Source organism: Ciconia boyciana, chromosome 3 (assembly GCF_034638445.1).
Source record: "Ciconia boyciana chromosome 3, ASM3463844v1, whole genome shotgun sequence".
Classification (NCBI taxonomy): domain Eukaryota; kingdom Metazoa; phylum Chordata; class Aves; order Ciconiiformes; family Ciconiidae; genus Ciconia; species Ciconia boyciana.
Genome location: NC_132936.1, coordinates 89958734 through 90101938, shown reverse-complemented (window position 1 = coordinate 90101938; position 143205 = coordinate 89958734). Strand labels below are relative to the sequence as shown.

Genomic DNA, 143205 nt, shown 5'->3' with positions numbered 1-143205 from the left:
GGGCTCCTGCAAGAGTTGGGGCAGTTTGTGGTTCCCAAATGGACAGCAGGGTGGATGATGTCTCTGGACACTCTCATGAGACACACCAGCAACACGTTAAACAAAATAGCAATCTAAACAGTGAGTGTAAGCTTAACACATCCCTTAGCTACAGCCAATCCTTTAGGTAGGCATGCTCAGCAGCTCCAGAAAGGGAGCAACCAGAAAGCAATCAAATGCTTGAAGTACTGAACATAGAGATTTCTACTTCCTGTATGACAGTCAGAGCAGCCTAGCAAAACAGAGGTAAATAGTATTATGGCCCCTCCATTACCACTATGTATACCAGGCTTGCAAGCACACAAAAGGCAAATGCTGAAATAGAAGAACAACTAAAGCTGCTTATAAAGTAAGTAAGAACAATGACAAACTATTTCTAAAAGAATACTGCCAGGGGTGAAATAAAAGAATTACATTTCAATAGCAGAGTCATAAAATCAGTGTGGCCCATGTTGTTTAAGGTCGTGCCAGGCATGTTTCACCCCCACAGACTGTGAAATCAGAAATGCTTCATCACAGGTACAGCTTGCTTTGTGCACCAAGGCACACGTACAGGCTGTGCCATGAAGCACTGCTGCTAATTACAAGGTCTTGCAGGGTTGGTGATCCACACTTCCTTCGTTTTAGTTCCTTGTGGTCTATTTTCAGCAAGTAGCTCATAGTATTCTAGTGTTCAAGAAATTAATAGTCCTGAACACACTAGCCCTCTTACAAACCAGGGAATTGTGACTTAACAGAGTGCTATAATTGCCATTTCACAAACCAGGGACTGAGGGAAAAAAAGTGATTGAATAACTTGCTCAAAACTACCTGGGGAGTTTCTGGCAGATCTGAGAAGTGAATGTGGATCTCCCAAGTGCTGGGAAAAATATTGAACCATTCTTTCTCTTGCTAAACTTCTATTGTCTGCTCAAGCATGTACTTAGGACAACAGCAAAGTCTGAAGAAACAACATAAGAAAATACATGTCCCCAGAGTCTCCTCTCAAATGGTGCTGATTAAATCTAACACAAAATGGTAGCGAATGACTAGTATAATATTCCCTTGAAATCTAAGAAAAGGCCATATCCAACCTTTCTGAAGTCATAGGAGTCTTTCCAAGTAATCTCAATGAATTTACGATGAATTTACAGAGGCAGGGAGGAGGCATGTACAAACAGAGATCAAGCGCATGTTAAAAAGATGTTATGCTGATTAAAATAGGAAAACCACAGACATGTACATAAAAAAAAGCCATAGTGCTTGGTGTTAGCTTACAATTCAGAAAACAGTCCTTTCGGCTACATCATGTCAACTGTAATGAGCACTTCATCCCTTCAAACTTTCTGCTTGAATCCACAGACATGTCTAATCATATGTTCAGTACACAGATGCTCTGCCCCCATGTCACACACCTTTCTTTCCTCACATTTACCCCTTGCAGATCTAGCAGCCACTGCTCTCCGCTCAATCCATGACCAACCCTCCTTGTGTTTCCCCTCCAGTTCCTGCTGGTGCTTCAGATGCTGGACTGTAGATCTTTAACTGTAATGACAGAAATCTAATTGCTTTTTCCAGATTTTTATAGAAAGGTAACACAAGGATCTGGGTGCCTTTTATTATCCAGATGGCGTGTTACCCAGATTCTTACTGTAACTGCCAGACACAACTGATTCTCCTTCTGCATGATACTTTCATAATGGTCTATCCACTGCTTATCATATTGACAGAAGTGAAAGTTAGTAGAAACAGGCGAACAGTGATTCTCCAGCCAGGCTTTTAGAAGTCACAGCACAGCAACATGTGGTGTCCTGCTACTAGATCAGTGCCAAATAGTAAATGAGCCAAAATTAAAACAAACTGCGAGGATAACAAAATACACCAAGAAACAATTAGAGGTATAATCAAGAATATCAGCTTCTAGCAGACCAAGTCAAACGAGACTGTTTTTCCAGCTTCTACATGGCACAATCTTTTTACTGTCACTACTGCCCTATTTAAATTAAACACATTCAATTACTTACAAGTAGGTATATAACCATAAGCATGCAACAATCCACCTGATTACTTGATCACATAACCTTTCTTAAATAATCTAATATCATATTATCTTTACTGTTGCTGCAAATCTAATTGAACCATTCAATGCAGCGTGTGAAAGCTGAACTCTAGAGGCTGGGCTGGTAAGTGTATGTGTTGGTAGTTGCATTGCTGGCTTTGTGACTCTATTTACTTTCTCTGGCTTCTGCTGGAGAAACTCATCCATGCTCCATATGACAGGTGGAGATGGCTGAGTATCGTTAGCATGTCACACTGTTCTGGAGAGCACTTTATTTCTAGGTTGTATCCTGACTTCTTGAATGGCCAAAGAAGTGGACAATGTTTCTGGTATGAGCAGTATAGCTTCATATGCTCATGCTTACAAACATAATAGAAGTGGATTTAATAGATCCAGCAATGGCTTCTTCTTGCTTCTCATAGACTCACTCATTTCAGGGCCAGAAAGAATCTAAATCACTTTATCTGACTACCTAACAGAGGCCACTTTATTTTATCCAGCTACTCATGTATTGAACTCAGTAATTATACCCACTGGCAGTATACCTTCTGGAAATGCAGCCAGTCTTACTTGGAAAGCATTAAGCAATGGAGAATCGGCTGCTTCTCTTTGAAAGTTTATTCTATGATAGTCACCTCCAGCTTTAAAAATATATGACTTTTTTATTGAAGTTGGCTGTTTTTAATTCCAGATACTGGTTTTTGTTACACATTTTTCTGATAAGCTAAAGAGTCATTTAGCACCAAGTATTTTACCTCTATGAAGGTATTTTCACGTGTGTAAAGTCACCTCTCAATCTTAAAAAACAAGTAATCTTAAAATATTGCTGTATGATTTTTTTCAGTCCTAGAGTCATTTTATAGCTCATTTCAGCACTTTTGGAAACATTCTTTATAATAACATCAATGGCAGATTTGGAAACAGAATTCTCCTTGTAACTGGAACCATCACTTTGTAAATACCACATGGATTTAAAAGTACCCAAAGTAACTCAGAAGAGGGTGGAAAGAGTTGAGAAGGTGAAAACAGAACTGTGCTCTGTTTCACATGAGGTCAGGAAATGAAGGTCCTCATCTTACAAGGCATCCCATTAGGTCTCACCAAGAGAAAGCAAGTCTATTTGAAACAGTTGTTTACATTTGCTTTAGAGAAATAAGCGACGTGCTGATCTTACATAGTTTGTGAAGAACAAACTTGCAAAAGACGATAAGCCAAAAATCAGCAAGGAGCTATACTGGCAGATAGGAGGGAGGATATCCAGGTTCCAAGAGTCAACAGATGGGGCCTCAGCGGCTCTGCAGAGGTTAAGGCTGGAATGACAGACACCCACAACTACTCTTCTTGCTCAGATATATGGTTCAAGGAGACGTTTCTCTTTCACTCTTTTCACTCTGCTGACTTGACTTACTAAATTGTCAATTGTCCCACCTCTTTAAAAACATAACAAACAATAACATGGTGATTTTGTGACTATCAAATTTGTTTTAGAAACTGTTAATGGCTTCAGACTGGTGTAGAGGAATATAGTCTTTCATTAAAAATAAATACATTATGGCAACCTTTGGCTGCATCTACTCTGTTGAATTGGACGATGCCATGAATGACACCAGAAGGCAACTGTTAAATTGCTAGAATGATCCTTGGCACAGTTTTGGCCTAAACCAAACAACTCTCAGCTGGGATTATAATGCATGCTTTGGCAGTTAGTGTTGGCAAGAGTCTGTTCCCTATAGACAGCTTGCATACAAAATAGGCCCAGGAGTCTGCAGACTGCCTGGAGTATTATGACTGAAAGATATGACCTGTTCCACTCCTCTCAGTGGGACAGGTCATACTCCAAGCTATACTTTGAGATTGCAAATCACATGCCAGTATTCTCAGCTGCTTCACTAATGGTTGTTTCAGTCCTGATTTAGATGAGGCTTACGCAGTCACCCAAACTAAACAACTTGTATCAGTGATACAGCATTATCATCTTAATTTTATTGCAACTTTTACTTTAATTGAGGTTTGTCATAATGCCCTAAATATTAGGATCAAGAGACTACATGAAGACATTAGCTTCATTCAAGTCTTGTAATTCTGGCAGAGAATCCATCCAGTTACTGAAATAAATGTGTTTGTTAGCAATATTCAAATAGTGAACGGTTCACTTGGTAACTTCCCTACCTCAGTTTAAATAAATTGCCACAGAATTTAATAGAATCACAGAACAGCTGAGGTTGGAAGGAACCTCTGGAGGTCATCTGGTCCAACCCCCTTGCTCAAGCAGGGCCACCTAGAGCAGGCTGCCCAGGACCATGTCCAGGCGGCTTTTGAATATCTATCTCCAAGGACAGATATCTCCATAACCTTTCTGGGCAATCTGTGCCAGTGCTCAGTCACCCTCACAGTGAAAAAGTGTTTTTTCATGTTCAGATGGAGCCTCCCGTGTTTCAGTCTGTACCCATTGCCTCTGGTCCTGTCCCTGGGCACCACTGGAAAGCACCTGGCTCCATCTTCTTTACATCCTCCCTTCAGATATTATATCCATTGATGAGATCCACCCTGAGCCTTCTCTTCTCCAGGCTGAACAGTCCCAGCTCTCTTGGCCTTTCCTCACAGAACAGGTACTCCAGTCCCTTCATCATCTTAGTGGCCCTTTGCTGGACTCTCTCCAGTAACTCCATCTCTCTGTGACACTGGGGAGCCCAGATCTGGACCCAGCACTCCAGATGTAGCCTCACCAGCAGTGAGCAGAGGGAAAGGACCACCTACCTCCACCTGCTAGCAACACTCCCCCTAATGCAGTCCAGGATACCGTCAGCCTTCTTTGTCACAAGGGCTCAGTTTAGAGCTGACTTGCCATAAAGTACTGACAGGCAGAACACTAATACTGCTCTGCTATCACAGTTCTGAGAGTTCAAGACACTATATAATACCAACAGACGATTATATAGAGATATTCATGACAATGGTCTTGTACATCATACTGAATTACCCCAAGCAGCCCATTCTGTCTTTCTGTGAGTAAGGGCTTGGGCTACCCTGGTTTGTTGCAGGCTACCTACAGTTTTCCAGCATCTGAGGATTGCTGCAGTTCAGACTCCACCTGTGGAGTCCCCTTAGATGGGGAGAGCCTTCAGGAGGTAATTTGGATACTGGAGTGGCTCGGAGAAGCCAAACTGGGACTGCTGCCTCAGTGCAGAGCAAACAGGCAGAATGAAACAGCACAGCCAGCTAGGAAGGTCGGTGCTTGCTGGTGAGAAAAGAAAACTTTCCATGCCGCCCAGTTACACAAAACAATTGCTAGATGCTTAGCAAGCCACAGACCTAAAATATTCATCAAATTTCCTGTTTCTGAACTTGCTAACCATCATAAGAGCTCAGAACCTAAAACCTCTCTAATTTACATGGTTGGAAACAGACCCTACACAGGCAACTGAGGCATAAATGTGTATCTGCAGGATCTGGGTACTCAGAATTTACTACCCAGCCAACTTTATATAAGGATGCCAGCCCTATTCTGTCCAGGTCCTGTCCCCTTCCTGGACTCTCCATTTCCATGGAGGAGAAACCCAGTTGCATCAGCTGGAAGCTGTGGCACACTCCAGGCAGGTCCCTGATTTTAACAGGAAAGGGCCTAGGACCTCCAGTGAAGAATTCTGCCCTGCAATCCAGCATAGCCGGAGTTTCCACAGGGTGCATGCACTGCTGGCTCAGGCAACACACACCACTGAGTCATAGGCTGGGGAGGCAACAACAGTGGCACAGTGGCAACCCCTGCTGCTGGGATTCAGGCAGGGAAACACAGCAGCATAGGGGCTGCTCTACCTCATTTGTTACTTCCATACATGCCAGGTGGGGGGAAAAAGTACCAAAAATCATTAATGATGCCTGGCATTTCCCATTGTTAGGCCCCATCTCATGTTGTTTATAACTTTGCCAGCTCTAACCATATAGTCTGCAGTTTCCCAAGTTTGGTGCCTGCTCAAAGTTTTTGGAAAAGTTCAGCCACAATTCAACAATTCAACTGTTTCTGTAAAGAAAGTAACTAACCACGTTAAAAAAATAGTGACATTTTCTTTGAGCTGCTCTAGCACCCCCAAGCTTTGGAGCATTCACATAAAATTTGTCAGGAGGTGGCCTTCCCGTCTGGGACATGGCAAGCAAGAAGTCTTTGAAAATATGTGGTTTACAATGATCAGGAGAAACATGTTAGAGTTTATAGCTAATTTCCCAGGAGAGACTGTCTGCAACGACAATGTCCCAGCTTCTGGTGAGCACAGAAACTGCAGTTCTGTGCTGTGTGGACTCAGTGCTTTGCACCAGACACCAGATGAGGAAGATTCTCTTGTGCTCCTCAAGCTCCCCCTGCTTTTCATTCTGTGATTCAATGGCTCGGCTTCAATGAGCCAGGCAGTTAACTTGCATGTGTTTCCTCATCTTCTTGTAACATTCAGTGGCTAGGATGTTTTAGTGCTAACAAACTGGAATAGGTGGGGCAGTGTGGGTGTAAAGGTATCTTCTTTCTCTGCTGAAAGAACTGTGTTCTCAGGGATCAGAATATGAAAACCAGACAACACAGCAAAAAAGCCACTAGATAAAATAAGATTAATTAAAGAACTGGGGTTCAGATTCTGATCTCGTGGCTGACATATAGATGCTGTTCAAGAAAATCTGAAGTAAAAGGAAAGCCAGGCTTAAAATATTAAGTCTCTCTCTCTTGTTTGTGGGCTTTTGTTTGTCATAGTTTTTATATTCATCCCAGTAATGATGCGAACACACTATTAAAAATAACTTGCTGCAAAACTCCGTGTGCACTAGGTTAAAGTTAATCCTGCAGGAGATTTATTCCTCCTTCTTCACACATGGTGGAGTAATCTGCCCTGTCTTCCTCAAAACCTATTCTCACACTTCCATCACTGTTAGCAGTACAAACAACAGCAGCAGCTTATTTATTAAATTTCACAAGCCAAGTTAATGCACACTTATGCAGTTCTAATTGCTTTTCTACAGTTCCTTGCACAAGTCGCAGAACAGGCCTTTAGAAATGTAGTTTTACTTACCACGTGTTGTTTGGTTCCTACTCTTTCTATGCACCAACACTGACTGAAGGAAAATGAAAATAATTTTCTCTTTTTTAAAATGTTTTAAATTTCATCTGCTGGATCTAACATGTGATGCAAAGTGACAGTCATGCAGCTTCTTATCTCACTACATGACAATTCCTGCTAAGTAGTAAAAGACTACTTGTGACTGAGAGGGAAATTACTATATCGGATTATTAACTCTGTGCCCTTGCGACATTAAAAATTATATGAGGATAGCACAATAGGAAATGAACCATGACGAAACGAAGAGTTTCTTATTCAGCACAGGATACATATGATGTAAAACAAAGTGTCAACAGCAACTGATGGCTCCCAATGTTTCTTAACTTCAGTCTAGCTACATTCATGTCAGCACTGGAAAGATTTGTTCAAAATTGCACCAGCGCACATATAACTTCTGGGAGATCTAAGGAACTACCTTACGCAACTGTTCATCTTATTGAGTGTTCTCATTCAGAACTTAATCCTGCAGCCCTTCCGAAAGATTATATATGCGCAACAGCAAGGACTGCACACCTAATGGTACTCTCTACAACCAAGTTCCGGGTCCTTTTGGTAAAAGTGACAGACCAATTCTTACTTCCACTGTGCTCTGATTCACAGGAGCTCTCTCAGGCCAGAAACTTCTCCGGACTGCAGAAAGGCAATCAAACAGAACCATTCTGTTCTCACCCAGAGCTACCAGAGCAGGGACATACACCATGGGATCAGAGGAGGTACAGGCGTGTCAGAAGGCGGCAGGCTGTGCTTTGGGAATGCGACACTCCAGCCATTCTGGGATTCTACAGTGGGCCATACCAGTTCTTGGCTACCTCCTGAACTCAGCAAAGAGACCTGCAGTAGTACAAAACCACCTTGATTTCCACCTATAATTTTCTTCTGAAAAGCCTCTTAAAGCCACAGACCTCTAGATTTAAAAATGACCCACAGTTTTTCTCCAGATTATTCCTATTTATAAATTTATACTTCTGACATACCTCATTTTGTACCTCCTGTACATTTTGTACAGTTCAATTCTTCAGCAGAGTTGGATTTTTCTCTTCAAAGGTAGAATAAGCCAAGAGTTCTGAAGTTTTATCAGATATGCAAACAGGGCTTAGACTGTAGGTTTTTCCCCTCTCCCTTCAAATTCAGCAGGACTGCAAACACTTTACTATTGAAGTATTTTTTTCCAACAAATACTCCCACTGAATTATTTACTGTTGAGACATAAAAAAGCATTCAGAATATCTGTAATTTACTGGAGGAGAAAAAGTCTGAATTAAATGGTCTGTGTTTTGTAGCTTGATCGTGCTGGCTCGAGGTAATTTTAGGGCAAGATTCATTACTGGCTGGTGCTCCTTTGGGCTGGTGAAATTAACATCCACATATGCACCCATGGGAAAAATAAAGTTTGGTTTAAAATAAAGTTTTGGTGATCCTATGCACACCACATTCTTTCAGCACTGCACCTTGCCACCTTCTCAAAACCCACTAATGTATACAAAGAATGCTTCCGCAATACCACTTTCACCTTTCTCATCGCAATCCCTGATGTGGTACTTAGGCAAGAAGAAGGAATTCTCGGGGGGGGGGGGGGGGGGGAAGACTTGTCCAGCGGTTGAATGTGATGAATAATCATGCAGTCTTTGTTTCCAACAACGAACATAAATGCCGTGGTACTTAACTTAGAGGAGTGTCTGTCTACAGAAATTACTTCAGAGCTCTAACTTAGAGAGCAAGAGTGGGGTCTAGTTCTCCTGACACATTGGTCTAGACATCTTTCAGAGCCAACACAGAGAAACAGGCTTTTCTACGTTATGCTTCATTTATCTGTTTTATTAGCTCTTTGGATGAGATGAATCTCACCTTAAAAGTGCCTCCTTCTCTCCATGGACTGGAAATGGTTTCTATGTGACTAGCTCACTTTTTAAACATTAGAAGAATTCCGACCCCATTTGTCTTCCCCTGTAAACGAGTAGAACTAAGCCCCTTCAGCTTAAATCCAACCAACCAGCATGATGAGCAAGGCACGACCTGAAGCTACCAGTGCTGTGTTTGAGATAACAGCCCCCTCTAGTTCTTATGCTGTGCCTCCTTTAAAGTTTTAGTTTGAATCCAAAGTATACTTTTGAAGTGATTCCCACAATCATCCCCAACTAACTACTGAGCTTTGATTTGCTTCATGAAACAGGTACCTTCCTCCACTGATGGTTCACAGCCAGGAACTGCCTCTCAAACACAGATGCCTATGCCACTAGCCTCCCATCACCTATACTGTTTTATAGTTAGCATACCTGGCACAGTTCTGGTCCAGACCAGCTAGCCTTCTTTTATACACAGCTGGGAGACAGCATGTGCCAGAGTCTGTCTCCAGTAGGCAGCTTGGAGGCAGGCGGGCATCTTCTGTGGGGGAAGAGTGCTCTGGCATGTGGCTGACAGCCATAATATGCCACTCATCTCAGAGGCCAGAAAAGCCTTGACCTGTTTTACTTACTGCAACGAACATGACCTTAGCAACTACAACACTCTACAAGGATAAGGGAGAAATTGTCCATGGCCGAAAGAGCTTTGCTCCTCTGTTTTAAGTAACTGCCCCACAGAGTAGCCAACATAACAGAACAAGTGCCTCCTGGACTACAGGATAGTCTGTAGCCTGGTGGTTTGGTCAGCCGCTGCAGAAAGAGAATCCCCTTAAACAGAGGAGGCAATTGAACCCAAGTCTCCCACATCCTAGATTAGCATGTTCACCACTCAGACCTTGAATAAAAAGCAGTTACCACCTCTGCTCCACAAGAGCATTCTGTGTGGCGTCCAATCCTTTGCAGAGCTGGATCCAACTGCTTTCTCAGTGAAGCTGCAAAATGACACGGATGCAACCGTAATTCATGGCTTTGAGGTGATATGCTGTAATGGCCAGTAACAATATACAGTTTAATGTTCTGTTAGCCCTCCTGCAGTAATTCAACGCCCTGACAATCCTTACCAAATGAAGATCCCTGAGGAAAGAGGCAAAGAAAAGCCTAATTCCTGGACTGTAGTTTTAGGCAAACTGTTGTCAAAACTGCTTCACGTGGTTGAGACCAAAGGGCTTCTGAGCACACCGCAAAGCTAGGACTTACATTAGGACTACCTTTACTAAAACTTGGGGCACTTAAAAAGTTTAAGCCTGGTCTGGTTATGTCAAATATGAGCTGGAGTTGTCAGACTCGTAGGTTTTGGAATGGGTTTCCCTAGTCCTACCACGGGCACCTACATTTGTTAATTTTCACCTGGCCTTCAGCACCTCTCTGCCTTTACTCTCCACCTGCAGGCAAATGGAGCGGCACTCCCAGCTACCAGAAGGCTGCTCAGCCAGTACATCACAGATCACCAGGCGAGCCACGGCGTGGCATTTACGGTGACAGAAGCACTGCAGGCTGAGTTATCGTTTCACAGCCTGCAAACAGCCTCGTGCCTGGTGACCCCGAAGTCACGCAGCGACCTAGGGTGGCACTGCCAGGCGGTGATGAGCCGAGCCTTGCAACACCTCTCCGGAGCAGAGGGAAGGGAACGCCGCCGCTTCCATCCTACCGTGAGCAACTGCCTCCTGCTGGGAATCACACACCCACACCTCCGGGCTGCGCCTTCGCCCCTGCACCGCCCCGCTGCCCGTCGCCTCGCCCCTCGCCGCGGGCAGCCCGCCCGCTGCCTGCCGTGCCGCCTCTCCGCCCCCGCGCGCCCCCCGACCCTCAGCGACCGCCCTCGCGCTGGCCGCCAACGGCCGCCAACCGCCGCCCGCCAACCGCCGCCGCCACCCCTGGGCCGCGCCCGCCGGAGGGGCCGCCACCGGGCTGCGGGGCGAACCGGGCCGGCTGAGGGAGGGGCCGGAGCGGGCCCCGCGGGGGGCAGCTCCCCTCGCGGCGGGCTGGGGCGCCTCGCCCGCGCCGGCACGAGGGGCTGCGCCCTCTGACGAGCCCGGGCGATGGGAGGCAGCGCGGCGGGGCGGGGTGACCGCCGCGGCTCTAATAAGGCCGGGGCTGGCGCTGGCCGAGGGCTGTTTGCCTCGGTGCCCCGCGCTGCCCGGCGCCCCCGCCCGCCCCCGAGCATGCAGTGCTTCCCCAGCCTGGTGCTGGCCCTCAGCTCGCTGCTGGGCGCCCTGGCGCTGCTGCAGCTCTCGCTGTACCTCCGGGTGCCGTCCCGCTACGGGAAGCACGAGGAGCGGCTGTGCCGGCCGCGGGGCCGGCTGCCGGCGCGCTGCGCCTGGTTCCTGCAGGAGCTGCCCTCCTTCCTGGTGCCCGCGCTGCTGCTGGCGCTGCGCAGCCCGCCGCGCCTCGAGCCGCTCGGCTGCCGCCTCCTCTGCTGCCTCTTCTGCTGGCACTACTTCTACAGGTACCGCCGCCGGGCAGGGCTCCCGCAGCCCCGCGGCTCCCCCCGCCCCCGCCGCCTGCCCGCGGCGCCGCCCGGAGCCGCCCCGCCACCGGACCGCGGCGCTCCGGGGGCGAGCGGCGGCTGCGAAGAGCTGCGGCCTCCCCTCGGGAACGGGGGAAATAATAAACCAAGGGAAGCTGCGAGAATGGGCGCAGCCGGGGCCGGGTGGGCGGCAGGGCTGGGGCAGGTCTTGGTTGCAGCACCGCTCCCTTCCGTGTGAGACGCGGTCCTTATAACGACCGCCAACGGGAGGGCGCGGGAGCAGCTCGAAACGTAGGGGCCGGTCGGGTCGGCGTCTCTTCCCCCGTCCTGGCCACCGGGGGAAGAAGCAGGTGGTACTCGGGTGCTTGAAGCAGGGGAGAGGATGTATTTTAAACTTTAAATTGAGCTTTAAAAAAAAAACAAAACAGAACGAGGTTTCGCTAAGCTGGAGCAAAGTTGTGGATGAAACCAGTCCAAACATTATGTAAAGGAACATGCAAAGTGCTTATTGCGGGCAGGAGAAGCGCAGAACAAGCAGCGCCGGGAGCAGCGCTGGCCGCCAAAGCAAGCCGTGGGAACACGCGTGAGGATGGCCCGAATGCAAAACCGCTACGGCAGCGAGAGAGCAAGGAATGAATGAATGAGCCGCATTGCTGTGCAGTTAGCACAGGAAAAAACAAAGTCACTGCAGGCTTTCTGTACCACAACACAAAGATTGGTTCTTTATGCTGAATTCGTCATTCCCACTTCACTACCAAAGTACCAATTTATCTTTTTTCTTTTCTTTTTTTTTCTTTTTAGAAACTTTGTCATATCAGATGTCAATGGATGCTGTAACTCTAATTAATTCTGTATTTACTATTCAGGAGCTCAAAGAAAAAGTAGAGTTTTGACAGACTGTTGGTGACAACTTTGAAGTGACATAGCTCTGCAATTGTCACCTGGTTCTGCAGTCAGTGGGGCTTGGTTCTGGAGTATATCTCCAGAATATATCTTCTGACATACTGAGCTGAGTGTGTTTTATCTTCTGCTCCACTTCCATTTTCTATGGAGTTCTTTCATGAGGCATTTGACTTTTGGTTCTCTGTTCATGGAAAAAACAGGCTTTTCACAAATGGCAAGTGCATGTGACAACGTTATGCCATCACGTAGTAAAGAGCTATGTAGCTTTGGAGGCAAAACTTCTTCTATTTTTTGCCATTTTTTACCCCAGTTCCTATTTCAATTTTTTATTTTGCTTCCTAGAAATAGAAAACATTCATGTAATAATTGATCAGAAATTATTATTTGCAACTTGACCAAAATCAATATGTGGAAAATCCAGCTTCAGTATCTCTACAGACAGTTTAGGGATAGAAACTCTAGGCTGTTGTAGATAAATTTAAAACAGAGAATGGTTTAAAGTGCTAAAACGCTATGTTAGAGATACATTCATTATCACTAACACTGTCTTGTCTTTCCTGCACTAAGTCAGCTGGAGGCACTACCTATAAGACATTTGGCTCCCAGAAAGCTAGGTGTTTTATTTATATGTAGTTATACTAAATTTAATTTAATGCATTCTGCTGTTCTCAAGAATTTCTGATTGTTTCAGAAACACAGAAATCAATGAGCACCACTAGACAACTGAAAGAAATGTTACCCTACCGGTATGCATACATCTTTTGAGTCAGGGGCTTCTTCTTCAACATTACTGCTAGACTTAGGCAGAAGCACTGTGTGTTCATACATTTTATTTCTCAAATAATTTGGGGGTCTTCTCATCTGTGGCTGGAGTATACTTTTTCTCTTGTAAAAATAAAAGCCCTCATTTTAACCATGTCTGTATAACAAACAATTTTGTTTCGAATACTGCATGTTACCCCAGTATTATTCTTACAGTGTGCAGCCTCTTCTCATGCAAGCTGTTCTGGGATTCTACTGAATCAATTACAATTTGAAATGTTGTAGTAAATATTAGTGCTCTATTGTTACATACAAGAGCAACAAAAATTGCAAATTAGGAGTTTTTCTGGATGTCACCTAATGCTATGGGGACAGGCAGGTTCTTTGAGGGATCCTTGGTAGAATGACCAATGGCTACAGGGTTGTGGTTATAATTAGGGCTTTATTATTGCATAAAAAATTTAACAATTGGCATAGCTTATTGTTATCTACAATTTCTAGCAGTTAACATAGCTTACTGCCACACAGAATTTTTAGCAATTAGCATAGCTTACAGTTCAACAGAATTTCTAATAATCTGCATAGGTTTCTTATTATCTAGAATTTTTATTTACCTAGACTTTTTAGTCACCTGGACCCTTTGCGGTTTGGGTCACATTCTTAATGGTCAGCACATGATACAATAATTGTAATCTAGACTCAGACTTTACCTAAAAGAACATGAGTTACTCACTCAGTCCTCGGAGGGAGAAGATGACGACGGTGGAGGCATCTCTGGCCACCAGGGGATCACAGGGCTTGCCAGCAGCAGCTCCCATCTAAGCCTACTTGCAGCTGCTGGATTTTATAGCCAGTATCTCATGTGCTGTTACGCTTCCACGTTCATAATGGGTGCCATCACATCCTGGCGACGATGCTGGTGGGCAAACGGTCTTATCGCAATGTTGGAAAAGGGGTAGAAAGAAAGAGGGGGTGATACATGATCAGCACGCTTACATGTTATGGCTGTTTGCCTTATAAAATGGCATTGGTTATGCTAACCATATTATGAGGGATTAGGAGCAGGGGGTACTGGTCACACTGGGTTAGGTCATTGCATCAGCATATAGTATTTGAAAAGAGGTTCAGTACTTTGATGTAACAGCCAGACTTTACCCTGATATTTTTTCAATTTATTGTCTTTACTAGAAATAATCTAACAATGGTTTTAAATACTTTCATGATTAAATTTATAATGATTATACTTATAATGCAAGTATAATGAGTAAAACATACAATTGATCAATAATAAAATTACATTTACTTAATGGATGTAGCCTACTGCAGTTTTTCTGACTTTAAAATTTTGAAGTGAATAAAGCTGTTCCACTTTTAATTATAAAGATATTTTGTTAATCTACTCCTACTTTTACTACTGATAATCTGACATCTGTATTTAAGCATTCCTTTATGTTTGTATGAAACAGAGAAAAGTTTCTTCATATATTGTTGCATAATTTAGTGACATCTTTCTCTCCACAGGGAAGCTTTTATCATTCCTAATTTTGTCTCATCTATTACACCAAACATGCATGAGGAAGGGAAGTTTTGATTAGAGGTATGCTCAAAAGGACAATGTAGTCCATAATGGAGAAACATAGATTTTTAAAGGGCTGCTATGCTAGCTCTTCTGCCTTCCTATGTGCTATGACCAGCTGTGCTGCCCCAGTAGCTTGTGTTTGACTGAAGCATGTATTTCGGAGTAACTTCAAGTCTTGATCTGAAGACCCCAGAAGATGGAGGATCCATCATTTTCTATGGAGAAGCCACTGTTTTCTTTGGAAGTGTAGTCTTCTGAACTCTTTCACTATCACTTAAACTGTGTTTAAAATGTCTTGCTTGAATTTGACTAGCCTCAATTTCTTCCCAGTGGTGCTTGCTATTTCTCACTCTGTGCTAATTTAAAGTACTCCTTAGTATCCTTTAGTATTTTCTTACCATGGCATCACTTTATACAGTAATCAGATCATCTTTCAATTTGCTTGTACAGAGCTGTCAGGTCCTCCATCTGCACCAGTGTGATCCAGATAATATAGGAGCACATGATCATATTTCTGATGAATTAGCTACTGCACATGATATGGTGTTTATGCTGGATTTATGTTTTTATGGTGGATTTATGCCAGCTACAGGGGAACAGACATTACCTGATCTGACATAGAGTTAGAGTGGTGCAGACACATGACACTTCATCTAGCATGAAGTTGGTCAGGATAAAATTACCTTTTCATAAATTTAGGAACAGGTTTAAACCAGCAAAATTAATTTGTCCTGCTTTTGCACATGGTGTCAAGTAGCTGCAACAATTTTTATTTGATCTGAGGTATCCTAAACCAGATTTATCATGTCACTGAACCACAGCTGAAGGCCCTCAATGCAAGGCATTTTTTTCCCCTCAGCCCTCAGATAATTTCTGTGGCTTTTTTCCTCTCTTTTCCTACATCCATTTTAAAATGAAGACATCAGTGTTGGATGTAGAATACAATACCAGGGTTGTAGCATATCTAGAGACAACATCACCTTCCTGTTCCCATGTGCTACTCCCGTGCTTACAGATCGGAAGAGTGTTTTTTGTTTTGGAGTCACACTAGGAAGCCCTGTGTTTCTAGGCTACTTTGAGTACCCTGGAGCTGGTGTAACCATGATGTAACCAAGGTTGCAATCTACCACTCCTTAGGAATGGTTTATGTTTGTATGGCTGCATTTCTTTGATTTTAAAGTAACTTTTCTGTATGGGCTTAGTGCTCAGTAATGCTGTTCTACCCACCTTGATGTTCACCACTTGTCTAGAATTGGTGCCATGTGCCAGCTTTATCAGTGGTAATTTTGTATTTATTGTCAGGCTGTTGAGGAATATGCTGGAGTGTTGTAAGGACCACTCTAATCTTCTTCTGGAAACTCCCTGGGTTAATGCTGATGGCTCCTCGTTGACAGGACTTTGTAGGACCTCTCTGCTTGCTCAGTGGAGCCCTGTGGGCCAGGTCTGGCAGCTCCCATCTAGCCCACTGCTGAAAGAGAAGGGAGATGGTCATCTGAGTACCAACTGCTGGCCAAAGAGACAACCCTCCCCTAGCACAGTCTAATACAAAGATTTGCTGCCCGAGAGGATGCAAGAGGGAGGTGGATGGAGCCAGGAGACCTTCCCCCCCTTCCCACCTTGGCCCAGGAGCAGCAGTCCAGCAGCCTGTGGTGAACTGTGACAGCAGTAAGCTCTCCGTCTTTCTCTGCCACCACTAGGCAGCAGCCTCTGTCTTTGTGGCAAGCGCAAGATGGTGCGTTCCCTGAGGCTTTCATAAAGGGCTGAAGGCAGACTGCTGCTGCTGCTGCTGCTGCTGCTGAGGGGAGGAAAGAGAAGGGAGGAATCCCCAATCCCGCCCCCTGCCTCTTTGTCTGTTATCCTTAGTTAGCCAGCTCTTCCTCTCTCAATATGCACTTTATTACCGCAGCATGGTGTGAGTTTAATCAAATCCAAATGCTCTATGGTGCTAAGGCAAACATCCTATAAAAATTGAATTTATCACATCTGTTTTAGGTAAGCTTATAGCTTCTTCACTTTCATAAGGTAGGGCCTGTGATGGTAGGGCCTCCAAAACTGATGGGGTGGGAAGGCAGAGAAAAGGAGGAAGAAAGTGAGAAAAGCACTGAATGCCAAGTCTGCCATCTGTATATGCAATCTCTGTGACAAGCTGGCCATGAGCTGAAAATGATGAGTGGCATAAGATGTATGTACAGGAATACTTCTTGTGATAAATGACTTACAAAGTACTTTGCTTTGAAATGTAGTTTGTAATACAGCCTTTCCTGCTAGAGGGGCTGTGCTGGTTAAGGAATACAGTGAGTATGCCAGCTGAAGACCTCAGGTGGTGAGAGGCCTGTTTGAATCATAGAATCATAGAATACCAGATTGGAAGGGACCTCAAGAATCATCTGGTCCAACCTTTCTTGGCAAAAGCCCGATCTAGACAAGATGGCTTAGCACCCTGTCCAGCTGAATCTTAAAAGTGTCCAATGTTGGGGAATCCACCACTTCCCTGGGGAGATTATTCCAGTGGCTGATTTTTCTCATTGTAAAAAATTTTCATCTTGTGTCCAGTTGGAATCTCCCCAGGAGTGACTTATACCCATTACCCCTCGTCTTTTCCATGTGACTCCCTGTAAAAAGGGAGTCTATATCTTCTTTGTAGCCACCCTTTAAATACTGGAACACGGTGATAAGGTCTCCTTTAAGCCTTCTTTTCTCAAGGCTGAAAAAGCCCAGTTCTCTCAGCCTTTCCTCATATGGCAAGCTTCCCAGTCCTTTGATCATCTTTGTGGCCCTTCTCTGGACCCTCTCCAGCCTGTCCACATCTTTTTTGCATAGCAGGGACCAAAACTGAACACAGTATTCCAGGTGTGGCCTGACAAGCGCTGAGTAGAGTGGATAATGACTTCTTTATCTCTGCTGGTGATGCCCTTGTTGATGCAACCCAGCATCCTATTGGCTTTCTTTGCCGCAGCAGCACACTGTTGACTCATATTGAGCTTGTTGTCTACCAGGACTGCCAGGTCCCTTTCCACAAAGCTGCTCCCCAGCCGGGTAGACCCCAGGTTGTGCTGCACTCCTGGATTATGTTTTCCCAGGTGCAAGACTTCACACTTGTCCTTGTTGAACTTCATAAGGTTCTTGTTAGCCCACTCTTCCAGCCTATCCAGGTCTTCCTGCAGGGTGGCTCTCCCTTCCGAAGTGTTCACTTCTCCACTCAGTTTGGCATCATCGGCAAACTTCATCAGGGTACGCTTGATCCCATCACCCAGATCACTTATGAAGATATTAAACAGCATGGGGCCCAATATTGATCCCTGGGGGACCCCACTTGTGACAGTTGCCAGTCTGAAAAGGAGCTATTTAGCACCACCCTCTGGGTGTGAACTGTCAGGCAGTTCCCCACCCACCACACAGACCACTTGTCTAGACCGTAATGCATCAGTTTCTCTGGGAGGAGGCTGTGGGAAACCATATCAAAAGCCTTGGAGAAATCCAGGTAGACAATGTCCACCGCTCACCCCACATCAACCGAGGAGGTTACTTTGTCATAGAGGACGATCAGGTTTGTCAAGCACGATTTGCCCTTGGTGAATTTACACTGGCTTTTCCCAATCACATGCTTCATTTGACTTGTGATAGCCCCCAGGAGGATTTGTTCCATAACTTTCCCAGGGACTGAAGTAAGACTGATGGGCCTATAATTTCCTGGATCCTCCTTTAGGCCCTTCTTGTAGATGGGGTGATGTTAGCCTTCTTCCAGTCTTCTGGGACATCCCCCGATCTCCACCAGTTCTCAGAGATTATGAAGAGCGGCCTTGCAATGATGTCAGCCAGTTCTCTTAACACCCTCGGGTGCATATTGTCAGGGCCCATCGATTTGTAAGGGTCAAACTCCTGTAATAGTTCGCATACCAACTCTTCCTTCACTAATGGTGGGTCTGTGTTTGTATCAACCTGGATTTTTGTTCCCAAGGCCTGGGGCCCAACAATGCTGGTAAAGATGGAGGTGAAGAGAGTATTGAGAACCTCGGCCTTTTCAGCATTGTTGGTGACTAATTCACCTCTCCTGTTTAACAGCGGGCCAATATTTTCCTTCTGTTTCTCCTTGTTGTTTACGTACCTGAAGAACCCTCTCTTGTAGTTTTTGACATGTCTGGCAAATTTCAATTCGAGCTGAGCTTTTGCTTTTCTAACTGCATCTCTGCACGCCCTAGCAATGCCCTTGTAGTTCTCAATGGGTATTCATCCATTCTTCCATCTCTGGTATGCTTCTCTTTTGGTTTTGAGCAGACTCAGAAGCTCGCAGTTAAGCCAAGGGGGTCTCTTGCTCTGCCTACTTCCCTTACCTTTAAAGGGGATGAACTGTTTTTGTGCTTCCAGGAGAGCATTCTTGAAAAAATCCCAGCACTCGCTAGCTCCTTTATCCTCCATGGAAGCTTCCCACGGAATCCCTCCCAACTGAGCTCTGAGTCACCTGAAGTTGTCTCTTCTAAAATCTAAAACCTTTGTCTTAGTACTAACCTTCAGCGTGCTCAGCAGGATCCCAAACTCCACAATATTGTTATCACTGCAGCTAAGGCTATCACTAACCAAGATATTACAAAGCAGGTTTTCTTGGTTTGTGAGTAGCAAGTCCAGCAGTGCCTCATTCCTGGTTGGCACATCTAACATTTGCGTGAGGAAGCAGTCCTCTACGCATTCCAGGAACTTGATGGATGACATGTGAGCTGCTGAATTGTTCTTCCAACAAATGTCTGGGTAGTTGAAGTCACCCGTAAGAACCAGGTTCTGTTGACCCAAAGCTTGCTTAAGTGACCCAAATATTGCTTCATTGGCCTTATCATCTTGGTTTGGAGGTTGGTAACAGTTGCCTACTGTAAGATCCCCCTTGGAGACGACCCCTCTGATCTTGACCCAGAGGCATTCGATAGGGCTTCCACAATCACCATAGTCGACTTCTATACATTCAAGGTTCTCCTTAACATAGAGCGCGACTCCTCCTCCTCTTCTTCCCTGCCTGTCTTTACGAAACAGTCTATAGCCATCCATCACAATCCTCCAGTCATGTGAGTTGTCCCACCATGTTTCAGTTATTCCTATGATATGATAAATTTCTGGCTGGGTGCGGAGTTCCAGTTCCTCCTTGTTCCCCAGGCTGTGTGCATTGGTATACATACACTTGAGGTGGTTGGTCTTCTGGTTCTTATCTTGGGAGGCAGCTAAGGAACATTTGTAACTGCTGTGGTTGGCCCGGCTTATTCCCCAGCTGGATGCAATGGCGTGAACGTTGCCACTTTGGACCCTGCCTCCTGAGTCCTTCAGTTTAAAGCCTGCCTCACCAAGTTGGCCAGCCTGCTGCCAAAGATTCCCTTGCCTCTTCTAGACAGGTGGATCCAATCCCTCCCTAACAGGCTATAGTAATCGAAGAATGTCCAGTTGTCATAAAAGCCAAAACCCTCATGACGGCACCAGCCACAAAGCCAGAAGTTGATTTGCATTACATGTCTCTTTCTGGCTGCACCCTTTCCTCTAACTGGTAAAATGGAAGAAAAGATAACTTGGGCACCAATACTTTTTGCTTGCACTCCCAGGGCTCTGTAGTCTTCCTTGATTCTGCCCAGGTTCTGGCTTGCGGTGTCATTCATGCCCACATGAAAGAGTTTGCTGCATTTCCATTTTGCAGTCCAGCTTCAAAAACCAAAGGTGGGAAACAAAATAGAAGATGATGAGAGGAAGCCTTCACAATCAAATTCCATATAAACCTTAATGCTGCATTTCTCTTAGAAGTGAGAAAGACAGAGAGGGAGCAGAGGAGATGCCACCATGCACAGTGGCAGGGGGGGAAGGCCTTGTCTCACTGACCTACAAAGCTAATCCTGAAGATACTGGTGTAAAAGACAGAGTGCTGCATTTGCCCCACAGTCTGGTGCCCATAGTAGCTGGGGCACCACCAATTTAAAGAGGTATTTCAGTTTCAAATACCACCTAAAGTTACATTCAGTTATTTTCTTCTCTTGCAACTTTGTTTCCAATCAAAACCATAATTTTTTACTCTGTTAGTATATTAAAAAAAAATTTGCTGTTTTAATTTCTGAAGTGTACTCAGGTGAATCTGACAGACATTAAGTAGGCTGCTCTTTCAGACACAGCTGGATCCCCTGTGGTTGCAGATGACATATTTGGTGTGCCTGTACTTGGTTTTCTACAAATTGACATCTTTCTAAAAAGATCAGGGAAACCAGGCTTTCATGGCAAAAGAACGGGAAACCAGGAACATTTGAAAGCAATATCCCTGCATAAGTTTTTTACACTTCTTTTGGCCAGTTCCTCTCATTCCAGAACTAAGTTGGAAGGAGAAAGAAAAATACTCTCCCTCTCCCCATGCTCTGCAGAATGTGGCTCACGTAGTCCCTTTTTAAGCCCACCTGTACTGCCTGGTTGGTCAGGTGGGTGCAGCATTTACCTGGACATGCTGGTCGTTTTTTCATGTAGGTGTGCCTACTTGTGATCAGTAAGAAAAGCAGCTCAGGCCTCCAGAGAAATGCAGGTGGATGCAGGCCCAAAAAGAGTAAGTAATTTATAAATTAATTTGCTCGTAAGTTTTAGAGATATTTTGTATTGGTTCATAAGGAGTTATGTTTTTTGAAACACGAAGTGGATAAACAGAGAGATTAGATTATGTTTGAAGTATATCTATATATTTCTAAGTGGTACTCTCCTTGCTAATAGTGAATATAATCAGACCATATAATAACTACCAGATTCAATCCAGAGATTAATTTTTTTCCCCATAGAAATAGTTATTTTATCTTTTTGTCTTAGAAAATCACCATCATTAAGTGTCAATAACTAAAGACATTTTCATTATTGGCTTCATGAAACCTCTATCATTAATCTCACAATACACAACATGCAGGTATTTGACAAGTAACAAATCCTATTCTCTGTTTTGCTTCATCTCGATGCTTTGCAATAGACCCTAACCAGATTCCTTTTGGCCTTCACCAGCTACACAGTAACACATTTCCGTCCTCTCTCCTGCTGTTTGGACTTACCAGTAACTCTAAATCTGGTAGCAATATCCCTAACAGAGGCTGGCCATTCGCTCTGCCTCTTTCATGTGTTCCTTGCTGCCCAATCAATGAGTTCAACCTTTTGCGATTCATCCCAGTAAGTTTCAATAATGCTAATATCTAATTTCTTCTCTTCAGTGAAAATACTAGATTCATTGCTATTTTAACCCCGGTTCCTCAAATTAATGTATGAATAGTCAACAAAAATATTTCTTTGTATGCTTTGCCACAGAAGTGTAAAATGTTCACGTACCCAGTGCTGGTATGGGGTTTGCTTCCTTGCAGTCTCCTCTAGCATTATTAAATACCTTCCTAATTACACTCTCAGAATACTAGCTGATTCCCTTCCTAACTATTAGCACAAATACTCCTATCTATACCTTCCTTTCCCATTGGAAAGTGGGCTAACATTAGAGAAACCTATAGTTTTTGCCCAGTCCAAGGTGTACCCACATAATTTTTCCTTTTATCTCTTGGACTGGAAGAATTTCTGCAGAGGTAACCTAAGAGTTTTCTCTTTCTTCACTTCTTTTCAAGACGACATGTCTGTTAACAGTATATTTCTATCTGATGCCAATTCATTTGTGCTATTTTGCCATTACCAGGCAGCTTTACAATCCTTTATGGTTTTGTATTTATACTCCAGGTTTTCTTCCCAGATAGGCATTATTGTGTGCCATGCTCCTGCTCTCCATTCCCCACCATATCCACTGCTCCTACTGTGCCACCTAGGGCCGAAATTCCCTCATCTGGTTGTTCAAGAAGGTTTTGTATGCTTGTGTACTGCACAGTATTACAATTTATGATTGCAGATAACACTTGCTGTCTTGCAGTCAGTCCACTGGCCTGAGCTCCATACATGGAATGTCTATTCTGTCCTCCAGAAGTAAAGGGAAGCACAGTACATGCAGAGCAGGTCACAGAAGTTTTTTCTCTTTGTTCCATCTCTGCTACTTGGAGCAGGGCCATAGCTAAAGGAGTATTCATGTTTGCTCTGAAACTCCTCTGTCACTCCTATTTGCCTGTCACTGATAAATACACAAAGGCTTGGTGGGTGCTCAGTCCCAGCTGCTCTGTAGAGACCTGTTCAAATTGCAGTCCCAGGGCAGAGACCTGAAGTCCCAGCCATGAGGCTGTCACCAAGGCACAAGTAGGTCCCTCTGATCTCACCTATGTGAGGTTTGGGCCCAGTAAGGAAGTTACAACGCTTGATATCCTGGGAGTTTAAGGCTTTATTGGAAGATACATTCTGAGCATCGAACTCCACAGAGCTTTGGTAAGACTCATGAGGATGTAAAGTTCTGGATTTGCATTACTAGATTCCTGCTGTTGATATTGGAAAAGCAAGGTTATAAAGGGCTATACTAAGACGGAGAGAAAAAAGATCAAATTATATACAGGAGCTTCAGTAAATGTTTTTACTTAAAAATAATAGTGCTTTTACCAAACAAGGAAATGACTTGTTTTAATCATGGGATGTCTTTAGTATTCCCTTATTTGGGCTGCTCTTTTAAGTAGGAAATAAAAAGCAAGGTAAAAGTGTTAAGGTTCATTCCATATGTGCAGTGGGAAATTTGTTATGGACCTTGTTGTTTCAAGGTCCACAAGTCTGTTTTTTTGATTTCTTATTGTAAGAGAGGCAGCCATTGTGGCGGGGGGGTAACACTTTTGTATTGAGCCAATAAATACAGCTTGACAAAAGAACAAAATTTCACAAGCCCCTTTGTGTACTCAAAAGCTTATACAATTAGGTCATTTCTAAGTTTTGGGGAGCTCAGTTAAGAATAAAAATGTATGGAATAACCTCCATCCCAGACACTGCACCTATTTCCCTTGGTGTAAGTTATATTCTTGGCATCTTCTTAAAAATTAAAGTCATTTTGGTCAAGAAGAATTATAATAAAGAAATACTTTCAAACTATAAATCAAGAGACTATTCTTAAGTTACACACCTTGAAGTGTCCTTCTCTCCCTCTAGATATTGATTTAAATGTGGCAGGTGAATTGATCGGTAGGGTGATCCTCACTGAGTTTGGTCAAATAATTAAATCCATGTACATCTGCATCCATTTGAACATAAGTGCTGTGTTAATCTTTGCTGACCACTCAGCTTACATTGTAATTATTTTCGGAACATCTCATAGGTACAACAGTAGCAATGAAATTATTTCATTAAAAAAATTTAATACTAAAACTGGGTTAAAATATTCAGTGCAGGAAGATGGGAAAAGTCAACTGATAAGAAGAAAAATGTATATATTTTTCTATAGATCCAAATTCACTTTAAGACCCAGCTAAATTCTATCTAGCTGTAAACTTTAGAAACATCAATTTCTACTGTATTAATACCTAAGGATGGGGAGAAAGTTTCACCATTCCTAGAAAGGCGCATCAAAATGTGATCTGCAATAATAATGAAAAAAGGTCACATATGAGGGAAGTTGGTTTTGACCTCCTCCTTCCTAATTACTCTTTATAAACATGTAATAGAGTAGCAACACCCACAGTCAACTTTTGCCATATATAAGATACCGTTTTGCTTATAACTGTGCTGGAGTTCACCAACTTAATCCAACACTTTCCATGCTGGGAGACTGACTGCCTCCCAGAAATGTCTTTGGAAAATGTCACTGTGTCAAGGTTGTCTGCAAAGAGATGTGTTGTCTGCTACAGAAAGAAGGTTTGCCTATCAGAGATATTAAGGAACAGATCATTTCCCAGGCAGGACTATGCTGGAGCAGATCCTGGGGCAGAGTGATGACTTGCAGCACTTTGACGTACTGGTAAAGATGGGCTGGGCGGCTTTCCTAGAAAGCCAAATCCCCTTGAGTGAGGCCTTCATATCATCATTTGGTATGGGGCAGGAAGGCTAAAGAGAGCTCTGAAAAAGCTAGCTAGGCTACTCAAAGCAGTCTAATCACATTAGTGTAGTCTCCTGCTGGAGGTGCACATCAAAAAACCTCTGAACACTGTTGTCCTAAGGAAACCTTCCAGTGACGCCTGTCACACATGTGGGGCAGGACAATGCATGGGCATCTATAAAACTTTTGATGCTCCTGTGAACAAGGAAGGAGAGGGAAAAAACCATTGTATTTACATTATGCTATTGAGTTCTTTTTGTTTGGTTGGTTCTCTTTAGAACTTTTTTAAAAAAAAGAATCATTAAAGCGTTCATGTTTTTAAACTTGGCCTGGGCTAAGGTTACTAAAGTGTAGAGATGTGTCTCTGCCTGTGCCCAGGAAAAGCAATTTAAACTTGGCGGAGTTGTTTCTGAGAAATGCGTTTGTATCTGTTCAAACATAAAAGTTTGTCAGCTAACATCTTTAGAGTCTGCCTGTGCAGAGCAGTTCCTCTGGTTCATCTGAGGCTATAAGCAGGACCAAAGTGTGTAAGCCTGCAATCCAGCCAAGTATTGTCCAGGCTGGCACTGTAGGGGCAGAGCAGGACTTTTCATGCATTTCTGGCTGGTAGGGTAATCAACAGGGAAGAAGTGGTCTCCTATCTGGAGTCCCGGCAGCATGGATTAGGAAAATACAAGTTGTCTTCACAGAATCACAGAATCGTGTAAGTTGGAAGAGACCTTTAAGATCATCGAGTCCAACCATAAGCCTAACACTACCAAAACCACCACTACACCATGTCCCTAAGCACCTCATCCAAACGTCTTTTAAATACCTCCAGGGATGGTGACTCAACCACTTCCCTGGGCAGCCTGTGCCAATGCTTGACAACCCTTTCAGTGAAGTAAAATTTCCTAATATCCAGTCTAAACCTCCCCTGGCGCAACTTGAGGCCATAACTTGAGGTCTTGAATGCAGAGAAATAAAAAACACTGGGAGGCTTACAGTCAGGGCTAGAAGGTGGGAAGAGATAAAAAGGTCAGGTAGCACAGAGCAGCACAGGAAGGGACAAGTAGGAGAATTGTTGAAAACAGCTACGGCAGAAGGTGGGGCAGGAGTGAGAAGAAATGGAAGGAAAAAGGAGATGAAGTGAGAGGGCAGTATCAGGGTAAATCCAAGGATCAAGGGATACTTTAATGCTGACACATTCTGTGTGTTGAGTGTTTCACTTAGCAACTTTCAGTGTTAGGAAATGTTTTGACACATTTTGGGAGGAAGCAAAGATGACTGTGACTCAGAGTCAGCCCATGGTAGAAGTTTTCCTTAGAAAAAAAAAGAAGATATTAAGTCCCTTGATCAGTTTAATGTGAGCACAAATTCAGGACTTGACCTGGCCATTTCAAATTCTATTCCTTTCTGTGTGTATGTACTGCCACAGATGCCATGAGGTCACACAGGTTCAGAAGAAATTTGTATTACTACCTTTCCAAATGTAAGACATTACAGCCAAAGTTCTTCAAAATGCGAGCCTAAGGATTTAGAAATTATAATTTTCAGCTTTAACATTTTTTACTGTTTTGGAAAAAAATGTATGCAGTGTTTCTGGCCATTTCAGTTATAAAGAAGACTTTCCCAACGCACAACAGGTCTAAACTGCTTCAGAGTTTTATTACTGAATCTTTCAGTTTCTTAGAGCATTTCTTTGCATAGTAACAAATAAGGAAGAAAATGACTCGGTGCTGCACTTCTGAACTCTGTGGACTGTGGTGAAACAGCCAAAAATCCTTCTACCTTTACCCTGCTGCATGGTGAAAGAAGCATTCTCGGCAGAGGCAGGACTTAGAACTGTTTTTGACAGGAGCATCTATAAAACAGAGCTAGAGAGAAACTGCTTTAGTTTACAACCTCAGTTTTCTCACAGACTTTTCTTTTTTTCACAGCAACACATAGCTTACTATCTCAAACTACTTCATGTAGCAGAATAAACAACCCAGATGCGTCAAGTCTCATGTGCTGAGGGTGAGACTCCTGCAGCTGGCTGTCACCTCATGCACCTGTGTCCTTAGGTGTGTATCTCAGTCTCCTGTAGCCCCAAAGAATCGCTCCTGCTCTGTGACACCCTCTGCCAGACATGGCTGCTTGGGCTGAGCAGCAAAGCAGCTGGGAGCCTGCTCACTGTGCGTGGGAGCAGTGAGCATGCTGCTTCTGACTCTGAACACATGCTTACAGGTCCCCGAGGGTGGACATGCTCCCCAGCTAGAGACTGTCACCAGAAACCCTCCACCACCAGGTACCTGGCCTGTTCCTCCCTCACCCAAACCAACTGCATGGGCACTTGGGAGAGAGGGAACCCAGGAGATCTGCACCTCCCCCAATGTCCACAAGTGCCCAAAGTTGCTCTGGAACAAACAGCCAGCTTCTATTGCAGCAACTGTGTAGATCAGTGCTGTTATATGTCCCAATTATGTAAAGAGTTTGTAGTTTATTGAAACGTGACACTACGGAGGCAGTGCAACGGAGCGTGGAATTTAATAGTATAGGAAGCGTGATGCATTTTCATGTACAGGTCAATATAAACCATATTAATCCTGTCTCATTGCTGAGTCCTCTCCAGCTACAGCATCCAGAAAAGCTGCTGCAGAGGGAACAAAGACCTGTTAGGAAGCCCAAGGGGAGCAATCCTGTTGCTAAAGATACACAGCCATAACTGCAAAGGGAGAGGGACAAAGGTGAAAGAACTACAATGAAAGAGAAGCAGAGTGCAGTGGTAGGGCAGCGCGAGGGACAACTCCTAATTGGAAAAAAGGCATATGAAGAGCCATAAAGGAGGTGAGAATCTGAAGAAGGAAGGACAAAGCAAGGACAAAGTCAGGAAGGCTGGAAGAGCAAAATGGAGACAGAGCAGGAGTTTAGGCATAAAAGAGGAAAGGAAAGAATTACCAGAGTGGAAAAAGCCAGTTAAGAGTATTTTAAAGACTACTAGCAATGTGTCTTGCAACTCTAGTTGCAACTCTAGAGTCTAGTGTATGTTGGTCAGATACAATCTGACCAAGATTTAGCTTTGGAGAGGGATAGGTTACCAAATGTCTGGCTTTGGTCATTTCTCAGCCCCATGTGGACAACTTATGGAAAATAATTACACTTTCTCTAAGTGCAGTTGTAAGAGCACAGATTTGTGCATCCTTGGATTTTGTACCATTTTTAATGTAGATGTGTCTTTTTGTTCTGCTCACACTCTCAGCCTCTGTGAACTCTTTGAACTCTCTGCTCCAGTGGAGCAGTGAGCTTTTTGAAGTGCATAGCGTAGTGTCTTGATAAGTTACTCTGGCACACATTTTATGCTTTTGGCAGACACCCACAGTTTAGCAATAGCAACAAAGTGATCTGTCTTCATAAATATCAAGTGGTTATTTCTGGAGAAGGAAAGAATGAGATACCTTTCTGAAATACATGCTTTGGCTGGCTAGGCCTTTGACACACCATTGCTTAGATAAAACAACAAACATTCTCATAATCTTTAAGTACTGTGGCCCTTTAGATACTATCAAGTAGTAGAGGTAAGCATGAAGCACCATGAGATCTGCACATTTGTCATCACCACAATCCATCTAGTCGTGTTGACCCTTGTCTTGTCCTCTAATACTCATACAAGCATAAATCTGCACCAAGTTTAGTTCGGGTTTCAACTGAGATAGCTGGCCTGGCATTGAGTTCAGTCTTCAGCCTGAGCAAAAGGTTTTGCTTGTGCTAGTTTTTTGGCTCAGCTAATTCCTGATCTCGTCCCTGCACCCTGGCTTCTTGTCAGAGCCTCTCTCTCACCAAGATAGCTCCAAGTTCCCATTCCCAGACAGTTCCTGGCCACATATAGTCCTCAAATTTTCTTCTCAGTGTTTTCTCCTGTACAGACGAAATTAGCACAGGGGAGAGCTCCATGAACGCCAGTGGTCTGTAACGACCAAGCCTGCAACAGCCCAGAATTCCAATTGCTAGGTAAAATACATAGAATAAGGAAAGATGATCAGTGTAAGGACTGTGTACGCCATTCCTGATGGACGTTTGTCTGGCCTGTCCTTAACAATTGCCATTGATGAAGATTCCTCCAACCTTTCAGCTAGTATGTTCCAGTGCTTCTCTGTCCTTCTCTAATGTCTAAGCTGCATTTTCTATACAGCTGTTTAGGCCTGTTACTTCTTATTTTGTTCCCAGTAGACAAGGAGACTGTTTTACTCCTTTCTTCTTTGCAGCAACTTTTTATACAGTTGTACATTGTTAAAATGTCTTCCACTGGTTTTCTCTTCATTAGCTTAAACAACCCTGAGTCCTTCAGTCTTTCTACATGTCACATTTTCTAGACCATAGTTTTTTTTCTCTGGGCTGCTTCCACTCTGTCCTTGTCTTTTATAAAGCGCAGAGTTCAGCTGGACACAGTACAATTTAAGTTCCTATTAACACCATGCAAAGAGGAAAGATTACTTCAGGTGTCTCCATCAGCACTTCAGTTCCCTCATTACATTTTAACACTTGCCTTTTTCACAACAGCCTGACATCATTAGCTCATGCTCAGTTTGCTGTCTACCAGCACTCCCTCTACTATCCAGCCTGTTCTCCAGCTTGTCTTTTACATTTGGTCAGTCTTACTCAAGTGTAGTATTTTGCCATTGTCTTTATTGAATCAAATCTACTGTTTTAAAACTATGAAACCAATATTTCAAGATTATTGTAAACTCTAGTCCTCACTCATGGTGTGCTCAGCATCTCCCAGAGTTGTGCCAGCCACAAACATTAGGAATATTATTTTTTTTCCCCAGAGGCATATCATTCATGAAAAAAACCTTGAGTAGTACCAGAAAAGTCTTTTGCAGAACCTCTCTCAAAATATCCTCCTAGTTTGATAGTGAACAATTGTTAACTATCCCTTGATAGTTAAAATAACATCCTCTAAACCAGGAAACCCCAAGTTACTTATAAGATTGACATGTGAGACAGTGTAAAAAGTCTTACTAAGGTCAAGACATGGGACATCTGCTGCTGCTACTGTCCCTCTCCTATAATATATCCAATTTATGTCAATTCCTTCACTCAACAAATGTATTCTAAGAAAATAGGATTACCTAAATTAAATATAGACATGAGTGCTGCCTCCTGCTGTTGTAGGTATATAGCACTCCCAGTCAAGGAGGCTGTTTCAAGTATTAGTGTTTGGCTTTTTAGACAAAAGGTCCATCATGCCATACATCCTGGACTCCAGGATCATGGCTGTGTAGTGTCTGAGGACAAACTGTGGGTCTGTATGGGATGGTACTGATTTCAACAGGGATCCGTACAGAGGACATATTTCCTTTGCTCTATAAGCTTCACTTTACCTTCTTTGGCTATGAAAGAGCAAAATATTTTAAAAACAAATCCCCATCTTTCCAATGAATTTGCCCAGTTTGGCAGGTGATGGCAAGAAAGATATTAACAGCTGGTTCTAGGCTCTTGCTTCAGTTGCCTTTGGTTATGGGCATTCAATCAATTTTTCCCAATGTTTAGTTCAGCTCTCATTCAGATCTCCTTTCCACATTACAAACAAAAAGGAAGAAATAAGTGGTTAGCTTATAGCAAATATAAATAAAATAATGTTTTGTAATTAAGGGTATTTAAAACCTATTTGGTGTTTGTACACCAAAATGGAAACATTTGAGAAACAAATATACCGATATAAATGTATACTGAGTGTAACTTGCTGATGGATTGTGACTTGCTGATGCAGCTTGTTAATGCACCAAACCCAACAATTCTGTTCTTGATTTCCCTTTAGAAAATGCATAATAATTGAAGTATAGGTTTTTTTCCTATACGTGCTAAAGCCAGTAGAAAAGATGAATACTTTTCATGATTCAATGCCTTTTCTACCAGTGACAAGGAAGAATTCTCCTTTGTTGGTTCTAACTGGATGTTGGTAATCACTGGGAGATACCAGATTTTTCCAGTGACAGTTTCAGAAATAATGGAAGAATAACAATAGGAGCAAGGAAGTAATTTATAAACAAACTTGCAAAACACTTTTGAAACCTGCCTGCTGTTGTAGTGAATTTAGAAGAGCAAAAATTTTTGCCTTGGAGTCAAGCCTACACAGTTCTTCTTTACTAATTAAAACCAAATACCCATTCTTAGGTCCTGTTCCTTTCCTTTTCTTTCCTTTTTTCAACCACCTGTATTTTATTAAGTCTAGAACATCTAATAATTCCTGTATGCAATGTGAAGAGGACTCAGTTTCATCTCTAAACTTATTTGTCCTTCTTTCTTTGCTAACTGTAGAGCATGCCTAAAATTTGTAACAATCAATGAGGGACTACTGAGTAGTGCTAAGATGCTAAGAATGACTGACTTTAGGTGTTTATAGTGTTGTGACTGAGCATTATGTAGCTCATATTCCTTGAATTTATCCGAGGTCAAATGCATCATGTTTTTTTTCAGCAATGATTGACAGTAATATAGAAGCAGCATTATATTTTTAGCCATTCGCATCAGATACACACGCTTTTGCAAATATTTCTATATTTTTTCCTATAATCCCACTTTATTCAGATGCAGTTGTAAGCAACTGAGCTTTTCTGACCCAGCACCAAGGGATCAAGACTTCAAGGATTCAACTTGAAGTCTGTATTTAACTACGTGGCCAGAAGTCAAGCGCAGTTGCTGATTCCCTTTGACTGTCAGTCTTTGATGGAGTTGGCTTCTGCAGGTGTCAGCCTTCCTGGGATAGCGAGTATCACTCTGGAGCATCGCTCGTAAATGCTGATGTTAAGCAATTGCTTATCTATTCTAGGGAGTTTATCATTTTTAACTTGTTCAGTTTGTGTGTAATGTTGTTAGATGAGTCGTGAGACATTTTGAAACCCTGAAGTTATCATACTGGATCAGAGCAGAGGTCCTTCACAGTCAGTACTCTGTCTTGGCAGAAGCCAATATTGGATCATTCAAACAGAAAGTGCAGTAAATGGTTGTCTGTTGCCCAGGGCAGCTGCTACCTTCTGCCTCTCTTAAATGGAATACGATTTATCCCCTGAAATATGAAAATGAATATGCATTCCAAACTTTTAGACTTTTCTTCTCTTTATTAAAGGACCTGCCTGTGTCTGTAACCTGTGGTTATCCCCCTTCTTCTCCCAGTCCTACTGAGCTCTTTACTTCAGTGTTGTTTCTAGATTATATTTAACAGACATTTCTTTTCATTGCATTCAAACATACTTCCTTTCAGTATCATGAAAACTCTTGGTCACAGCTATTCAGCTCTCCCAAATAAATTATTTTCTGATATTGTATTTTATTTTTTATCTCTAATATGTCTGTTGTTATTCATCTCCAGTCCAAATTCAGCAGCCCCAATGGTTCAATATGGCAGTCTGTTCCACACCTCTTCTTATTTTGCCACTGAATCCTTCTGCATTTCTGTTGTCTTTGCCTTAAATCAGTGCTGCCCAGACTTTCTGCTCTCCATTGCCCTTCTTCTCAAGAACTCCTCAAACCCAAGCATGGTGCCATCTGTCTCAGGGTTTCCTCAGTCCTTCTCCCATCCAGATGTGTGCCTGTGTCTCTTGCCCAGGCAAGATGAGTCTGCTCCTGCCAGAAGTCTACATCCAACCCTGAACCTGCTACTAAGAGACCTCAAAGAAAGAGTGTCTCTACGAACAGGCTTCAGGTTGGATGAATTTCATAAGTGGGCCACAAACAGCACAAGGGTTGTAGATTGAACAATTTTTTTTAGACAGAATACTCGGAAATGAACCTGACATGACAGGTTTACTATTGTTTTGTACATCTGAATTGTAAGCTTTTCAGTACTATGTATATCTTTCTTGTTCCTTAAATTATAGTCATCAACAGTTTGTCCAAAGATCTTTGGAGAAACATGGAAGTAGAATGTTTTGCATGTGGCTTGGAAAGGAGAGCTAATTGCAACTTTGTGTTAGTTAATAACTAGATCTGTAAATCTGTGTGATTAAAATAAAAAGGGAGTTCTCTTGCTCCCATCACAGTCACTGCACAATGATTTAAGGTACATTTACAAAACACCTCATGAGCACTGGAAACACCTCGAGTTTCCAGACTGGAAAACATGAGCTGCTACTGTCTGACCTTCTGCATCTGGGCCCTGGAGAGGAGAAGGCACAGCAGCAGCATAAACCTCTCCAATTAACAAGCTGTTGGAGGAGGACTGAGAGCCCAGTCTTAGTGGATTATGGTAACATTTGTGAAAACATTTCCACCTTCTGTGGAAAGAAGAACAAACCTATAGTTTCCCCCCTGGTTGGGTGAGGGTCTCTGGAGTTTTCAAGGAGCTGGACTAATACCTTTAAGATGAAATTTGATGCAATATCAAATGATTTTCTCTTCAAAACCTGTTCTGGAAAATAACTGATGGAGAAGAAGATGAATAATTTATTATTCACTCATTTAAAAAGAAGCTGTTGGCAATAGTTTAGTCAGATGCAGTGCCTTTGGCCAATAAAGATAATAAAGGATTAGTCATCAATACTGCACTGAGAGAAAAAGGTCAAAATTGTCATTGGTCTAAATCCAAAAGGCCAATTTTTGTTGTGTTATTCTAAAATAGTGGCCTTCAGTCCCCCTTTGATTTTCACACTGCAAAATAATTCCAGCAGAGATGCATATCCATGGAATATTTAAACCTATTCAGTGTCCCCGCTTTATCTCCGTTGCATTTTCAAAACCCATCAGGTATAGTTTGTGCACCCTCAAGCAGCTATGTAGTACAAGCTGACAAGTGCTGTATTAAAACAAAGACTTAGGGCATTGTTCAGATGCAGAGAACTGAATCTGGCCTCTGGATTTACAGACCCAAGGAGATTTCCTTGGAGAAGTTGCTCGGCAACAAAGATTCTTGGATGAAATCCTGACTTGGATTTTCAAAACTGCTATGAGGTGGGATTTCAGCGATGCCAGGATTTCACTCCCTCAACAAAAAAAAAAGCTGATGCCTCCTGGCTCCCCTGTGATTGTACTTATACTTTGCATGCAGGTTCTTTCTGTCTTGCATCCACCACATCCATGGTAGATAGGTCTATGGCTGATTTTTGCCCTCCTGTTACTGCAGGGTAAGTCACCTTTCAAGGGCCTATAACCTTTATCCTGCGACAGCAGCATCAGGAAGCACCATGGCAACAATCAGCTTTGCTGGGAGCTGAGAAATGCCAGCTCATGCTAGAAACTTCTGTTTGCATCAGCTGTAAAAATTAAGAGACTCTCAAACATAAATGGTTTTGACAAAGGATAAAGCAGTGCAAGTCCCACTCCAATCTGCTGCATAAATTCCCGCCCCCTAAACTCACTTTTTGTGGTTTGATATCATTCTCTCTTCCATACAATTTGCTTTCTCCGAGTTTCCATTTGCAGCTTTCTCACTTTTTCTCATAGCTGTTCAGGTCTAATTTGTCAATATTACTTCAACAGGCAGGTCGGATTGCTAAAGCTGGCCTCACCTACTTGTAACTCCAGCATCCCATTTCCGAAGGGCAAAACCAATAATTATTGGTAACTTTACTCCAAAGAGCATTCCTCTCCATACCGTAATAAACATGACAAATGTGATACCACTGTCTGAAAAATATTTTCCATACCTCTTAGGTTTCACTATATTTAGAAATATTTAGCACTTCTGCATCACAACTGTCTTAATTGCTGGAAATCTGTTTTACCTTGCTTTGGAGAGCAGTGAAGACATTAACATGTTGTTGCTTGTACTCTGCTTACTCACTTTCAGACATGCTCAGTATGATTTCATCTAGATTTATAATGTTATGACATTTTATGCCTTAGCTTGCTTAAGTTGGTATTGGCAACCCGGGATGTGGATTACTTATCAACAATGCTTATATACTGGTACGATGAGCACCACCCAAAGCCCAAGAGGGCAAAAGAAAGAAATTAAGAGTGTAGATTTTACCACATACAGAAGTTAATTGGCCAGGTAAGAAAACACCTAACAAATATGGATATAATGTCTCCATTTCACTCTCCCAAGGATGATACGGATTGTCCAAAGTGTCAAAAGGGATACACCCACCTGAACCAAAGATATAGGAAAATTAAAATGATACAAGCACAAATTATTTGCTCCTACAGATGTTAATGCTAGTGTTAGCACAGTTTTTGTCTAAGGAAGCCCTAGGTGCTGGAGCTGCATGGAAATCTTGGTGTTTAGCATATTAAACTTGGGGTTTTAGCTCTCCTTATTTTAAAGAAAAGTTTGGAAGCATGGAGGAGAGGCAGGGACTGGAGGCAAAGCAGCTCCCCCAAGCAGCCAACAACATTGCTCTGCCTCTGCATCGAAGTGTCCGAGAAGAGCAGGACAGAGCTGCTGTGTGTTGGAGATGAGCGGAGGTCTCCGAGTGGAGCGGGAGAGGCTGGGAAAGGGGATTACAGCTTAGGCTATATACTGCAGGGGATGAGAGAGCCAGAGGGGTCTCGACACTGCCTTCAACTCCATCTGCCACCATGGGCTAAAGCCCTCCGGGATCGGTCCTCATAGTGGGATCAGGAATGTCTTCTCCATAAGAAAGCTCCTCCACAGTGCTTGTGGCATAGTAATGCTCCTTTGGGGAATCAATATTGCAATTGGTACTGCCCCTCACTACTTTGGTTTGAACATCAGTGTGCCCATGTGCCTCCACCGCATCCTTTGCTTGGCCCTCTGCAGCATTACAGCAAGGTCTTAAAAAAAAAAGCTGTTTGTGGGCACAAGTTCCTCATTTTACCAACAAGGGAGAAGGAAGGCAGAGAGACATTCCCAAGGCAGCAGTGAATCTGGATGAGATTTCTAGCTTCCCACCTTGTGTGCAGTCCTGAAGGACCAGAAAAATGTGGGTATTTGCAGTATTTCTTGTTCCCATTAGCTGTTGATCTTATTTTGTTGCAGTTGTTTTCCATTTTTTTATCTCTATTGACCTTTTTTATATTTGTTTTGTTAACCTTTTTTTTTCCTACAGCAGAGAAATTGAAAATACAATGTTATCATGAGTAACGTGCTGACATTGTTTTCTTATCTACCTTAGGACATTTATTTACCCCTTCTTCACTAGAGGCAGACCTTTCCCACTGCAATTGCTTTTCTTTGGCACGTTATTCTGTATCTATAATGGCTTCCTCCAGGGGTACTACCTGATTTACTGCGCTGAATATCCAAATGATTGGTGCACTGACATCAGATTTACATCAGGTAATTACAGCTGCAGGATTCCCAAGATCTAATCTCCAAGCAATTTGTAGGCATTTTGAATTATGTCCTAATCTTCACGGAACGTGTGAGTCAAATCAGTTGTGATGGAAATCAGCATAAAACCTGCCTGCTGGCCCAGATAGAACAAATACATGTGCAGTGACTTTTTTTTTCTGTTAGGCAGCCACCTTTGATGGCGTACGATGTTATGTGTTAGTCTCAAATCACCAGCCTTGTTTTACTGACACCACTCCAGAGCCTCCTGCTGCTACGGGCTGTGGAGGTGCAGTCTCAGGCCTCAGCTGAATGGGGATGTGCCCTTGCTCAGCCAGAAGCGTCCACCCAGCAGTGGCCGTGTGCAAGCGCAAACTGTGGCTTTCTCTTCCCTGCCAGGGCACTTTGCGCTTGATGCAGCTATTCCGACCGAGAGAGAAAAGAAGGGCAAAACCCCAGCATAAGTGAGGCTTTAGAGACAAAGGGCTCTTTTTTCTCCTGTAAGGCACATGGGAAGATTAGAGATCATGCATAGTCTGGTTGTATGTTAATATGGTGCCTTTTTATTCCGTAACTTAATAGCCTAGCTGAATTTCACCCTGTAAAATCCCTGAGAGAACAACTGAGCAAGAGCAGCTAGGTGGCATTACACATTTGGTGCTGCACAGAGGATGTGTTTTAAATACACACATAGAAATGAAGATTAACATGGAGATCTGAGGAAATATTTTGGATATAAGTACAAAATAACCAAGGTACTTTCTGTACCCTGTTTCAGACTGTGGATGCAAGTTCAGTCTTTTCAGACAGCACCACATATTAAAAATAATGGACGTTGTTTAGTAAGAGCTCCCATACCCAAGAAAGAAAACACCACATCACATAATTTGCATGATAAATAAAATATATATTTAATGAAAAAAAAGGAAATCGGCATTAGCAGTACTTGAAATATTGACTAAAAAAATGCCAGTATATTCTTGCTTTACAGACTCTTACCAACTTCCTGTTGCTACTGGAAGCATTGAGGTTTTATCAGCACTCAGTCTTTCTTCTACACTTCGTAGCACACACCACCTCTATTTCTTTCCTTGCTTCCCAGTCGCTGTCAGAGGTGGTTTTCTCAGTGTGTAACGTGGCATGAAATGTAGGGCATGTCACCTGCAGAGTTTCTCAATCAAATGCTTCCAGTTTTTCAGCTAAATGGAGTACGGTCAATGAATCATTCTGGCCAGAGGCTGTCAGCAGCCTTCAGCAAGCAACTGCTCCACGTGCATGCCTGTAGCTCTGTCCAAGCAGCCTCGCTGGCAGTGCACTGATCTGCACTGAGATGTAGGTTCCCTCACCGGCTCCGGTGATGTGCTGGATAAGTTTGTGTTCTCTGTGCTCCTCTTTCCCCAGCTGTAAAATGAGAGTAATGGTACTTGCCTACAGCTCAGCGGTTACTCTGCAGTAACGCCCACAGCCGTGGCTGGCTGCCATCAGCCAGCAGCGTCAGCTGGGTACTTTGTGCCTCCTCTTGATGTTCAATAAATGGTGACTATGGCCAGCTGGGAAGTTCAGCTTTTTCTCACACCAGCTGAAAGCGCTCTGGTCTCACCAACAAAACAGCGTGCTCAGGATGGCCATCGTTCTGTCCAGAGTTGCCCTCCACACTGAAGCTATCCAGTGCAGGTGATCCCAGAGGACTGTGATCCCACAACTGACACAGGGTTATTTGTCACCAGTCCCCTATGCTTCCCCTGTTCAGTAGACTTCTCAGTAGCAGCGCATCTTTTGACTTGAAAAAGAATCCACCCACCTCACGCTAGGCCTCCTATCTGCCTGCTCCAAAGATAAACCTCACATATGTGCTTGAGTAGGGATAACTAGGCAAAGCTGTCTTTCTAATCCATTTCTTCTTTGTTTCTTAGGCCTCCTCTTGTTTCTGCTGGGAATGGGAATCAACATTCACAGTGATCTCCTGCTGCGCCAGCTGAGGAAACCTGGGGAAGTAATTTACAAGATTCCTCAAGGTATATTCTTATCTCCCACCTCCTTGGAGAAAGTAGGGCAGCAGGATAGATAATGTTTTCTGACTGAGTTCACAGCAAAGTGACAATAATAGCAGAGATGCCAGTGTCGCACAGGCACTCGGTTCAGGTGCCTCTCTGAGCTGCAGGGACTAGTGTGAGCTGGCTGCAGACAGTCCATAAGAAGCAACAGGAGTATCTAGAAAACATGGGCTGTGAGGAGAGGTTTTAGGAAACGGGCTGGGTAATTTAGAGAAGATTGAAGTGGGAGATAGGAAGAGGATTTTAGCCTTGTAAAAGGCAGCTGCAAAGAAGGAAATATTCTTCTCCATGCCCAGGAAGAAGAAATAGTGGACTTCTTACACTGCAAAAGGGAGATTCAAAGTGTAAACTTTAGGGGAAAAAATAACACCAAGGATGCAAGGTGCAGAATTTCCTTTCCACCTCCTTCAAGGTAGGGCTTGGTGAGGAAGAGTGGCCATGGGCCAGAGTGGTGAACCAGGAAATGTCTAGCTCTGTAGAGCAATGTGGATGGGGATCCAGGAGTTTCCTGGTTTTGGTGTTGACTCCTACTGTTGGCTTGTTATGGATGGTAATATCTCTCCCCCAGAATTTCTCACCTCCAATACTTACCTGCCTCTTGTAGATGTTGTGATTAGCTAAGATGCAACACTGAGATCCAGATTTTGCATTCCTCAAACGTAGTGGAGTTGCAAAATATTTTTTAGGGCCTGAAGAGAATTGACTAATGTTAATAATTTTAATTTAAGTCTAATATTGGGCTTGCTTAAGTCCTTTTCCAAATGAAAATAAATGATTGTGAAAGTGCTGGAAGCCTCTGGGTTAGAATCACCTTTGATTCTTGTACAAGAGTCTTGTACAAAATCCTCCTTTGGCAGGGCTCCACTGGCTTCAGGGCAGTGGGTTTAGGTTGCTGTTATGGGCTCTGAATAAGAAAGGTAGTGTATTCTGCTGCTGACTTTATAGGAAAGAACTTTCCATGTGCATGAAATGACTGTAAAAATTATGTATTTTGTCTGTTGATGCAGGGGGACTGTTCACCTATGTTTCTGGAGCCAACTACTTTGGAGAAATTGTGGAATGGTTTGGTTTTGCCATAGCAACCTGGTCCCTACCAGCCTTCGCCTTTGCCTTTTTTACTCTTTGCTGCATCGGGCCACGTGCTTATCACCATCACAGGTATCAAACTGTTTCTTGCTGTATGCTGCTGCTTGCTCTTCGAGTGGTTTGCAAAATGCCAGGGAAGGGCAGAGGAGCAGGGCCAGGATTCAAGATCAAATTGAAATTTAATACTATGTACAAGAAGTGTATCGGCTTACTTGCGACTGGGTGAAAGTAAGGCAGTCGGCTGGAGCCCCTGTTGAGTCAAGTGGGCCTGATAGTCATTTAATCCAACATGAGTTACACCACTGCTTCCGCCGTGTTAAAGCCTCTTTTTCCCGAGCCTTGTAAATGTGACCCTTTCCTAAGGGTTCTCTTGCAACCTCTGCAGTCCTTTGGAGTAGATATGGTCCCCTGCTCTGAATTCCTAAAGTTTCTACTTTAGGTCTGTTAGAACCTTAACAGTATTATCAGCTTTCACTTAATTAAATAAACTGGTCTAGATAGTTTCGGAACACTCTTTTGCAGAGTAACACACAGAGGTTACAAAGCAAGGCAGTTTGGAGGAGTTCTAAGGTTCCTTATCTGAGCTGTATTGAAACTGTGCAGTTTCCTTGTATGTATGCAGGTTCACTCTCTTGCTTGTTTTCTTTCAGGTACTATCTCAAGACATTTACGGACTATCCAAAATCAAGGAAAGCCTTGATTCCTTTTGTTTTTTAATGATTGAATTATGGACTCTGTGTTCTGTTTTTATAGGGGTTTTTTCAATTCCTAGTTTTAATGTTAGGTCTGCCTATAACTAATTGTAAAAATTATAACCTGGGGTTGTAACAGACAAGAAGGTAATTTGGAACTGAAGTTCTTGTTTTTAATTACAGGGGAAATTGCAGATAGTTGTGGGCAAAGGGACTCCCCAAACAACATGTTTGCTTGTCAGTGGAGTTCTACCTATGGAAAATGGATATATAACTGCACTGACATCAGAGAAAAAGCATTGGCTAAAAACTGATGCAGAGAAGTAGAAAGTAAGCCCATGACTTCAGAGAAAGTCTTCAGCAGCCACTCCAATTTATAGCACTTCTGCAGCTGCTTCTTCCTGCCTCCATGCCATAGCACACGTGCCCTTGCTCTGCTGGCACTGCCCTAGGTGTTGCCACACTTTAAACCAGCGTAGGGGTCTCCTTTGCCAGGAAAATAACTCAGCTCATTATTTTTCATCTAAAAGCCAGCTTAGCTCCCAGAACCATAATGCAACAAGAGGATACTTGCACCGGCACAAGGCTGGGAGCAGTGTGCCATGGCACAGAGGCGATGCGAAGTACGCGGAGATGGAAGTATCTTAAGCTGGCACTCACAAGCGCAATGTCTGTATTCCTTCCATAACCAATACCCTCCTCTCTGTCCGATGATTAATCTTCAGCCATCAGGGGTTTTTTTAAATGTACTTTGTTAAAGCAAGTGCAGCTCCATTAGGATTTTTTTTTCTCTTGCAAATCCAGAGCTCTTTTCAGAATAAAAAATTGTCCACTCAAAACCACTCAATTGTTATTCATAAGAAGTCTTGAGATGGTGATGTGTGACAAAAATTACAACAAATAAAAAGCTCTGTGTTGAAGAAAATGTTCTCCAACACTGGCAGTACATTTTGTCTACGGAGAACATTTTCAGATACTCATATTAGGAAATGATACAGTGATATTACTGAATTTTCACAAAAACACAGGATGTCTCTTCTTAATTTTGGAATATAGTTGGGAAATTTCCCAAAAATGTCATTAACCTCAATAGGAAGAGACGATAGTTTTAGTTACCCTTTAGAGCATCAAACTCCTGCTAAGAATTATGCTGAGTAGCTGGAAAGAAAAAGACCAGACTGCACATACTGAACATACCACCTGCTGCTGGAGTAACCTGATTGACTGTACACAATTTTCTCCAAAACACAATAAAATTTATGTAAAACACAGAGCTGTGCTAGCCTATAACTTACTGTTTGCAGAAACAAGTCTCTCTGATGTTGCTTACCAAGTCCTGCTCACGCTGGCTTCCTCCTTCTGGGCAAACCCTCCCTTCTTTGCTCGTATTATTAATTGTCTTCATTACCGTAGAGCAGAGCAGCCAGCTGAGGCTAGGTCCCATTGCGCTAGTCCCTGTACAGTGCACAGGAGAGCTGGACCCTTTGCCATGTGTAGGCAAAGGTACGGGAGGGATGAAATAAAGCGCAAGCAGAATTGTCGTTGCATGGGCTGCCAGTTTCACATCAGCAGCACAAACATATTTTCCTTTTGTTTCCTTATTTAAATCCTCCATGTGGAAACACTCTGGGAAGGGGCTTGCTGGGTGTGAAGTCAGGGACAGAAAGGCTGGAGGCGACAAGGATGCCGGGTGGAAGGGAACGGCCTCTTCCCCAGGGAGCGGATGCTGCGTGTGAGCAGCGGCTGTGCTCCCCAGAGCCCCCTCCGCAGCAGCCCCTCCTTGACAATCCCTCCTTACGCTTTTTTCCCCCCAAAGCCTCGCAAGTGATGAGAGAGCAAATAGCCCATGGGTGCCAGTGTTCCTAGCTGCTGTCTCCTCCATCTGTTTCTGAGCTGGGGGAGAGCAAGGGACCAAGCTCTGCCTCACCCTTTGGACCAGAACAGGGCTTGTGCAGACTCCTCTGTCCCTCCTACCTACCCCTCCTGTCAGAAGAGGACTATTCCCTGCATTTATTTTGTCTTGCTTAATATTTGCACCAGAGGGACAGTTATTGCCACTGTCAGTCCCAGGCCCGGATATCCACTGCAAGGAGCCGGGGATCAGGGTGGGAGAACTGGTGCTGGCCCAAGGTGGCAGATGGCCTGCGTGCAGGCTGGGGGGACCCACAGCCTGGCACCCCTGCACCGGCCGAGCACAGGGTGCCCCGAGGTGCTGAATGCCTTGCAGGAGCAACTCCATCCTCTCTCTCATGGGCCTTGGACAAGTCACGTGGAAAAGGGCTGCAGGCAGGAAAGGAGCACATCTTCCTTCTGCCCCCTCCCGTGGCATTTTTGGAGAGCAGGAGCGACACACGTGCACTTTAAAGCCCCAACAAGCAATGACTGCACCTAATTGTCATGGAGGGGGGACACAGGCTCTCCTCATGTCGCGTTCCCCTGTGGGGCTGGTGGCTGCTGCCCTCCCTGCCAGGACACCAGCCCGCCCTGCTGCGCATGGGAATGCCCAAGGACAGCACACCTGGGGCCACAATGCTCCTGAGAAATTTCTTTCATCATCCCTTATTTTTATAAGGAAAAATATATTCCACTCTGGGAGAAAAAAACACAGCGGACATTTTCATATCCCTCTGCTCAAGCCTCTGGAGGCTACGTACACATATGAATTCAGAGTTGACTGTAAAGTGTTTTGAAAAGCAGCACTTTTCTGACTTTCTTTGCAATGTCCTTTTGTTCTGCCAAAAGCTAACAGAAGTGTCCTCCGCTGGAAAGCATTTAAAATAATAGCTCATTCCTTTTCTCCCCCTTTTGCAATACTGTTTTTCTTTTTGGTTTCCTCCCATCATTCACATTTTAGTTTTAATTTATCTTTGAGGAACATTTATGTTTGGGTGCTGTTCCCCCGGAGAGGGCCTTCCTCAGGACAGCTCTGAGTGTTGCTGCTCTGCTAGAAAGACCTCTCTACGTGGAGCTGATAACCCAGCCTTCATCCCCACTGGCAGCCAGCTGGGAAAATTAATCCTTTATCCCCAGGACTCTTGTTAATTTAATTATTTTTGTATTGTTCGAGTGCTTTTTTCAAAAGCTGACTTTCCGTAAACATGTGCTATACCGCTGTGGTAATACGCAAATGGCTTAATCATGCATCTGACAGTTTCTTCTGTGAAACGCATTTTCTGCACCTACGTGATCAGACAGGCCACTTATTGATACTAGAATTTAGATATCTAATCTCTTCTGACAACCGCAAACAGAATTAAATGCTGTTCACTGGGAGGCAAAGAGGAGAACAATGGCACTTGCCAGCCCTCATTCCCATCTCTCTGTGCCACACACACTTCAGCTTTCGCCTGGCTTTAGTCCATGCTTCAGATGAGAGGTCACTCAAGACAATAGAAAATCAGCTCCAGGCAATGTAGGGCATTTGTAGCTATTGTTTTAAAGTACATATTTTACATAATATATTTACACAAAAGGCAAACACCCCCCAATTTTGGCCCTTAAGTGACTGTCTTTAGGAAAAGTGCTCATCTGGGAGCTGCACTCCTGCTCCCATTACCCTCCTGGAACAGGAAGCCTCTTACGCTTTGCCAGAAGCTCTGAATGTTTCTGCAGAAATACCAAACCACAGTGTGTCCTGGAACCACAAATACTGAGGAACTCTCCCTAGGTAGGTAGAGCGCTCTAATGGCTTGGGCTCAAGAATATCTGTTTTGTACTCCTGGCGGTGTCACTGACTGACTGACAAACTTCAGCAAGTTACTCACCACTTTTGGGGTTGTTTTCCTTTCTACTGCTTGTCTCTGGAAATGGTCTTGAAGGCCAGGATTTGTTTTCATAGTACTTGGCAAAGCAGTCCCAAACTCAGTTGAGGCCTGTAGATACTGATACAACACAAATAAGATACAGCCTGTTGTGTATTCTTGGGAGACACAGTTATTATAATATTGCAAAATATTCTAAAGACATATAAGATATCCAAATGCATTGAAATGAATCTTAAGGAGATATTTCTGTGATATTTCATCACAGAAAAAGGCTAATAAATGTTGCCCATTGAACCTTAGGATCATTTGCTGACAGCAATCGCCTGCTTGTATTTGATTCACTTGCCAAATTAACAAAATCCTTTTTAATGCAAATCACCATAAGGTCTCATTTAAATCCAAGCATAGTCCTGGAAGACTCATATCCTCTCGTCTGCCACCTCTGGGGTCCTCCTGAACCAGTCTAATCTCTCAGAGCAGGCTTTTCTAGAGACATCTCCTCTCAAACTCAAACATTGCTGTCCCTGCATGAGTAATGTGATCTAGGAAACACAAACATCTGATACTAATTCAGGGCCAGGGCCTGCCGGTTTCTCATGAGTAGTACCATAGTGTGTGAGTAAAGGCATTGATGGCCGCTGAGCTGCTCAAGAATATGTCAGTATTCACTACAAACAGAGGTAGCAAGTTTGATCTCTGTGGGAGCAAAGTCAGTGGGCAGATATCAAGAAGTGCCTAATGGTAACACCTGGAAAAGTAAAGGAAGACGTTCAGGTCTGGTTCTGGTTTGTGTTACCACAAGTTACAAGTGCCTTTCCAATGAAACTGTCTTTAGCGCTGTAAGTCTAAAAGGTAAAAGAAAAAGACAGCATTTTCAGAAGTTCATTAAGTTAGTTCCTTTGCATATTCAGAAAAGAATAGACTGAGCTTAAATGATGCAATGTTTGGAATAATCCCACCACCATGCCTTTCAGCTAGGTGCTGAGGTCTCTTCCCCCCCCAGCAGTCAGTGGAGACATTAGCTCCTCCAGGCAGTGATTCACAACACCCAAGCTGGAAGCCTACAATCCCACACAGGAGACAGGGATGCTAGAAGTACACCCCACTGAGCCCACATCCATCCATTAATGGTATATGCATTGCTTATGGCCAGGCAGGAGACAGCTGTGTTTGGGCACTCTGACCTGCAGCGTCATTCCCAGAACCTGAGTTATCCTATCTGAACACTTCTCATATCAGCTCCGGCATCACAGGTGCCTGCCAGGTTGCTTTCCAGACTACTTGCCTACTTTTCCCAAGTTTGCCCTGTGAGATTACACATAATATTATCACAGCCACGCTTCCCTACTATATCAAACACACCGTGTCTGTTAGGGCTGAATTTTTTTCACCCTGCAGTGTTTCTGCCACGACAACAGGCCTTTCACTATATGGGGATGTGTTGCATTTTTATGCTATGTGGTAAAATGTGGATGAGGATGAGGAGCTATGTGGAGGATGAGGATGAGGAGCTATTTTATGTGTGAGGATGAGGAGCTATTTTATTATGTGAGGATGAGGAGCTATTTTACGTGTGAGGATGAGGAGCTATTTTACACTATGTGGATGAGGAGGCTGCTGAGGGATTCATTTTAATGGGTTCACAGCAGCCTTGCTTGGGTCTGAACCAAGTCTGGGTGGAGTGGGTTTCCCCGGCCAAGTGGTGAGAGGCGGAGCAGCTCCACAAGCCCCTGTGCCCCCATGCTGTGCCCACCAGCCCTCGGGAGCTGGCCACGGGCTCCCCCTGCCCACAGGGTGCTGGGTATCACACCTGTGAAGGGGAACTCAGCTCTCCAGTAACCCTCGGAGAGTCCTCCTCCTCCTCCTCATCCGCATCCTCATCCTCATCTTCCTCACCCTCCCTAATAGGGGCTGCCGCAGCTCGGGATGTTACACCAGAGCAAAGCCCTCCTCGCCCAGTGTGGCCAGGTACATGCGCGCAGCCCTGAGTGAATCTGTTTTCTGTGATGGAAACTCCTGAAATGAATCCCGTCTCCCCAGCAAGAGAGCAGCTTGCAGATGATTTGGAAATCTGTCGCTGCCAAAATAGTATCTCTGCCATTTGACCAGAAAATCTGTGTTTCAGATCTTTGCAGGAACAGAAAACCTGTCCTTTCACCAGTTACAAACTTGGAAGGCATTCAAGTAACCAAGGGGAAACCAAGAAAATGTTGTTCACGGTGGATTTCTAGAGATGTGGGAAGCTGGCTCCAGCAGGCCTACAGACAATTTTAAAATACCAGCAAACATCACTCTTGAGATAAAAAGCTGGTTTGGAGGAATTAAAATACATTTGCATCAATGGAGCTGCCTGATCTAAATCCTCTTTTCCCTCTGCTGGGAATTTAGAACTGGCACTCTAGTAGTAAATAGGAAAATGTGTATTTCAGCACTGAACGTACTAATCCTGCCTTCTGTGCAGCGGAGGGAAACCTTACCCTCGCGCGTCCTGGCAGCCTCGCACACCAAGAAATGTTTCTGGGGGTGTTAAGTGAGCTATGTCAGGCAGTCCTCTTGTGTGTGATACAACTTCAGCTTTGCAGCCAGCAAGCTAGAGCCCGAGCCCAAGTGGTTATTAGCATATCTGTAGACAAAGTCATAAACAGCAAAACGCGGTGACTGTCCCAACACTGAGATGGATGCCCTGGAGCTGGGCTAATAACATTGGGCTGAATTCAGGCTTGGCAACCAGTGCTTCGCAGCACATCAAATGGCGAAATTCTCCCTGACTTCAGCAAGGCTCTGATTTCACCCGCGTTTTCTCTGTTCAGATATATTAGTGGCCTGTAGCCAGTGATTTTCAGCACTGTTGCTACCCAGCATCCATCCATGTGTTAGCCATAGCAACTCAGGCAAGCTTCTTTTCATAAAGCAATATTGCCATTTTCCCCCGTTTCTGACTGAGATGCTGTTTCACAGGTATTTTCAGAATTTCTTCTCTGCCTAGGTCTTGGGCTCTCAATGCATTACCTACAAGTGGGAGTGGAACAGATTGAGTTTGTACCCCTATGCCTTTCCCTTCTTTTTGTTGTCAGAGTAACGCTTTCCATTCTGGTTTAGCCACCAGCTCAAGTAGAGGCTGCCGCTCCTGCAGCCCAGCTGAGAGTATCTGCCCTTCTGGCAGGATGGAGGCCAACCCACACAGGTCTTCCTCCCTCAGCATTCTGTGATGGCAAAACCTTGCGCCATGTGATCCCATTTGATTAACTTACAGTTTGCATTGTTTTTCTCTTGTTCATGTGCCAAGAACAACCTCCTTGAAGAGCTTCCTCTCCTTCAATCCCCTCTAAGGTTTCTGAAGTCTTCTGAAATGCATCGTGTGTTGTTTGGATCTGTGTCAGCAAGGCCAGCGTCACCCTTTAGACCCCACCTGAGCTGGCAGTCCTTGAGCTGTGGCTTGGCTCTGTGGGGTCGATGCTCTGCTGTCTCTTGCCACCCCTCTTGGGCTTTTCCTCTGCTGCCTTTAAAATGGATCTCAGCATTTGCTCTCCATTTGGAGGATTTGACATTCAGGCTCTCTGGGATGCTGCGGTTGGGATTTTGCCACCCTGGGAGATGCAAGCCTGTACCCTGCATACTTGCATTATGCACCTACCAGCATGCAGCCTACAATCTTAGGTGGTGAATATAAGCCAGTGGAGGAAAGAAAACTAATGGAGTTTCCTGCTGTAAAAGCAAGTGAAGTCAGAAGAGAGCTGAATTTCCACCCTTCAGCAGGTCATGGAGGAGGTGAACACAGGGCGACTTCCTTGTACCCCCTGGGAGGGACAAAAGGGTCGGCTCCTGGACTAGGGCAGGGGGTCCATGGCAGGATCGGCTTGCTTGGGAGGTCAGTCCAGGTCAGACGAGAAGCTCCATATAAGGTTCAGTGACAGTAAGAAACAGGAAAGCTACATGCATGTGGCTACATACGTGTGGCTGGGAAGGTCACTGAGGACTTTGAGGAGGGAGTTCAGGATGGCGTGAAGGCAACGGTAGGGCCAGTGCTCCCTGCCCAGAGGAGTCATCCCCAGACTTAGCTCTTCAGGCTAAGGTCGAAGGAGCACCTTTAACATCAGCTCTGATGGGAGCAGTGGACAGCTCCACGTGTCCACGGTGTCATCTTTGCTCTGAGCATGGTGTTACGTTCCCTGAAGCGGGGTGATGCTAGCAGTCGATGCTGAGCTGTGAGTCCCCTGGGACTCTCTGTTGGCCAGGGCTCTGCTTAGACCCAGTCTATCTCTGACTTATCCCAGACTGGATGAATGACGCCTGGCTAGAAAGGCTACCAAGCAAAAGTTTACTAATTTGGCTTCCTTTAGAACATAAGGTGGGTTCTGATGCTGCCCCAAACTTACCCATTTGCCTAAATTTCTTCTGGTCTTGTAATCCAGACATCACCTGGTTATATCTAACTAATCATTATCATTAATTTGCAACCAATATTCAGTGAAACTGATCCACACCTTTTGGCCAAGCCCTGGCTTTATGGGGCAGCTGGTGCCGTAGCACCCTGTTTCCTCAGTTTTTCTAGCTGTGAGCACATCTTGTCTGAGGTCTACTGACACTGTGTCACTGCTGCTGCTCAGAGGACATGATGAGCTCTTCGCCAGCCCCAGCCATCCCTGCTCCCCTGGGTGAAGCAGCGACTGGGAACTGAGTAAACTGGAATTTGAGTAAATCAAAGGAATGGCTTTAATTATACCAGACGCCCTGGGTAATTAGTGCGTTACAGAGAGGGAAAGATCTTAACCACAGCAGTGCGTCTGCTTGGTCATCCCCCAGGAGGGTAGCGAGCGTGTGCCAGTTTCTGATGAGAGCACCATGCTTCCTTTACCCAACACACTTTTGTGTGGGGTTTTCTGCCGTGCTGAAACTCTGAGAGGAGGAACAGCCAAGGAGGGATGACTCATGGCCATGCTGGAGACTGGGTGATAGCTCAGAGATGGAGCTGGCTCACAGGCACGCTGCAGCCTTATGTCACAGGGCTGGTGTGGTCAACTCAGGCAGTGGTGGGGCTGGAGAGGCTCCCAGCATGCCCTCCTCACTAGCAACCCTGGCAAAGGATGCAGTGACTTCTTCTTGGCACCTTTTAGCACATTCTCTGCCAAAAAATGTCCCAAATGTTCACCTACTTCCATCTGGCTTAATCTTCACTGAACGCAAGTGACCAGGCTTAGTCACGGGATTGCAGGCGAGGGCTCAACCTCTGCTTTTATGTGATAGCACCAAAGCCTACTGCAAATGCCTGTCCTGACATGTCCGACAACTATATTTACCTTGTTTCACATCCGTATCACACTGGGGACTTATGATAGTCCTGTGGTTGATCAATGCACCATGGTGACCACCCATGACACCTGCTCAAGGGATCTCTGTAGGACTTGGAAGACCTCCTGTGGAGGCTTTGTCCACCCTGGAGAATTCTTCAGCTTTAGCAGCTGATCCTTGCAAGAAGCAGCTCTTGGTACCACACTCCAGCTAGAGCTGTCATAGGGAAGCTGTTGTGAGAGCCAGGTGCACGCTCAGTCTCCTGAGGTGGATGCAATGCCCTCCCCGTCCTGCTGGAGACAGTCCTTCTGTATGAAAACATGTTGCCTAGCTGCTATCATGGCAAATGGCAGGAAGGGCTAAGAAACATATTGAGAAGAGCACAAAGAGTAAAGCAGACTCCCTCTCCTGGAAAAAAAAAAATGCACCCAAGACAGGGCATGGATTTATTTCCCCCTCTTCCTTGCGTTGAGGAAGGTAACAGAAGCAATGATACATTATCCTGAGTGGAAATGGCAAAAACTAAGGTGTTTTGGGCCTGTTCCTCTCTGAGGAGCAAGGAGTGAAGAAGGCAGGCTGCTGGAAGAGCAGCTCACCAATAGCACGTTGCCTGAGTCGGGCCAAGCGCTGCGTGTGACCTGCTCTTGATGTTGGGTTTGAAACCCTTTTGTATTGTCTTTTATTTCTCTTCACCAGAATGATTTCTCAATTGCAGCAAAGTGTGTTTTGGTGATGTTTTTGTCCGTCAGTCTGAGGACATGTCAACAGTTTCACTTCCTACCAACTGCAATGCTTCAGTTGCTTAATGCAGAGTGTTGTCATGGTACTAGTTTCTCAGACAGAGCATTACAAGTTTCTAACCTCTCATTCAAATGATTTGATGAAAATATCATGATTGTTTTATTGCTATAGCCACGAACATCAGATGCTGCCAAGTTTCAGTCCAAACTTCAATAAAATTACCATGAGTAATTTGTATCTTTCCATTTGAGAACGTGTTCACACATGTAGAGAATTAACTACTTTCAGATAAAATTACTTATTACCAGTAAATGACTATTATTTTGACTTGCAGTAACAGTTGCTAATAATGCAAGATGGGGAAGGAGAGGAACACGTGTCTGTACCAGCTGTTGTTTCACTCTTATCCAAAAAGCATGAAGAAGTTGTTGGCAGTCATCCCAAAAAGATTTTCTTTCTTCCTCTTCGAGCACAAGCATAACAGCTGTTGCCTCTGGCAAGTGTAATTTTTGCCCTATTAATGCTCATCCCATACAGAATTTTATAACAGACCAAACAAAAAAAACCCCCAAAATCGTAAAAGTTGTGCAATGAATCAAACTCATTTCCCATGGTTGGCACCCAAATAAGAAATAAGAATAATACGGCCACGTGAAGATGTAATGGCCCTGAAACCAGACCTGTCCCTTTCACTAACCTGGCAAGAAGGGCAGCAGCAGAAGAAATTATCAGCGCTCGCCACTCAGCAGGGCGCTGCCTCAGATTTCCTACAAGTCCTTTTCTGTTACTGTATCAACAACTGCGCTCCTTCTCCCTCTTGGCAGCGAGTCGCTTTCTTGATAGAAACTTTTATTTGTTCTACATTGAGCCATGAGAAAATGCCTGCCTTGTGACAATTAAATGGCACGGTGGGGCTCCCCTGCACGTGGCTGCTCGCCTGCTCTGCTCTCTGCTGCTGGCAGACACTTGCAAGATCTGCCTGGTTCAGAAATACGATGTCTCCTTACCTGAGCTGACGAAGTAGATGGAAACACATTATTTTGGTGGTGCACACAGCTTTTTCTTGTAATTGTTCAGTGTCATGGCCACAAGAACAGTTTTCTCAGGGGAAGCTCTGTCAAGGCAGCCTGGGTAGTACAGCAACCAGCAACCCATATAGTGCTAGCCCTACAGGACAGCTAAACCTTTGCTGAGCAAACCCAATCCCTATTACTATGTATCACAGAAAAAAAATCACGTTCTCAGTACAGGCAACCCCTGAGTTCTGATTTTTCTTCTTTTTTTTTGCAGCCAAGCTGCTCAGTTACCATCTTCAGCATCACCCCTGGTTTCCCTCAGTTGGCTGTGGGGTTTTAACACCGTATGTAACCTCTACAGTTTGGTTCCTTGTTTCTCTCCTTTTGATTCTGAGGACCTCACCTTTGTCCCTCTGTCTGTCTCACCAGTACATTGCACTATATCCTGGTACTGTCCAAAAAGGCTTCAGGCTGAGGTGAAACAATTTGGATCAGCTCACTGCAAAATAGTCTTAAAAGACATTGACTAGCGTTAAGGACTTTGAACTCCCTTATTAAAAATGCAGCGGGTTAACCACAACAGAACTCTTAAGTACATAATTCTAAGTGCTTGTCCAGGGATCCAGCATATCAGTCTCCAGGGTTATGTTTCTTGAGTTACAGCAGTACTTTTTTTCTGCCAGACCTAATGGGCAACACAGTCAAAAGCAAATTCTAGACCTAATCCTCCTTCACAGTAAGCTGATTTTGATTAATAAAGCAGAAGGTGCAGAGCAGCTAGAATCTATCACATATGCAAGGAGCTAAAATAATTTGTGATCCTTTGGGACAAATCACATTCACTCAGAAGGGCAGGGGGCTGGGGAGGAGGACTCCCACTCCCACGGTTTAATTCCAGCCGAAGTGAGAGGCACTCAGCTAGCACACATACTATAGCAGTATAATTCGTCATTTGACCAAAAGACACACTCTTCATGTGGAAATGACTACGTAAAATCCAGTGATTTGTTCTCATGCAGAAAGAGAGATTAGAATACTGTATATATATATATATATATATATATATATATATATAATTCCAGCCTCTTATAGTTTGAAAAATCTATGCATCTTTATTCTCCAAAGTCAGGGCCAAGTCAGAACGATTATTTTTAGGTAGAATTCTCTGTTGAAATCAAGGGCAAATGTGGACTAGAAGTCAATGGTGCCATCTGGCCCTTCAGTAGGTCCTTGTATGCTGTTAGCTTTGCAAAATTCAAGGAAGGTGATGTTAATTATCCAGCACAAGCAGCTGCTGCTGGAGCTGTTCCTTGGCTGAAGTGCTGCTCAGCCAGGGGCCAGCAATTCCTCCAAAGTATATTTAATTTAGCAGTGTAATGTTTTGAGCACATTTCTTAAGAGGCAGCAGCCACTGGTATGAATAAATACGCAGATCCACCTGCTACCCAGTTTGAAGCAGGTCTACTCGAACAAGTGATGGCAGGAACTGGGATACCTGGCTAATGTTTCTGGCTCAGCGTTTGATCTGTTGCATGAATTTTGGCAAGGCATTTCTCATTATAGCTGTTTCCCTTCCAGTTTGTCAAGCTGCAAGCACTTCGTGAGACAGGCTGAGTATAATCCTGTCTTTATATGAAGCCTAATGAAACAGGACTGCTCTCAGCCAGTGTATCTAGACCAAACTTGTTGAACTTAGTTTTTTTATCTAGCTACATCCAAAAAAAATGAAGGGCTCAGCAGCCTGTTTGCCAGCAGCAGCAGAGGCAGGGGCACACTGAAGTAACTGGGAGACTGCAAAGAAATCTAGGATCTCCTCTGGGACTGCAGGACAAGTCACATAGCGAAACCAGGCAAAACTTGCTTTCAGTGAGATCCCTGACCAGAGTCCTCTCACTGACTGGTGCTGGTTTAGACACTACTGTAATATAAATGATTGCAAGTGAAATCATACAACTTGCTCACAACCAGTTGTGGATCACACAACTGGTGATGTGTCTAACAGGACACAGGTACTGGCTTTTCTTCCTTGCTCTGGAAATCCATGCTAGCCTTTAAACGTTCAGTCCTCTTCTGAATCCTGTGAAATTCTGGATGGAAATAACCCTCCATGGGAAGAAGCTAAATACCATGTAGTTACCTGGCACCAGGGCGCCAGCCCCGGCGCGGCAGCATGGCTGGTCCCATGCGGACATGCTGCATGCAGTGGCACCCAGGAGGAGCAGCTGGCTCTGCTGGAGGCGCTGGCAGCAGGGAGGCAGCGCCCTGCCCTGCGTCCCTATTGAGCTACTGAAATAATTTCTAGATTCATCCACTGTTTGAGGCTTAGAGTGCAAGGAGAGAGCAAAGAAACAAGGAAATAAATTACTTCTTTGTCAGCTTTTTTTTCAGGGAACCCCATGTTTTTCCCACTGGCCGATCCTGAAAGCCATACAACCTGTGGCAGAAATGTTTGCTAGCAGAAGGGAGAAAATGGTAAATATACCTTTTTGTTTCCTCACTTAAAATAAATATTTTCTTAAAATCAGCAAAGGAACAGCAATATAAGTTGGCAAACAAACTTATTTTAAATGCTCCTTGTAGGACATCAGCATCCGTTTTGTTCCTGAAAGCTGCACTGACTTGTTTAATTAGCATGGTACAAGCTGCTGGTGTAGTTTCTAGTGGAGATGGGGAGACAATCCATCTGATCCCTGCCTCAGGTGATGGGTTTCTACAGAGTTGGTGCTACATACAAGCTGGGGCTGTCTGGCAGGGAAAAGACCCCTCCCCAGAAAGCCCCTGCGAGCCGCAGGCAAAGAAGCAAAGTCTGATGCAGGTCGGGTAGTGCCAGTGCTGGGAGGTGCCCCAGCCGTGCCAGGGACATCATCCCAGCACAAATCAACGCACGCATGCAGGCAGGGGCAGCCAGGCAGGGGTCGAAGCATGGGGGCTAACCTCCACAGCCTCCCTTGGACCCCCCTGGGCATTGCCCCATGCCTGAGGCTGCCCGGGGAGACCCCCAAGCTGGTGGCACTCAGTTCATTTCCATTATGCCACTTCCAGAAAAATATTTTCTAGCTTTGAAATAGTGGAGTAGAAGAAGCTAAAAGGACTGTTTATTCACAGTGAATCTTTGTTCCAGCAGCTAATGAGCAGATTCAGCAGACTGAGTGATGTCTCCTCCCGTAAATTGCTCACACCAGAGGTCACAGTGGCTCTTTCAAAGGCACCAGCTTTGTGTTAGCTGTCTCTGTATGCAAGAGGATGGAAAACCTTTATTTTTCAGTACTCGTGGGTCAAACCCAACAAGGTGCTGATCACTTTCTGCAAGGGGCCAAGCACCCCGCCCATTGACAAATGAGGTGTCTTAGCACCTCTCAGGAGGTGATCAGCATCCGGCAGAATAAAAGGCTGCAAGGCTGAGCTACCCAGACAGCCCACACAGCAATAAATTAGACATCGCAGTTGCTGTGCTGGCAAATGTATTAGTCGCTCACACTCAGCAGTGCTTCTCACACAGCTGGGCACCCTGACATTAAACCTTACCTGCCAAGGGAAATGACTCTTTCTCTCAAATATTTTCAAGAGACAATCTGTTGCAGATGGTTTGAGGAAACACGGATATCCTGTGCTCCCCTGCACACAGCCACGAGGAACTTCTATAATTTGCTTTGTCTGCTTAGAGAGGAACTGCCGGATACTGCATGCTTTTTAAAAATCAGTACTTGACAGTTGTTTCAACATACGTGACCACATTCCCTATGAAAAGAAGCCAGTCTGCTTTATTTTCCCTTTTCAGGTTGTATTTTCCAGCATTCAGGTTTTCGCTACATAAGTTTGGATTTGATTGCCTCCAAGTTTTCTAGTTTACACCTTTTGGTATTTTGACCTAAGGTCACACATAGAGCTTATAACCACCAAAGAAAATGCCTAATACCAACAATCTCAAATTGAGCCCTTCCCAGCTCAAGCTGTGTTACATTAGGGCACTCCAAATTTGAACATGATGTAAACCACCTTACACATGCAGTATTTGCACGGTAATAACGAATGAATGAGTCAGCAGAGTGATTTTGGTGCCAATGAAACAACCGCCCTCTTAATTCTTTGAGTGTTTTTATTTTAGACCTCAGAAAGCATCTGCAGGCTAGTTTGCAGCACCTCAGCATAGCAACCCACTTCTCAGTTCCAGTGCACTGCCTGGTGCTATTGTGTTGCATAAACTGAGTTAAAAAATCCCTCTGCATGAGAAATCATGGGGAAAATGTATTTCAAAGTTAGATTTTAAGACCTTACTCTTTAGGATTAATTTCTTTTTTTCCAAATGTGCAAACTCACTATTACTTTGTTTCAATATGAAAGGTGATGGGGGTTTGTCCGAGCTGTAAGACAGACCAGAAATGCAACCTCAGTTCTGAATAAATTCTCTTTTTTATTTCGTGAGAAAAGCTTGATTTTGGGTTAATGACCATTGAGATTTATCAGCAAAGCCGTAGGCATAAAAACCATCATGCTTGAACAGTACGATTAATTCAGCCACAACGCACACGTGCTATACAGCAACTTCTATTCCTTTCCTACAGAAAGGAGTACCTGTTGTTTACAACATCAAGTATAAACCCCAGTTTTCTCAAAATGTGCAATGCAGACCAAGTGCTACTACCAGAATGTGAACACCCCACTTTGTTGACTGGTGGGTACTTTTGTTGTCTGTCCTTCATGTTGCACAATGAGGGACATCAGTTATCAAAAAGGCTGGGCAAGTGAAATGCTGCTGGAGAACTTGGGAATTTCTTGTGTGGTCAGCTAACAAAACACTGAAAAGAAAGAAACTGCCTGCTCTGAATTAACTGGTGTATGGTATATCCACATTAGCACAGCTTACCCTTAGTTTGTTTTGATATGGTGGTCATTTTAGACACACTGAAGCAACCACCTACCTCTACCTGCAAGACCCTAAGAAGAAACATGAAATGAAGGGTAAACAAATGTGGGCCATGAACTTCCCTATAAAGAACTGTGATATATAATTAGAGACTCCTGCGTCTGGAGAGTTATTTTGCCTTTCATTTCATGGTCAGTATGGATAATTGGAAGGTCTTAGAGCAGTCTAACAAGCGCAACATGTGGGAGAAGCTCGCTTTAAGGAAATTTAATTGGCTATGCACTACACAAGGTGTAGCAGCAGCAGCTCCGCAACCCGTGATGAACAGAGCGATTCCTCCCAGCCATCGGTAGCTCTCTAAAGGCAAAGCATCCTTCCCTGCAATTTGTCTAGGTTCCCTCTAATGTTAGAGGGCAACCCAGGCACCCCAGAGGGACATTCATGCTGACCCACCCAGCTGCCTCTCCTGCGACGGGACAAACAAGGTCTCCTGAAGCGCATACTCTTTCCTCCCGCTGCAGAGGGAGCCCAGATGACTTCTTTAATCTATTGGCAGTGGTGCTGTAGGTGGGAGGGTGTAAGGTCCGGGGCACTGCAGGGTTGTAAGCAAGGGAAATCTGACTTATGGATCAGTCAACATCACTGAAGAAAAACAGTCTTTTGGGCACATTTAAACTAGATACTCATCTTTCATACGGCTGAAGTTAGATGAGATAAATCCTGTCATAATGACCAGTTTGTTTCTAGGAGCAATCATCTCCCTTGAAAGTACACCTGCATTCCTTCTCAGCCTTGCTATTGACAAAACCATATTAATTTTGGGTTAACATGAAGGTTATTGCATTGTGAAGAAATGCATGTACTTGACGAGAAAAAAACTGCTTATGTGGGCAATGTAAAATATTTGAAATCCCTTATTTCCCCACTTCTAAGTGACTGCTTTTTGTAGATTTTAAGTAGATAACATGGTGTCCCTAAATTATGGAATTAAAGGCCTGAATGGCATTAGTCAGGCTGCTAATATTACTCAGAGGTTCCCACCTTCCTGAAGCCAGACCTTACCTTGTCTTCTCTCTGCTGCTCAGTTAGGGAACACATGTATGCAAACTAAGTGTTACAGCAAAGACAGGTCTTTTCAGCGCCACAGCTCACACCAAACCTGCTAACTACAGTACTTCCCCAATTGCCACGCACAGCAGAGGGGTGACAGAGGATCAGATCCAGAAAGCACCTGCCTGTCCCAACTTGATTTAAGGACAGAAAAGCCACATTTTAAATGAGCAAGAGGAAGATGTCTGGGCTTCAAACAATTGCCCCCAATGAAAAAAAAAAAAAATCAAAGCTTCATCATATATAACTTTGTAATGCGTAAAATGCAGCTGGGAGTAGCTCTGACCATCAAGCTGTAACATTTTTTACAGATGAAACCAAGATGCGACCAATACACAGTATGCTGCTCAAGAAAGCAGTTTTCAAAGTCTCCTAAGGTCCCTTTTTCTACTTGAACTGAAATGTGGACACTTCTCTCTCTCTCTTCCTCCCCCGCTCTCTCTTTAGCGACTGCAGTTCCAACCACCATTTAATTCTCTCTTTCTCTGGGAAATTCTGGAGTGCCTCTCTTTATATTAAATTATTGCCACTCTAGTGGAGAATAGAAGAGATCCCGTTATACTATTTTTGGTTCATTAATTTTCTAACTACTTTGATTTTGATATTGAAAAGCACTAATTAATGCTTTTAATGTGTAATATTAGTAATGCCCTACAATTAATACCATTTTAAAGGAAAAATAGAAAATATTTATTCTCAATGAAATATATAGTAGAATTAAAGGCTGAGAATATTTATAAATTACTTAAGAGTAAAAAATGTATGAAGTAATTGCTAGTATCTCATAACCAGGCATTCTGAATCCAGAAAATTAAATTTAGTCTTTTAAAACCCACAAAACAGACTAAATAAAAAAATTCTCAGTTGAAACAATTCACAATGAAACCTCCCAAACAGCCCAAACTCCTGTCTGTTGTGTCTGAGGCTTTTTAATATTTGGCTTTAAAGACACAGGATGCCTTCCAAATAGATTTCTCCTATGTAATTACTGAAAGGCAGTATTTAATTCTTGTTTTTAAACTTGTGTCCTTCTAATTACATATTTGGATAAGTATAACCACATCTCTGAGCATCCTGTGTTTATAAACTATCCTGTGCTTGAAAATAATTATTACACCACTGCAGCATTTTCTTTTTTGTTTCACCTTTACGTCCCTGATATATGCTTACAGTCTGGACTTCATTTTAACACAGAGCTTTCTTCGTCTGAGGATTTGCTTAATTTTGGTACAGCTTACCAAAAATTTCAGACTGCGAGCACCAACTAAAAAGTGCTTGTAGAGGATGCTACTGGATGCTCTGCACAATGGTTTGAAAAAAAAATATTATCAAACATGCATCACTTTCCATTTTAGCTTTTTGAGGCAGATTCGCAGATACTCGAATGCAACACCAAGGCAAAAGTGGATGCTGACTGGTTACATCGGAGCGACAGCCGCACCGCAGTGCCAGGGCAGCACAAAGCAGCAGACCATGCTAGCGAGTCTCACCCATAATTAGATATCGACTTATCGACTTGGAAGGAAGGTTGTGCTGCCCAGGACGCTGCCGGGGCGCCTGAGCCCTGCCTCCGGCTCCCTGTAATTCAAAAACTGCTTTTGGGCTCTTCCCCCAGCTCTCCCAGAGCAGAGGGTCTGCCTCAGTGGGGAAGGCAGCAGTGCTGGAGCCCTTCCCCATGCCCAGCGCTGTGCTCCAGGCTGCCCAGTCCTCCGGGAAGGGGGTATCACAGGGCCGGGTACCCCCACGGGGTGCAGCAGCACCCAGCGCCCAGGCACCCGCATCTGTACAGCGGCAGGCGGCGACCGGCTGAGTTAGTGCCTAGGTCTCGGGGGCCCCATTTCAGAGCTGCTGTGCTGCTGCAGCCGTGACTCCACTTGCTCCTTACCCAGCCCTAACAATTAGATTTGGCAATCATTAACTTAGCTAAATAAGAACATTAGCTTTCAAATATAGCTTGTCCACTAGGTTTTCAACAATCTTAACTGCATGAAACCTGACAACATCTAGTACGCCAAACAGCCTGATTTTTCCAGCTTAGCTGAACGTTTTCAATTGGCATACAATTCACGTACAATTTCAGTCTCAGCATCTCCCCTGTTCACTGCATCTTCCTTCCTTCCTTCTTCTCTGTTTGCACAGGATCTCACTGCTTTCTTCCAGTGTTTTGACTTTGGACCTCCCCCCACTGTCTCACATCCACTTCCACTTACCTCTCTCCAATTCGTCGCTGGTGCCACAGACACAGAGCTCTCTCCCTTGTTTTTGTCCTCTCGCTCCTCTGCTTGCTCCTGGTTCCACTGTCTCTCATCTCCTTAATTACCTCACTCTCATTTTATCTCTTTAATTGCTCACCCTTTTCTGGCTCTTCATCATTTCAATAATAAATGCATCTGTTAATCCTCTTATTGTTTCCAAACAAACAACCTCCATGCCCCCCCCCCCAACTACTCTATACATTTCTCTTTCTTTTAAACAACATTGTGGTGGGCTGAGCCTGGCTGGATGCCAGATGCCCACCACAGCCACTCTATCACTCCCCTCCTCAGCTGGACAGGGGAGAAAAAATACAATAAAAGGCTCGTGGGTTGAGATAAGGGCAGGGAGATCACTCACCAATTACCATCACGGGCAAATCAGACTCGACTTGGGGAAATGAGTTTAATTTTATTACTAATCAAAATCAGAGTGAGGTAATGAGAAATAGAAACTAAATCTTAAAACACCTTCCCCCCACCCCTCCCTTCTTCTTGGGCTCAACTTTACTGCCCAGTTCTCCACCTCTTCCCCCAAGCAGCACAGGGGGACGGGGAATGGGGGCTGCGGTCTGTTCATCACACGTTGTCTCTGCCACTCCTTCCTCCTCAGGGAGAGGACTCCTCACTCTTCCCCTGCTCCAGCATGGGGTCCCTCCCACAGGAGACAGTTCTCCACAAAGTTCTCCAACGTGAGTCCTTCCCACGGGCTGCAGTTCTTCACAAACTGCTCCAGCGTGGGTCCTTTCCCCAGGGTGCAGTCCTTCAGGAACAGACTGCTCTGGTGTGGGTCCCCCACAGGGTCACAAGTCCTGCCAGCAAACCTGCTCCAGCATGGACTCCTCTCTCTCCACAGGTCCCCAGGTCCTGCCAGGAGCCTGCTCCAGCGCAGGCTTCCTATGGGGTCACAGCCTCCTTCAGGTGCATCTACCTGCTCTGGCGTGGGGTCCTCCACGAGCTGCAGGTGGATATCTGCTCCACCGTTAACCTCCATGGGCTGCAGGTGGATATCTGCTCCACCGTTAACTCCATGGGCTGCAGGTGGATATCTGCTCCACTGTTAACTCCATGGGCTGCAGGGGCACAGCCTGCCTCACCATAGTCTTCACCACAGGCTGCAGGGGAATCTCCGCTCCGGCACCTGGAGCATCTCCTCCCCCTCCTTCACTGACCATGGTGTCTGCAGAGCTGTTTCTCTCACGTATCCTCACTCATCTCTCCGGCTGCAACTGCGCAGGGTTTTTTTCCCCTTGTTAAATATGCTATCACAGAGGTGCTACCACCGTCGCTGATGGGCTCGGCCTTGGCTAGCGGTGGGTCCGTCTTGGAGCTGGTGGCATTGGCTTTATTGGACATAGGGGAAGCTTCTAGCAGCTTTTCACAGAAGCCACCCCTGTAACTCCCCTGCTACCAAAACCTTGCCACACAAACCCCATACAAACATGCACCTCAGTTCTCTTTGCTTCATAAGCTCAGCGAAAGCCTGGAGTCCTCCTCCTGTGGCTCCTTCTCCCTCTCCTGGCCTCTGCCCCCACATTCAGTCAGCATTGCTTTTGTGGGAGCCTTGAATGACCTCCTCTTAGGTGGCTCCAGCTCTCCCCTACATCTCCATTCGCGTGTCAGGCACATGCCACAAGTCAACCGAGCTTCTCTCCCTGAGAGGTTATTCCCTCTGTTTTTCGCAGCTCTACCCTCCTCCTTCCCTTCCCTCACTCAACCAGCATGGCTTTTTTCCTCTTTGTCTCACTCGCCAGACTCCAGCATGGGTGGTATAAAGCTCTGTCCTTGTCCTCTTTCTCTTCTAAGCCTTATTTCTGGGTAATCCCAACTGCAAACATAAATTCAGCTGCTGAGCAACTTAAAGATCCAGTGCTCTATCCAGATCAGTCTCTCAAGGTGAGATCAACCTGACCAAAAAAAAAAGGGTACAGTGCAGGTGTCTCCACCTGCAACGCCGTCTAGACTCCCTTTACAGCTAATCCTATAGGAGGTGTCTAAAGCAGGTCAGATGAATGGCACCCAGGAAAATCTGTTTTCCTCCCCTACCTAAAAAGGGAGCCCAGCTGAGTGGCTCTGATGCTGATGACTGCACCGTACACACTTAAAACCGGGCAAGATGAATTGCAGACCTTCTTTCCAAACACAGCCTTGCCTGCCTCTCTGATGCTTGCTCAGATAAGCCTTGCTGTCAGTTCAAGCTCAAGCTCGGCTAACCCAGACCACTTAATCATGCTGCTCCTCAGTTGCTGTTTAGGCCAATGTTCACATATGCCTACAAATGGGGGGACATCTTTGGTCCAGACCTCTCCCTGTGTCCTTATTCAGGCCATGTCTGAGCCTTGCAAGGTTGTTCTGTAAATAATTCCTGACACGAAGCCTTTCTGTCTCCATCCATACAGCTAAGGCTCTCATCCAAGGTGTTGCCACTTCGAATCGTGCTTACTGCCGAAGCACTTGTCCTGCCCTTAATGAATGCAGCCCTGTCCTGCACATAATCACTCTAAATGCCTCAGCAAAGGATATGGCTCTAGCTGGTCCTCTGGTGCTGCCATGCCTATCTTTGCATTTCTACCCTAGCTCCTTACTCTCTGTCACATCAGATGAGAGCCGCTTGTCCTCACTTTCAAGATCTTCCGTGGTCCACCCCAGCTCTGCCTGTCTCAGGCACAGCCTCTCACGCATAACAGAGTCAGTCCTGCCATCGCCCATCAGCCAGTGGTATCACCCGCTCGGTACGTTCTCATACGCAGCCCTGCGGGTGTGACGCTGCCCAGCTTGTCTGGGAGAAGCTGCCTGCACACAGCTGCAAAACTAACGCACCTTCAAAACTCCCCTTTTCCTCGCAAGAAACATTTGACAAGGGTTAGGCTTCCTTTTGTGCAGGCAAATACTGTCTCACCAATGCCTCGTGACTGTGTGCACAACATCCCCGGTTAGGTCAAGAGCCAGGCTGTCCCATGCGACTTCATTGCCTGGCACGGTGGGCTCCTTGTCCATGACCAGCACTCTTATAGGCTACAAATTAATAGATCTAAAATGGCAACAGCAGCCACCGAGTCACGGTCAGCATTTGCATAATAATATAAAGAATGGTAGACTTACCCTGAAGAGGCACAGCTGTAATTCAGAGATAATGTACGCTGTTAATAGTGCTGGAAGAAATTGAACTTATTTGTCACTCCTTTGATTATCCTGCCACGTAGAAGCATTGCAGATTTGTTTATTAATATCTCAAAATGTCTGTTTTAAAGTCAAATAGTGTTTTGACCAATACATACACTCAGAGGGGTAGCATTAGACTTGCACTTTTCACTTCATACTTACTTTCTCTCCTTTCAGTGACTAATGGTGTAACCTTAATTTATGTTAACTGTGTTGGCTTTTTACATATGCTTTCTTATTAAAAATAGATGAAAACTGCAGCTAAATAGCCTACCCCTTTAAAATCCAGCGGGACTCGGGGCTAGGGGGGGAAAGCAGTTATCAGACAAGTTTGGGATATTGGCAGGGGCTTCCTCTCCTGGGAAAGAGGATGTGAAGAAAGAGGTGGGTGCCTGCTAGTCATCTTTGAGTCACGCACCTTAGCTGGTTTGTGTAGACTATATTCTAGAGTGTTCAGTGGAAATGGTTTATATTGAGGGTTTTTTCTTCTGAATTTTCTGTTGAATAAATTTGTGTCCTTAAAGAAACTCTGAGTCTAACAGGGAGTCCTTTCTGTGATGGGAAACAGATTAGTCCTTACTTACAAGAAACTATTGTTCTGAAAGAGTATACAGGAATTTAAAGTAGGATCATTTAGTGTTATTACCTGGTTCGTTTTTTTTTCAGTAAACCTTTTTAAGCATGTATTACTGTGTTGCAGGTTTAAACATTCATCTCAAAGTTTAGCTGCTTTGCTCCAAAATCAATTAAACTCATTATAGATGTGCTGAAGAGGTCTGGAATGCAAGAACTGGCTCGTATTCTGATTTTCACTCTTACCATTTGTACGGTATTTTAGGATATACATGTGGCAGTGTGAGAGAAAAGGTGGGTATTAAACTGCTGGAGTGACACTTAATAGCTCTGGTATTTTCTGGACAATCTGTAAATTGTAATGAAAATTATCTTGAATGTGATGTGCAATGATTCTCTTTGTGAAGGATACTATGCGGGTTGGAGGAAAAAATAGCATGAAAGTGAAAATTCTGTTAAAATGCCAAAGACCAAAATTCTCTCCTTTTGTTTTTAAAGTTGAAAACAGAAGACTTAGTCCCTTAGTTTAAACTGAGGGATGAAAAGAAATTATGCTGCAGGCACTACTGTGAACTACTAAGTTCAGTGAGCTTTACTTAACTTTGACAACAGCAAAACACTCACATAAAATAAATTAGGTGTCTGCCATTTAAGTGTGTTAGTGACTGCATTACGCTCTGTTGAAGCTAGGAGGGCTGAAGGATTTCCTTTATTTAAGATAAGTATAAAAGAAACTGAGCTCTTTTGGTAGCCAAAATAAAGGAGTACCATATTCTGAACAGGCATGTGCAGATTGATTAAAACCTGTCTTCTCATGTTGATGGAGATTTGAATACACATGATAAAAAAGAACAAAATGTCTAGGCCTTGGCTACCTGGAAAAAAAGATGGGGTCCTAGCAGAAATTGTTAGGTGGAAAGGGGGTTGGAAGTATCTTCTGTCATCTAGTTCTTGCTCAGTACAAGAAAGTGGGACTTTGCTCATTCTTTGTACATAAACAGTGTTGCACAAGAGATACATCAATCTGTTATCACCATCTCATCCTAACTGAAACAACATCCAGAACACCAGAAGTCATGAACTAGGATTCAACGAACAGTTAATTCACAAGTACAGTGATACTTCTGTCTCCAAACATTGCTGATGTTCTACCTCCAAGAGGCAAAACCCGAAAGGGTAAGTATCTTGCCAAGGTGCTGCTGACACGTACCTTGTGTTGTAAAGTAAATGGAAAGAAGGTCACAACTCAGCTTGGCAAATCAACACAAAGAACTATCATCATGACGGCTGTAAAGAATAGTTTTGTACAGGTAAGTACCTTCAGCTGCCCTCTCTTCAGTGGTGAATGCATGTGACAGCCATGGTTTCACTTTGTAAAGAAACACTCACTTATGCTGCCATATGGGTATTTTTTTAGTCTAAAATTTCATCTAATGTCTAGAGCTAATCTATTTTAAGTAGTTTTAATTGCCACTATTACTTCATTGAAGTCTAGCTATGTTTCTGCTTCCTTGCTGTTTAAACCTTTTGGCAGTCAAGTAGGAACAACAGCAGTAAGCTAGACACCAGGAATCAAATATGCCTGGAAACCTGTTTATTTACAAAATATACAAAGTCCTCTTCTCATTGGCACTTAGCATATTTTACGAGCAAATACTACTGGCATAAACCCCATTCGGACTGTTGAAGGATGTTAATACAGAGCAACTGCCTTTACAGACACCTCACACACTAGTACCAGGCTTAAGCTTCACTGAAATACGGTTGCATCTTCTCCCGAGTTTTTGCTGACACTGCCATGATTGTAGTTGTTGCCGAAACAGCCGTGCTGGCGACAGTCTACAATGAGGTGTAAAAAAACACAAATCGAGCCTGCAAACTACTAGTGAGGAGTTCAGCTTCCAGGCTAAGCTTGCCAGGAGCAGAGCCCAGTGGCGAGGGATGCAGCCCCTGCCAGTGGGGCCTCACACCTGGGGAGGGCCGAGCTCCTCTGAAACCCATTTTCAGCAGCAACCACGTGCCCCAAGGAGGACAGGCGGCCCCTGCGACGAGAGGGACACGTGTAGGCAGAGCTGGCCCGAGCGGCCCATCTCCCTGCCCTGGCAGGTTCCCTCTCGGCCAGACAGCGGCAGGCCCAGCCCCGCAGGGTGAGGTGCTGTGGGCCAAGAGCGGGCTCTGTGCGGTTTTTCCGTAAGTGGGAGCGCTCCCCGTGGGCTGGGGGATCGCCCCCCTTCCAGACTCCCCGGCGGCTCAGGTGGCCGCTGGGGCCGGAGGCAAAATGGTACCTCCTCTACGCCCCACTCAGAAGACACGCGCTGTAGTAGGCCAGGAACTACAGTTCCCGGCGTGCCCCCCGCCAAGCTGGCCCGCACCGGAAGGAAGCCGAGGCGGGGAGCGGGAGAGGCTGGCGGCGAGGCATGCTGGGACACGTAGTCCGGAGGCGGCCACAGCCCAGGGCTGTGCCCGCCAATTTGAAAATTCCCGCGGTGGCCGTGGCAGCTCTCGCGAGAACTCCGCCCCCCGCCCCGCCCCGCCCCCCGCCCGGCGGGTGAGCGACCGAGGTGGGTGCTGCGCGCGGGGGGAGGGGAGCGGCGCGGCGCGGCACGGCACGGGGCGCGCGCGGCAGCGCAGGGACCGAGGGCGGAACGGGGCGCGCTCGGTCGCGCAGGAACCGACTGTGGCGCGGCCGGGCAGGCCCGGAGCAGGCCGAGGCCGCTATAACCGCTGCGGGAGATGCCGCCGCCCTCATCGGCACGTACGGAGGAAAAACGGGCTGGGGCGTGGGGGGTGGGCGGGCAGGAGGGAGCGGAGCGGCGCGGGGAGAAGGCGGCGGAGGCGGTGGTGGCGGTGGCGGCGGCGACGCCCGTCCGCGCGCCCGCCCGTCTGCCTTCCCCCGTACCAGCAGGTACCGGGTGCTCCTGAGGCGGCTAGGCCGGCACCGCCGCTACTGGCGCAACGCGGGCCCGGCGGGGGCACTGGGCGGGCCCGGCCGCCGTCGCTCGGCCCCTTATGTAAGTGACCCCCTGGGCTGCGGCTCCCTGCCCGCCACACGTGGCCCGGCCGCGGCGGAGGAGGCCGGGGCCGGCGGCGCGGCCTGGGCAGCGCACATGGGAGGCGGCGGCGTGTGAGGCGCCGCAGCCGGGAGGCGGCCGTCAGAGGCTGGGGGCGTGGGAGAAGTGGCGGCTGCCGCCGGGACCTTTCCCTCCTGCCCGGCTGCCCGCCGCCCGGCCGGCGCACGCCGCCGCCTCCCGCTCCTTCGGTCACCTTTTGGAGGGTTTTTCTTTTCTTGTAATTTTCTTTTTTTTCTACCTCCCCCCCCCTCCCCCATTTCGGTGTCGTTTTCCAGGAGGAGGCGGGAAATTCGCTGTCTGCGTTGAAGCGGTGATCGCGGGAAGAGGGCTGGTTTACTGGGGAGAGCACAGCTTTACAGAAATCCAGCGCGTTTTGGGGGGGTCTCTTGTTTTTTTGCATGAAGCATGCATCCCGCAGCAAAGTTGCTGACCTAAACAGCAGTGCTTGCTTTCTTCCTGAATAAAGCGTGACTCCAGGTCTGGAGCTTCTGGCAACAGAAAGAAGCGTGGTGTCGGTCTTTCGGGTCTAATAATTGCTTCCTGATCACGTTTGGTAAAATGATGGGAAATTTAGGGACTTAATTGCGTCGGGAATGCTGAACCCCGTTTGGGGTGTATGGCTAAAGGTGGTAGTTCAAGTGCCGCCTTAGGCCCATCCGTCTGGATGATCGTGTGAGTCTTGGCTGGCAGCTGTCACGTGCGTTTGGGCACACAGTACTGCACCCTGTTCTGCTGAGGACAGCTCCTCATTCGCTTACTGCATCAACTCGTTTTCCTGCGTTGAACTGCCTGCGCTTTGCTTTTTTAAGACAGTGAAATGAACTCGAGCAGGCTTCTCTTACTTCCGTGTCTTCTACCTAGCAAGCTGTCGGCTATAGTTTTAGTGAAATAGTGGGGACAAGCCTGTGCTGGTGTGCTATTGTTTACTTGTGTGGTGGAGAGGCTGTTTAAATTGGCAGGGGAGAGTCACGAAAAACCTGGGCCTGTTGCCCGTGTTGCCCATGTTTTTGCAGTTCAGCTTGTCAGGTTGCTGTTTGTAAAAGTATGTTTCAGAATTAGATACTCAAAAGCTGTCTGGCCGTGGTCCTGGGCAGCCTGCTCTAGGTGACCCTGCTTGAGCAGAGGGGTTGGGCCAGATGACCTCCAGTGATTCCGGAAGGCTTTTCTCTTCATTGTGATTCTGTGATTCTGGAATTTGTGCTGGGAGGGGCAAACCGGTGTGGGATGCTGGAAATGCCTTGTTAACTCCTGTCTCCCTCTACTAGGAAGGCTGCGTGCGTGTTCTGTACTGAGACACTCGGCATCTACGTCTGTCTGTCCAGGTACGCCAAGCGGCGCAAAAAAGAGCACAGTTTCAGAACTGACTTTAGGCGCTTTTGCTAGCTTAGCCACGCTAGGCAGGGACTGCAACTCTTGAATGACAGAATGGTCGTGTTAGAGAATAACCATAGCGGGTAGCTGGGTAAGCTGGCTCCGGTGTCAACGTCTGATCTGTGTTGGTTTTGTTTGTTTTTTCATTTAAAGGGAAATCAAGTCTCTGGTCTGCATCAGCTACAGGATCTTAGCTGCTGGGGGCTGTTGGGATAGAGAGCTGAAGTTCTTTCTTCTTCTCACTTCCTGCTGTAGATTCGGGCTTCTCGGAGAGCTTGTGGAGCATCCGCACAAACTCTGCAAGACAATCCGTAGGCTGCACTTGAGTGACATCGGCCTGATTGTAGAATTCTGATACAGACCGTCTCTGTTCTGCTAGTGGCTTTTGAGACTAAACCTTAGGTTTTGGATTAAATGTAGGGGTTTTGCCTAAAACATCGGGGGGAGGTTTTCTGCCTAAGCGGGAAAGAAATGACCCGGTGGTACGCACTTACTCACCTGCTCGCTCACTCACGACATCCTCTTTCTGCGGGAGTAAAATATGGCAAATTCACTGAACCTGACTACTAAGGTGCAGAAAGTGTCTTTTCCATCTCCTGCTCCTCCAATGCTTGTGAGTTGCTTCCTGTTTTTCTGGGGAAAACATCATTGAACCGGTCATTAATAACAATTCAAGAAATTCTCTAATTGTCATCTTTACCTGTTATTCAACAAAGTGGCTGCTGTTTTTCTCAGAAGAACTTAGTGTTTCTTCCATTTCTTCTTCTTTGGCTGCTTCCCTCTCCTTGTCCTGTTTCCTTAGACAAGGTGATCTGAATAGTGTCACACAAGGTTGTCCCTGCTCTGATCACCAAATAACACTTCCCTGAAATCACCTGAGCTTCCACATCTGGCGGAATGAAAGAATGACAGCTGTGAGCTGCAGCCTTTCTCAGTGAGATAGTGAGTCTCTGTGTGCAAGAGGGACTTCAAGGTTGACTGACTGTGTCTTGGGTGCTGTCCTTTCTAGAAGTAAAGGGGTTTTAGCTCTCCTTGCAAGCTGAGTGTGTCGTTTCACACGGGTATGAGCTAGCATAATGGCTTACTGCCACAAGATGGAGGCGGACAAATTCCCTCTCCTTCTTCCCAGTGCATTGTCCTGCCTCTTTCCTTGTGCCACCTTTTATGCTTGCTCGTTCTCTCTGCCAGCCAGTTGAACTCTCTAACCTGGTGGAAAACTATCTGCTTTTGAGGGTTAGTTTCCCGTCTGCTTAGGGAGTTAACTTGGCTCATGAAGTGCTCTAAAAAGTGTTCAAGACAGTGCAAGGTAAGCCACGGGAATACAGTAGCGGAACAAAGGAGCGGATGGAGAGATGGGAGGTGGCAGTGAAGTCAATGCGTTTTGTGAAATCCTATCTTCAGCTGCGACTGACCATATTTTTAGCTTTTTCTTCAGTAAGCCCATAACATTGTTGGCCTTTGAAACTGATTTTCAGGTATGACCGTCAGTCAAAACTGACATCCCAGAACTCTGACTTGGCTGTATGTGATTCTGCTTGAATGTGTCATTTCTCTCTCTCTTTTTTTTTTTTTTTTTTTTTCCCCCTGGAGCTTTTTAATCCAAAAATCTATCATCAGCCTATGACTTGTGGCATGTTCCTTTCTCTGGAAATAGCTCACGATGTTTGGAAGTCATAAGTACCTCGGGTGAAGAAGAAGGGTAATTTTGGCAACAGAGCACTTTGGTATAGGATACAGCTGGGAGGATGGATTCTGGTTTAGTCGTGAACATGCAGTAAGCCTGTGGCGTTTTACACGAATCTGATTTCTAAGAGACAGAAATGGGAATGTGATTGTAGTCCTTGTTTCCAAAGAGAGCAGAAATGCGGTTAGTGTTGGATATAGCTCTTGAAGGAGAGGCTTCGTGCCTTTAACCTCTCTCTCTCTAACTATTTTCCCACTGTTTGGATCGCCCAGTAATCCTTGGTTTAACTTAGCAGAATGATGCAAGCGAAACATCCCAATAACCAGATCCCTGTATATATTGTGCATAATTTATTATGGATTTTGTCTTCCTAGTTCCATCTTGCCAAGCCAGATGTCTAGAAAAAAATGTTTAAACGCCCATTGGCTTACTAGGAGACACCTGGGCATGCCTGATGCTCTAGCATTTTCACATGCTTTTATACGCAGTTAATAACTGCAGCATGATGAAATTTAAAGTTACGCGAATGGTCCAGGTGTTGGAGTGTTACTTATTTGATGGTTCTTCCTGGTGGTACTGGACTGGAAAGCACATCTGATGTGTACTGTAGGCAGGACTCCACTGTGTCAAGGTGTGAGCTTTCCACCAGAGAAGAATTCTTTGTGATTTGGTGGGGAGTTGTGGGTGCTGAGTGGTTTTTGGGCTGACAGGAACCTCGTGCAGTTCAACAAGGGGAAGTGCAAAGTCCTGCACCTGGGGAAGAACAGCCTCCTGCACCAGTATACGTTGGGGGCTGCCCAGCTGGAAAGCGGCTTGCAGAAAAGACCCTGGGTGTCCTGGTGGACACCGAGGCGACCGTGAGCCAGCAACGGGCCCTTGCGGCAAAGGCGGCTGACGGTATCCTGGGCTGCACGAGGAGGAGCGTTGCCAGCCGGTGGAGGGAGGTGGTCCTTCCTCTGCTCAGCACTGGTGAGGCCACACCTGAAGTGCTGTGTCCAGGTGTGGGCTCCCCAGTGTGACAAGAGAGATATGGAACGACTGGAGAGAGTGCAGCGGAGGGCCACAAAGATGGCTAGAGGGCACTGGAGCCTCTCTCCTGCGGCGAAAGGTGGAGGGAGCTGGGGCTGGTCAGCCTGGAGAAGAGAAGGCTCAGGGGGGATCTCATCAATGCATCTAAATACCTGAAGGGAGGATGTAAAGAAGATGGAGCTGGATACTTTCTGGTGGTGCCCAGGGACAGGACCAGAGGCAACGGGCACAAACGGAAACATTTAAAAGATGCTATTCACCAACCCGGTATATCTGTATTAGTATTTGGTATTATGGGTTACTCCTAAAACATATTCATTAAGTCATTAGAATGAAACTAAGCCAGAATGCTGGTCAAATTGTGGGGCTTTTTACTCTCCGGAGCCCCTGGATGCAGTGCAAAAGTTCATCCCGCTGTCACTCTGAAATGATGACAAGTACCGAAAAGCAAACCCAACAAAACTACTGCAACTAAGTTGTCCCACTTGGAGCCCTTGATCTGTGCTAGTTGTGGATGCTGGCAGAGCAGTCAGGCTGGCTGGCTGCAGCAGCGTCCTGCCATACTGGCTTTGCCATGGGCCACAGTATTTCAAAATGTTGACTTGTGCTTAGTGCTGACTTACACTTCCTGTGTTTCACACGCTCGTCGTTTCCATGCTGGCAGAAGACTCCGGAACATATTCTCAAATAGCGTGCTTGTGACTTGAAATGTAGTGGTTTCCAATGCCCGGGCTTTAGAGCATAATCTTTCTCCACGGAAGTACAACGGATATAAATGGTATTTGTTTATAAGCATTGCCCTTTAGTAGCTTTGTATTGCTCCCAGAGACTAGTCTTCAAAACTAGCGGTGACCTCCTGTGCTGTAAGGAAAAGGGGTTCTTAGCGCACACGGGAAGAAGCAATCCTAAAACTTTATTTGCAGGAGAACACGTACGGTAGAGATAATGCAAGACGCTTTGTGCGCACGTTTAAGTGGCTGGCTGTACTGGTTTGTAGCATAGGGCAAGGGTTGTGTTTGGTGCCTGAGTTGGTCAGCAGGTGTAACACCCAGGAAGAGTGAACTACGTAGAATATCATCCTTTTGAGACCTCATGAAGAAAGCAGTGCTTTGCTCATGTGCTCCCCTTCACTGACAATGAGTAATAAAGTATAAAATCAAGGGAAGGAAGAAATGGAAACTTCTACCTGTTACTGAGAAGCTTTCTGAAAGATGATTTTTCTCAGATCGCATCTTACTGACCTGTGTGAGTAGACTTGAACTCAGTGTATTGGTTTTGTTCCTGCTCTTTCTCTTGTCAATACCTCTGTGTCGCTTTTTGCTGGTGATCTCATAGGCATCAGAAAAGCACAGGATTGTCCTTTTGCTCTACTGCGAGATCAAAACCTGTCCTGAGTGCCATTTTTGTAAGGGAAAGAGCGACAGGAGATGTCTAGGAGATTATCCAGTGCACACTGATGAAACTTCTGCCAATCTCAAAAATATTTCTGGCTGACATGAGTCTATTTTTGCATTTTTTTCTTTATTTACAGTGAAGAATGCGAGACCTAGCGGCTCAGGTGACGAGCAGTCTGCTGCAGTTTCCAGAGGTGACTCTTCAGGCCCTTGGGGAAGATGGGATGACCCTAGATTCTCTGCTTCTCTGCGGGAAGTTTTCTGGAGGTGAGCATTTTCCTTTGAATGTGGTCTTGGTAGAAAGTTGTTATGCCTGGAGGTTACCTGAAGCATAGGGTCGTAGTATCGACTGTGTCAGGTTGGTGCCGTCAAGAGGCATCAGGTTTTGAGAGAACAAAAAGGATGTTTTAACTATTAAAGCCGCTAATATGAAAACATTCGTCTAGTTAAACTTTGACGTTACAACAACCCGCACCAATCTTGTGCTATTCAAGTAGTTTCCTGAAACATGCGGAGTCAGTGAGCCCTCCTCCATTTCTAATTAAATAAAAGGCAGTTTTCAAAAAAGTAATGGTGTTGTTTTGGGCCGGATTGATTTGCACCAGCTCAAGCTCTATGCCCATCATCACATCACATGCAGAAATAGTTCTTCTAGAGTGTTACAGAGGCAAAACGCCCTGCTTTTTCTTTTCTCGTCTGAATAAAAACGGAAGGAAGAGGATAGCACTGTTAAGCGCTGCAGCCGTCTTTCCAAAGCATTTAATAGGGTGCAGTTGAGTACGTAGTGAGAGCTGCTGAAAGTGGCTAAGCAGATGAGGTAGTTGACTTTCTAGGTGCTCTGCAAGTAGAGCTGGGTGCCTATCTGGATGTCTAGGCTTCTGTTAAGACCAGCTAGAATCTATCTATCTGCCTGACTGTAAGTGCGGTAATTGAGCTAATACTTCCCTCGCGTCTGAAGTCGTTCAGTGAAACAAAATGTGTTAAATTCTTCCTGTGCTCAGCACGTGTCAAAGTTTCAGCTTACTAACGCAGGGCCCGTTTTAAGATAATTTCTTGTTGAAGTCCAAATCCCTGCCCCAAGTAGGCACGTGTCAAGTAAAATTACTAAACTAGACAAGAATTGCTTAGATTTGTTACATTTCAAGTCTGCTTTAAGACTTGTATTCCCCTCTGTGTTTAGATGATTTAGAGCAAAACCCAGCGGAATAGGGTATCAAGGCTGTAGATCAATGCATTGTAATCTTTACCCCAAACAATCCAAATTCTTTGGTGCAGGAATGACAAGTTAAATGCAAAATACTAAGGTGGTTAATTCTGAGATGTGTTGCTTGAGGATTTCAATGGGTGGTTTTAAATAATTGACCAGAATTAGGTAAGCCGGTCTTCCTCTGTTAGGTACTTTTATTGCAGGAAAGGGGCAGTGACGGTGATGTTTCCGTTGGTGTCAAGCCTCTGTTGGAAATTTGCTTTAGTCAGCTTTCTTTTCTCTTGCAGGGAGAAATGGCCTAGCATGGTTGGCGTGTGGTCCTCAACTGGAGGTAGTGAACTCTGTGACAGGAGAGCGGCTCTCTGCGTACCGTTTCAGTGGAGTAAATGAGCAGCCTCCCACTGTTCGTGTGGTAAAGGAGTTTTCCTGGCAGAAGAGAACGGGACTACTGGTTGGGTTGGAAGAAGCAGAGGGAAGTGTTCTCTGTCTGTACGACCTTGGAATATCAAGAGTGGTTAAAGCAGTTGTTCTTCCAGGAAGGGTACGTACCTGTTAATGGGAGAAACGAAGCTTTTATGTTGTTTGGTGCTGCATAATCCTGTTTCAGGAAAAGCGTTGGAGCGTCTCTTTGTAGGAGGTATGTTTTCTCTATTGCTTGAACATCCTGTCACTTCAGAGTATCCAGTCAAGAGCGGCTTGATGTAAAATCTTGGGCTGAACGGTACCATTCTCTTTTGACTTTACTGACAGTAAACCAAGTTTTTGGGTTTCATTGTAGAGCGCATCGTTACCGAATTCTCCACTTCCACAAAAAGGCATTGAAAGCTATCTTCTTTTGGCCAGAGTGAAAAAGAAAAAAAAAAAACCCTCTTTCAAGGGTCTGTAACGTACATTTCCTAAATGGTTCACTTCTGTCAGAAATACTGTCCTTAAAATAGCTCAGGCTTCCCCAGCTGTAGTGTAGATGACTTGGGCACGTTCCCATGAATGTCAGACTAGCACGCAGGTGTGACTTTAGAGCAGAAGACGTTTTTGTGTTGACTTAGGATAGGAAAAAAGAGCCTTTAGTGAGTTACCTGACAGACTGTTGAAAGATGGACTTTCAGTCTGAAGTCCTGGAATCTCTGCTTATTGAAAATTGTGTTTGTGTCGGTGGGATACGCTGGCGTAAAGTTACGAATTTTTTCTGTCTTCTATAACCCATAAACTCAAATGATGTCATGTGCCCTAGTCGCATTATCTCAATGTGAACCAGAATCGGCGTAAGTTAATAGACCATCAAGACTGACTACATTTTTATCATCTTGGAGTCTGCAACAGATAAATACTTGCTTATTCCTCAGCTTTCCATAAGGTGATTTGGTTTGACTTGCTAGCATACAGGTGGAGTTTTGTTTGTTTGGAATGCTACAGTGTGATTAGTAGTAGTAAGCATTTGTATTGTGGTCATTTCTAAAGATGTGAGTGGGGCTGGTGCTCCACTGTGTTAGCTTGCCTATCATGCTGAGAAATCTTGGAGTTTTAGATGGAAAGGCAAGCTGTGTGCTGTCATAGGCGCATAAACAGTAAGTAAATGATGTTTGTGAAAAACGACATCGCTTTGTTAAGTTGTATTTCTTAAATCTAAGTAAGCTGGGAAGAGGAAAAGGAAAGGTTAAGAAGGATCGTGTCACATATTGACTCTGTGTCTACAGAAGTGATTTGAAATAGAATGTAGTTATAACTCTGGGTTGTATTAGGGAGTTTTTCCACAGCAGAAGAAAAGGGGTTGAGGAGAACATATGCAGAAGCCTTGGGGGGAAAAGTTGGCTGTTGTGTGATAAAGGTTATGAATTTTGGAATAAGGGCAAAGCTTATCTGAAGGTTTGCTCTTATGCCCTGAATGCTCTTGATGACAAGCATGTTTGGTCTGTTGCTTTTGTTGTGCTTCCTATCTTCTTGCTGTTAGATTAGTTAGGTCAGCGTAGACAGGACCCAGGTATTGCGAGTTGGACTGTTCACTTCTAAGTTGTGAGCGGGAGTAAGGGTAAGCAAAACCAAGTAGATAAAGCTGGCACTTGGCCACTGTCCGTATGTTTTGGATTTATTCTGTACCTCATACTTGCATATTATGTAATGTATAATTTGGGGTTTTAACCTGCCTGAATGTTCCTCTGGTTTTCACACGGATTATTTTTAAAAGTAAAATGCAGATCTGTTCTTGACATCACTTTCTGCCGTTTTTGTCATTACTGTTTCAAGGCTTTAATGAGCACCTGCCTTTCCAAACTATTTTCCAAGTGGGTGTATCTTCTGTGGACAATGAAGTCGTACAGGTTAACACTAACTTAGAGTGACTCTCGTCCAAGGTGTCAAGCCATTAGTGTATTAATACAGGGTATTTATAGTGACTGTATGACTGCCTTTTAGTGTAAGGGTAGATGTGTAGTCATTCAGAGGGCAAAGGAATGAGTTAAAAACCCAAACTCACAAGCTTAGAAAGAATTGTGGCATAACTTTTTTTCATGGGAGCATCTCTACTTGCCCTCTGGATGTGCATGTGAACTGCATCAGAAAACTGAAAATGTTAATGGAGTATTATTTGAATGGGATTCTTGTGAAAGCAAATCTGAATTTAAAACATTAATTATATTAAATTGGTTTATAGTGGTTGTATGTTTTGGAACTATGGAACGGTCTTTTCACAATTTTTCCTGGTTTGTATGAGGCAGAAGGGTAGCATTCAGATTCAGTGAGCTGAGAAAAGTTTTCTTTGTTCATTCCCAGAATGAGTTGGCAGTAGTCTAGGAGAATATGCACTGGCTTTTCATAGCGCAGTGGAAAAATAGGCAGTTTCAGGAGCTTCTACATGGAAAATTGAAGTGTTAAAACCAGGAAACATTGTTGGAAGACTGCATGCAAAACTGGAAAAGATTCATTTGGAGCCAGTCGTACAACGAAAAAAATCTTAAAAGAAAAAGAAGTTAGAAACAACGCTTGAACTTTGGCTAATTCTGCAGTGAGTTATGTACAGCATTTCTGCTTTCCTCCTAACAGTCATCAAGACTTGGAGCAGCAAAAGTTTGCATAGTCAAAACGCTTTTGATAGTCCTTTGAGTAGCAGAGGAGATTGGAAATTTAATTTGATTTCCAGGAAATCTGAAACAAAATAAAGTTGTCTGAATTACTGTAGGTACTTCTAAGATTAGAATTCTTGATACCAAGACGAAAGGTAAATTCTGTAGCAGACTGCCAGGCAGTGTAGTCATAGCAAGTGCTTGGTCTGGGAGAGGAGAAAACTTTGAGGCTTAAAAAATACATAAACAAAGTGGACTACCTTGTGATGCTCACTTATTGGTTTTCTTTTCCTGTAAAACTTTGTTGTTGACGTAAAGCTTCCTGTTTTCATTGTGCTGCATGTTGCAAGAAGGCTAAAGGATAGCCTGTGTTCTTTTGCTGTATAGCTTTAGTGCAGGAGTCTTCAGGTGCTTGTATCTCTGCTACAGCAGTCAGTATTGCCCTGGGATGTGTTGCAGGTGCTGAAAGGTCTGTCTTAATAAAGACCTTGTAATAAAGTTGCATGCAGACTGCTTTGCATGTTCAAGAGCAGTGTGCGCTTCTTCCTTAGCTGGAGTTAGCTTTTTATCTACCGAGCTGCTGTTCTTCTTGCCGTTGTTTTAGGCTGGCTTTTAAAATTTTTGTTAACATTCATAAAAGTGCTGGTGTGCGCTTAAAACATTTTTTACTTTCTCTGGTTGTTAGTTTTATTTGAAATGAGGACTAGCGTAATTTTTACTAAGCTCGTATGTCCCTTCAACACTTCCTAAAAATGTTTCATTCCCACGGAAGTGGTGTGTCTACCGTGCACCTTGGCCGCTGCCTCGTCTGACTTACAGCCCTGATCTATGCCAATATCTGTTTGGCAAAGAAGGCATAGACTGTATCACAGTGCTGATGGGCTGTGAGCCGTGGGAGAACTAGATGTAGTTTTGTCTTTCTTCCTGAAGTCCCTTAAATATGATAAAGTTTCTTGCACATAACTGGTTTTCTATGTTTTCTTTGAGTTAATTCTTTCGAAGTAGGAAATGGAAATTGGTAAGCTGTAATAATAGCATGCACCCTTGAAGTTGACGTTAGTTCAGTTAAATAACCGTAGGAAATCTAGGAAATGGAAGGCAGTAAGAGATTTTTGTACAGGGCTTTTTTTTCTTTTTTCTTTTTTCTTGATAGAATTGGAAGCAAAGCTTTGTTTTTAAGCGTTATGACCCTGTATTTACTTTCTTGTTTCTGATGGGCTAATTCTGGCTTCCCTTTTGAGTGATTTCTATTGAGCTTGTCAAACAGCTTAAATATTAACTTGTAGCTGTCCTGCAGGTAACGGCTATAGAAGCCATAACTAATCACGGCGGAGCCAGTGTGAGCACTCGGCACCTACATCCGAGTCTGCGATGGCTCTTTGGAGTGGCAGCAGTGGCTACAGATGTTGGTCATCTCCTTCTGGTTGACCTTTGTTTGGATGATTTGTCCTGCAGTCAGAATGAAACAGAAGCATCGGGTAAGCTTGCAGTTTTGAAACTTTAATTTAAAAGTAAGAAAACTTGTGTCTTTTAAAGAAACAATCCGCATCCCACTTGGAAGATACTAGTGTGCAGACATTTATGACTACTGATTACAGGTGGCGGTTTGACATCGTATAGTCCTGAACTGATTAAAACTGGGAGTGGCTTAATAGTCCTTCTAATGTTATAAATGCCCCCCTCCCACCAAGATCCCCATGTCACTGTGATTCTTGCCAGTGGGGTGTAGGAACGTCACCACCTGAGTCAGTGCAGCTGCCTGATAGGAAGTTGTGCCAGGGGTGCCCTATTTCTTGGGAATGTTCTTCTGCTTCTGTTAATTGACGTGGGGGGCAAATTTGAGGTTTGTTTTTTAAAATAAATCCGACTCATCAAAACCCATGCATTTGGATGAATGAAATCTCTAATTTGTGTATTCAGATGGCATACACTGTTTTGGCTATTACAACAGTGGCTTGAGGAGTTGATGCCACTTCAGATAGCTTCATCATGAGGCCCAAACTCCTGACTGAGGGAGTGCAAGGAGAATTTGTCTATGAAGGTCACACTTGTACCTGGTTTGGAACTACGCGTGAGAAAACCTGTCCAGTCAGAGAGTTCTGATGTTCTTTGAATACGTGCAAAATGGAAATAGCAAGAAAAGTGCTGCATAAATGGGTATTTTGCCTGGGACGGTAGAATTAGATTATACATGTTGTCACGTCAGTGTTTAAAATGCAACCTACCTGGCATAACGCGTTCATTTACCGCGTGGTTTTGTGTGTGTAGATCTGGAAGTTGCCACCAGAATTCCTGCTGAAGTTCCACAAAGAAGAGAAACTGTGACCAGAGAAGGGAGACATCTCTGTTTTCAATTACAAAGTCCTTCAGGAACAGCAGTATCAACCCTGTGCTACATAAGCAGAAGCAATCAGCTCGCTGTGGGTTTTTCAGATGGCTACCTGTCGCTATGGAATATGAAAACTTTGAAGAGGGAGTAAGTAGGCCTTTGCACTTGGCCACCCCTGGAGGTGCAGGGCTCTCAATTTTTTGCTTAAGGACAAATGTGAATTTAAAGAGAACTTTTTCAGGGATGGAAATGTTGAGCATAACCTTGGAATGTGTAGAAATCCTCTTCTGAAATAACTACTAAGTCATACATGGATTAAGTGGACCGCCTTCTCCCCAGTGGACTAGGATTGTTTTCCTTATTGTGCCTGTGGATGGAGGAATTGTGGAAAGCATGCTTCTTGGGGTTACGTCAAGCAGTTAGGACGTGATGGAGCTGAGTTGTGTAAGACAGTTTGTTCCATCAGTAGTGGTCAGTGAAAGCAGGAAGTGTGTATATTTCCATGTAACAGATTTTTAAAATTATTTTTCAGAACCAGTTCCTGCAATTAGGGCATACATTGAAAGGCTTAAGGTTGTTAATAATGTGATTTTGGCGATAAGATTCTTTCAAGTGTCCTGCATGAAACTAGTGAGACATGCAAAATGAATAGCTGATCTGTGCCTGAGCAGATATTCTTTCCTACATTTCAGCCTTGACCGAAATAGGGCATTGACCCATTGCAAGGCAACGATGCGTGTGACTGAAAGTTTGCTTGGAACGCTTGGAGATGAGAATAAGGGACATGTAAATTCATAAGCCATGGAAAAACTAAGAGATGATTTAAAATCTGCCAAAGAGCAATCTCACTTGAAATATTTGACCAAATTCAGACAGGGATTCACTTAAGCAAATCTGCAGTGACTCACCAGAACCTATTGGGTGCATAAACAGAGAGTGGAGGAATAATTAGGTGGCAAGAATGGATTGTGAAGGTGCAAATAAGGTTCAGAAGTCTGGAAGAAAAATGCTTTACATAGTGCAAGCCAAGAAACGAGAAACGACTCCTGTTTGGCGCTGTTTTACATTTGTTCAGAAGAGATGCTGCATTTTCAGTTCCATATTGAAGTAGGCTACAACAGTAGGAACAACCTTTTGCCTGGCAGCTGAAGTAATCATGTATGTTGTTCCTCCTCCTCCTCAGGCAGAGGAGGAGATAAACCCAGGTTATTGCATTTGATGGAGAGTAATTTCCTCACCTCTTGACTGTTGCGTAAAAAGTAGTCGCTTCCTTGACTCGCTTGTTTGAGATGGAAGTATGACCTCCTGTACTTTGAGGATAAGCGTGTAAGGTGCTCTTTTCTCAGAAGATGCTTCTTCCCTTCTACAAACAGTTAGGGCCAGCAGGCTCACCTCTCTTCTTTTTCTTTTTACTTTTTTTTTTTTTTTAAACCTGTAGGCACCACTCTCAGCTTGAAGGAGGAAGGATTCCTGTCTATGCTGTTACTTTTCAAGAGCCTGAGAATGATCCTCGCAATTGTTGCTACTTGTGGGCTGTTCAGTCTACGCAAGAAAGGTGAATAAACATTTACTAGAAGCCACCGAATGGATATTTTTTTTTATCTGTTCACATACAGTTAATATATGTATATTTGTTTTGTTTATTTAGCTGTGCAGGAGCTTGCCTCAGGTACGGAAGGTGTTAAGCTCGCAATGCAATTTTTTCAGGATTGAAGAGACGTGAAGAGGGACCTACTAGTTGCTACCTTCTGAAAGAAGGCAAAGCAAGAGTGGCTATATCTTTGTGCTTGCTTTCCAAAATGATTTCCTTTGCTTCTTGACGAGTGCTTCATGATTTGTTTGATATCCGCACCGTGGTATTAAAGTACCCTTAAAAGTAGTTGAGGCTGCAGACCTGGAACACTAAACGTGCCGATATAACAGCCTGCTGCCCCTCAAGGGGGGAGGTGACAGTATTGCCATTACCTTGTGCCAACTTCAGCAGCCTTTGGAGCCTTCACGAGCCGGTTCAGCTCAGATTCTAGTCCATATAACATATTAAAACTTTCAAGTAGTATGGCTTGCATTTGCCCCTGAAGCTGTTAGTGTCCAAATTTCCTCCTGTATGTTCTAGGGGCTAGATGTGAGCAATGATCATGTTTTGGGAAGTGCTGTTTTTCTTTTCAGCAGGAGCATGCTATTAAGAAAACTTCAGTCTAGATCTACTAAAAGGATAACAGGACTATAAAGCAGCTTTGTAATCAAACTTCATAATTTATACCTTTTTCAGTGAAGGTGATGTTGTGAGTTTACATCTGTTGCAGTTGGCATTTGGTGACAGAAAACGCTTGGCATCAGGACAAGTCATGTATGAGGTAAGACGTGCATGTATGTGAAAGGAAGAAAATAGTAATTTTCTCTAAGTGAGTACCAGTGAAGTTGGCAGGGGTAATACTGACCACCAAAATTCAGAGATGACTAAAAAGAAATACTCTTTTGCTGAGTCTTCTTGGGCACGGCCTTTCTCCATGCTTTTTGAAAAGGAGTCATACAGTTTTATACTACTGCAGCGTTGTGTGTTCCAACTAGAGTCATCTGCAAAGAGCCCGTATCAATTCCTGAAGAGGAAGGAGCTTTTACAAATAAAATTATTCCTCATTTAAACACCAAATTAATGGCATGTAGGAGGAGAAGACTTTAGCCACACTGCAGACTTGAACAAGCTTCTGTCTGTCTCCCTTTCTTAAAAGACGGTCATATAGCTTGATTCTTTTCTGATCTTTGGTTTTATAGTCTTGTTTTTCTTTTGAGCTCTGTCAGCAGGACTTCAAATGAAATGTAGCCACAAGGTCTCTTAAGTGTTGATCCTGCAACTTTAGTAGCTCTAAAGGTAACCCTTTCTACTTTTTGGCTGGCTCACCTATGACGTCTACTCTGAAAGCCAGCAAAATACGTGAATACAGTAAAGACTGGTATGATTTGGTCTGAAGAGTATACACACATTTTTAGAACTGGCTCCAAAGATGTTGTCTTTAAAATACACATGAGGTATCATTATCTCTCAGCTATGTAACAGACACAAGACGCATCTGTATAACGTATAATTCTATTCGGTGGTATGCTTGAAACTCTTCCAAAATCTTTCTGAGGGGAAAGTCATCTTATTTCAGAGCAATTCTTTCCTCCTATTTTGAGACTTTGTCTTGCCTATTCTCCACAACAGGTGTGGAATGAAACAGGGGTGATTCTTGTGTCGTGGTACTCTGTTTTTATAGGGACTGTGCGTTTTGATTTTTTGGAATGAGTTTAGATTTTGACCTTTTCCCTTCTACGTAGGAAAGCTCCTTCCGCATTTGTAAATGTTGCTTTTGAATAGAGAAAGGTTAGGTGTTTGGAAAAGGTGGTGTTTCTTTAAAATGCATTATCTATCATGATGACAAGGTATAAATATCTTCAAGTGATTGGGCGTGTTCTAAATATGGATGTCATCTCTTTATCTTTATGTGCAACTTTTTTATGACATAAATATACAGTGCTCTAGAGGAGCAGAGCACCCTGATGGGGTGTTTTAATTCTAAAAGGGCTTTCATTGCAGTTCACGTCTTCATCTCTTGCAGCGCTCTAAGTACTTTGGCAGGCGGATAGGAGGAAGATTCTTGAATCTTTCTCCAGTTTTCTCATTTTTGAACTTCTGCGTTGTTTCATCCTCTTTTAAAAGGTATTTGTAGCCACAGTTTTCACAGTGGCAAAGACAGTACCTCGTACGGTGTGCTTCTTTGGAACCAAACCAGTTGTCTCTATCCATTTCTCTCGTGGCTACTTTGTTCTGTCTCAAGACTTTAATGTTAACATGTGGGAGCTTTTACTACTTGGCAATTCTTTGTCTTGGTCATCTTATTTTCCTGAATAAGATGTGCCGAGTGTCATTTTTCACCTCAGAGGCCTGAAATGTTTCAGCAGCTTTTAAATATGGGTCTACTAGGAATTCCAGTTGACGCTCTTTGAAAAAAGCACACAAAGTGATTAAATAATGTTGTTGTGTTTGCAGCCTGAGAAAGCTGTGGTGTAGTTAATGCAAGACTTTTAACCCTCCGCAGACTGTGCAACCAGTAATGCATTCACAGGCTTATAAGAGGTGTCAGGCACCGGCCTCTGGATTTGAGATCTTTCACTCCCTTGCTCTTTCTGCTTCCCTGTGAGGAGTGTTGTGGAGGATTGGAACAGGAACCAATCTTACAAGGTAGCTGAAGAGAGAACTACACAGCTGGACTCTCTCTGGGGAGAAAAGGCAGCTTCTTCAGCTAGCTTGCAGATGAGCCACTTCCCCATGTAGCTTCATACCAAGACCTGATATCACCTACTGCCAAAAACCCCCCAAACCAACTGCCAAACCCCCAGAAGAACCCCCAAAAGATGCCTTAGGACAGGATCTGTGCTCTGCAGAGGACTTTTTTAGTCTCAGAATACTTCCTTGTAGTCACGAATTGGCCAGTACTACCTGGCTGTGTGCCCACATGGCTGTCTGAGTGAAGTTTCTCGTCCATCTTCAGTGGCAGAAGATTTAAGAGTTGTTCCCATTTGCCAGGCCAAGTTTGAGTAAACAAGGAGGAATCTACTGTTGACCCTTGTCCACTGAAGAGAGTTCATAGGAGCTTGAGAGACTTGTCTACTACAGCAGTGCTTAACTTTCCAGGAACCAGACTTGAGGCTTTCAAAGATGAAACAGCGCATCTTTGACTTGGTATCGTGGTAAAAAGTCACAGACAGGCCTTTTGGAACACGTGGCACTGTTTTTTTATAAATGAGCGTGAAACTTGTGTCTCCATTGCCTTCAAGGCTGGTTGAAGTCTGTGCTCGAGTAATTAAACATAAAGGTACGTTTAAGTTATGCTTTCAAAGATCTTTTTTATACCATCTCAGCAGTTGCTAAATGTAGTGTATGCAAGCATGGTCATGGAGCACGTCTTTACCTTTGTCCTACACAATGCTTGCGGATGGACAGAGTGTACAGTCTCTGCTTTCACATCAGAGTCTGACCAGTGCCTCTCATTTGAAAACTGCCTTTGTATTTTACTGCTCAGTAAAGCCATTACTTAACACGTTCCATACAGTGGAGTTCCTTAACTTAGATTTGCTTGCCCCAGTGTGGAAAATTTAATCTCTACTGTTTTGCTTCAGAAGTTGTCTTAGGCAGGAATTGTTTGATATTAGTTTCCCCTTCCCCTCTGCCCCAACTTTGGGAGGGACTGGCTCTTCATTTGTGAATAAAAATGGAAATTTCTAGCCGTTAAAATTAATCTCTGACAGGTTTACGGAGTTTTAGTACTGTATCTGATGAAGCAGTCTTTTGGAATGGTGGACTTGTTCAGGACATCTTTTATTAAATTTGTTTGTAGTGATTATTCATTCTACAATAAAAATGAGATTCTTTGCTTAGGCTTCATGATAGTTTTTCAGAGAGTTGGTTTAGATTTTTCTTATCTACTCTGCACGTCTTTTATTTCCAGAGTTACTTGATGAAATAGAATGGACTGTTCCTGCTTCAGAGACAATTTTAGCGTTTTTCTTTTTAGTAGTGAAAGACCTCCCCCCCAAGCCACCCTTGATATTTATTAGTAGTATTTTCTAGAACGGTTAAGAGAAAGCTCGTCTCTTCTCAGATTACCTGAATTAGATGTATCATATCAAATCATATGAGAAAGTATTGTGTCGTGCTGCTTATTGTTCCCAATACACACGTTCATGTGTTGCATGCTAGACATTTTGAACGAATGCTGTATTTGGGAAGACAGTATGTCAGTTAATGCTTACTGAGAGAATGGTGATATTGGAGGTTCAACACAATCCTACCGGGGTTTCTGTATACCTCAAAGTAGTTTGCTGACTCTGTAGTAATTTGTGATCCTGAATGCATTGCCCACGTACATCCCACGTCCTGCCTTTTTTCCCTTCTTGCTGTTGGCTGTGCTTGGTGAAGGAACTGAGGGATATTTCACCCATCAGTCTCTGACCAGACTGGAGGAGGAGCTGGTTTGAAAGAAGATTGTTAATCAGTAAGAAGTTCTCATAGCTACTACAGAAAGATGCATTTTCACTCTAGTGGTGTGCCTATAGATAATACCTCTCCACAGAGCTTTAGCTATTGTAATGCTGTGACTTCTCTAACTTCATCAGTTCTCTAATCAAGACATGGACCAAAGAGCTTTGCATGCATATGTATTGCATTATGTCAGATACCTCTTTGTAGAGATATATATAGGTTGATAAAGAAACCTTGATGTTGCAAGGAGTTCAGCAAAACATGTTTAGAACTGAGTAACGTTAGGGAAATGCTAAATTTTGAAAATGTGCAAAGCCTTTACAGCCAAACTTTCCCGTTAAGATTTGACACTTAATTCTCTTGCATGTCAGATGTAGTTTTTTCGTGGTTTAACCCCAGCCAGCAGCTGAGCACCACACAGCCACTCGCTCACTCCCCCCTGGTGGGATGAGGGATAGAATCAGAAGAGTAAAAGTGAGAAAACTCATGGATTGAGATAAAGACAGTTTAATAACTAAAGCAAAAGCCGCACACGCAAGCAAAGCAAAACAAGGAATTCATTCACTCCTTCCCATGGGCAGGCAGGTTTTCAGCCATGTCCAGGAAAGCAGGGCTCCATCACGTGTAACGGTTACTTGGGAAGTCAAACGCCATCACTCCAAAGTCCCCCACTTCCTTCTTCTTCCCCAGCTTTATATACTGAGCATGATATCATATGGTATGGAATAGCCCTTTGGTCAGTTTGGATCAACTATCCTGGCTGTGGCCCCTCCCAGCTTCTTCTGCAGGTGGCAGAGCATGGGAAGCTGCGCATTCCTTGACTAGTGCAGCAACAACTAAAACATCTCTACATTATCAATACTGTTTTCAGCACAAATCCAAAACATAGCCCCATACCAGCCACTATAAAGAAAATTAACTCTATCTCAGCTGAAACCAGGACAAATTTCTATTTGCCGTCAGAAATAAGCTCATGGGAAAGATACAGTATAATATGCATATTATGTTAGATATAGACATTCTTTCCCATTTAGGTAGAATGTATGTGTGTCGCAAAATGACCTTTTCTCTCTTCTTTTATTTTTTCCTCAGGGTTTGGAATACTGTGACGAAAGGTACAGTTTAGATCTGACGGATGGAGTCTTTCCCTTGAGAGGGCAGACCAGCAATACCAAATTACTCAGCTGTCAGACTGTAGAAAAATTTCGCAACCATGTTGACAGAGAGGATGGTGTTAATGAAGGTTTGTTCTGATGTCCGTGTTTGGCTATTCTAAAATGAATGGGTTTGGAATCTAAGCAAGGAATGCTGTTCCGTACTCACAGTCTGAAAGTCTTAAATGTCTGTATAGACTAGCTTGTTGGGCTTATTCAAAATGAAAAACTGGGTGCTTAAGTTAGGTGGGACTTCTTTAAAGGAAAACATAGGTTTGGTTTTATGCTTGCTGACATGCTATAGCAAAGCATGGTGGGGTCATCTGTATAATGCTTGTCAGTCATGTTATTCCTCCGGCTGTCCTTTTTGAACAGTAAGATCATTCTCTTCATTGCTTAGGAATGTTACCGGATTTTTGTTTTCCCTGTTCAAACCTATGTCTGCATCTGAATGCAGCTGGCGGCCGGTCACAAGCGGTGTTCCCCAGGGCTCAGCACTGGTCCCAGTTCTGTTTAATATCGTTATCAATGATCTGGACGAGGGGATTGAGTGCACCCTCAGTAATTTTGCAGATGACACCAAGCTGGGCAGGAGTGTTGATCTGTTCAAGGGTAGAAAGGCTCTGCAGAGGGATCTGGAGAGGCTGGATCGATGGGCCGAGGCCAATTGTAAGAGATACAACAAGGCTAATTGCTGGGTTCTGCCCTTGGGTCACAACAACCCCATGCAACGCTACAGGCCTGGGGAAGAGTGGCTGGCGAGCTGCCTGGCAGAAAAGGACCTGGGAGTGTTGGTCGAGAGCTGGCTGAATATGAGCCGGCAGTGCGCCCAGGTGGCCAAGAAAGCCAATAGCATCCTGGCTTGTATGAGAAATAGTGTGGCCAGCAGGACTAGGGCAGTGATCGTCCCCCTGTACTCGGCCGCACCTCGAATACTGTGTTCAGTTTTGGGCCCCCCACTACAAGGAAGACACTGAGGTGCTGGAGCGTGTCCAGAGCAGGGCAACGAAGCTGGTGAAGGGTCTAGGGCACAAGTCTGATGCGGAGCGGCAGAGGGAACTGGGATTGTGTAGCCTGGAGAAAAGGAGGCTGAGGGGAGACCTTCTCGCTCTCTACAACTACCTGAAAGGAGGTTGTGGCGAGGTGGGTGTTGATCTCTTCTCCCAGGTAGCAAGGGATAGGACAAGAACTGGCCTCATGTTGTGCCAGGGGAGGTTTAGATTGCATATTAGGCAAAATTTCTTCACTGAAAGGGTTATGAAGCATTGGAAGAAGCTGCCCAGGGCAGTGGTTGCGTCATCATCCCTGGAGATATCTAAAAGACGTGGAGACGTAGCACTTAGGGACATGGTTTAGCGGTGGACTTGGCAGTGTTTGGCTTAAGGGTCTTTTCCAACCTAAATGATTCTATGATTCTATGACCTGCCTGTCCATTTTTTCCTCTCTCAATCTATTAGGTTCCTACACCTACGAGTTCTTAAAGCAATAGCTTTCCTTGTCCATGTAGACAGTTCAGACTCTTAAGATGTCTTTCATTATCTTGCAATAATTCAACATACATCTCTGGGTTTACAAATTCAGTTATGCTCTGACCAGATCTTTGAGCCTGCTGCAGTGATAACTTTCCTAGCCTTTTGTTTTGACCGCGTTATTTGCCTTCCCTCTCTTCTTACTGGCCTTAACTTATGTCTGATGTTACAAAGAAGACACTTGCATGATCTTTCTAGGCTATTTCTGTTTATTAGCTTTGATTTAGTCCTGAAGTGGCAACTTCCATCTGTTTTTGTGATGCCATCCTCTATTAACAGTGTGTCAAAATCTATTAAAAACACCTTTGGATTTTCTCCACTTGTGTCATGTTTCTGAGGAGGGTGCCTTCTAAAAACTTGTTAAAAACAAACAAACCACCCACCCTCCCCCCAAAAAAACCCCCAAAACCAAAACCAAAACTCAAAACAACCCCTTTCTGTCTCCTTTTTATGAAGTATGAGGCATGGAGAACTACCTGTACTTCTTCTGATGGTTTCTAATTAGCTTTTATTCAGAATCTGTTCAAGTTAAGTTGTAGGCACACATGAGCTTCTGTTGGATGTGGGTTGAGGCTAGCAGTGAAGCTGTCTTCTGAGTTACGAAAAGAATGGATATCTTCAAAGGCAGTTTGAGCGGCTAACAAAACTGAAATGACACAGAAGTTGCCAATGAAACATAGTAAAGTGGGTGAGGAGCCCTAAATGGTAATGATGAATGCAACAGAGAACAGAGAAACATTTTGCCAAAGAAATCGCCTTCTTGTTCCTTACTCTATTCGGGTAAATGATGTACCACATACTTTGCTTTACGTCTAGAGAATGCGCTCTCCCCGGAGAAGACAGACCGTTCCACTTAGAGAGAGAACTTACTGAGTGTAACGTTGTGAATGTTTTATGTCAAAACCTTTATTCCAGTTTCCTGTTTGTTGGGGGTTGGTTTGTTTATTTAGTGTGATAATTGTGTTCTTTCATTCGGAATATGCTGGAAAGGAGCTACTCTGAAAACTTGTAATTGAGTCAAATCTGGAAATTACTAATGCCAGCTGAGTGATACAAGTGTATGCGATAATTATTTGTATGCTTTCTAAAAGTAGCAGTGTATGTGTTCCTAGCATACCTTTTTGGATAAACTCTTCAGCTAGCTTAACTGAATTAGCTAATCATTGTGTATTTGATTTGGCTTAGAACTGATACAATTTGACCAAGAAAAAGGGGCAGTAGGACTGAAACGTGTCGCAGAGATGTTTGCTATTCCGTAATTGTTTTAAATTAGTCTTAGGAAGGGCTGTGTTTCACGAGTGATAGAACAGAGTTTAGCCAAACCAGAAAGCGGTGTTTTAAAAATATCAGGTGTATCGTATTTTCTACAAATAAGAAACAATGTCTTGTCTTTTACAGTAATATCTCCTGACACCAGCGTATCAATCTTCAGTTGGCAAGTGAATACATACGGTCAGGGAACACCATCTACTTATTTGGGTGTATTTGACATTAATCGCTGGTACCATGCTCAAATGCCAGATTCACTAAGGTAGATTGTTATTAAGTTGTTTTCAATATCCCTACAAAGAATTCATTTGAAAGTCAGCGTTTAGCTTATGCACTTGTTTTCTTTAAGGCCAGAAGAATTCCTTCATGACTGCCCCTATTTTGCATTGTGGTCACTGGATGCAGTAATAAGCGTGACTTCTCCAAACCTCATTTTGGATATTCTGGTCCATGAGCGGAGCCTAAGTCGGGGAGTTCCTCCTTCTTATCCACCACCTGAGCAGTTTTTTCACCCAAGCACCTATAATTTTGGTAGGTGTTTCACCGCTTTTAATAGAGATAAGCTTCAATGGAGGTCAAATGCCATTTATTAGTTCGCTTGTCCAAACCAAAAAACCCCAACACCCCCCCCCAAACCCAACTCTGATTACTAACTGAGTACTAACAAAGTATTTAATATTGTGAAACATCTCTGGCGGTCTGCTGAGTTTGGGGTTTTGGTGCTTTTGTAACGTAGCCTGTGAAGTGGGGATGGTTATAAAATGAAATGCCTTTGAACGGAAGCTCAAAGCACAGCACCTCGACAGCACTAGAGGTGAAATTTCTACGCACAGTAATTTGTTTTAAAAAAGCTTGTAAGTGATCTGATGATCACTTAGTTATATCTTTCCAGATACTGCTCTTTGAAAGATGTAAACAGGTCATAACATAACTGTGAGAGTGTGGAATGTTGCCAGACGTTCATTGTTTCTGCAGATGGCACGTGCTTGCTGACCTCCGGAGTTGTTCATATGACTTGCACCGGCTTCCAGAAGGAGGTGATCTTTTACTGTGTCTTGATTGAGAATGTCAAGAGATGTACCTTTTCTACCTTTTCTACCGCACTGCTTTCAGTGCCAGAGACCATTTTATGCTCATCCTGCCCATCCACACGCATAATTGCAATTGTATCCTGCCAGCTGTTTTAAGCAAATGGTAGTGTTTTAGCTCCGCTCTTGGGACTGTAAACCTACCATTGTCTCCTGTCGAAGCACGATCGGGGATTGCATGTCTGGAAAGGAATACAAGGTTGCTCTAGGAGCAAGAACAAAACTGTTGTGGAGGTCGGGGAAAGCTGCTGCTACTCTATTACCCATCTGCATAGAACTGCCTGCATAGGTCCTGAGTTAGGGTTTTGATCCCTGATTAGCTTGAAAAGGAGGACAGAATGGAGAAAATGAAAAATTATGGAAGTGTTTAAGAAGAAATGAATTTTTTTTCTCCCCAACTTGGCCAAATTACAACTTTGGAGCCACTGCACGGACTGTAACAAATAATTCTGAATTAAGTTTCAGCTCACTAAGTATTTCCAGCATAAGTCAGCTTCTGTAACAAAGCAGCATAGAAAGGGTCTTCCAAAGTGTGATTTAAAGTTGCGTGTTAGTTTTAGCTCATATAGAATGTATTTTGTGTCCGTGTTCAGGGAAAAAGAAAGGCCTGTGCATTGACTCGAAAACACTTAATTAAGCATTGCAAGAGCTGATGTTTTGTTTTACAGGATTTTTGTTATGAACCGTAACTGTTAGTTTGGCTGCCGTCTTTAAGACTCTGCATAGTAATGCTTAGTCAGACTGCTAACCTAAAGCATATTGCTGATGCAAGCCTTCTGACAGTTTAAGTGAACATTTATACTGTTTCTCTTAGTGGTAATCCAGAACCTTAGCGACTGAATTATAATGCTGTCTTAATCTGTAGTTTGTGATTGATGTTTCAGACCTTGAATTTTTTAAAGAAATCTGGTCCTTCAATAAGTGAAGCCATTCATGACAGCTACAATAGGTGTCTTGTAGCTGGCTTGCTGTCTCCAAGACTAGCTGATGTCCAGCCATCCACTTTGAGTCAGGTGAGTGCGTATCAGGGAATCAAGGGGCAAGTACATCCATCTTGTCTGACAGGGCTGGAGAGGCTACAAGGCACGATAATCTGATTTTCATATTAGTTGCAAGTTGCGTTGAAATGCAGGTGTTGCCGTTAGTTAGCAGAAGCAATAGTATTCTTAGATCCAAACTACTGAGTGTGACTGGGAACAGCCCTAACAGATCTGTCTTTAGAGAGCCATCTATTAATTCTGTGCCACAGACACGCACAAGGAAGCGTGCAGCCAGTGCTGGTCACGCGCAACAGAAAGCATCTTTCCCTCAGAACAACCTCCATCGCCGTCAGGTTCTCAAAGCATTAGGTTCAGTGCAGTCGTTGACGATGGGGGTGTCTCACTCGGACGCGAGCTCTTGCAAACGTCGGCTTGCTGCGCTAGACGCGATCCTTTGCTTCCAAGGAAGTGGGCTGTGGTAAGCAATTACTGTTGTCAGCTCCACCTGACAGTTTCATCACCGCTTCCCCTCCTTTTCCCTTCATCAGCAGGCTTTTCTGCAGCCTCTCAAAGCGCATCTTCACTGCTGTAGCCTTTGCCTTGTGCTACCGTAGCCCAATTTACTCCTCTTAGACTGCCCTCTTGTTGCTGCAACACCTTCATCGCCTTTATCTCATGACCCCCACTACCTCCTATCTGCTTTATCCCACCATAGTGACTTCACCCCCCTCTTTCATAGATTTTCCATTTGCAGTGCACCAAGCTTTCTCCCTCACCTGAAGAGTTTCATGAGAGATGGAGCCTTTGTGGTGAAGAGCCCGTCTTCAGCCAGGCAGCACCTAAGCTAAATGGTCAGCTAGCTAGCCATCTTACAGTGGAGCAATGAGCAGGAGGGGGAGAGCAGTCTTCCCACTGCCCTCATCTTCCTGTCTGCTGGATTCTTCACCAGATTTGTGGCAGTGTGTTAGGGCAAGTAACGCTTTTGCACAGCGTGGTAGCTAAAATCAATTTCTTGGCAAGCTGACCTAGCCCCTAGACTGTTGATTTTGCAAGCCTGATGTAGACTCTTCCGTTCAAATGAGATGTTCTGATGTCAGCTCCGGTTTGGATATAACTTGGGAAATCAAGATGGTTTTTAATAACCTTTGCTGAATTGTGACTATATCGTTCTGAGACTTGTTAGGCATATGAGCAGGGATTTCTTTTGAATGTTAGTAAGCCATCTTTCAGAATCAGGGTCAAGAAGCTTGGTTTGGCATTTTGTTTGCCACCGTAAGTAGTATTTGGTGTGTTTCCTCGTCTGAAACCAGTTTTCAGAAAAAGATGGAAATATCACCTCTCTATTCTAATGCGTAGAAATGGCTCTGAATGTCATGATTTTACCGAGAAGGGAAAGATACTTTTGAATGTGTTCCAAAAGCAAACAATCAAAACCCAACCAACCAACCAAGTGAAATTTTATGAAGGATCATGTCACCTGAAAGCAGTATCAGAACACCAGCTGCTGGTGTTCTGATAAGTTGCTGGTGTTCTGATAAGCTGCTGGTGTTCTGATGTCAGAACACCAGCTGCTGGTGTTCAGAAACATAAGCTGCTACTTAATATTGCACGCCTGTGCATACCTGTGCATTATCCTTCTAAAGGATTACCACTACGTTATAACACAGCATTTGAACGGCCTACCGTTTCAACCTGCTAGAGTTTAAATGCTTCACTTCTTTTCTGTCATTGCAGAAAATTATAACTTAATGTTTTGGGTGTCAGAACTGCTTCACGTCTTCATAGTCCAGACAGCTGCTTGACCTGAGCTTCACTGTTTGCTTGCAAACAGGGTATCTGTTGCGTCCCCTTCATGCGTTCCTGATGGCAAACTTATACGCACAAAATGCGTACTGGGTATTAGCAGAGGATGTTACTGAACGTAGTTAATTGGAACTCAGTAAACCGAGACTGTAATGCAGAGGCATGCAAAGAAAGGTTAGAATTGGCCGTCAGTAAGTTGAAATGTCAGGGGAAAAGTGTAATGTGTTCCTCAGACCAACCAGCAGTCCAGCCTGCGGCTAGAATTCAGAAAAAGAATGTGGAATTAGTTGCGTGTGTGCTCACTGACTTTGTGGTGCCTGAATGAGAAGAGCGTTAGAAACAAACATTTGCTGTTGATGGTTTGGGTCCTGAAAGTAGGTAAGATTCTCATTTTCTTTTGTCTGTTATGTTTAGGAGGAGCAGTTAGAAGCGGTGTTGTCAGCTGCTGTCCAGACAGGGTCTTTAGAACTTCTGACTGGATGCATTAAACATTGGACATCTGAAGGTAGTACTTGTTATGTTGTTTTTCTGTTATATACTTTTTAGTTTGAAATTGTTGATTCACTTCTTTTTTGCTCTCTCTTTTTAAAGAGCAGCCAAGTTCTGCTGCTAATTTACGGTTTGTTCTTGAGTGGACATGGAACAAAGTGATCTATACAAAAGATGAATTTGACCAGATATGTGAGTACCAGTGTAGTCATTCTGCAAACATGAAATCATTCTTTCTAACTGAGCTTATTCAGTAATCTTCTGGTACATGATACTGCACGCAGTTCTTTAAGTGCACTTTGAAACTCTGGAATTGCTCTGTAGGCTAACGATTTAATTTTTATTCTTGAAAAGGTGTTCCGCTGTTCGATGGCTCTTGCAACTTCATTGACCCGCAGACATTGCAGTCTCTTCAGCACTGCCAGTTGCTTTTGAGCAACCTTAGCACAGTCTTAAACTGTTTTCTAACAGAAGCACAAGAGCTTACTGAAAAAGGTTTGTAATAGTGTTGCTAAATGTTTGGAATGTTTTCTTAAGATTTGGAATTAGGCTTGGGTGGCAATTGTGGAAACATGAGCTCTTGTTGCTCTTGATGATTGGAAGACAGTGACACTTAGCTGGGAGAAGGGGCTGACATCTGAGAAGCTGGGACTACCACTTAATGTGCATGGAGTTCAGGGAAACAGTTTGCTGTGGAGTTCCTGCAAGTGGGTAGGGGAGGCTACATTCGGCAAGAAGCTCTGGAAGCAACTGGGTTGAAATTACACCGACTGAATGTGGTAATGCTGAAAATGAGTCTTTTTCATTCTTAGCTAGCAATTTATAATTGCATGCAAATATTGCATTGCAAATGACTAAACAATACAAAGGAAGCATAAATGAGTAAGCTGTAAGGTAAGGTACCTGAGTTTCTATCGCTTTTTAGATGACAAATTGCTCTTGGCATATTGAGGAAAAAAGCATACCCCTTTGCTACAGTAACAATCTCTGCTAGGTGAAAAACAGATGTCTTATTTGTGAGTGCATTTGATAGTTCAGGCGTTGGTTTTTTTGTTTGAACCTTTAGTGAATCTGCTTCTTTGTAGGGGTTGCTTTTTGTTTTGGTGGTGAGTGTGGGTTTTTCCTTCAAACAAGGAAGTGATCCAGAGTGAAAAATGCAAAGACAAAGGTTTCTACCGTGTTATTTTTATACTTTGTATTTGGTATGATGGAGGGAGTTTCGTAAAAATGAAAGGAATCGCATAAGAAAAATCACCTTGTGCCTTTTTTCAGGTTTTGCAGACTTGACAAATAAGCAGGTGGTAACTAGCCTCATTTCTTTGTATGCACAAGTGGTCATCTGGTTCTGTCGATCCAGCCTCCTTCCAGAGGGTTTAGGTAAGCATAAACTGTAATGCATTTGTAACGAGGGGACTATCCAGTAAGCGATTCCTACGAACACGTGCTTAGCCATGCTTTTGTAAATGTTTCGTCCATAACAAGTCGTGTTAGTTCAGTGAGAGCATATGCTGAAGTTCTGTTGGCGAAACTGAGATTTTACGGGTTTTTCAAAGGCGTAGTGTAGAATAATGCAAGCAGTTTCTTTCCTGGATGTTTCTTAGAAATAGCAATCAGGCTCTGACTTCAAGGAGTTGCTTGTGTCCACAGCTTGAAATGCTTGGGCTTTTAAACAAATTACTATGAAACAACAAAGACTGGAACGCTTGCTTTTTCAGTAAAAGCATTACCCGCATGTTTGGAACTTTTTCTTTATTGCTTGAGGAAAAAATAGACCTTGGGAATACTTCTTTCTTGGGATGGGTTATAGATCCTATTGTCAGCCTTAATTGTCTTACAAATGCTCACGTGACCTGTTTAAAAAACCATTCCCTTTGAGAATTGTTTTTTTTCATAGTGAACTTCAGCTTACACTATCTGTTCTGAATGCTACATCAACTGTAAACTTGAAATGGCACTTGAGACAAGAAGGAATTGAGTCTTGTGTCTTACATCTCTTTTAGCAAAGGCAGAAACAGGACTGGCTTCTTTCAGAGTGGGAGGCTTCTTGATGCTTAGCTTCTATGATCATCTGTCTTTTTAGTCAACAATTTTAGTTTAAAAATGTGACATTACGTCCTTAACTTGGTTTTACTTTATTGCCTGTAGATGACGACATGCATTTGTCTAGACCTTTCTACAATTATCCTCTGGTTCAGAGCTACTACACTGGTCATCGACAGAAGCTTGAGCGTTTATCAAGGTAAGACTTACCGGAAAGCTCTGGAACGCTTCCACTGCAAATTCAGAAGTGGAAGGGAATGGCTTTTACATCAACAGGTGTATGTGCTATGCTTAATGCATTTGCCAGCGATGCTGTTGACTTCAGGGATGCATGTGTTCTGTTGAACACAGAGGTTACTTTCCTGTGTTAAAATGTTTACATATACCTCTGCTTAGTACCATTTGTTGGTATCATCATTTTTTTGTAGCGTACCTAATTCATTGGCTGATCTGTATAATTTGTTACTACTGAAAAAGATCATGTGTTTAGGATAGGATCAGTCATCTCCAGTTCAGCAAAGCACGGCGATCACAGAACAATTGTGTTGGACACAGAAGAAAGCACGTTTTTTAAAAAAAACCCCATCTCTCTCATTGACTAGTAAGAGATGGCAATAATTGTGTTGGCCTGAATCTCCTACTCACAAGTACATGTGTGTAATTTAACAAGATAGGCAGAGTTACGTGCGGTTGGCACACCTAGCACTCTACTGGCTATTGGGTAAAAGTCACTTGCGAATGTCAACTCTCTTTCCTGGACTAGCTTAGTAGCATATAGGCGATATGCCTTGGATTAGATGAGAACAGATTTTTCTTTGGAAATGGTTCTGGAAACTAAATAAAGACCTCAAGGAGCTTGGGCTACGGCCCTGTGAACAAGATGCTGCAAGACGCGTTCAGGTGGAAGCTGCAGCGTAGTAGGTATTGACTTGAAAGTTCATCTTTCTTAGCTTACTTCTCAAGTAACTTACATACAGGCTCGTGTATTCCCTGGAAGCGTACAACCTCCAGTGTGCTTTTTCTGCTTTTTACCATTGGGAAATTAAAGGGTAGCGTTGCAGTCAGCAGAAGACCAGGATGGACTTTTGCGGAATGTAATTTTTAAAAGTTCAGCCATCCGTAATTGTAATGGTATGTGTGTAGAAACGTGCATGCTGCTTAAGATGGTGCTAAAATTTACCTGTATGCTCAGCTGTCTGAGAATAACTTCTTTTCAGTAACAAAAGTGAGATGCTGAGAACAAAATCTGAAATTTCCATTATGTCGTCTCACAGCTGTGTGTTGGAACAGTCCAATCTGAGGCATTGGATGTGTGCTAAAGAATAGTCCTGGTATTTTGCTACTGTTACGTTTCCTCTGTTAGACAGTATGAGAGCGGTTATTTTGGGCACGTACAAAACTTTCTTTACACTTCCTTTGTATTACAAGTAGTACAACAAAAAAGAACACCTGAAAACTAAAAGGTCATTGCAACTTTTCCCTTGGTAAGAGAGCTTTGAGGATTTCTAGTTTGGGCTCCTTTAAGAATTCAATATGATGTAACAAGGATCTTTCATCTGACTGAGAAGTTTCTTTCATGTGCATTTCAAGCCATAATCATGCCTTGGTATGTTTGTTACTTTCTTTTTTGTTTGTTTGTTTTGGCTGGAGGAAATCTGTTAGACTGAGAGGCTGGAATTAGTGTTTTCCTCTGTCCAAATCCTTGCTACCTTTTGTTGCAGAGGAAAATGGGATTCTGACTGCTTGATGATTGATGGAATGGTTTCCCAGTTAGGAGGCCAAGTTGAGAAGTTGTGGCGGAGAGATGAAGGAGGAACTGGGAAATACCCACCTGCCAGTTTACATGTGAGTGTTATGTTCACTGAAAACAACAACAACGACACCCCCCCACACACACACCCAAAAGCCAATGATGTATGAAAGACGGGAGTTTTTAAAGAACTTTTACTTTTTCATTTCAGGCACTGCTGGATCTCTATTTGCTAGAAAGCATTGAAGAGAGCGACAAACATGCAATCGTATCCTTTCTAGTTATTTTTAGTACACCTTCAGTATGCGCACATAAATGTTCTTAAATATTTGTCACCTACGTGTTTAATAACATTTTTAAATTTATGCTTCAACCACAATGCAAGTGAAAACATTTGGTTTTCCATTAAGTCGTAGACAGGAGCAGTGTTTTATGTCTTTGCACTGTGGATATTTTATGATTATTTTTGTTGATGTCTTGGTGCCAAGTCTTTTGTGATATGAGAAAACAGGTTTACTAAGAAATGTTAAAGAGAAAAGCCTCCCTTAGTTTTCCCCCAAATTTAACACCGTTTTTAACTTTTTAAATCACCCGTATCTGTAGCAAATGGCTGCTTACTAGCATGATGCACTAAAACGTGCTGCTTCAGAGCAAAGGGCTTTCTAACAGTGGTGTACCAGTGCCTGAGTTTTGCCAAAATCATCCGTTTTCCAGCACAGCTAAGAGTGCTTGCTTTTGTTCTGTTAAAAGTGCAGGCACACAGAATACTAAAGAGAGAGAAGAGAAAAGTCATTGGGCAGAAACTTAATTTTTAAGCTGCTGAAATATACCAAATTGCTTTTGTTGTTTGTTGCCTAACCTGAGAGGGGGGCCAAGAGAGCAAGGGGTTTAAAGGCTGTTGTAGCGCAGAGCTGCCTTATTAGAATATGTCCCTAAAAACGGCTGTCAGAAAGAGAAGATGACACTACCAACGAGTGATCCACGTACTGTTTTAAATCCAGTTTTAATCCTTCAGAGCTAAGTTGTACTGTAAGGACAGCATAATACGCATTGTTTTATAGACTCTGGGAAGGAGGGGAACAAAGAAGTGTAGAATTTGTTTCCTGTAATAATTAAGCACTGGATGTTCAAATGTTTTGGATGGCCAACTGGTAGCTCCACTGACTAAAGAGGGAGCCTGAGTTTATAACTGAAGCATTTAAATATCTGAAGTTAACCTTTTTGAATGCCTTGCAGCAATCAAAGAGTCTTTCTTTCTGGCTATTTATTCAGAATGCAATTTTGTGGGTAGGACCTGCCTGTCTTCAGGTTATAAGAGCTTCAAAAGGCAAGACTACTACATTAGTAGTTTCTGCTTCCTACCACTTTTATATTCTTATTTCACTGTGTTTTTCTAAATGTGATGTGATGAATTTTTGGCCTTAGCACTTTATTAGCCTTAATTAGATGCTTGACATCAGACTATTTACTTGCTGCTAGATATCATGCATTCCTTTCCGAACAAAACAGAAACTTCAATCGACTCCTTCCCAACTGCCTTTGCTATCCCTTGGGGTCTTGTTAAGCTTATTCAAGGGTTTTGGCTTCTAGACCACAGTGATTATGAAGTAAGTATGTTACAGTTTAGTGAGACGTACATTGCAGTACAAAGCTATGATCCATAAAATGATTGTTAAAAACTGGTGCTTGGCTAATAACAGGTGATAAAACACGAGAAGCTTTTTTGTAATACTGCCTCGGCATCTTCAGCAATGCATGATGATTTGAAATGTTGTTTTTGTTACTTGGTCAGGAAATTGATTAAAACAAAGAAGAAATCAACTGTAATGATGCTGGGTATCTGAATTTTCAAAGCCATCTGTGTAGGCGGTTTTCAGCAGGCCAGTTGAGCGCTTTCTCAAAAACAGGGGTTTGGGCACTTCAGATGTTAAAACTATGATCACAGCAACAAGATTTGAGACAGAAGACTGCAAAAGTGACTTTTCAACCTAACTCGTGTTCTTTCTGATGCTGAAGGTTGATTTTTGCCTGTCACAACGTTAATATAATCTGTTTGCCTGGGAGAATAACTTCTTGTTTAGTAATGTGTTTATAAAAAGGGGTGTTTGTAGAGAGAGATTGGGTTAAGCTAGAAGAGAGTGACTTGCTCCTTTTAAAACACTCACTGTGTTCTGTATGGCTAACTGAATATTTTTTCTGCAAATACTTCACAATTTTTATTTACATGTCCTGTATCAAGTATTTCATTAGTTAGGCATATCAGTTTGTTTAGCACACATTTGCCCTTACTTGAGAGACTTTGGAATATTTTTGTTGCCTGAGAGTATGCATATATCTTAATGAACCTGATCTCTTAACTTCTACAGAATTCGCTGGCCCTGCTCTTTCATCCAACTACAATCAAAACCGTGGCATGGCAGCATAGGAGAATTATTCAATCCCTCATGTGCCAAGGGGAGCATAGGCCAGCCCTCAGATACATACAGATGATGAAGCCATCAATGTCAAGCAGTAGTGAAGTGCGGCTTTTCCTCACTGTGTTGTTGTCCAATAGGTAAAGACATCTATCCCACCATTTTGGCTTTCAGCTGTTGCGAAAGGCGGAGAACAAATGACACAAAGCATGATCCCCTAAATTTCCTTTCAACCTTGAACCCAATAATTTGGGGGCATCTTTTTGGTCATACTATTAATATTCCTTTACGTCTCAAAACAATCAATTGCAGGTGCATGGTGGAGGCTTGGGGTCTGTTGCAGCACCATAGCACTAAGTTAAACATAGAAGAGCTGCTAAAACACATGTATGAAATCTGTCAGGAGATGGGACTCATGGAAGACTTACTGAAGCTACCTTTCACAGACACTGAACAGGTAAGTGTGGACAAGAAAGAAAATCTTAATCGTTTCTTTGAAAAGAGAAGAGGCGGAATCATAATAGAGTTTTGAAACGTGTTATTTCTCATAGGAGTGTTTGGAGAAGTTTTTACAGACCAATGCTGGTGTTCAGAATCATGAATTTCTTTTAGTCCACCACCTGCAGCGTGCCAACTATATCCCAGCACTACAGTTCAATCAGTCAATGAAGGTTAACCTTATGGTAAGTGTAAAAGTTCTGTCAAGCGTGCAAGTTTCTGTGGGCTGTTACTAACCGTTTTTGATAGTACACAATAAAAATCCTGCTCTGTTTTTTACACCATTCTTAGAATGTAGTATTTCAACACCTTAAGTTACCTACACCTAGTATTTCAACACCTGAAGTTACAGCTGAACCTAGAAGTTGAACAAAATAGTTCACTACTCCAAAGCTACTCTGTGAAGTTATAAATTAAATGTTACAGACCACTGGCGACTGCAATGTCATCTCTTGTATCTTGCGCGCCGCTTTATTTTTCTAGCTGAGAGCAGCCTGGATGTCTATCCGCAGTCAAAATTTGCGTGGTGTTGGTTTTTGTTAGTATTACTGTTTCTGCTTCAAGTTATAGCGTGAGCTCTGCAATTCCACAACTTTCATTTTGCCCCTTTTATGACAGAAATTCTTACCTAGCTTCTGTTTCTCAAAATAGCCAGATTAAATTTTGTGTTAGGTGAACTTCTGTTATGGATCTGTGATGCATTTGCTGTTTTCCAGAAGCATAGTTTTCTAGTGAATCAAGCTTATAAGGTGGTTTTGGAAGTTTTAGGTCCCGCATTTGAAAACTTTCATGCAGCCGGAAGGTGCATGTAGGTAGCTTTTTCTTACTGGTTTTAAGACTTGCATCACTTTGTCCCACGTGATTTGCAGTTGCCCTGTATATTCAGTCATCTCAGACATTGGCGTTTCAGGAAAAACAAGGGAAAGCCTGCTATTTTGTAAGCCATTTGAAAATGGCAGGTGATAACTAGCATATCAGAGTAAGGTTCTGCAGAGTGCCAGAACGGTTTTAACTTAAAGTTGTAGGTTCTGTTGTTATGCTAGTCTTCCTTCCACTTTGCTGAAAATACCAGGTGAAAAGGGTGTGTGCTGATGGGTAGAACTTGCTGCTGTTCCGTGCAGTGGCTGTATTTTAGTGTATCTGTAGAGGAAATCTATTCACTACTTAGAAATAGCACAGACAGTTCTGTGCAATGAACTTCTTGTGATGGGTTAACTTTTTGCTTTACGCTTTTCATTTGTCAGAATGATCGTGACCCTCGCTTGAGAGAGAGAGCAGTTGCCAGAAATTCTATATTAGACCAATATGGCAAGATCCTTCCTAGAGTTCAAAGGAAGCTGGCTGTAGAGAGAGCCAAGCCTTACCATTTGCCTTCATCGGTCTTAAGAGAAGGTAATTTGTAGGGGGGGAAATATAATGGACAACGAGCCATCACTTTGATTACACAGGTCTAATGTTTTGTCCCTCTTGCTTTACAGTTGCAAGACCAAAGCCATTATCAACAGTAACAAAACAAGCTACTGCAGGAAATGTGCATACGAGAGCAACTTTCATCAGTAATGTATTGTCCAAAATTGGAGAAGTCTGGGTAGGAAATGAGCAGAAAGTCAGTTTCTCACAATATGATAGGTAAGCAGCCTTTTAAGAAAGTATAGTCTTGAGCTACGTGCTTGGAGAGAGAGGGAAAAATCCATTTGAATTATGGTTGTGTTTTGGAGGGAAGGTGCACCTGAATAAAGCTTGGCTTGGCTTTTTGCACATATCATAGGCAACATTGAAGAATCAATACATCATAAGTATATTTGGAGAGAGAGTTTTTCTGCTATGATCATCTTATTTATGCAAATATAGATATTTACATTATGGTAAACGTGTTTACAGAATTTAAGGTAGCTGAAACTAAAACAATGATTACCATCAAGCTCTTGGTGTACGGATTTCGATAGACTTGATTGTGTGCTCAAATAGTAATCTTTTACCCCTTCCTGCCCAGTGTCTGCTTCGTTTCTGCCTTTTTCACTTAAAACTAGGCAGAATTATAAAGAGCAGAAAAGAGGCTAGTAGTTGTCAGATGATTTTCCTACAGGTGGTGTGGTCAAGCAAACTTGAATTCTGGTATGTTTGGACTTCAGGGAATGAAAGTCAGTTACATTTTCCTTTTCATTCTAGTCCCCGAGTTACAGAACCACCAGTCATACCACATCCTCTCCCTGATGCAGAGTTGCATGATGCATTTCTTGGGACACCAGTTACAAAATTTTCACGAAAATGTTCCAGGTACAGTGGATCTACAGAATGACTATTTCCAAAAGGTGTTGCTTCCCATATATGTGTGTGTGTGCGCGCACGTGCATGTATATACCCTCCGTGTTTGCAAAGTGTCCTGTTTGCCTTTAGTTTTGTATCTGTTAAAGAAAAGGTCGACTTAGGGACAGAACTAAGTGGAGAATTTGAAGTGGTGCCAGCACTGAAGCGTAGATGAACTTTCTTCTGACAGGAGAATTACATCACTTGTGCAACTGACAATTGGATTCCTCTTGCCTCAGAGGCAGTGATTTAGGAAATTAAGTATGAAATGTAAAGAAATAATTTAAAAAAAAAAAAAGTGCCTGTAACCTGTTCATGGGCCAGACACATCACCCCAACAGTGAGGGTTCACATGTTTTTCTTCTTCATTGAATGTTTTTGTTAGGTATCATGTCAGATTTCTTGCACGCAGCATGATTTTTGTCATTTATTTACTTATTTTTTCATATTCTCAATTGTGCATCTCGACAGATTGCTGGATTTGGTGGTTCGTCCTGTTCCTTCGTGTTCTGCAGCACAGGGTGGTAGCTGGCAGTCACCATGCAGAGCTTCTGCTTCATTCATGGCATCCAGCCCTCTGAAATCAAATATGCATGGTCCCATCTCAGCAAAGAATTTGTCCGGAGCATCAGAGGTGAATTTACTAGAGACTCCTCTTGTGGTTAAGGTTTGTATTTTAAAAAAACAGTAACAACTAACCAAACCAAAAGCCTGTAAACTTTGTTTAAAATGAAACCACCAAAGTATTTAACACAAACACTGTTGGATTCAAACTGTGGAATATTTTCAATATTCCACATGTGGTTACTGTATATAGAGCCCTTTTGGAAGCAGTACGTTGGGAACAGTCTTGAAGAGGGAAGGTTTAGTCTGAAGTTAATTGCAGTATGCACGTTGTCCCATAGCTTTGTGAAATGCACTTGTTTTTATTGCACGGTACTTCGATACTTGATAGCTTAGATACCTGAAGATGCAATCTGTAGCTTAACCATCTCGTTATTTAAGTGCTCAATAGCTCTGAGGAGTTTGACTCGCATCCCCACAAGCAAGATGGCATCTGCTTCAGGTTCTTCCTGCAGCTCAGGGAATGACAACTAAGTGATGTCAGTTAAGTGATGTCAGTCTCTGTCCAATTCAGTGATGGCTTTTTGCAGTAATTTGAGTTATTAATTGTTTGTGTTAAACTGTATTCCCATTCACTGCCAGCAAACTGTTACCATGCAAGGAAATCACATTTCAGCTGTCTTCTTGGTGCTGATCTTTCTGCCTTTGCCTACCTGAACAAAATTGTTGTGATCTCTCTGAATTATGACCTTTTTCTGTGTCTTAAATATTGCCCGTACCGTTAGGCTAGTTTCATTATCCTCCTTTTAAACCCTTTCAATCCTGTAAAATCTTTTTTGAGCTGAGGTAAGAAGACCTGAACGCTTCTCGATGAAGATGTGCAGGGATTTTTACAGCAGCGTCACTTAGTTTAGCCTAGTGCGCGGATTGATTAATTAGTGAAAAAATAAGCTCTCGCTGTAGCTGTGCAGATTGCCATTTCGCATGGCAGTGTTTTCAGTCGCTGTATCCAGGGTGACATCTGAAGTTGGATGCCTGTTAGAAGAGCAGCATAGGAATGGCAGAACTTACTGGCATGGCAGATAACATTGCAGGCAACAAGATGCCATAGCCTTGTTTCTTCAGGAAATTAATTTGAAAAATACCCGTTTATGTTGTCATTAAAAAAAAAAAAAAAAAGCCAAAAGAAACATAAAAAGCATGGGTTTCTATCATTAAGATTTTTGTACCTTTGGAAAAAGAGCAGTGCAGAGGCTAAACTTTGTCCTCTCTGCTGGTACAAACGCAGTTTGTAATTGAAAGGAATAATTTTGACAAGGGAAGTCTTCTGTTTTGAAGATTTAGCTGGTTGGAATTTAAATGTTTTTATTTCTTTTCATAGAGGGCTAAAGTTTTGGCCACATCTGCTTCTGGTTTTCCTGGGTTTACTCCTCAGTCTATTCTAAGGTCCAGCCTTCGCACCACACCCCTAGCAACTCCCTCTGCATCTCCAGGACGATCAGTTACTCCTCCTCTACGAGCAAAAGAACCGAGAATATCTTTCAGGGAAGAGAACTTGAATGCAAAATGGACTGTTGGGGTAAGGTGGGCTGTGATTTGATTTAGATTTTGTAAAAGTTTGCCAGAACTCCTAATATTGCTGATTGGAATTGCAGATCAGAATGGCAGACTTGAATTTGGTGAAAAAAGGTTATGTCAGACCTTCTGTAACATCACGTGCCTGCAGGAACGTAGTCATAGTTAAATGCCAGTGACCTTGGCGGTTTGTACTCAAGTGTTGTTAGGAGCTGTGATTGTTCCAAATTGCTCGTTCAGCTTCCCGCTCTACCTTTTCAAATGGTGGTATGGCAGGAAGGTAAGGACTACAGAGCAAGCCGGTTGTTTGAGTTTGTTAAGCTTTGTGAATTGAACATCTTTGGAAGCAACAAAAGTCACGACCTGCATTTCCTTTCAGTGTCGCTTTTTGCAAGGCTGGCTTTACTTAAATGATGGTAAAAATAGACTCCTGAGGAAGAGAGCTGTACTGTTGTGTGTTCTCTAGCCTTAAAGCTCTCGGTTTTGCTTCTTGCCTTGCACCAGGGATAGCATTCATCTGGCTGTCAAATGAAGTTGGTCCACCTGAAAGTTGCCCCCTTCTACTCCTCCTTTTGTTCTGTCAGTTGGATTCCCTGGTTCAGCTCATCGTGCAGATGCCGAAGTAACGTACCCAAACCAGGGGCAGAACAGGGGCGTGTGCTGGTATCTCCATGTTTGAGCTTTCCGTAGATGTACCAGCAAATTGCCATACTCTGTTTTTATTATACCTTTTATTGCCTGCTATAAAGAGCTACTCAATTGTAACAAGAGGCTCTGTCTCCTAGATGACGTTCTTGCTAATAACACAGTGTGGCCAGATGAATTTACTTGCTCCATGCTACAGGCATAGTGAACACTAAAATAGTTTAGTAGTGCATACAGGTTGAAAAGGCAAGCATAAAAGAAAGAGAAATCTTGAGTTATGATTTTAGGTATGCAAAGCTCCCTCTTCTTGAAAGCACAGTAGTGAACCCAATGAACAGCCTTGAGCTGACAGTGTAAGCAAGCACTTCATCTTAATTCTCCAAGGTCGTGGAAACTCAATAAGCAGTCAAAAGTGTGATTAAATTTTACACTCAGCTTTAGAAGCTAAGATAGTGCTAGAATGAGAACGAACTTTGTAGCACCTTGCTTCAGGTGACACTTGTAAAACTTACAAATATCAGTGTATATGGTTTTTTGTTTGGTTTTTTTTCCTTGCTGTGACAAAAAGCATATGCATGTTACTGATTGTGAACTTTTTTTTTTTTAAAAAAAAAAAAAGGTAACAGAAGATGATAAAGCACTATCTGGAGCTTCATCTGAGCATCATCATGGTGTGGCGGAGGATGCTTGGTCTGAAAGTAGAGATAAACCAAGTCTGTTTACTCTGAGCAATCCTGAGGATGATCGTGCTGAAATGGAAGAGTCTTCCGAAGGCATACCTGGAGATGGTTTGGAGAAAACAGATGTCAGCAAAGAAAGTAGTAGCTTCTCTGCCAGGTCAGACCAAACTACTTGGGAGTATCATGATGCCAAATCACCTGGCGATTTTGAAGATGATGTCATCTTCATAGCTGCTAAACCAGCTAATTCTTCCACTGAAGAAGCTGCCAATTTCCAAGAATCGGAGAAGGAAGAAGACAGTGAAATGCTTGAAGATAAACCTTTCTGGACGGAACAACCAGATTCGTCAGAACCAAGAAAAGAAGCCGGTGTGTTTCACCCTATGATAACCTAAGATTCTGAATTTTTCAACTGTCTTCACAAGGTTAAATTGCTGATGAGCGCAACGGTTAACGATGAGCGTTCACAAGTGTCCTAGGCACTTCCTTGTCCTAGGCTTTTAAAATTGCCGCTCTGGTTTGAGTCCTTTTTTAGGTATCCTGGACATTATGAATGTATACTGCTTTTGGCCGGTGCTTCTTGTGTGTAATTGCAGCTGAGAGGCAGCAGTGATTTGTGGGAGTTTTGAGAGGGATACAAGTTGAAAACTTAAGCTTCTGGTGATGTTTTAGGGCTACTTCTGTAGGCTGCAGGTTTTTAACAGCGAGTTTAGTGTATGGTGTGCTTTGACAAGATAAGATTTTTTTTTTTGTTCCCTCCATTTTTATTTTTTTTTAACCACCTCCTTAGCACTCAGTTAAATAGTTTTCTTCTGGAAGTGAGTCTGCTTGTGTGTCTGCTTCTCACTACAGCTATGCTTGCTCTTTTTGCTGTCTCAACAGCTTATGCAGCCTTTTGCAAACCTATTTCAGTTGGTCTTTGGTAATTCAGCTCAATTCAACTCATTCAAGCCAGTCCAGCTGCTGAGGGTGTGTTCATACGAGCAGGTCTGCTGGCAGATGAGAAGAGATGTAGCTCACTAGCTGGTGAGCAGTGATGAAGAGCTGGGAATGAAAGTAGTGCAGGAACAGGGAGAAGATGTGCAAACACAGCTACAGTCAGTATTTGACAAACAGAGCTCGGTCCGTTCAACTCCTTTTATAAAAAGGAAGTTTGCTCTTGCGGGGACATGTGTGCAAGTGTCAGAGTTCTGTGGCTGAGGTCTTGAAACGGTTCCTAGCAGTGAGCGTGTACTCCAGGATCAGTGCATCATATGCAGCCGGATTCAGTCCGAAGTCTGAGCTGATTCTGGAGGATCCTGGAGAGTGATTGTTGCTATTGAAGTTCCTCAGCTCCTTTTCTTTTGAAATAACAGGCTTGCCCAGATAGGGACTCCATGTACATGGGTAGCAGGGGTTCTCCAGAGCTGAGTGCTTCTAGGAAGACAGCTCAAAAGTTTTGCCTGTCCTACTGTAGATGTCTCGTATTGGGACAAGAAATCAAAGGTGCTTTTTGTTAAAAAGAATGGTGAGGTGCTAATCACTAAAGAATAACCTTATGAAGAAACTTGGTCGTTGCTGGACTATGGTACAAAGAGTTCTGTAGGATTTCAGTACCCTGGAAGCATTAGAGGGCAGTCAGTAGAGCTCTTGTTTGGCCCGAGCTAGCAAAATTACCCCAGTCCTGCACACTGTCTGCAAAGGTAATTGCTGGATGTGGAGGAAGCAGACAGTAGGAACAAAGAAGAAAAGGAGGATGTGTCTAAAATGGAACCTGTTGAGACCAAACCAGGTTAGCAAGCAGTTGGGTTTCAACACCACCAGTCAATCTCTAGAGAAAAGAACAAGAAAAGTCCTTAGACGCCTTCTTGTAGAAGAGGGGAAATGGAGTCAAGAAAGGAAAGCAGCATTGCTGGAATGAGAGAAATATCCAAAGGGAAATAAGAACACTTACTACCCAATTTTAAGAAGGAGGGATGTTTTCTGCAGTTTGTATGTATTAGGTCAGTAACATAGCAAGTTTAGTTTGCAAGCAGAATATCAGTGTTTCTTTGATATTTTGATCTCTTTGGTCACGTTGTTTTCTTGACTGAAACGATGCATCAGACTTCTTGTTTTCCTGGAAAGACGAATTCAGACCTTCTGTGCATTTGAAGTCTTGGTAGCATTATTTTGTTAGATCACTATCCTAGATGACATGCATAAAGGCTCACTTCAAAATCCTATGAGCCTTTTAAAAGAAGTGATGTTAAGTGCAACAGGGAAGTCATCCACCTGTCTCTTTTTGCAGGGTTTGTGGAAGAGTCAAATGCTGAATGTCTTACCCTTCCTGAGGATGGTAAATTGGTGTTTAAAGCTGCTGAGGCTGCTACTTTTGGGAGTGCCAGTGAGGGGTAAGTTTAGAAAACAGATACATCTTTGGGTTCACACAACATGTAACTGCTGGCTCTCCTGTGTTTGAAAGCCATGATTTTGACCTGGTATTGGTTCTTTCCTGTGTTCTCCTATCTAACGGCTTTTCTATTCCTTTCTGTCTGTGACCAGAACAACTGATTTGGCATGACTAGAAGTCAAATTGAGTCGCTGTCAGTTTGAGCCTTTTTTCTCAAATCATGGCAGACCCCAAAGTATGGTGATAAAGACTCCCTTCACCAGGCTGTATACACCTTTTTACAGTTTGAGGGTTACTAAGCAGATACTGTGAACATAAGCCCTGCTTTTGTCTGAAACTCCTGTAGCTACAAATTACGCCTGGGCTTCCTGTAACGTTAGTGGGTTTATCTGGGGGGTTGAGTACTTTCTGGCAGGATTTTATGCACTTGTTTTCCCTTTTCTGTGTGTGCTCAGTTAGCATCTATTGGTTTACGGCAAGGAAAGCAGCTTTCTCGCCAGGTACTTTCAAAGCTGCAATTGCTTAGTGATAAAGACAGCATGCCAGCCATGAAATAACCCCTAATTTCAAGTGGTAACACACACGGGTGCAAACGTTTGTTCGGTTTGTTCTGAACCTCCCATATAGCAGTTGCGCTCTTTCCACAGAAGACAAATAATCTATTATTCTTGAATACAACTCTGTTGTTATGATATTATCTAGTGTTAGATAGCTGGGCAGAATGTTAAGTTCTTGGTTCATGGCATAAAATGAGCCACAAAGTGACTGTAGCTGTGTTGGTAAAGGCATTTCTAATTTTTCTTAATTTTTTCTGTTTGGAAACGTGAAGATTTCACAGTGAGAAAGTAATGTGTAAAGCTCTTCAAGGTTTGTTTTGAAGCTGTATGATGAATTTCTCTCTTTCTGTTCATGAAGTGAAACAAACCAGCGGGAGTCCACAACGCCCTCTGCATCAGAAGAAAAAGCCGTAGCAGTTGCAACAAATGCACAGCTTTCTGAATCCCCGGAGGCAGACAGTGAATGTAGGTACAGTATGTTGGAGATGTTGTGTGAGTTAAGGTAGCTGAACTCCTGAAGTAAAATGTGGAGTTTGCCATACCACGAGAGGTGTCTCGGACTGAAGTACTGCTGGCATGTTACTGCTAACTTTCATTAAACTGTAGAGAGAATACCCTCCTCGGAGAAAGTCCTTGTCGAAAACGCACAGTGAATGTTCCTCTTCTTGATAAAGATTTTGAGAAAACTGGTAGAATGTAAACTATTAGAAGGAGCGATCAGTATTTATTTGAACGTTGTACCCCACTACTCATTTGTGTGCTGTGGGGATCTGCTGCTTGAGTCACTATTTTAAAAGATGATGCATCCTCGGTATTCCGGCTGTGAAGAAGAACTAGCTATCAGTGTGCCTTTCCAGCCACCCTGTCCTCTGCTGTTCTTTTTCTCCACGGACTTGCCAGCTGATTTTCCCCTTCCCCCTTTTCTTTATTCTTTTTGGGGTTTTCTTTTTTGTTTTTTTTTTCTCCTCCGTATTGTGGGGCTGCCTTCTTTACCAGATAGACAGTTGTGGCTTCTAGGTTTTGGAGAAAGCCCAATATATGTGGCAGGATGGAGAACTGTATTGTTGGCTCCTGCTCCCTCTGTTACTTGCTGTTGCTTAAACCTGAGTGGTTTACATAGCAGATAAGTTACAATGATATAAATCTCTTCCAGCTGTGATAAGTATTCTTGACAGTGAGGATATGGTCAGTACTCCTTCAGAAAATCGCCTTGAGGGGAAGCGCGTGGATTTACCTGAAGAACGTAACCGAGAAGCAGCTGAAGTTGAAGAAAATGTTCCTTTTCCGCAGGAAGAAAGAACTGTTTCTAACAGTCTTCCTAAAACTGAGGAAATTCATGTAAGTAAACTATTTTCCCGTTTTGCAACTTGAGGGCAGTCCTGTCTTACTGACAATTAGAAGGCACCCAAAAATGTCTCTGTTTCTTTAGCTGGCTAGCAGAAGTTAAAACCTCATTACGGAAGGGCAGATACATTTTTCTCCTATGCATTTCCTGTCCCTACAGCAGAGAATGGAACCTGTCAAGACTTGGGGCTTTGAGAGCTGTAGTACTACCAAAAAATGCCTAACCTAAAGGCAATAAGAAAAGTTGGGGAGTGCAGCTTTTTGATACTGGGGGCCATTTAGCGAATGACAATATGACGTGGGAACCAAACTCATTTTCAGAATGATTTAGGTGCTTCAGTCCTTTACTATTTGTTCCTTATTAACATAAACAGAATTCCCAGGAATGAGTTAATTTCAGTGTCAAGGTATTCCCAGCTTCTTAAAACTCTTGGGCTTTTGGGGGTTGGTTTGGTTTTTTTTTCTTGTAAACCCATGTTTTTTTAACATCTAAACTTTGTACAATATGAATCTTAAAAGGTTGTTCACATGGACTGAAAATGAGAACTAGGGATTCTCCAGTTGTCCCAGGTTCTTCCCCAGGTTCTTCCTTACTTCTGCTGGGGCTGATGAGGTATTTGGAGTCATTGTGGATGTCCTCTAAGTACCATATAGAGTAGAGCGTCAAATTCCTGTAGGATTACAGTCACAGGAATTAACACTAGCCAGAGTGAAATACAAACTGAAAGGCAGGCGTACCACACAGACATTGGTCTTCAGTAAGGGACAATGCTTTTCAGTGTCCCAGATTTCAGATGAAGTTAAATAGGCAGTCACTTATTTAGCTGGTCTCAGCTTTGGGGTTTAGGACAACACTGTAGAGAAGATGATTATAGACTTGGGAATACATAAATCACTCATGGGAGTAGGTGGAAAATTTGTGATGAGAAGAAGGGAGCAGGTACCTGAGACGGTCACAAAGCTCCTGCAGTCATTCACGTAGCAGTACAGTGGAGGTTTTTCTGCTTTTGTTGTAACTGGTTCTTACTGATTTAGATGTAAACACCTGGTTTGGGCTTGTCTACCTCCACCGAATTTAGGACAACCTACTTACTGCTTTCTTGTTTGCAGATTTGTAAGCATAAAAGGAAAGTTTAGGTGGACTCGTATGTCTTGAATTTAGTTTTGAAGCAAGGCATGTTGCTATAACATGATGCTTTAGCAACTTTTGACAAGGCAGGAGGCAAGAGAATAAGCAGATTCTATGGAGACTCCTGCTGAGCGGCTTCTTCCTTCTGCCATCGTTGGCTAGCACTGTCACTTAGAGGGCTGGGCAAAGGTCCCTCCACATTGATTAAATTATCTGGGCCATTTGAGTCGCTGGAAATACGTAACGGATACTACTTTGGTTCTCAACATAAAAGCTTGAGTATCTCATGTGGGTCTAGAAGGAAAGACTAATTGCTCAGTACAGGGAACTACAAAACATGAGACGGAGGTATTTAGAATATATGTGTTGTCTCATGCAATCCAAGTGATTCCTTGCAGTGCAGTCCTGAGTTGTGGGCTGTGATACCTGGCCAGTTTGAGTGCGTGTTGCGGTGACAGCTGTTGTGACTGCAGCTTTAAACTTTGGGGCCATAACTGTATTTTACCCTGTTAGATGCAGAGTCGGTCACTCTGTGTGGATTTGTGGTCAGGCCCGAGAGTACTGCAATGTGATGATTACTGCCAGTTGTGTATACAGCTTGGATTGTAAAACCGCTCACTTTGTTCACGGGTGGCGGCAACTCGTTAGTCATGAACAGAACTATCAGAAATGGAGCATGTGACTGCATACACTGAATACTCTGTTCTCTGTCCCTTAAACGCATAAGCTTTTAGCTGTAGTAGAGAGTACATTGTACGCTTCTAACTTTACATTCCGTGGTGACCTGAAAGGAAAAGCAGCATTTCACTCTCCTCAGTTTCATCTAGCTCCCTTTGAAGTTAGTCTGTCTGGTAATTAATAATGCATTAACAGACATTTCTTAACTTTAGGTTATTGAAGAGAGTGCGGTTAAGGCACAAACCTCCGAAGAAGCACCTGAAACATCACCATATAGTGAACAACACCCACCAGGCAATCTTCAGTACAGCTATGACAGTAGAGAGCAACAGGTTGCATGTGATTTGCCTGATAACAAAGATGGCGAATGTGATGCAGCTGAGGGAGATGGAGAGCATTTTATATCTCAGAGTAATTTCACTTCACTCTTGGAAGTAGAAGAAGGTGAAGCGGAGATGGGACACCCTGCATTAGCAGATGCTTCTAAAGCGGCTGGCACAGCAACAGAGGAAAAACCTGTGAAGAGTTTTGGAAATACTGAAAAGCAAGAACATGTTACAAACTCAGTGTCCACTGTAACTAGGGATCAGGAATCTCAAAAGATTGCAGAGTCGCTGCCATACGTGCCTGAACCCATTAAGGCGGCTATTGCTGAGAACTTGCTGGATGTAATCAAAGACACAAGAAGTAAAGACTTCACATCTGAAGTGGTAGAACAATCTATTCCTGAAAACATAGGTAAAAAGGTAGCTAGATTCCAGAAGGCAAAAGCTCCCTTAACTACTGTGCCAGAAGGAGTGGAAGATGAAACCAGCATACGGCAAGTAGAGTATGTCATCACTCCTAGAACACGCACAAGGGGACAACCGAGTAGAGGTCTAAGTATTGCATCGGCAGGCGCTCAGCAACTACTGAAGAGAGACGAGCCACTTTTGTTAGGACTGTCTCCTAGGAGGAGTACCAGGCGAACGAAAGAGGCATCTGAGACTTCTCGTCTTCAAACAGAACAAAATGCTCAAGATGAGCAAATACCTGTGATACCTGTGACTCCTAGGAGAGGTAGGAAGCCTAAACCGACTAATTCCGAAAAAGTAGAAAGCAGCCATTCTGATGGACGAGCATTGTCCGTCAGTACGCAGTCCATAGCCGTTACTCCAAGAAGAGGATTCAGGAGGGCAAAGGAAGCTGCCTCTGAGCTCTTGGAAGAGGCTAATGAGGAAACTTCTGTTGCTGAAGGCAGCCTGATTGCTTCTGCTACTTCCAAAAGGCCTAGAGGAGGAAAAAGTTCAGCAGGAGATCAAGCAACTGGCCAGGCTGACACTGGTCATAAGATAAAGCCGGCAGTCAGTCCCGGTAGAAGTGCAAGAAAACCGAAAAGCATTAATTTACAAGTTACTGAAAATATTGTCAAGGATCAAGAGGTGCAGCCTAGTGACCAACTCCTTTTACCTGTGCCAGCTAAAAGAGGCAGAAGAAGAAAGAGGAGTTCATCAGAAGTTTCAGAAAATTCTGACCTTGATCTGTGTAAATCATTGCTTCCTCAAACAGAATTTAAACTGCCTGTCCCTCCTGGAAGAAGTGCTAGGAAGGGGGCACAAAATCTCTTGGCAGACACAGAATCTCTCTCTGCTCAGGAAGACATACATTCAGGTGGGAAAGTGGAAGTCCTTGATACTCCTAGGAGAAGAACAAGAAGAGTTCCACATGCTGAACCTGAAAAAATGGATACTCCTGAGCAAACACCTGCACAGCCAAATGAGGAACCAGCCACACCCAGGACTACAGTAAGGACAGGGCGTCGGGGCAGAAAGAGACGGTCAGTATCGGAGGAGAGCACAGGCGAGGAGGCCTTCCCCCAAGGACCTGGTGGCAGGCCGTTGCTGCTTGAAGACAGAAACCCATCACGACGTGGTGAAATATTAAGAATTTTAGCAGACCGTATTACAAGAGCATGCCCAGTGTGCAATTAAGGCCACAGATAACTAAGTCGTTTAATCCCTCATTGGAACCTCCTCTCATGGAAGACTACTCTCAGGGTTGTCAGCGCAATAAATTGATTTGCTGCAATTGCAACAGTTCCCATGTAACTACTCATAAATAGCTTAGTTGTTGATTTCTGGTGGAGAAAACACAAGCTACAGGCAGAAGCCAATCCATAGTTTGTCATGAGTTGTTAGGCAATGCTTGTAAGGTAATTAGTCTAGGCCAATCTGAAAATACTATGAAATAATAAAATTTCAAGTAATAAGATAGCATTTGTTTCTTGTTTTGCTTGTACTTTTGTCTTCTGTGCAAAACTTCCGGGTTTCCATTCCAGGAATGCTTTTTTCGCCAAAGTAGTCAAGAAGATGACTCTCTCTGGTACGCTTGGAGATCAATGTACCGTGGCTCCTTCTGAACTAAAGCTGTTCCTAAAATGAAATGCGTTTTCCAGTGCACCGTCCTATGCGGATGCTCAGCGTGGGAGGTAGAGGGAAAAATGCAAGTGAACGCTCACTGATGTGTCCGTTGGTTCAGGTCACTTACTCCTTGGCTGTGTATCACCTGGCATGGTTCAAGAGCAGGCTTATCCCACAGCAGTCATTGGTGTGGTGGGCATTGCTGCTGAGCTTGGTTTCAATCCAGACTAAACCAGGAATGACGAGTGGATGACTGATTGCTGGTATTTTGATACTACAATTGTCATTTTAATACACAGAGAGAGAAGGATGCAGGAAGTAGGGGTGCGATTCCTACAAACACCAACAGCACAAGTACATATGACCCTGGGAATCCAGGGCACAGGAAATCCTTTACTTTTGATCTGGCCTGTTGGCCTCATAGTAGCTTCCTAAAGGACGAGAATGGTATGCTCATCTCAGCAGGATCCAACAGTTTCGCCAGCCAGGTAAGACTATTCACAGAACCAACTAAAAGCAGTTTTGGCTAATACACACTTGTAGAGCGGTCAGCTTGCTTATCTCCCATTACTAACATCCATGTAAGTGTAAGGCAAATGACTGGCATTTATCAGTTTGCTGGTCTGAAGCACTAGCTAGCTTTTATCTACATTTCTGTCACCCTGGAACTCAGTATTACTTTCAAGTGTGTTTGCAAAACTTGATGCCTAACTTAAGCTATTAGTGGGGGCACTCCTACCGGACAGCAGTGCTTGTGTATGCATTTGCTTGCTCAGCTATGAAGAGGAGGCACTCGATCGTTTTTTAGAGAGAGGTCTTTCGTGATCTTGGTCAAGGAGTGCTGGAGAGCGCCTGGCAAGGTTCTAATGCCACTCTGCTGGCATACGGTTGGACCGGCTCAGGGCAGAGCTATTCCATGATCGGATATGGTGCAAACAGAGGCCTGGTTCCCGTTGGGTGCAAAGAGCTCTTCAAAGGCACCTGGAATTGGGAAAAGAGCAAGCAGTACCAGGTGGGATTAGCACAAAGTGTCATTTATTTCCAAGATCTTTCCAGGTTGTACTTTAAAAAAGACTCAGTTAATTTCAAATTAGCAGAAATAGAAACGGTGAGTATATGGAGCAACTCACAGTACAAGCCATACTGGATCCTATAAAATAGTGTTGAATAAAAAGTTGATGTAGTACAGCTCGATTTACAGACAAACCCTAAAGTGATAATTAGTCACAGGCATAATTAACTGATCCCTAACACGAGAACCAAAAGTGTTACGTTTTAGTAAACTTTTTTAAAAAAAACCCTTTACTTCCTTTACCTACCTCTTTAACTTCCTTTACCTACCTCTTAACTTCCTTTACCTACCTCTTTCATCCCTTGTAGTACTTTTCTTCTTTCTCCTTTCTGTATTTTGCTCCTTTTTGAAGAAAAAAGGGGTTAAGAAGAAAGTTAGTGTTTTTATTTACTTTTTTTCCCTGTATGCTCCTCTACTTGTGTCCTGGTTTCGACTGGGCTAGAATTCATTTTCTTCCTAGTAGCTGGTGTAGTGCTGTGTTTTGGATTTAGCATGAGAATAATGTGGTAACACACTGATGATTGAGTTGTCGCTAAGCAGTGTTTATACTAAGTCAGGGACTTTTCAGCTTCCCATGCTCTGCCAGGTGCACAAGAAGCTGGGAGGGGGCACAGCCAGGACAGCTGACCCCAACTGGCCAAAGGGCTATTCCATACCATAGGATGTCATGCTCAGTATATAAGCTGGGGGGAGTTGGCCGGGGGGCAGTGATCGCTGCTCGGGGACTGGCTGGGGGTCAGTCGGTGGGAGGGGAGTGCTTGCATCACTTGTTTTTCCTGAGTTTTCTTCCTCTCTCACTCTTTTGTTGTTTTCCTTCTCATTACAATGTATTATTATTTTATTATTATTATTATTATTATTATTATTATTATTATTATTATAATGTTTTATTTCAGTTATTAAACTGTTCTTATCTCAACCCGTGAGTTTTCTCACTTTTACCCTTCTGATTCTCTCCCCTCTCCCACCGCGGTGGAGTGAGCGAGCGGCTGCGTGGGGCTTAGTTGCCAGCTGGGGTTACACCACGACAGTCCTCTTTGGCACCCAACGTGGGGTACGAAGGGTTGAGATAACGACAGATCTGACCAGAGCGTGTTAAAATAAATTCGTTATAAGCATTCATGTTATTAGTTTAATAGTCGCTGGTCACAATGGTTTTTCATTTGTGCGCATGCTTGTATGATGTAAGATACACACTTGCAGTATGTGTTCCCGGCGGTGCGGTTTAGCACTTCTGGGAGATGGGTCAGGACTACCATTTTACTGTACTGTGTAACATCGGCTTATGAGACGATAACATCAGTGGTCAAAAAACCGATTTGGTATTTGTAGTTGGTACTGCTGTCATCTCTGCACCTCGGGTGCCATCTCTCGAACCTATTAATAATGACACTCTTTCTCCTTTCACTCCTTTTTTTCTCCTCACACCTTTTCTCCTCGGAGACCCAGTCTAGGGGGAAGACGAGGAGGATGGTTTCCCCCGTTCTTTCACCTTCTCTTTCTCCTCCAGGCTAGTGACACCAGCTCTCGAGAATGTTGCATATCCCTGGGATGTTCAAGCCAGCATGCTCCTATTGCTCTGTCTCCTGAATGTGTTTCAGGCCTTGTTCAGGGTTAAACAACTATTTTAAGAAATCTCCCAGACATCTGCCCCGAGGCTGGAGGGTCATGGGTGGCACGGCATGTGGGAGAATACGGGCAGGTACTTAGAGAACTTCTCACCTCCAGTGGTCTGGAACTTCACTCCCGAACAACTCCAGGATCCTGATGAAGTGATAGAATGCTTGGAAAAAAACAAATGCCGTAGTTATTCCAAAGAGGCGCAACTGATCGCACTGTGCTGGGCCTTGGCTACTAATCTACCAAACACTCCTCAGTATTATGCAGCACCCTCAGGGAGAAGAGAGGGAAAACAAACCGACAGGCACTGCGGCTACTCCAGCCCTGGTGCCAGGCACTGTGGCTGAACCAGAGACCCAACCCGTGCCGGTATCAGTCACCCCCATACACAAGGAGAAATGCTGGAAGCAAAAGTCATCTCGTTTAGTAAGGGAGGATGAAAAAGCAGGGCTATCATGAGGAGAGGAGGAGGAAGAACTCGTAAACGAGACGGAACTATCCCTTCTCTTTCTAGGGAAGGGGGCACTGACAAAGCGATTGGAAAGGGGCACAGGCCCTCAGCCTCTGGAGGCGACTTCTGTCAGGTATGAAGGAAAGATATCCCTTCAAGGAAGATGTTACATATCGCCCAGGCAAATGGACCACCGTGGAGAGAGGTATCTAGTACCTGAGGGAATTAGCCATTAGCCACCAGGTCATTATGGTGACCTGGACAACGAGCAGTTATCCAAAGATCCAGATGAAGTCCAGTGCACACAACCCATGTGGCGGAAGTTGGTACGGAGCGCACCAGTGTCATATGCCAACTCATTGGCAGTAATGGCCTGGAAAGATGGAGAGGGACCAACGGTCGATGAATTGGCCGGCCAGCTCCGGGAATACAAAGAAAGTATCTATCTCTTCCTCCCTCATCTCGACTGTGGAGAAACTGTCCCGGGAGGTCCAGCAACTCAAAGAGGACAGGTCCTACTCCCCACCTGTACGGACCAGTATCTCAGCTATTAGGAGTCAGCGTTCTTCTGCTCAAGAGAGAGGATATAGAGGGTACACACCACGGGGCACCCTGTGGTTTTACCTGCGTGACCACAGAGGGGACATGAGGAAGTGGAATGGAAAAATCTCCCTCGACCCTAGAGGCGCGGGTACGTGAGTTGCAAGGAAAAACAATCACACAGGGGGGTTCTTCCAGGAAAATTGCTGCTCCCGTTTCCAGTGGGCAGCTCCCCAGACGGAGTAGAAGGGCTGATCTTACTCCTGACTTTAATGAAGGAGCTCCTGACTTGTATTTACAAGAAGTGGGTAATGAATACTATGACCGGGACTAGCGGGGCCCTGCCTCCAGCCAGGTGGAGGAAAGGGACAACTGGGCTTACTGGGCTGTGTGGATTTGATGGCCTGGCTCATCAGACCCACAGGAGTGGAAGTAAACAGCTGTCCACCTTGCCTGGTCTCTCAGAGGACCCTTCTGTTGTGGGGTTGCTGAAGGTCAAAGAACAACAGGTGCCGATCGCTACCACAGTGGTGCACCTGCGGCAATATCGCACCAACTGAGACTCCCTCATTCCCATCCATAAGCTGAATCGTTGACTGGAGAGCCAAGGAGTGATCAGGAACACTCGCTTACCTTTTAACAGTCCTACATGGCCAGTGCAAAAGTCTAATGGAGGGTGGACGCTAACAGTAGACTATCGTGGCCTGGACGAAGTCACGTTGCCGCTGCTTGCTGCTGTGCTGGACATGCTGGAACTTCAAGATGAACTGGGGTCAAAGGCAGCCAAATGGCAGGCTACAACTGATATCGCTAATGTGTTTTTCTCAATCCCTTTGGCAGCAGAGTGCAGGCCACAGTTTGCTTTCACTTGGAGGGGCGTTCAGTACACTTGGAATCGACTGCCCCAGGGGTAGTTGAACAGGGTGAAGCTCTGGAATATCTGCAATATGTTGACGGCATCGTCGTCAACAATATTTGGGGCAATACAGCAGCTTTCTTAGGCGTTGCGCGTTTTTGGAGAAGGCATATTCCAAATTACAGTCTGATCGTAAGCCCTCTCTATCAAGTGACCCGGAAGAAAAACCATTTCAAATGGGGCCCTGAGCAACGACAAGCCTTTGAACAAATTAAACGGGAGAGAGTTCATGCAGTAGCCCTTGGGCCAGTCTGGGCAGGACAAGATATGAAAAATATGCTCTACACCGCAGCTGGGGAGAATGGCCCTACCTGGAGCCTTTGGCAGAAAGCACCAGCAGAGATTCGAGGTCGACCCCTAGGGTTTTGGAGTCGGGGATAGAGAGGATCCGAGGGCCGCTATACTCCAAGTGAGAAAGAGATATTGGCAGCATATGAAGGGGTTTGAGCTGCTTTGGAAGTGGTTGGTACTGAAGCACAGCTCCTCCTGGCACCCAGGGTGCCGGTGCTGGGCTGGATGTTCAAAGGGAGGGTCCCCTCTACACATCATGCAACTGATGCTACGTGGAGTAAGTGGGTCGCACTGATCACACAAGGGGCTCGAATAGGAAACCCCAGTCACCCAGGCATCTTGGAAGTGATCACGGACTGGCCAGAAGGCAAAGATTTTGGAATATCGCCAGAGGAGGAGGTGACGCGTGCTGAGGAGACCCCACTGTACAACAAACTACCAGAAAATGAGAAGCACTATGCCCTGTTCACTGATGGGTCCTGTCGTATTGTAGGGAAGCATGGGAGATGGAAAGCTGCTGTATGGAGTCCTATACGACAAGTGGTAGAAACGGCTGAAGGAGACGGTGAATCGAGCCAATCTGCAGAAGCGAAGGCCATGCAGCTAGCTTTAGACATTGCTGTCTGAGGAAAGTGGCCAGTGCTCGCTCTCTATACTGTCTCAGGGATGGTGGCAAATTCCCCTCCCGTACAAGAGCAGCCCCCAGGCAGCGCGAGCGACCAGGAGCGCACGAACAGGACGGGCAAACAGGGCGTGGCGCGTCAGTTTGCGTGGCCATTCGCGCAGGCAGGGCGTGTGGGGAAGGCAAAGTCACCCTAGCAGCTCAAGAGGAACTGTGAAAAGTGAGTTCATTCGGTAGTCCCCATCCTTTCAGAAGAAACTCGGCTATGGTATTCTCTCGGCAGAAAGCGATGCCCTCTGTGCTCGCCAGAGTGGATGTGGCTACCCAGACGGAGCTCCCATGAAAACATGCAGCCGTCCAGGTCTCAGGCTGCAGGGAGAGGCAGGGCCTCTCACTGTTCACAGATGGCAGCCGTGAGGACAGCTGTGTGAGGTGTGACCAGGTGGATGATCTGCTCTGCATGGTGGCAGAGCTACGGGAGGAGGTAGAAAGGTTAAGGAGCATCAGGGAGGATGAGAGAGAGAGAGACTGTGGTGCCATGCTCTGCCTCCCCGAGACAGGAACAGGAGCAGCAGCAGCCACCAGTAAGAACCCACGGTCAAGGAGATCCTGTATCCCCCCACGCCCACTGGGCTGAAGGCAGCAGCTCAAAGGAAAAGAGTGAACGGAGGCAAGTCCACATTTGTGGCAGCAGGCGAATGCCCTCCTTGCCCACCTCGCCTTCCCAGGTGCTTCTGTACAACAGGTATGAGGCCCTGGAGGTGGAAGGCCAGGCAATGGAGGATGGGGATGACGGTCCATCTACACCAGAGGTGTCGCCCAGGTCAGAAGAGCGTACCTCTCGTATTAACTCCACCTCCACAAGGAAGAGAAGACGGGTTATAGTTGTGGGCAACTCCCTTCTGAGGGGAACTGAGGGTCCGATATGGCGGACGAACCCTCCTCTTAGGGAAGTCTGCTGCCTCCCTGGGGCCCGGGTGAAGGATATCACGAGGATACTCCCTAGCCTGGTACGGCCCTTGGACTATTACCCTCTACTGCTCTTCCATGTGGGGGGTGATGAAGCTGCAACACGAAGTCCTAGGGCAATCAAAAGAGACTTCAGGGCCTTGGGACGGCTAGTAAGGGACTCCGGAGAACAGGTTATTTTCTCCTCTCTCCTTCCAGTTGTGGGCAGTGACACTAGAAGGAACAGAGGTACCCAGTCTATTAACTCATGGCTCCGTGGCTGGTGTCATCGCCACGGATGTAGTTTTTTTGATAACGGGATGGCCTACACAGCACCAGGTTTGCTGGCGTCAGATGGGATTCATCTTTCTCAAAGGGCAAAGAGAATCTTTGCTCAGGAGTTTGCAGGGCTCATGGACAGAGCTTTAAACTAGACTCAAAGGGGGAGGGAGGTAATATCAGGCTTGCCCAGGAGAAGCTGAGGGACAACGTGCCACGGTTAGAGGGAGGGGGTGCCAGCGAGGGCACTCAGCCTGTGTCTCTGAGATGTGCGGGGTACACGGGTGCACAGTTGAAGTTGAAGAGAGTTGAGCTAGGGGATACTGAGGCAATAGGAGCCAAGAGGGAAACACCAGTGAAACACGTCAAAGCACGTAAGGGCTGTTCCTCTATGAAGGAGACACGGACGACAGCCCAGCTGAAGTGGCTCTACACCAATGCACGCAGCATGGGCAACAAGCAGGAGGAGCTGGAAGCCACTGTACACCAGGAAAACTATGATATGGTTGCCATCACGGAAACACGGTGGGATGACTCGCACAACTGGAGTGCGGCGATGGATGGCTATAAACTCTTCAGGAGGGACAGGAGAGGAAGGAGAGGCAGTGAGGTAGCCCTGTATGTTAGGGAGTGTCTGGATAGTTTAGAGCTTAATGATGGTGACGATAGGGTGGAGTGTCTATAGGTAAAAATCAGGGGGAAGGCCAACAAGGCAGATATTGTGGTGGGAGTCTGTTACAGACCACCCAACTAGGATGAGGAGACAGACAAACTATTCTATAAGCAGCTGGGAGAAGCCTCACGATCGCTATCCCTTGTTCTTGTGGGGGACTTCAACCTACCGCATGTCTGCTGGAAATACAAGGCAGCAGAGAGGAAACGGTCTAGGAGGTTCCTGGAGTGTGTGGCAGATAACTTCCTGACACAGCTGGTGAGTGAGCCAACTAGAGAAGGTGCCCCGCTGGACCTCTTGTTCAAGAACAGAGAAGGACTTGTGAGCGATGTGATGGTTGGAGGCCGTCTTGGGCAGAGTGATCATGAAATGATAGAGTTTTTGATACTTGGAGAAGAGGTGAGGGGGGTCAGCAGAACTGCCACCTTAGACTTCTGCAGGGCAGACTTTGGCCTGTTTAGGAGACTGGTCGACAGAGTCCCCTGGGAGGCAGCCCTAAAGGGCAAAGGAGTCCAGGAAGGCTGGACATTCTTCAAGGAGGAAGTCCTAAAGGCACAAGAGCAAGCTGTGCCCAGGTGCCGAAAGATGAGCCGGCGGGGAAGAAGACCGGCCTGGCTGAATAGAGAGCTTTGGCTCGAACTCAGGAAAAAGAGGAGAGTCTACAAGCTCTGGAAGAAGGGGCAGGCAACTCAGGAGGACTACAAAGGTGTAGCGAGGTTGTGCAAGGAGAAAATTAGAAGGGCCAAAGCCAAGCTAGAGCTCAATCTGGCTACTGCCATAAAAGACAACAAAAAATACTTGTTCAAATACATTAGCAGCAAAAGGAGAGCTAAGGAGAATCTCCAGCCCCTAGTAGACGGGGGAGGGAACACAGTGACCAAGGATGAGGAAAAGGCTGAGGTACTTAATGCCTTCTTTGCCTCAGTCTTTAATAGTAGGGCCAATTGTTCTCTGGGTACCCAGCCCCCCGATTCAGGAGATAGGGACGAGGACCAGAATGGAGCCCCCATAATCCAGGGGGAAATGGTTAGTGACCTGCTGCACCACTTAGATGCTCACAAGTCTGTGGGGCCTGATGAGATCCACCCGAGAGTACTGAAGGAACTGGCAGAAGTGCTCACCAAGCCCCTTTCCATCATTTACCAGCAGCCCTGGCTAACCGGGGAGGTCCCAGTTGACTGGAGATTAGCAAATGTGACACCCATCTACAAGAAGGGCCAGAAGGAGGACCCGGGCAACTACAGGCCTGTCAGCCTGACCTCGGTACCAGGGAAGCTGATGGAGCAGATCATCCTGAGTGCCATCACACGGCACGTAGAGGATAACCAAGGGATCAAGCCCAGTCAGCATGGGTTTAGGAAGGCAGGTCCTGCTTGACCAACCTGATCTCCTTCTACAACAAGGTGACCCGCCTAGTGGATGAGGGAAAGGCTGTGGATGTTGTCTATCTAGACTTCAGTAAAGCCTTTGACATGGTTTCCCACAGCGTTCTCCTGGAGAAAGTGGCTGCTCATGGCTTGGACGGGTGTACTCTTCGCTGGGTAAAGAACTGGCTGGATGGCCAGGCCCAAAGAGTGGTGGTGAATGGAGTTTACTCCAGTTGGCGGCCGGTCACAAGCGGTGTTCCCCAGGGCTCTGTGTTGGGGCCAGTTCTGTTTAATATCTTTATCAATGATCTGGACGAAGGCATCGAGTGCACCCTCAGTAAGTTTGCAGATGACACCAAGCTGGGCGGGAGTGTTGATCAGCTTGAGGGGAGGAAGGCTCTACAGAGGGACCTGGACAGGCTGGATCGATGGGCTGGGGCCAGTTGTATGAGGTTCAACAAGGCTAATTGCCAGGTCCTGCACTTGGGCCACAGCAACCCCATGCAACGCTACAGGCTTGGGGAAGAGTGGCTGGCAAGCTGCCTGGCAGAAAAGGACCTGGGGGTGTTGGTCGAGAGCCAGCTGAATATGAGCCGGCAGTGTGCCCAGGTGGCCAAGAAAGCCAATGGCATCCTGGCTTGTATGAGAAGTAGTGTGGCCAGCAGGACTAGGGAAGTGATCGTGCCCCTGTGCTCGGCACTGGTGAGGCCACACCTCGAATACTGTGTTTCAGTTTTGGGCCCCTCACTACAAGAGAGACATTGAGGTGCTGGAGCGTGTCCAGAGCAGGGCAACAAAGCTGGTGAAGGGTCTGGAGAACAAGTGTGATGAGGAGCGGCTGAGGGAACTGGGGTTGTTTAGCCTGGAGAAAAGGAGGCTGAGGGGAGACCGTATCGCTCTCTACGACTACCTGAAAGGAGGTTGTAGAGAGGTGGGGGTCGGTCTCTTCTCCCAAGTAAGAAATGATAGGACGAGAGGAAATGGCCTCAAGTTGCACCAGGGGAGGTTTAGACTGGATATTAGGAAATTTTACTTCACTGAAAGGGTTATCAAGCACTGGAACAGGCTGCCCAGGGAAGTGGTTGAGTCGTCGCCATCCCTGGAGGTATTTAAAAGACGTTTGGATGAGGTGCTTAGGGACATGGTATAGTGGTGGTCTTGGCAGTGTTAGGTTTACGGTTGGACTCGATGATGTTAAAGGTCTTTTCCAACCTATACGATTCTGTGATTCTGTGAAATGCCCTGTGGGGGTGGTTGCAGCAATGGAAGCAGAGTAACTGGCAGCGCAGAGGCAAACCCATCTGGGCTGCCTCACTGGAGCAAGCATTTGCTGCCTGGGTGGAGAACCTGGTTGTAAAAGTACATCCCATAGATGCTCATGTACCCAGGAGCGGGGCCACTGAAGAACACAGAAACCACCGGCAGGTGAATCAGGCTGCTAAGATTGAAGTGGCTCAGGTGGATCTGGACTGGCAAGATAAGGGTGAATTATTCATAGCTTGGTGGGCCTGTGACACCTGAGGCCATCAAGGAAGAGATGCAACATATAGATGGGCTTGTGAATGAGGGGTGGACTTGACCATGGACACTATTGCACAGGTTATCCATGAATGTGAAACGCGCGCTGCAATCAAACAAGCCAAGCGGTTAAAGCCTCTGTGGTATGGAGGGCGATGGCCGAAATATAAATATGGGGAGGCCTGGCAGATGGATTATATCACACTCCCACAAACCCTCCAAGGCAAGCGCTATGTGCTTACCATGGTGGAAGCAACCACCGGATGGCTGGAAACTTATCCTGTGCCCCATGCTACCTCCTGGAACACTCTCCTGGGCCTTGAAGAGCAAGTCCTGTGGTGACACGGCACCCCAGAGGGAACTGAGTCGGACAACAGGACTCATTTCCAAAACAACCTCATAGACACCTGGGCCAAAGAGCATGGCATTCATTGAGTGGGTATATCACATCCCCTATCATGCACCAGCCTTCGGGAAAATCTAATGATACCAATGGACTGTTAAAGACTACACTGAGAGCAATGGGTGGTGCGACGTTCAGGCATTGGGATGCACGTTTAGCAAAGGCCACCTGGTTAGTCAACACTAGGGGATCTGCCAATTGAGCTGGCCCTGCCCAATCAAAACTTTTATGTACTGTAGAGGGGCATAAAGTCCCTGTAGTGCACGTAAAAAATACGCTGGGGAAGACAGTCTGGGTTGCTCCTGCCTTGGGCAAAGGCAAGCCCATTCATGGGATTGCTTTGTCTCAAGGACCTGGGTGTGCTTGGTGGGTAATGCGGGAGGATGGGGAAGTCCGTTGTCTACCTCAAGGGGACTTGATTTTGGGTGAGAATAGACAATGATTTGAACTGTATGATGTTAATTGCTACGTCATACTCTATGTCATTACTACTATAGTTGTTACATGCCATATGAATGGTATTACAGTGAGAATCACCCAGATTAATGAAGAAGGAACTTAGAACCAAAGCTGGCTTCAGCGTGCAACAATCCAACACCACACACCATCTCTCCTGCCCTGAAAGACTATTATGACAGATGGAACCCAAAGCCATGGACTAAATGAACCCAACGGACATTTTAGAGGGATGGCCCATAGACCAAGGGAATGATATGTGTGTGTATATATCAAAAGGCAGGAAAAGCAGGGGACTAATTGGAATGTATTGGAAAGTATGGGACCCGGGCATGACATAGATGGTATAGAATAAGGGGTGGATACTGTCCTGGTTTCGACTGGGATAGAGTTAATTTTCTTCCTAGTAGCTGGTGTAGTGCTGTGTTTTGGATTTAGCATGAGAGTAACGTCATAGTACACTGATGTTTGAGTTGTCGCTAAGCAGTGTTTGTACTAAGTCAGGGACTTTTCAGCTTCCCATGCTCTGCCAGGCGCACAAGAAGCTGGGAGGGGGCACAGCCAGGACAGCTGACCCCAACTGGCCAAAGGGCTATTCCATACCATAGGACGTCATGCTCAGTATATAAGCTGGGGGGAGTTGGCCGGAGGGCTGTGATCGCTGCTCGGGGACTGGCAGGGGGTCAGTCGGTGGGAGGGGAGTGCTTGCATCACTTGTTTTTCCTGAGTGTTCTTCCTCTCTCTCTCTCTCTCTCATTGTTTTCCTTGTCATTACAATTATTATTATTAGTAGTAGTAGTAGTATTTTATTTCAATAATTAAACCGCTCTTAACTCAACCCACGAGTTTTCTCAGTTTTACCCTTCCAATTCTCATCCCCCTCCCGCTGGGATGGAGTGAGCTGCGAGTGGCTGCGTGGTGCTTAGTTGCCAGCTGGGGTTAAACCACAGCACCTTGTTAGTCTCTTATGTTGGCAGACACAGGACTCATTGCTAATTGAAAATGGGTAATCTGTTTCTCTTAAGCTGGCAGGGGATTTTGAAGATGGTCTCAGAGGGCTGAATTTTTCGCTTTCCTTCTGAGGGTTACACAGTTTGCCACTTGTTTGTGGGCTACTTTCCCCTCTACCTTCCTCCTCCTTGGTTTTGAGCCATGTGGCCAATTTCAGACAAATTTGATGCACTGGGCAGGAGAGAGAGGAAAACAATGAATACGCAGGAAAACAACCTTCCTTAGTTTTAGCAGCTCATGGAAAAAGCTTTTTGAAACTCCTCATCTAGCGACGATAAGAGAAGCAGAGGGAAGTAACGCCTTTATCCTGAATTTTCCAAACATCTTAAGTCTACAGGTGTGAGCTCTCAATGTAGGTTAAATTTCCCTGGAAAGTGGAACTCTCTGGGAATGAGTTGCTAAACGTGCGAAAGCCTGAATAACTACCCCGTGCTCAGCCATAGTCTGTCTTAATTTTTGTTCTATCCTTACCGAGTGTAACAATACTTTTTCTTACGCTGGTAACAAATTTTGACTATAAATCTCTCTCCCCAGGTCATAGACTTACTATCGAAGACCAGGAAGCCTGGTGGGCTCAAGGTCAGAGAAGACCAGCAGCAAGGTTTTTATGTGGGCGGTTTGAAGCCGGTGCCTTGTGACAATTACGCACAGATCGAGAGGTTAATGGAACGAGGGAATAGGATGAGAGCAGCAGCTACGCCTACCGTGAATGCCACCCAGCAGTCGGTCTCACGTGGTCAACCCCATCCAATTCAAACAGGTGTAGCGTGCAGGCACTGTTTCCACTGTTCAGTATAGCTGTTTAGCACTCTTAATGAATTTAGTCCTGTTAGATGCACCATAAAATGGACTTGTGCAAGTTTCTGCAGACACAAAATCCAGGGTGGCTCTGTTTTCCCTAGACCCCCCATCGTTTATTGCCGCCTGCATGACAGCGAGCAGATGAGAGCATGTTGGGCTTCCCCTCCCTGGGCTGCAGGGTCAGCCCTGCCAGCCCACGTTTTTGGCGCTCGCAGCCTGTCCACCGCCGCTGCTCTCGGAGTGAGCATCGCCAAAGGCAGAGAGGCCCTAAGCCACAGCCTGCTTGCAGGTTGACTCCGTATGTAAGATCCTCAATGTCCCAGATATTACAAGTGGTCTTTGAAAATGTCTCACTGGTGTCCAGAAATAACCTACAGTGGCTGTTTATCTCTGGTGGCTGCTGCTTGCCCGTTAGCGCTGTGCAGAACTCCTGGGCTCAGCATAACGAGCGTCCCTATAGCCAGCAAGCTCATAGAGCGCGGCACAAGTGTGGGGCAGTCTGTGGCACCCCCCGACCCCGCCTAAGGGAACGCCGCAGTGGGGCAGCTGCAAAGACATGAGCCCAGAGGGGCACGTGGCCCGAATCCTGCCGTCCTCGCTGTGCGTGCCCCGGCCGGGCGGAGGGGTGCTGGGTGGCCGTGGTGCTGCTGCTGACGCATGGCCGAGCCATCTCAGAGCAGCCATGCCGGGGGAGACGACTGCTCGCGGCTCTGCTCTGGAGAGCGGCCCTGCTCGTATCATCGCTCGCCCAAGTTTTCCCCTTGGCAGACTGATAGCAGAACTACGGTTTTTGTGGAAGTCCCCTGTCGACAGAGGTCGGGAGGTGTCTGCAGAGCAGCTTACACAGGACAACCGTGGGCTGGGGCTGGTTGAGGAGGAGGGGGCTCCGGCTGGCCCGGCCGTGCATGAGCCATGCTCTCTGCAGCACAAGCGAGCTCAGCTCCCCGCGGCTGCTGGCGCAGGCAGCCGCGAAAGCTGCTCGGCCCCGGCAGGCAGGGCCAGTCCTGGGCTCATCCCAAAGGGGAATGGGAGGGAGACGACATCTTTGCAGCCAGGGGAGGTTGGGAGCCAGGGGTGTTTCCGTGCTCCCTTTCTGTGGGTGCAGGGGATGAGCGTATTGCCTGTTGCTCAGTCCCGAGAGGCGGCAGGTCATTGGGTTTTAGGCACACCTTTGCAGTTCTCAGGCGGAAAGCAACTCTTCACATATAAGATGTTCCAACACCGGTAACTACCACAACCTATTTATTTCCTCTGCGTTTCTGCAGAGTTTCATTTTCTGTATCTTACTTAATAGTGCCTGAGCAATGGATGTGCTCATTTTTCCTGCTGTTGATACCATACTTTAACAGGTTTTTCTCGACGAAGCAAGCACCAAACAGTCAGCTATAAATGTGATGGACTTGGCAGGGAGCAAAAGGCAGAAATCCTCCGGATCTGAAAGAGACAGATTGAAGGAAGGAATACGTGTAAATCTAAGTCGAACCACATTAGGAAATGTCATCAGGTATGCTGGGTTTTGGTGGTTTTTTTTTAATCCTTTCCTGTGAAGTGAAAAATCAATTTCTGTATATGAAAAAATCTTTCCCGCCATTCAGGACTCCTTGGTATGTGGCTAATAAAGTTACTTCAATGAATAAAGCCTGAGATGTACGTAAGCACAAATATACCGAAGCATGTACATAAGCATGAATACACTGAAGTTTCTAACCTGGTAGCTCCTCCCCGCCCTCTAGGTTTGCTTTTGATAGTTTTGCTTACACCATTCACATGTTTTCACTTTATTTTCCCTCAGTGCTCTGGCTGAGGTTGCTACAGGAAAGAGCGTGCTGCATGTCCCATACAGGGACTTGGTCCTGACAAAACTCCTGCAGTCTGCTCTGGGCAGAAACAGCAGGACCATCATGGTAAATTGAGTCTTGAATTTATAACCCACTTGACCCGTTGAAGTAGAATTGCGTGGCTCTAATGTTGGTGAAAGTGAGCGTAGTTTAAAAGTCAGGTTTGCTTTCTGTGCAACATAAAGGTGAGAGCCTTTCTGCTGGTCAAAAGTTTCTTGCCTCTATTAAAGACATTGCTCAAATGGAGAGCACTTCTCTTGTCAGAACAGCAGTGTGGCTGGCACAAAATCTGTCTCTCTCTCTACGTTAGAGATACAAACCCCATTTCTTCTGGAAGAGTTTTGTGCATATTTGTAAAAATTTCTCTAAGTATAGATAAATGTAGCTATAAAACTCACAAGCACCTGTTTTATAGACAAGAACATATTTAAGGACAGATTCTTCAATTGTTAGTTGTGCAAATACCATCAAAATGGATTGTTGTGAGTTTTTTTGCGTTGATGCTAGCGTAAGACAGAGTTACCAGGATTCAAGTGCCTTCAGTGTTAATTTTTGTAAAAACTGCCTGTATCTTCTCATCTTTCTTGCTTGCTTGCTCTCTTTCTTTTTCTTTCTTTTTCTTTCTTTCTATCTCTTTTTTCCTTCTCTTTCTTTCTTTCTTTTTCTTTCTTTCTCATCTTTCTTTCTTTCTTTCTTTTTTCTTTCTTTCTCTCTGTCTTTCTTTCTCTCTTTCTCTCTTTCTTTCTTTCTTTCTTTCTGTCTTTCCCATTTTTTGCAAAAATGTTAAGAAGAGTTAATTTATAGCCAGATTATAGCTAAGACACTAGGGTTCTCCTTTTATGGTTAAGGACTTAACGGTCCATTTTCCTGTGTAAATCCTTATCTGATTTTTGACAGTGTTTGAAACTACTTTAAAAAACAAGGAAAACAACAACAGAAGAACAAACTAAAAAATAATATTTGACAGGAAATCTTGCTGTTTGCTGGGATTGTCTGGGTAACAGCTTCTTTTTTGTCTTTTATGCATTGTCATGTTTAAAAGGGCACATCCAGTTGCTCACAGGCAGTTCCCTTATCAAGTGTGGATGGTTTGCTCCAGGTAAAAGCCCCAAACAAGGGTAAGTAAGGATGTTGCAGGCAGGAGCAACAAATATTTCGACTTTGGTTTTCAGCCAGCGGTTTTTGCTGGCTGAGAACGAGCGGCGGATCCGGAGCACGCAGGTGATGTGGGGGTCCCGGCTGGAGGAAGCCCGGAAGGAGTGGGAGTACCAGTATGCGGCTGTGGCTCAGGCGGGTTTCCCAGTAACGGACATCGCGGCCAGATGCCTTAACCTCTGGTCTTCTGCATCTGATCATCTTCTTGTCATCTTTGAGTTTTGTTACTCACACACCTCTCTGCCAGCAACGCCCCGACGAGACCCTCCAGGGGCTTTTAAGCTTGGGTAAACTGGCAATAACGTAGCCCTTGGTTAAGGGTCCACGAGATAGTATCAAATCTCTCGTGAGTTCACATGGCAGAATATTCTGTCTACTTCTAACTACCTTATAGTTTCTGGTTTTCACTTTGTAGTTCTAAGAAATTATTACTGAAATAAGAGGTGCCAGTGAATGCACCGAGCCATGTCAAAGCAGCTCGGCCTTGTGTCGTTTCAAAGTCCTTGACAGGGAGAACCAAAGTTTTTCCCGTGAAAACCAGTCACGAGATAAACACCCTAGAACTTGGGGCAGCTGTGTTCTTTGTTCTTTAAAAAAAAAAATACACAGTACTGCTCTTAATTTCGGGCACGTTCCTGAAAGCAACCAATGTCAACATGACTTATTTAGCCAGACAGAAGTTTTGTGGGGGTCTCTTGTTTTTTGCATGAAGCATGCATCCCGCAGCAAAGTTGCTGACCTAAACAGCAGTGCTTGCTTTCTTCCTGAATAAAGCGTGACTCCAGGTCTGGAGCTTCTGGCAACAGAAAGAAGCGTGGTGTCGGTCTTTCGGGTCTAATAATTGCTTCCTGATCACGTTTGGTAAAATGATGGGAAATTTAGGGACTTAATTGCGTCGGGAATGCTGAACCCCGTTTGGGGTGTATGGCTAAAGGTGGTAGTTCAAGTGCCGCCTTAGGCCCATCCGTCTGGATGATCGTGTGAGTCTTGGCTGGCAGCTGTCACGTGCGTTTGGGCACACAGTACTGCACCCTGTTCTGCTGAGGACAGCTCCTCATTCGCTTACTGCATCAACTCGTTTTCCTGCGTTGAACTGCCTGCGCTTTGCTTTTTTAAGACAGTGAAATGAACTCGAGCAGGCTTCTCTTACTTCCGTGTCTTCTACCTAGCAAGCTGTCGGCTATAGTTTTAGTGAAATAGTGGGGACAAGCCTGTGCTGGTGTGCTATTGTTTACTTGTGTGGTGGAGAGGCTGTTTAAATTGGCAGGGGAGAGTCACGAAAAACCTGGGCCTGTTGCCCGTGTTGCCCATGTTTTTGCAGTTCAGCTTGTCAGGTTGCTGTTTGTAAAAGTATGTTTCAGAATTAGATACTCAAAAGCTGTCTGGCCGTGGTCCTGGGCAGCCTGCTCTAGGTGACCCTGCTTGAGCAGAGGGGTTGGGCCAGATGACCTCCAGTGATTCCGGAAGGCTTTTCTCTTCATTGTGATTCTGTGATTCTGGAATTTGTGCTGGGAGGGGCAAACCGGTGTGGGATGCTGGAAATGCCTTGTTAACTCCTGTCTCCCTCTACTAGGAAGGCTGCGTGCGTGTTCTGTACTGAGACACTCGGCATCTACGTCTGTCTGTCCAGGTACGCCAAGCGGCGCAAAAAAGAGCACAGTTTCAGAACTGACTTTAGGCGCTTTTGCTAGCTTAGCCACGCTAGGCAGGGACTGCAACTCTTGAATGACAGAATGGTCGTGTTAGAGAATAACCATAGCGGGTAGCTGGGTAAGCTGGCTCCGGTGTCAACGTCTGATCTGTGTTGGTTTTGTTTGTTTTTTCATTTAAAGGGAAATCAAGTCTCTGGTCTGCATCAGCTACAGGATCTTAGCTGCTGGGGGCTGTTGGGATAGAGAGCTGAAGTTCTTTCTTCTTCTCACTTCCTGCTGTAGATTCGGGCTTCTCGGAGAGCTTGTGGAGCATCCGCACAAACTCTGCAAGACAATCCGTAGGCTGCACTTGAGTGACATCGGCCTGATTGTAGAATTCTGATACAGACCGTCTCTGTTCTGCTAGTGGCTTTTGAGACTAAACCTTAGGTTTTGGATTAAATGTAGGGTTTTGCCTAAAACATCGGGGGGAGGTTTTCTGCCTAAGCGGGAAAGAAATGACCCGGTGGTACGCACTTACTCACCTGCTCGCTCACTCACGACATCCTCTTTCTGCGGGAGTAAAATATGGCAAATTCACTGAACCTGACTACTAAGGTGCAGAAAGTGTCTTTTCCATCTCCTGCTCCTCCAATGCTTGTGAGTTGCTTCCTGTTTTTCTGGGGAAAACATCATTGAACCGGTCATTAATAACAATTCAAGAAATTCTCTAATTGTCATCTTTACCTGTTATTCAACAAAGTGGCTGCTGTTTTTCTCAGAAGAACTTAGTGTTTCTTCCATTTCTTCTTCTTTGGCTGCTTCCCTCTCTTTGTCCTGTTTCCTTAGACAAGGTGATCTGAATAGTGTCACACAAGGTTGTCCCTGCTCTGATCACCAAATAACACTTCCCTGAAATCACCTGAGCTTCCACATCTGGCGGAATGAAAGAATGACAGCTGTGAGCTGCAGCCTTTCTCAGTGAGATAGTGAGTCTCTGTGTGCAAGAGGGACTTCAAGGTTGACTGACTGTGTCTTGGGTGCTGTCCTTTCTAGAAGTAAAGGGGTTTTTAGCTCTCCTTGCAAGCTGAGTGTGTCGTTTCACACGGGTATGAGCTAGCATAATGGCTTACTGCCACAAGATGGAGGCGGACAAATTCCCTCTCCTTCTTCCCAATGCATTGTCCTGCCTCTTTCCTTGTGCCACCTTTTATGCTTGCTCGTTCTCTCTGCCAGCCAGTTGAACTCTCTAACCTGGTGGAAAACTATCTGCTTTTGAGGGTTAGTTTCCCGTCTGCTTAGGGAGTTAACTTGGCTCATGAAGTGCTCTAAAAAGTGTTCAAGACAGTGCAAGGTAAGCCACGGGAATACAGTAGCGGAACAAAGGAGCGGATGGAGAGATGGGAGGTGGCAGTGAAGTCAATGCGTTTTGTGAAATCCTATCTTCAGCTGCGACTGACCATATTTTTAGCTTTTTCTTCAGTAAGCCCATAACATTGTTGGCCTTTGAAACTGATTTTCAGGTATGACCGTCAGTCAAAACTGACATCCCAGAACTCTGACTTGGCTGTATGTGATTCTGCTTGAATGTGTCATTTCTCTCTCTTTTTTTTTTTTTTTTTTTTTAATTCCCTGGAGCTTTTTAATCCAAAAATCTATCATCAGCCTATGACTTGTGGCATGTTCCTTTCTCTGGAAATAGCTCACGATGTTTGGAAGTCATAAGTACCTCGGGTGAAGAAGAAGGGTAATTTTGGCAACAGAGCACTTTGGTATAGGATACAGCTGGGAGGATGGATTCTGGTTTAGTCGTGAACATGCAGTAAGCCTGTGGCGTTTTACACGAATCTGATTTCTAAGAGACAGAAATGGGAATGTGATTGTAGTCCTTGTTTCCAAAGAGAGCAGAAATGCGGTTAGTGTTGGATATAGCTCTTGAAGGAGAGGCTTCGTGCCTTTAACCTCTCTCTCTCTAACTATTTTCCCACTGTTTGGATCGCCCAGTAATCCTTGGTTTAACTTAGCAGAATGATGCAAGCGAAACATCCCAATAACCAGATCCCTGTATATATTGTGCATAATTTATTATGGATTTTGTCTTCCTAGTTCCATCTTGCCAAGCCAGATGTCTAGAAAAAATGTTTAAACGCCCATTGGCTTACTAGGAGACACCTGGGCATGCCTGATGCTCTAGCATTTTCACATGCTTTTATACGCAGTTAATAACTGCAGCATGATGAAATTTAAAGTTACGCGAATGGTCCAGGTGTTGGAGTGTTACTTATTTGATGGTTCTTCCTGGTGGTACTGGACTGGAAAGCACATCTGATGTGTACTGTAGGCAGGACTCCACTGTGTCAAGGTGTGAGCTTTCCACCAGAGAAGAATTCTTTGTGATTTGGTGGGGAGTTGTGGGTGCTGAGTGGTTTTTGGGCTGACAGGAACCTCGTGCAGTTCAACAAGGGGAAGTGCAAAGTCCTGCACCTGGGGAAGAACAGCCTCCTGCACCAGTATACGTTGGGGGCTGCCCAGCTGGAAAGCGGCTTGCAGAAAAGACCCTGGGTGTCCTGGTGGACACCGAGGCGACCGTGAGCCAGCAACGGGCCCTTGCGGCAAAGGCGGCTGACGGTATCCTGGGCTGCACGAGGAGGAGCGTTGCCAGCCGGTGGAGGGAGGTGGTCCTTCCTCTGCTCAGCACTGGTGAGGCCACACCTGAAGTGCTGTGTCCAGGTGTGGGCTCCCCAGTGTGACAAGAGAGATATGGAACGACTGGAGAGAGTGCAGCGGAGGGCCACAAAGATGGCTAGAGGGCACTGGAGCCTCTCTCCTGCGGCGAAAGGTGGAGGGAGCTGGGGCTGGTCAGCCTGGAGAAGAGAAGGCTCAGGGGGGATCTCATCAATGCATCTAAATACCTGAAGGGAGGATGTAAAGAAGATGGAGCTGGATACTTTCTGGTGGTGCCCAGGGACAGGACCAGAGGCAACGGGCACAAACGGAAACATTTAAAAGATGCTATTCACCAACCCGGTATATCTGTATTAGTATTTGGTATTATGGGTTACTCCTAAAACATATTCATTAAGTCATTAGAATGAAACTAAGCCAGAATGCTGGTCAAATTGTGGGGCTTTTTACTCGCCGGAGCCCCTGGATGCAGTGCAAAAGTTCATCCCGCTGTCACTCTGAAATGATGACAAGTACCGAAAAGCAAACCCAACAAAACTACTGCAACTAAGTTGTCCCACTTGGAGCCCTTGATCTGTGCTAGTTGTGGATGCTGGCAGAGCAGTCAGGCTGGCTGGCTGCAGCAGCGTCCTGCCATACTGGCTTTGCCATGGGCCACAGTATTTCAAAATGTTGACTTGTGCTTAGTGCTGACTTACACTTCCTGTGTTTCACACGCTCGTCGTTTCCATGCTGGCAGAAGACTCCGGAACATATTCTCAAATAGCGTGCTTGTGACTTGAAATGTAGTGGTTTCCAATGCCCGGGCTTTAGAGCATAATCTTTCTCCACGGAAGTACAACGGATATAAATGGTATTTGTTTATAAGCATTGCCCTTTAGTAGCTTTGTATTGCTCCCAGAGACTAGTCTTCAAAACTAGCGGTGACCTCCTGTGCTGTAAGGAAAAGGGGTTCTTAGCGCACGCGGGAAGAAACAATCCTAAAACTTTATTTGCAGGAGAACACGTACGGTAGAGATAATGCAAGACGCTTTGTGCGCACGTTTAAGTGGCTGGCTGTACTGGTTTGTAGCATAGGGCAAGGGTTGTGTTTGGTGCCTGAGTTGGTCAGCAGGTGTAACACCCAGGAAGAGTGAACTACGTAGAATATCGTCCTTTTGAGACCTCATGAAGAAAGCAGTGCTTTGCTCATGTGCTCCCCTTCACTGACAATGAGTAATAAAGTATAAAATCAAGGGAAGGAAGAAATGGAAACTTCTACCTGTTACTGAGAAGCTTTCTGAAAGATGATTTTTCTCAGATCGCATCTTACTGACCTGTGTGAGTAGACTTGAACTCAGTGTATTGGTTTTGTTCCTGCTCTTTCTCTTGTCAATACCTCTGTGTCGCTTTTTGCTGGTGATCTCATAGGCATCAGAAAAGCACAGGATTGTCCTTTTGCTCTGCTGCGAGATCAAAACCTGTCCTGAGTGCCATTTTTGTAAGGGAAAGAGCGACAGGAGATGTCTAGGAGATTATCCAGTGCACACTGATGAAACTTCTGCCAATCTCAAAAATATTTCTGGCTGACATGAGTCTATTTTTGCATTTTTTTCTTTATTTACAGTGAAGAATGCGAGACCTAGCGGCTCAGGTGACGAGCAGTCTGCTGCAGTTTCCAGAGGTGACTCTTCAGGCCCTTGGGGAAGATGGGATGACCCTAGATTCTCTGCTTCTCTGCGGGAAGTTTTCTGGAGGTGAGCATTTTCCTTTGAATGTGGTCTTGGTAGAAAGTTGTTATGCCTGGAGGTTACCTGAAGCATAGGGTCGTAGTATCGACTGTGTCAGGTTGGTGCCGTCAAGAGGCATCAGGTTTTGAGAGAACAAAAAGGATGTTTTAACTATTAAAGCCGCTAATATGAAAACATTCGTCTAGTTAAACTTTGACGTTACAACAACCCGCACCAATCTTGTGCTATTCAAGTAGTTTCCTGAAACATGCGGAGTCAGTGAGCCCTCCTCCATTTCTAATTAAATAAAAGGCAGTTTTCAAAAAAGTAATGGTGTTGTTTTGGGCCGGATTGATTTGCACCAGCTCAAGCTCTATGCCCATCATCACATCACAGGCAGAAATAGTTCTTCTAGAGTGTTACAGAGGCAAAACGCCCTGCTTTTTCTTTTCTCGTCTGAATAAAAACGGAAGGAAGAGGATAGCACTGTTAAGCGCTGCAGCCGTCTTTCCAAAGCATTTAATAGGGTGCAGTTGAGTACGTAGTGAGAGCTGCTGAAAGTGGCTAAGCAGATGAGGTAGTTGACTTTCTAGGTGCTCTGCAAGTAGAGCTGGGTGCCTATCTGGATGTCTAGGCTTCTGTTAAGACCAGCTAGAATCTATCTATCTGCCTGACTGTAAGTGCGGTAATTGAGCTAATACTTCCCTCGCGTCTGAAGTCGTTCAGTGAAACAAAATGTGTTAAATTCTTCCTGTGCTCAGCACGTGTCAAAGTTTCAGCTTACTAACGCAGGGCCCGTTTTAAGATAATTTCTTGCTGAAGTCCAAATCCCTGCCCCAAGTAGGCACGTGTCAAGTAAAATTACTAAACTAGACAAGAATTGCTTAGATTTGTTACATTTCAAGTCTGCTTTAAGACTTGTATTCCCCTCTGTGTTTAGATGATTTAGAGCAAAACCCAGCGGAATAGGGTATCAAGGCTGTAGATCAATGCATTGTAATCTTTACCCCAAACAATCCAAATTCTTCGGTGCAGGAATGACAAGTTAAATGCAAAATACTAAGGTGGTTAATTCTGAGATGTGTTGCTTGAGGATTTCAATGGGTGGTTTTAAATAATTGACCAGAATTAGGTAAGCCGGTCTTCCTCTGTTAGGTACTTTTATTGCAGGAAAGGGGCAGTGACGGTGATGTTTCCGTTGGTGTCAAGCCTCTGTTGGAAATTTGCTTTAGTCAGCTTTCTTTTCTCTTGCAGGGAGAAATGGCCTAGCATGGTTGGCGTGTGGTCCTCAACTTGAGGTAGTGAACTCTGTGACAGGAGAGCGGCTCTCTGCGTACCGTTTCAGTGGAGTAAATGAGCAGCCTCCCACTGTTCGTGTGGTAAAGGAGTTTTCCTGGCAGAAGAGAACGGGACTACTGGTTGGGTTGGAAGAAGCAGAGGGAAGTGTTCTCTGTCTGTACGACCTTGGAATATCAAGAGTGGTTAAAGCAGTTGTTCTTCCAGGAAGGGTACGTACCTGTTAATGGGAGAAACGAAGCTTTTATGTTGTTTGGTGCTGCATAATCCTGTTTCAGGAAAAGCGTTGGAGCGTCTCTTTGTAGGAGGTATGTTTTCTCTATTGCTTGAACATCCTGTCACTTCAGAGTATCCAGTCAAGAGCGGCTTGATGTAAAATCTTGGGCTGAACGGTACCATTCTCTTTTGACTTTACTGACAGTAAACCAAGTTTTTGGGTTTCATTGTAGAGCGCATCGTTACCGAATTCTCCACTTCCACAAAAAGGCATTGAAAGCTATCTTCTTTTGGCCAGAGTGAAAAAGAAAAAAAAACCCCCCTCTTTCAAGGGTCTGTAACGTACATTTCCTAAATGGTTCACTTCTGTCAGAAATACTGTCCTTAAAATAGCTCAGGCTTCCCCAGCTGTAGTGTAGATGACTTGGGCACGTTCCCATGAATGTCAGACTAGCACGCAGGTGTGACTTTAGAGCAGAAGACGTTTTTGTGTTGACTTAGGATAGGAAAAAAGAGCCTTTAGTGAGTTACCTGACAGACTGTTGAAAGATGGACTTTCAGTCTGAAGTCCTGGAATCTCTGCTTATTGAAAATTGTGTTTGTGTCGGTGGGATACGCTGGCGTAAAGTTACGAATTTTTTCTGTCTTCTATAACCCAGAAACTCAAATGATGTCATGTGCCCTAGTCGCATTATCTCAATGTGAACCAGAATCGGCGTAAGTTAATAGACCATCAAGACTGACTACATTTTTATCATCTTGGAGTCTGCAACCAATAAATACTTGCTTATTCCTCAGCTTTCCATAAGGTGATTTGGTTTGACTTGCTAGCATACAGGTGGAGTTTTGTTTGTTTGGAATGCTACAGTGTGATTAGTAGTAGTAAGCATTTGTATTGTGGTCATTTCTAAAGATGTGAGTGGGGCTGGTGCTCCACTGTGTTAGCTTGCCTATCATGCTGAGAAATCTTGGAGTTTTAGATGGAAAGGCAAGCTGTGTGCTGTCATAAGCGCATAATCAGTAAGTAAATGATGTTTGTGAAAAACGACATCGCTTTGTTAAGTTGTATTTCTTAAATCTAAGTAAGCTGGGAAGAGGAAAAGGAAAGGTTAAGAAGGATCGTGTCACATATTGACTCTGTGTCTACAGAAGTGATTTGAAATAGAATGTAGTTATAACTCTGGGTTGTATTAGGGAGTTTTTCCACAGCAGAAGAAAAGGGGTTGAGGAGAACATATGCAGAAGCCTTGGGGGGAAAAGTTGGCTGTTGTGTGATAAAGGTTATGAATTTTGGAATAAGGGCAAAGCTTATCTGAAGGTTTGCTCTTATGCCCTGAATGCTCTTGATGACAAGCATGTTTGGTCTGTTGCTTTTGTTGTGCTTCCTATCTTCTTGCTGTTAGATTAGTTAGGTCAGCGTAGACAGGACCCAGGTATTGCGAGTTGGACTGTTCACTTCTAAGTTGTGAGCGGGAGTAAGGGTAAGCAAAACCAAGTAGATAAAGCTGGCACTTGGCCACTGTCCGTATGTTTTGGATTTATTCTGTACCTCATACTTGCATATTATGTAATGTATAATTTGGGGTTTTAACCTGCCTGAATGTTCCTCTGGTTTTCACACGGATTATTTTTAAAAGTAAAATGCAGATCTGTTCTTGACATCACTTTCTGCCGTTTTTTGTCATTACTGTTTCAAGGCTTTAATGAGCACCTGCCTTTCCAAACTATTTTCCAAGTGGGTGTATCTTCTGTGGACAATGAAGTCGTACAGGTTAACACTAACTTAGAGTGACTCTCGTCCAAGGTGTCAAGCCATTAGTGTATTAATACAGGGTATTTATAGTGACTGTATGACTGCCTTTTAGTGTAAGGGTAGATGTGTAGTCATTCAGAGGGCAAAGGAATGAGTTAAAAAACCCAAACTCACAAGCTTAGAAAGAATTGTGGCATAACTTTTTTTCATGGGAGCATCTCTACTTGCCCTCTGGATGTGCATGTGAACTGCATCAGAAAACTGAAAATGTTAATGGAGTATTATTTGAATGGGATTCTTGTGAAAGCAAATCTGAATTTAAAACATTAATTATATTAAATTGGTTTATAGTGGTTGTATGTTTTGGAACTATGGAACGGTCTTTTCACAATTTTTCCTGGTTTGTATGAGGCAGAAGGGTAGCATTCAGATTCAGTGAGCTGAGAAAAGTTTTCTTTGTTCATTCCCAGAATGAGTTGGCAGTAGTCTAGGAGAATATGCACTGGCTTTTCATAGCGCAGTGGAAAAATAGGCAGTTTCAGGAGCTTCTACATGGAAAATTGAAGTGTTAAAACCAGGAAACATTGTTGGAAGACTGCATGCAAAACTGGAAAAGATTCATTTGGAGCCAGTCGTACAACGAAAAAAATCTTAAAAGAAAAAGAAGTTAGAAACAACGCTTGAACTTTGGCTAATTCTGCAGTGAGTTATGTACAGCATTTCTGCTTTCCTCCTAACAGTCATCAAGACTTGGAGCAGCAAAAGTTTGCATAGTCAAAACGCTTTTGATAGTCCTTTGAGTAGCAGAGGAGATTGGAAATTTAATTTGATTTCCAGGAAATCTGAAACAAAATAAAGTTGTCTGAATTACTGTAGGTACTTCTAAGATTAGAATTCTTGATACCAAGACGAAAGGTAAATTCTGTAGCAGACTGCCAGGCAGTGTAGTCATAGCAAGTGCTTGGTCTGGGAGAGGAGAAAACTTTGAGGCTTAAAAAATACATAAACAAAGTGGACTACCTTGTGATGCTCACTTATTGGTTTTCTTTTCCTGTAAAACTTTGTTGTTGACGTAAAGCTTCCTGTTTTCATTGTGCTGCATGTTGCAAGAAGGCTAAAGGATAGCCTGTGTTCTTTTGCTGTATAGCTTTAGTGCAGGAGTCTTCAGGTGCTTGTATCTCTGCTACAGCAGTCAGTATTGCCCTGGGATGTGTTGCAGGTGCTGAAAGGTCTGTCTTAATAAAGACCTTGTAATAAAGTTGCATGCAGACTGCTTTGCACGTTCAAGAGCAGTGTGCGCTTCTTCCTTAGCTGGAGTTAGCTTTTTATCTACCGAGCTGCTGTTCTTCTTGCCGTTGTTTTGGGCAGGCTTTTAAAATTTTTGTTAACATTCATAAAAGTGCTGGTGTGCACTTAAAACTTCTTTTACTTTCTCTGGTTGTTAGTTTTATTTGCAATGAGGACTAGCGTAATTTTTACTAAGCTCGTATGTCCCTTCAACACTTCCTAAAAATGTTTCATTCCCACGGAAGTGGTGTGTCTACCGTGCACCTTGGCCGCTGCCTCGTCTGACTTACAGCCCTGATCTATGCCAATACCTGTTTGGCAAAGAAGGCATAGACTGTATCACAGTGCTGATGGGCTGTGAGCCGTGGGAGAACTAGATGTAGTTTTGTCTTTCTTCCTGAAGTCCCTTAAATATGATAAAGTTTCTTGCACATAACTGGTTTTCTATGTTTTCTTTGAGTTAATTCTTTCGAAGTAGGAAATGGAAATTGGTAAGCTGTAATAATAGCATGCACCCTTGAAGTTGACGTTAGTTCAGTTAAATAACCGTAGGAAATCTAGGAAATGGAAGGCAGTAAGAGATTTTTGTACAGGGCTTTTTTTTCTTTTTTCTTTTTTCTTGATAGAATTGGAAGCAAAGCTTTGTTTTTAAGCGTTATGACCCTGTATTTACTTTCTTGTTTCTGATGGGCTAATTCTGGCTTCCCTTTTGAGTGATTTGTATTGAGCTTGTCAAACAGCTTAAACATTAACTTGTAGCTTTCCTGCAGGTAACGGCTATAGAAGCCATAACTAATCACGGCGGAGCCAGTGTGAGCACTCGGCACCTACATCCGAGTCTGCGATGGCTCTTTGGAGTGGCAGCAGTGGCTACAGATGTTGGTCATCTCCTTCTGGTTGACCTTTGTTTGGATGATTTGTCCTGCAGTCAGAATGAAACAGAAGCATCGGGTAAGCTTGCAGTTTTGAAACTTTAATTTAAAAGTAAGAAAACTTGTGTCTTTTAAAGAAACAATCCGCATCCCACTTGGAAGATACTAGTGTGCAGACATTTATGACTACTGATTACAGGTGGCGGTTTGACATCGTATAGTCCTGAACTGATTAAAACTGGGAGTGGCTTAATAGTCCTTCTAATGTTATAAATGCCCCCCTCCCACCAAGATCCCCATGTCACTGTGATTCTTGCCAGTGGGGTGTAGGAACGTCACCACCTGAGTCAGTGCAGCTGCCTGATAGGAAGTTGTGCCAGGGGTGCCCTATTTCTTGGGAATGTTCTTCTGCTTCTGTTAATTGACGTGGGGGGCAAATTTGAGGTTTGTTTTTTAAAATAAATCCGACTCATCAAAACCCATGCATTTGGATGAATGAAATCTCTAATTTGTGTATTCAGATGGCATACACTGTTTTGGCTATTACAACAGTGGCTTGAGGAGTTGATGCCACTTCAGATAGCTTCATCATGAGGCCCAAACTCCTGACTGAGGGAGCGCAAGGAGAATTTGTCTATGAAGGTCACACTTGTACCTGGTTTGGAACTACGCGTGAGAAAACCTGTCCAGTCAGAGAGTTCTGATGTTCTTTGAATACGTGCAAAATGGAAATAGCAAGAAAAGTGCTGCATAAATGGGTATTTTGCCTGGGACGGTAGAATTAGATTATACATGTTGTCACGTCAGTGTTTAAAATGCAACCTACCTGGCATAACGCGTTCATTTACCGCGTGGTTTTGTGTGTGTAGATCTGGAAGTTGCCACTAGAATTCCTGCTGAAGTTCCACAAAGAAGAGAAACTGTGACCAGAGAAGGGAGACATCTCTGTTTTCAATTACAAAGTCCTTCAGGAACAGCAGTATCAACCCTGTGCTACATAAGCAGAAGCAATCAGCTCGCTGTGGGTTTTTCAGATGGCTACCTGTCGCTATGGAATATGAAAACTTTGAAGAGGGAGTAAGTAGGCCTTTGCACTTGGCCACCCCTGGAGGTGCAGGGCTCTCAATTTTTTGCTTAAGGACAAATGTGAATTTAAAGAGAACTTTTTCAGGGACGGAAATGTTGAGCATAACCTTGGAATGTGTAGAAATCCTCTTCTGAAATAACTACTAAGTCATACATGGATTAAGTGGACCGCCTTCTCCCCAGTGGACTAGGATTGTTTTCCTTATTGTGCCTGTGGATGGAGGAATTGTGGAAAGCATGCTTCTTGGGGTTATGTCAGGCAGTTAGGACGTGATGGAGCTGAGTTGTGTAAGACAGTTTGTTCCATCAGTAGTGGTCAGTGAAAGCAGGAAGTGTGTATATTTCCATGTAACAGATTTTTAAAATTATTTTTCAGAACCAGTTCCTGCAATTAGGGCATACATTGAAAGGCTTAAGGTTGTTAATAATGTGATTTTGGCGATAAGATTCTTTCAAGTGTCCTGCATGAAACTAGTGAGACATGCAAAATGAATAGCTGATCTGTGCCTGAGCAGATATTCTTTCCTACATTTCAGCCTTGACCGAAATAGGGCATTGACCCATTGCAAGGCAACGATGCGTGTGACTGAAAGTTTGCTTGGAACGCTTGGAGATGAGAATAAGGGACATGTAAATTCATAAGCCATGGAAAAACTAAGAGATGATTTAAAATCTGCCAAAGAGCAATCTCACTTGAAATATTTGACCAAATTCAGACAGGGATTCACTTAAGCAAATCTGCAGTGACTCACCAGAACCTATTGGGTGCATAAACAGAGAGTGGAGGAATAATTAGGTGTCAAGAATGGATTGTGAAGGTGCAAATAAGGTTCAGAAGTCTGGAAGAAAAATGCTTTACATAGTGCAAGCCAAGAAACGAGAAACGACTCCTGTTTGGCGCTGTTTTACATTTGTTCAGAAGAGATGCTGCATTTTCAGTTCCATATTGAAGTAGGCTACAACAGTAGGAACAACCTTTTGCCTGGCAGCTGAAGTAATCATGTATGTTGTTCCTCCTCCTCCTCAGGCAGAGGAGGAGATAAACCCAGGTTATTGCATTTGATGGAGAGTAATTTCCTCACCTCTTGACTGTTGCGTAAAAAGTAGTCGCTTCCTTGACTCGCTTGTTTGAGATGGAAGTATGACCTCCTGTACTTTGAGGATAAGCGTGTAAGGTGCTCTTTTCTCAGAAGATGCTTCTTCCCTTCTGCAAACAGTTAGGGCCAGCAGGCTCACCTCTCTTCTTTTTCTTTTTACTTTTTTTTTTTTTTTAAACCTGTAGGCACCACTCTCAGCTTGAAGGAGGAAGGATTCCTGTCTATGCTGTTACTTTTCAAGAGCCTGAGAATGATCCTCGCAATTGTTGCTACTTGTGGGCTGTTCAGTCTACGCAAGAAAGGTGAATAAACATTTACTAGAAGCCACCGAATGGATATTTTTTTTTTTATTTGTTCACATACAGTTAATATATGTATATTTGTTTTGTTTATTTAGCTGTGCAGGAGCTTGCCTCAGGTACGGAAGGTGTTAAGCTCGCAATGCAATTTTTTCAGGATTGAAGAGACGTGAAGAGGGACCTACTAGTTGCTACCTTCTGAAAGAAGGCAAAGCAAGAGTGGCTATATCTTTGTGCTTGCTTTCCAAAATGATTTCCTTTGCTTCTTGACGAGTGCTTCATGATTTGTTTGATATCCGCACCGTGGTATTAAAGTACCCTTAAAAGTAGTTGAGGCTGCAGACCTGGAACACTAAACGTGCCGATATAACAGCCTGCTGCCCCTCAAG

At 44.3% G+C, this 143205-nt stretch overlaps 3 protein-coding genes across 3 annotated transcripts in view; all 3 read left to right on the top strand.

Annotated features, from left to right (window-relative positions):
* The first annotated feature begins 11236 nt into the window (after positions 1–11236).
* Positions 11237–39755, top strand: SRD5A2 (steroid 5 alpha-reductase 2). Its single transcript, XM_072858108.1, has 5 exons — positions 11237–11520; positions 35741–35904; positions 37812–37913; positions 38960–39110; positions 39689–39755. The coding sequence occupies exons 1-5, from the start codon at positions 11237–11239 to the stop codon at positions 39753–39755; spliced, it is 768 nt and encodes a 255-aa protein (XP_072714209.1).
* Positions 39756–65082: 25327 nt separating this feature from the next.
* On the top strand, positions 65083–129176 carry LOC140649898 (protein ELYS-like). Its single transcript, XM_072857734.1, has 37 exons — positions 65083–65252; positions 71188–71317; positions 72545–72798; positions 76611–76791; positions 77582–77789; positions 79081–79197; positions 79912–79996; positions 84754–84904; positions 87743–87875; positions 87963–88144; positions 88589–88650; positions 89586–89714; positions 91899–91989; positions 92076–92165; positions 92328–92468; positions 93246–93350; positions 94119–94212; positions 95735–95858; positions 95975–96031; positions 97224–97370; positions 98130–98317; positions 98490–98634; positions 98729–98860; positions 99920–100067; positions 100154–100304; positions 100845–100952; positions 101454–101649; positions 102928–103125; positions 104386–104815; positions 106716–106818; positions 107733–107839; positions 108528–108712; positions 110738–112483; positions 113224–113412; positions 125626–125796; positions 127242–127396; positions 128903–129176. The coding sequence occupies exons 2-37, from the start codon at positions 71194–71196 to the stop codon at positions 129174–129176; spliced, it is 7101 nt and encodes a 2366-aa protein (XP_072713835.1). The 5' UTR covers positions 65083–65252; positions 71188–71193.
* Positions 129177–132694: 3518 nt separating this feature from the next.
* LOC140649897 (protein ELYS-like) overlaps positions 132695–143205 on the top strand; it is a 41856-nt gene continuing 31345 nt past the window's right edge. Inside the window, exons 1-6 of the mRNA XM_072857733.1 lie at positions 132695–134521; positions 134808–134937; positions 136165–136418; positions 140233–140413; positions 141204–141411; positions 142703–142819. Of these exons, the coding sequence (XP_072713834.1) occupies positions 134814–134937; positions 136165–136418; positions 140233–140413; positions 141204–141411; positions 142703–142819 (884 nt within the window). The 5' untranslated portion in view covers positions 132695–134521; positions 134808–134813. The remainder of the gene's footprint in view (positions 134522–134807; positions 134938–136164; positions 136419–140232; positions 140414–141203; positions 141412–142702; positions 142820–143205) is intronic.

Coding starts and splice junctions, on each gene's coding strand:
- SRD5A2 (XM_072858108.1), top strand. CDS start 11,237: ATGCAGTGCTTCCCCAGCCTGGTGCTGGCCCTCAGCTCGCTGCTGGGC. Junction 11,521..35,740: donor TGCTGGCACTACTTCTACAG/GTACCGCCGCCG, acceptor TATCTACCTTAG/GACATTTATTTACCCCTTCT. Junction 35,905..37,811: donor TGACATCAGATTTACATCAG/GTAATTACAGCT, acceptor TTTGTTTCTTAG/GCCTCCTCTTGTTTCTGCTG.
- LOC140649898 (XM_072857734.1), top strand. CDS start 71,194: ATGCGAGACCTAGCGGCTCAGGTGACGAGCAGTCTGCTGCAGTTTCCA. Junction 72,799..76,610: donor CAGTTGTTCTTCCAGGAAGG/GTACGTACCTGT, acceptor GCTGTCCTGCAG/GTAACGGCTATAGAAGCCAT. Junction 101,650..102,927: donor AGACTCCTCTTGTGGTTAAG/GTTTGTATTTTA, acceptor TTCTTTTCATAG/AGGGCTAAAGTTTTGGCCAC.